The sequence below is a fragment of the Lampetra planeri genome, chromosome 72, assembly GCF_965212315.1.
Source record: "Lampetra planeri chromosome 72, kcLamPlan1.2.h2, whole genome shotgun sequence".
NCBI lineage: Eukaryota > Metazoa > Chordata > Hyperoartia > Petromyzontiformes > Petromyzontidae > Lampetra > Lampetra planeri.
Window position 1 is genome coordinate 1,417,274 of NC_136177.1, and position 140,258 is coordinate 1,557,531.

General features: G+C 50.3%; 4 protein-coding genes across 9 annotated transcripts in view; 1 reads left to right on the forward strand and 3 right to left on the reverse strand.

Moving 5' to 3' along the window:
* Positions 1-12,923: 12,923 nt before the first annotated feature.
* LOC144737648 (uncharacterized) lies at positions 12,924-26,537 on the reverse strand. Of its 2 annotated transcripts, none has more exons than XM_078620418.1 (4): positions 25,907-26,537; positions 21,040-21,257; positions 17,293-17,517; positions 12,924-16,478 (listed from the first exon to the last, which is right to left on the reverse strand). In XM_078620418.1, exons 1-4 carry the CDS (start codon positions 26,518-26,520, stop codon positions 15,178-15,180), a joined length of 2,358 nt encoding a protein of 785 aa, XP_078476544.1. In that variant the 5' UTR covers positions 26,521-26,537; the 3' UTR covers positions 12,924-15,177. The 2 variants fall into 2 exon arrangements, with proteins under 2 accessions (XP_078476544.1, XP_078476545.1); XM_078620419.1 differs by lacking the exon at positions 25,907-26,537 and adding an exon at positions 21,467-25,900.
* Positions 26,538-48,064: 21,527 nt separating this feature from the next.
* On the reverse strand, positions 48,065-95,102 carry LOC144737644 (uncharacterized). 2 transcript variants are annotated; one of them, XM_078620407.1, is made up of 3 exons: positions 95,009-95,102; positions 51,972-52,855; positions 48,065-51,303 (listed from the first exon to the last, which is right to left on the reverse strand). In XM_078620407.1, exons 2-3 carry the CDS (start codon positions 52,777-52,779, stop codon positions 48,476-48,478), a joined length of 3,636 nt encoding a protein of 1,211 aa, XP_078476533.1. In that variant the 5' UTR covers positions 52,780-52,855; positions 95,009-95,102; the 3' UTR covers positions 48,065-48,475. The 2 variants fall into 2 exon arrangements, with proteins under 2 accessions (XP_078476533.1, XP_078476534.1); XM_078620408.1 differs by lacking the exon at positions 95,009-95,102 and adding an exon at positions 55,230-55,393.
* Positions 95,103-97,436: 2,334 nt separating this feature from the next.
* LOC144737619 (uncharacterized) lies at positions 97,437-111,279 on the forward strand. Its single transcript, XM_078620384.1, has 7 exons — positions 97,437-97,450; positions 98,665-99,104; positions 100,447-101,044; positions 104,619-104,705; positions 107,024-107,092; positions 108,325-108,609; positions 109,370-111,279. The coding sequence occupies exons 2-7, from the start codon at positions 98,745-98,747 to the stop codon at positions 109,999-110,001; spliced, it is 2,031 nt and encodes a 676-aa protein (XP_078476510.1). The 5' UTR covers positions 97,437-97,450; positions 98,665-98,744; the 3' UTR covers positions 110,002-111,279.
* An 11,793-nt stretch (positions 111,280-123,072) lies between these two features.
* LOC144737621 (uncharacterized) overlaps positions 123,073-140,258 on the reverse strand; it is a 21,381-nt gene continuing 4,195 nt past the window's right edge. Inside the window, exons 2-6 of one of the 4 annotated variants that reach the window (XM_078620389.1) lie at positions 136,940-137,523; positions 134,913-134,993; positions 133,690-133,764; positions 129,904-130,125; positions 123,073-125,090 (exon numbers count right to left, since the gene is read on the reverse strand). In XM_078620389.1, coding sequence (XP_078476515.1) covers positions 124,696-125,090; positions 129,904-130,125; positions 133,690-133,764; positions 134,913-134,993; positions 136,940-137,522 — 1,356 coding nt within the window. In that variant the 5' untranslated portion in view covers position 137,523 and the 3' untranslated portion in view covers positions 123,073-124,695. Of the gene's footprint in view, positions 125,091-129,903; positions 130,177-133,689; positions 133,765-134,912; positions 134,994-136,939; positions 137,584-140,258 lie in introns of all 4 variants that reach the window. The other 3 variants (XM_078620387.1, XM_078620388.1, XM_078620391.1) reach the window with 3 other exon arrangements.

The following is a 140,258-nucleotide window of genomic DNA, read 5'->3' on the forward strand; positions in this document are numbered from 1 at the left end:
ATAAGGTCATACCCATCGCTTTCACACTCACATCTGCTGCTGTCTTCACCGAATGCTAAACAGATTTTGTTCAAAGCTAGCCTATCACTAATATCAGAGAGAATAAGATTGCTCCGATTTGAACTCGATAATTTAGACAAGATTCTCTTACAATCACATTTAATGTTAACACAAAAAATGTCCCCTTCCGATTGGGACTGTGTTGACAACATGACAGCCTCCTCTGCTGATTCATTGTCAACCACATGTAAAGCTAACTTGATTGCTAAATTCAACCTCCTATCAAAGAAAAAGCCAGAACCACACATTACAAAGCTAGATGTCAACAAGATTGTTATTAATCAGAGTAACATCCCAATTTCTGACAATCTAAAAACGGTACTAGCTAAAGGGCTGCATTTCGCAGTTACCCCTAATCTCCCAAGTCGATGTAGCCCTCAAAGGCTTAGGACACATCCAAACGGACGTTGCTAGAGCTAAAATAGCCACTATCCTCAAGAATGCTAAGAAATCCATTAGCAACATCAGCAAAAACGAGCGCTCTGAACTCGCAAATTTGAAAAAGAGGGATGACATAGTCATCCTCTCGGCTGACAAGGGCAAGTCCACTGTCATCATGGATAAAAACACATACAACAACAAAATCCAGGACCTACGCAATGATGGCAGCTACTCCAAAATCAATAGAGATCCGACTAACAGTCGAACTACTAAAACCAACAAGATCATCACCAGTTCGACTTCTCTAATCGAACCAATCAAACGGCTCTCCCTAAAACCCTCGGCTGCGAGACCTCCCAGATTCTATGGTCTTCCCTAGATCCATAAAGAAGGTACCCCATCTACGGCCCATCGTGTCCACGTGAAACTTGCCTACCTACAAACTAGCCCGTCTTCTATCGGATACTCTGCTTCCCTTCACTCGCAAGACCACTTCAGCAGTACTTAACGCAACTCACTTGGTCTCTCTAGTCAAGGACATTTTTCCTGTCTCCTGTTGATGTCCTCGTCAGCTTTGATGTGGTCTCTCTATTCACCAAGGTTCCAGTGCCTGACACCATAACAATAATTGAAGACTATGTCCAACATGGACTGAACCCTGATGTCTCTGCGCTGGTTAGGCACTGCCTCACCAACACGTACTTCACCTGGAATGGTACCTTCTACAAACAAAATGAGGGTACTGCTATGGGTTCCCCCTTGTTACCAGTGATAGCCAATGTTTTCATGGAGAAATTTAAAACAGACGCCATCCAGACATCCACCCTGCGTCCTTCCCTGTGGAAGAGATATGTGGATGACACTTTCGTTATTTGGCCACATGGCCTCCCAGCATTGAACCAATTTCTCGACCACATCAACTCCATACGCCCATCCATCAAATTCACCATGGAAGTGGAGAAGGATGGCAAGCTACCATTCTTGGATGTTCTGTTTGAGAGGAGGTCAAATGGCTCTTTGGGACATTCTGTCTACAGGAAGGCCACCCACACAGATTCATATCTGAAGTCTGATTCCCACCACCATCTGGCACAAAATAATTCCCTCATCAAAACACTATACCGTGGGGCCCACTGCATCTCTGACCAACACCACCTGGCCAGTGAATTAGAACATGTACACCTGACCCTTAATATGAATGGATACTCGGACCGTACTATCCGCAAAGCTGTTTCTCCTACCGTGGAGAAACAACCCCCTGAGACTCTGATCAAAAGTATTATGTTGCCATACATAGCAGGCGTTACCAAAAAGATTTCCAAAATTCTAAATATACACAAGATCCAGGTCCGATTCAGTACAGTACACAAAATCCGTGATCTGATCCCATCTGTAAAGGATGTAATTCCTGACTTACAGTACTCTGGTGTCTACAAATTGAGTTGCACCTGTGGTGATTGTTATATCAGGGAAACGAAACGACATGTATCTGACCGCATCAGATTTGAAACACGGTAGGACGAATTCTTCGGCCGTAGCTGACCATTGTTACCACACGGCGGGTTCTCATGATATTGTGTTCTCTGATACCAAAGTACTCTGCAAGCCATCTGGATACTACCAAAGATTTGTCCATGAAGCCATCCCAATATACAAACATAGACATAACTTCAACCGAGAGGATGGATTCAAATTGAGCAATCATTGGAAGGATGTCATTAACCAAGTTAAACTTTATCTGCCTTGCAGTTTACTGCCTTGCAGTTTACTGCAAGGCAGCTAGTTTATATTCATATCAATATTCCCAGTCTTTTACTCCCAGCTTTACACAACACCATCACTAAGAAATTTGACTCCAAGCCCTGCTTACTCCCATCACTTGGTAATTCGCCGCGCGTTGTTTCGAGCTTGTGGAGCTTAGTACTTCCCCCAGCAGCTCCAGTTTACTCCCCTGCAGCATACCAAAGGATGTTATTAATCGGCTTATCTTAGCTTTCTTATTAACCAGCTCAACTTCCGCCGTCCACCCCCTGCATCATAAATCTTTAGTTTAAACTCCATGCCCACCTCCCAGCCCACGCCCCGCCCCCACACTCACCCTGGCTCCCCCCCCTCTCCCCCCCCTGCAGCTATATAATCCCTCGTCACAGCCATCTCTTAGGCATACTTAAATGATTGTTCTTTCGCTGTGTTTGTCCCCACCTGAAGACGGACGCTTGTGTTGCGCCCGAAACGTCGTGATTTAATTCAGTTTTCATTTTTACCTACATGACTTTACCGAAAAAACCAAAGAGTATACATGTCTGTGTGTCAGAGTCCATATGTGTATGTGTGTGTAGGGAAATGTGTGTGTGTGAGTCTGTGTGTGTGTAAGTCGATGTGTGTGCATGGGTCCATGTGTGTGTATACGTCCATGTGTGCGTGTCATTGCATATGTGTGTTTACGTCAATATGTGTGCAAGTCCACCTTTGTCTGTGTGTAAGTCGATGTGTTTGTGTGTGAGTCGATATGTGTGTGTCAGTCAATATGCGTGTATGTTAGTCGCTTTGTTTGCATGGATCCATGTGAGTCAGTGTAAGTCCATTTCTTTGCATGTCTGTAGGTCCATGTGTGCATGTGAGTCCATGTGTGTGCTTTAATGACCTCGTCAAGGCCTATGATACCATCAGTAGGCCTGGCCTCTGGGTTGTTCTTCATGCTTTCGGAGTCCCTGACCCTCTGCTCACGATCCTTAAGGACCTTGATGATGGTGAGCGGCCCCGCGTCAAACTACGTGGCCGTGAGTCAGAGCCATTCCCTCTACACCTTGGGGTGCGACAGGGATGTCCTCTGGCTCCCACATTATTTAACATATTTTGACCACGTAGTTCGTGAAGCCTTCAATGGCTGTACCGGAGGAATTACCATATGGTACAGATACAATGGGAGGCTGATCAATGCCTGGGTGCGGTCAAGAGATGACTTCCTATTGCTCAACCATGTTATGTATGCCGATGCTCTGGTGATTGCTGCTCACTCAGAGGAGGAGTTGGAGGCACTGCTGCTGAACCTGGAGCTTGCCACTAAAAGGTGGGGCCTAACCATCAGCCTCACCAAAACTAAGCACCTGCCTGGGTATTGTATACCATCGGACAATCCACCCCCACTACTCACAATTGGTGATGGGGCAGTTGTGGAGAGATGGAGAGTTTCCCATACCTGGCCAGTGTGCTCATGACCGGCTCCGGTTTAACAGCAGAGGTCTCACTCCGAATCAGTCAAGCGCCATTATATTTTCATTGGCTGCGTAACGCTGTGTGGAAGCTACCTTCTCTCTCGCTCCGCATGAAGCTGCAGGTCTTCTCGACCATGGTAATTCCCTGCCTTTTTTACGCTTGTGAAATGTGGACCCCCCTAATGGAACATCTTCGCCGGTTAGAAACATTTAGGCTGGCCTGCCAACGATCCATCCTGGGTTTTACCAGGCTGGATTGTGTGAGGAGCTCACAAATCCTTGAAAGATCTGGGCAAAGTCCCATCGGTGAGCTCCTCCGGTAGGCAAGGCTGCGTTGGCTGGGTCATGTAGCCCGCATGCCCAGCCACCGCATGCCTAAACAGCTTTTGTTCTGCCAGATCGTGAGGGCTAAATGGGCGCGACACAGGCTAGAGAAGAGATGGAGTAATGTGGTACAGGAGGATGTGGAGCTCAGTGGACATGTCGATGACTTGTACCAGCGGTGTCAAGATCGGCCTCTGTGGAGGAGGCTCATGAAGGACGCTACTGGGCAGTTGGAGGCAGTCGCACTCCTACAACAACGGAGGTCGGAGGAGCGATGCTCAGATCAACGAGCGAAGCGCCGGGTGGCTAAAGCAAGCAAGTTGCCATAGTAGGGGGCACAGGCGGTGCATCAGCCAGTCATCTTATTCAGTCGACCCGTGGCACCTGGGTCTGCCCCGTGACCTGTCAGCGGGGGCTCGACACTTCAAGTGGCCTCAAGGTGCACATAGCTTGGCACAAGCGTTATGGTGACGTTAACGCCACTTAGTGACGAATGGCGGTTGTTGTGTGTGTGCGTAAGTCCATGTGTGTGTGTCAGTCCATGTGTGTGGCTCTATGTGCGTGTCATCTGGCAAAACAACGCCTTACCTCCTCGCGGTGCCGGACGGGCAACTCTGTCGTGGACAGTGCTGTGGGGGGAGGGCCAATGCCGATTGGCCTCTCCCCTCATGGCGTCTGTGACCACCACAGTGTCTAAACGGGGGCTCTGGACGGGTGCGAGGGGCTGGTAACCCCTCCACCTTCAATTAATTACCACTAAACCACAACGTAAATATGTAACTAATACGCTTCTGCCGGAGGTCCCGGGGGGACAGGCGTCTATGACGTCTCCTGGCCAAACCCGAATTGGCGGAGCCAGGAGATTAAATCTTTACCCTCGGCTCCTCCAGAAACAACGAAATGCCACTTCGTGTGGCCACGTGGAATGTTCGAACGCTCACTGCGGAGGAGAGGCTGCCACTCCTCTGTCGGGAGCTGGACCGGTACCGCTTGGATCTCTCTGGCATTCTTGAGGTCCGGTGGACCGGTTCTGGCTCCTGCCACCATGAGGGGTGTACAGCCCTCTACTCGGGGCAGGAGACTGCCAAACAACAGGGTGTGGCTCTTCTTCTAAACAAAAGGATGAAGGGGGCGTGGGAGCGTGGCGGTGAGGTGTGGGAAGCTGTAAGGCCCAGGCTACTTTGGGCTCGCCTTCCCATCAACCGGAGGCGAGGAGTGGTGGTAGTGGTTACTTATGCTCCCAACGAAGACGAACATCCGTGGAGGGATGCACGCAAAGCCGATGAGTCCGATGCCTTCTATGACCTGTCACAGGTGCTGGCTAATGTGGCCACTCGGGATAGAGTCATCTTGTTGGGTGACTTCAATGCCTGAGTTGGTCATGATGCTGGCACCTGGTCTGGAGAGATTGGAAGGCATGGGCCAGATCAGCTCAATAACAACGGTAGGAGGCTGCTAGATTTTTGTGCAGCCCATGGGCTTGTAATTACCAACATGCTCTTCCGGCATCGGCGCATCCACACCATCATGGATGCATGCCGGGTCCAAGCAAGAACATCTGCTGCTCTACATAGTGACGGACCAGCAGATGCGAGCCCATATCCTTGACACCAGGACCTACCATGGAGCTGATCTGCCCTCTGACCTTCGACTATTCATCTGTAAGATGTACCTGCCATTTTTCCACTCCGGTGGTGGGTGTACACCCAGGACCCCTTCCCAACCTAAAGTATCCTGGTCTCAGTTAGCTGATGAAAGTTGCAAGCGAGAATTTAATCATCGCTTGCAGCTGGGGTTGGCATCGTCCCCCACTCCTCCTGATGTTGAGGGTAAATGGGCGAGGTTTAGGACTGTGACTCATGCAGCTGCAACGGCTGCTTTGGGTACGTGGTCCAGACCTCCCCAGAGACCCTGGCTGACAGAGGAGGTGTTCAGGATAGTTGAGAAAAAGCGACAGGCCCACTCTCATCGGCTACAGCATCCCACATCAGAGAATGAGGAGGCTTACCGCAGCCTTTGCTCGGAGCTTCGGAGAGCCTTAAGGCGCTGCAAGGATGGGTGGTGGTCGCGGGTTGCTGAGGATATGCAGTCTGCCTCAGTGGCCCGTGATCACAAATCCCTATTTAACTCCATCAAAAAAGTAACCTGCAGCGCCATACTTATTAACCATCATTAGGGGAAAAAGCGGTGATCCAATCTCCGAGCCCCAGGAACAGGTTTGCAGATTTGCTGAGCATTTCTGTGAGTTCCTGGGGGAGGGGAAATCCCTCAGCCAGGAAAACATCATGGCACAAAGTGGGGATGACCCTGCTGAGGCTGCGGTGCCTCAAAACACGTTCCTTCGGAGTGGGCAGGTAGGAACTTGGTTGGACAGTGCGACGTTCGGGGGGGGGGGGGGCAGTTGGATGAGTGGGCATGTTGATCCTTCCCCCCCACCCTCCCCGACATCGTCAAACAATCGCAGCGTAGCTTGGTGTTCGGTGGGGAGGTGCATGGGTGGGCGGGTTTCCGGATATGCACGACAGACAGACACATAATCCCTGGTGGGCAGTGTGGAACCTGTTGTTCCTACCTGTATAACACTCTAGGTAACTAAGACTCACACAAACATACACTCACTCTCACACTCTCAGACTCACACACACTCACTCTCACACTCTCAGACTCTCACACACACACTCAATGTCACACTCTCAGACTCGCACACACATACACTCCCTCTCACACTCTCAGACTCTCAGACTCACACACACATGCACTCACTCTCAGACTCATGCACACACACTCACTCTCACATTTTTAGACTCACACACACTCACTCTCACACTCTCAGAATCACACACACTCACACTCTCAGACTCACACACACACACACTCACACACTCACTCTCACACTCTCAGACTCACACACACACACACACTCACTCTCACACTCTCAGACTCACACACACACTCACGCTCTTACACTCTCAGACACACACACACACTCACGCTCACACTCTCAGACTCACACACACACTCACTCTCAGACTCACACACACACACTCACATCTCACACTCTCAGACTCACACACACTCACATCTCATACTCTCAGACTCACGCACACACACACTCTCACACTCTCAGACTCACACACACACTCACTCTCACACTCTCAGACTCGCACACACACACTCACACACACTCTCACACTTTCAGACTCACACACACACTCTCAGACTCACACACACATACACTCACTCTCAGACTCACACACACTCACTCTCTCAGACTCACACACACACACTCACTCTCACACTCGCACACATACACTCACTCTCAGACTCACACACACACACACTCAATGTCACACTCTCAGACTCACACACACATACACTCCCTCTCACTCTCTCAGACTCACACACACTCACACTCTCAGACTCACACACATACACTCACTCTCAGACTCACACTCACACACTCTCACACTCTCAGACTCACACACACACTCACGCTCACACTCTAAGACTCACACACACACACTCACTCTTACACTCTCAGACACACACTCACGCTCACACTCTCAGACTCACACACATCTCACACTCTCAGACTCACACTCACATCTCACACTCTCAGACTCACACACACACTCACATCTCACACTCTCAGACTCACACACACACTCACATCTCACACTCTGAGACTCACACACACTCACTCTTACACTCTCAGACACACACACACACTCACGCTCACACTCTCAGACTCACACACACACTCACTCTCACACTCTCAGACTCGCACACACACACACACTCACTCTCACACACACACTCTCATACTTTCAGACTCACACACACACACTCTCAGACTCACACACACATACACTCACACTCTCAGACTCACACACACACACTCACTCTCTCAGACTCACACACACACACTCACTCTCACACTCTCAGACTCACACACATACACTCACTCTCAGACTCACACACACACTCTCACACTCTCAGACTCACACACACACTCAGCGCGGCGTTCAGGGGGGGGGGGGCAGTTGGATGAGTGGGCGTGTTTACCTTCCCTCCACCCTCCCCGACATCCTTAACCTCCTTAACTATCGGCTCCTCCCCCTTGCTTAGGCACCTCCCCTTACCACCCTCCCTCAGGCCCCTCCGCTGACCCCCCCCTCCCTTAGGCCCCTCCCCTGACCACCCCCCCCCCCCATATCCTTAGGCCCCTCCCCTGACCCCCCTTCCCTTAGGCCCCTCCCCTCTCCATACCCGGCAGTAGGTCTCCACCAATCAAAGAGCTGATTGTATTATATATTCATTTATGCACGACAGACAGACAAAAAATCCCTGGTGGACAGTATGGAACATTGTTCCTACCTGTATATTGGAAGAAGTCACCCCGTGTGAGTGGCTGGCTGAGGTGCCATCTGTTGAGGAAGTACTAAAGGCAAGTCTGAGACCAGGAAAGGCACCAGGCAGAGATGATCTCCTAAGCGAAATGCTGAGGGAGGGTGGCATTTGTGCACAGACTGCCCAATATGACATCATAACAACAGTCTGGACTACCGGACGGGTTCCGCAGGATTGGAAGGATGCCCTGGTGGTCCCCCTTTTTAAGAAGAGGGACCGCACAGACTGTAACAACTACAGGGGCATCTCACTCCTCAGTGTGCCGGGAAAGGTCCTGGCAAGGATTATTCAACATCGCCTTGCTCGGCACGCTGAGGAGAGGCTTGCGGAGCTCCAATGCAGTTTCAGGAAAGGGCGGTCCTGCACAGATGCCATATTTTCTGTCCGTCTGCTACAGCAGAGGTGTAGGGAATTCCAACAAGAACTACATCTCTGCTTTATTGACCTGGTCAAGGCCTATGATACCATCAGTAGGCCTGCGCTCTGGGTTCTTCTTCGTGCTTTCGGAGTCCCTGACCCTCTGCTCACGATCATTAAGGACCTTCATGATGGTGAGCGGGCCCGGGTTAAACTACGTGGCCGGGAGTCAGAGCCATTCCCTGTACACCTTGGGGTGCGACAGGGATGTCCTCTGGCTCCCACATTATTTAACATCTATTTTCACCAAGTAGTTCGTGAAGCCTTCAATAGCTGTACTGGGGGAATTTCCATTTGGTACAGATATAATGGGAGGCTGATCGATGCCCGGGTGCGATCAAGGGATGGCTCCCTATTGGTCAACTATGTTATGTATGCCGATGATTTGGTAATAGCTGCTCATTCAGAGGAGGAGTTGGAGATGCTGCTGCTGAGACAGGAGCGTGCCACTAAGAGGTGGGGCCTTACCATCAGCCCCACCAAAACTAAGCACCTGCCTGGGTATTTTGTACCATCGGACACTCCACCCCCACAACTCCCAATCGGTGATGGGCTAGTTGTGGAAAGTGTGGAGAGTTTCCCATACCTGGGCAGTGTGCTTATGACCGGCTCCAGTTTAACAGCAGAGGTCTTACTCCTAATCAGTCGAGCGGCAATATCTTTTCATTGGTTGCGTAACGCTGTGTGGAAGCTTCAGGTGTTCTCGGCCACAGTCATTTCCTCCCTTCTCTACGCTTGCGAAACGTGGACGCCCCTAATGAAACATCTTCGCCGGTTAGAAACATTTAGGCTGGCCTGCCTACGATCCATCCTGGGTCTAACCATGCTGGATTGTGAGGAGCTCACATCCTTTAAAGATGTGTACAAAGTCCCATCGGTGAGCTCCTCCGGAAGGCAAGGCTGCGTTGGCCTGGCCCATGTAGCCCGCATGCCCAGCCACCGCATCCCTAAACAGCTTTTGTTTGGCCGGATCGTTGGGGCTAAACGGGCGCGCCACGGGCTAGAGAAGCGATGGAGTTATGTGATACAGGAGGATGTGGAGCGGAGTGGACTTGCCGATGACTGCTACCAGTTCTATAAAGATCGGCCTCTGTGGAGGAGCCTCGTGAAGGACACTACTGGCCAGTTGGAGGCAGTCGTCCTCTAACAACAACGGAGGGCGGAGGAGCGACGTTCACAACAATGGGCGGAACGCCGTGTGGCTAAAGCACAGCAAGTTGGCACAGTAGGGGGCACAGGTGGTGCATCAGCCAGTCATCTCGGTCGTCTCAGTCAGTCGACTTGTCGCATCTGGGTCTGCCCCGTCACCTCCTGCCAGCAAGCGTTCGACGCTTCGTGGCCTCAAGGTGCATAGAGCCTGCCACAAGCGTCGTGGTGATGTCACCGCCACTTAGTGCCGAATGCTGGTTGTTGTATGGTATTGAGATTTTTTACACTGTTAATTTCTTTTCTATCTACGTGACTTAACCGAAAGACACAATGAATGTACATTTGTTTGTTTGCAGACAACGAATTTTTCTATTCCTTGCTTCTTTTGCTCAACTCATGTACAGACAAACCTGGTATTTTAATAATCACCTTGAAAATATTCACATATTTTCGTTTGTGTGCTCACAACTCATAATTTATTTATCCCTTGCTCTGCGTTGATATATTTGTTATTGTGTCAAATCAAGTTGATATAAACCTATTTCTCAAATAATCACCTTGCTAATATTACAATCATAATTATTTTTCGTGCGGACAAATAATATTTCTGTTCCTTGCTTCTTCCGCTAAACTCATGTACATTAAAAGTGTGTGTAAGTCGATGTGTGTGTCTGTATTTTTCGCCCGGGCAACGCCAGGTACTTACCGCTAGTAAGAAGATAAAAATACTACAGGCCCCGCACTAGCTTAATCCGGCACTGATGACTACCCGAACCCGTTGGGCCACAAGGTGGGTCGGCGGTGGGACTGCAACAAGAACACATGCGTTGAACTCATCCGCGTGGGGAATTTGAGTGTTAGGCCACTGGTGTGTTTGGATTTTCTCTTGGTGCACCCGGTGTCCTGTGTTGGGAATAATTTCCCCCCGTCTAATCGAAAGTCTGTTCTCCTGTAACGTGGTGGAATGGTGGCTAGATGTTAACTATCTCGCCTAGTGTACAGGAGGTCGTGGGTTCGATTCTGACCCTTGACGCCTGCTGTATATTTGGAGTTTGCATGATCTCCCCGTGATCACATGGATTTTTCTCCGGGTCGTCCGGTTTCCCCCTCCACATTTAGAAATGCGCGTTTAAGATAATTTAGCTGCTATAAATTTCCTCATAAGCTACTTCGTTGAGCTATTATTTGTGGCCAGGTCGCTTCTGAAAAAGAGCAAACATAGCTCGACTCGACATACATTGTCAAGGGAAAATAAATATCAAAAATATTATTTGCTGAGGGTACTGGTGACTAAAACTAGCCGGCAAATCTCGGATAAGAGACGAAACCTGAATAAGCGGAAAAAGGTTCCTTTGAAGCCAGCTTCGAACAATGTCGGCCCCACCGAGTGAGACGATAGGGGCTAAGCTCAGTGCAGCAGCTGTGTGCCAGTAGGATGATTGGGCACCAAGAAAAGCCAGCATCGAATGTGATCGGGGCAGTATGATGACTTCGTTGACTCGGCCACAGCAGCAGTACTACGAGCGATGAGGTTGAGGAAACCAAAAACGCCACATTCCAGGACCCCACCCGATGCAGAGTCTAGAATGAAGAATATGTTTGAGAAGAGAGATAGGTACATGAAATACCAAAGCTTATTTTCAAAGAACTGCTCTCAGCTCGCCTCCTTGGTCCTTGTTGGCACGGAACATCAGAGTTGCAAAGTACCACTTAGTGACATTTACGAGTCATTGTAATAAGTGGGAAACTATTGTTCCATTCCCAGGGCTGGGTCACTTTAAGTCATCAAGGTCAGCGAAATATTTGCCCTTTGAATCCCTAATCTCAAAGGAAGAATTGCTGGCCGTGCATGGGTGCTATTACATAGTCTTCCACAGCAGATCCAGATAGCATTCTTAAGTAATCAATAATTAAAGTGGATCCTGAAGGGCGAGCATTGGCTGCCCTATTCAATGCCTGGCTGATCACTGGTGTCATCCCCCAAAATGCAAAGAGGAACAGATCGATCCCAATTCCCAAGGTCACGAATGAGGAAGAACTTAAGTACCTCGGTATACCTCGGTAATTGGAGACCAATAACGATTTTGTGTGTATGATCCTGAGGTTGTTCTCCAGGATTCTGACAGCGAGGCTGGAACATGCCTGTTCTCTGAATGCTCGACAACGTGGATTCCTAGCTGCACCAGGCTGCTCGGAAAATGTTAAGGTGTTGCAAGGCCTTATGAAGCATGTAAAGATAACGCGCAAGTCGCTTGAAGTGGAGTTCGTTGACGTAGCAAAGGCGTTTGATTCCGTGTCCCATGCCCACATCTTGTGGGCTCTGAGGTACATGAAAGTCAATGAGCACATGGTTGGCATCATTCAAAACGCCGATGAGAATGCCACAACATAATTTGAGATCAAAGGGGTCTGGACACCAGACATCAACAACAAAGCTGGTGTGAAGCAGGGCGACGCCATGTCACCCCTGATATTTAACCCGACTATGGACCCGCTGGTATCTGCCCTAGAAATATACGGAGTTGGATATTCAATCGAATCTAACAGTTACTTCACTCCTGTTTGCCGATGATCTGATGCGAGTGAGTAAATTGTGAGGAAATGGCCACAAATATCGGCATCCTGGAATCCTTATGCAAATTACCTGGGCTAGTTGTTCAAGCCAAGAAATTCCATGGCTTTATGCTTACTCCAACGAAAGATTCATACACAGTCAACAATTGTAGGCCATGGAGTGTCTGTGATGCAACACTCCACTTGATGAGGCTATTAAATACCTGGGTGTAAACATCAGTCCATGGACAGGTATTTTAAAATCCAGGTATGACAGTGCAATTGAAGGACTGGATATCCAAGATTGATTAAGCTCCACTTAAACCCGCCCAGAAAGTGGAGCTTCTTAACGTGCATGTACAGGCACACCCCGTTTAGCGCTACTGCGTACAGCACTGATTCGTTATAGAGCTATTTGTTCTCGGGCAAATTTTTATTTTAACGAAATATATACAGTGTTTATTACAAAAAAACATTACATACTTAACGTTCAGTAAATTTAAATAAGGATGAAAAGCCGTGCTTGAGTTAGCGCGGTGTAGGCTCTCGTCCAAATCCTGTTCAGTATTAGTGCCCTTTCACGCTCTCCACCCTCAGCCAATGAGCGAGTGCTATCATAGTCGAGTTAGCGCGGTGTTCGCTCTCCGCCAATGAGCGCTTTCCTCTAAAACCGGGGTGGGGTGGGGGCCGTGGAAGCCAAGTCACAGATTGGACTGCGCCACTGGGCGGATGCTGCAACTCCCATCTTGTCTCCCAGCGCTGCCAAGTTCACCATATCGGGGTCGCACCATGCACTGGTGAGTAGACTTTGTTATTTCAAAATTTTGTACCATTAACCGTATTTATAAGTCATGTTTATCATCCGTAATATTGTTCCAATAACCCAATGAACCCCTAATGTGTTGGTCATACTCTTTGGTTCTTTCTACGTGACTTTACCGAAAGAACCAAAGAGTATGGATTCCTGCAGTCACGAAAGCCTCAAATCAAGTGTGTTGGTCGTAGGTGATAAATTACGATGTCGGAAACACATCTCCATAGGGCCTATGTTATGACCCCGTATATAGCGCCCATTCACCAAGCGCTTTCCAGGCACGCATCTCCCGTGCTAAACGGGGTATGCCTGTACCCCCCAGATTCATCTACCCAGGAGATCGATCATTGATATTATAAATCGTCTACTCTCCTCACGCTAGATCAGGAGAATATAAATGGGGTAAACCAACTGTTACACCTTTCTGCCTCCACCTGTGATGGGGTTTGGACTCTCGGACCTGAGACGGAGGTCTAGGCATTATTACACTAGAGAGTATGATCCCATCGGTTCATTTGAGGCTGCACGGTGTAAGAAAATCCTCGGACAAGGTCACCCGCAATATAGTGTCCACTCAAGGTGTGGGTATGGGCCAGGAAAAGACACAAATTCCATATCCCAATATGAGCTGAGAGGGGTGGAATTTCAAGGCACCAAAAAAACCCATTTGGTCGATACCATGTGACTGGAGGCAACATGAAGTTTTGAAGATGGTGTGAAAGACCAGTTGAAGGTATAGGTATTGTAAACTTTGCAGAGGATAAAGTCAGCAATGCGTGGCTTCAGAGTGCCACTACATCGCTGCATTACAACTGCGGAGTAATATATACCCAATAAGGGAGAACCTGAAGAGAGGCAGGGAAGGAGCCCTGCGGTCCTGTAGGAAATGCTCGCCCCGACTTGAATCCCTTTCACACATACTTGGACAGTGTCCAGCGGTCCAGAAAGCCAGGAATGCACTCCGCAATAAAATGTGACACCTTGGCAGTAGAAGCGGTGGAAATGGGTTGTTCGATCTACAAGGAGCCCTATTTGAGAATTGATAAAGGTGATCTACGGGAAACTTTATCTGATTGTTGCCAGAGGTGACCACACCCTCGTCATTGACGTGACCGTCCAGTTCGAGCTCTCCTGTAGCTCCTTGGCTGAAGCCGCATCTGACAAAGTTGCATATTGTTGTCCTTTTCGAGAGCAGGTCATGAAGTTTACCAAAACCAAGAGCATCAATTTTGATGTATTTCCAGTGGGGGAAAGAGGAAGGTGGCTTCTTGGGAACAATTGAGTTCTCACCTCCATTGTATTCACAGGCTCATGAATAACCGCGGCAAAGTTACGCCAAGGGTGCATCTCGTCTCCACCCCGGTTTGTGATTTTCATGGGGAGGATATCAAGGTGCAGCCGAGGAAGGGAGAGTTTCCAATACGGGGGCATGGAGGCGGCGTCGTTGCTTTTTGCAGATGACGTCACTTTGTTTAGATATCATTTGTGTTCTCCAGGTCGCTTCTGAAAAATTAGTAAATACCAGTGGGCTTTGCCTGGTTTCGTTTTATTTGTATGTGTTTGGGTGATTTGTTTACCTGTCTTGTACTTTGTAGTCATATCGTGTTTGTGTGTACTGTGTATTGTTGTTGTAACGTTATGCCCTCGTGCCCCTACTGGACATCTGTGAAAGAGAGCTTTATAGCTCATCGGATTCCTCCTGCCGTTTAAATAAATGTTCGGATTCTGAGATATGATCGGTACTATGAGCCCTGACTATCCCACAGCATGGAGCACGCACAGCCTCTGACACCAATTGTATACAACTTGCCGTGTACCATGTGCACCTCTCACAAAGGGCTTGACAAATCAAAACTACTCCCGCTCACCGATCGCGCAAGTTCCTTCTCCCACGTGTGTCTTCACGTGATTCTTCAGGGTCGTGGAGTGCCGGAAGTCCCTCTCGCACACGGGGCACTTGTACGGCTTCTCTCCCGTGTGCGTCTTCATGTGGCTCTTCAGGGATGCGGTGTAGACGAAGTCCTTGCCACACGCCGAGCACTTGTGCGGCCTCTCTCCCGTGTGCGTCAGCATGTGGGTCTTGAGGCCCGCGTGATGCACGAAGTCCTTCCCACACACCGAGCACTTGTGCGGCCTCTCTCCCGTGTGGCTCATCATGTGGGTCCTCAGGGCTGCGTACTGCTTGAAGGCCTTGCCGCACGCCGAGCACTCATGCGGCCTCTCCCCCGTGTGGTTCATCATGTGAGTTTTCAGTTCCGACGGGCGGAAGAACCCTCTCTGGCACACGGAGCAGCGGTGGCTCCACTCTCCCGTGTGGCTCTTCACGTGCCTCTTGAGCTGCGTCGACTCGGTGAACCCCTTGCCGCACACGGGGCACCGGTGCGGGCTCTCACCTGTGTGCAGCGCCATGTGGCCCCTGATGGCCGACGGGCGACTGAAGCCCTTGCCGCACACCAGGCATCGGTGCGCCCTCTCACCGGTGTGCGAGGCCGCATGGTTCTGAAGGGTGGACAGGCGGCCGAAGCCCTTCCCGCACACGGTGCACACGTGGGGCCTCTCGCCCGTGTGGATCATCGCGTGGGCCTTCAGCGCGAACGGGCGCCCGAAGCCCTTCCCGCACACGGTGCACACGTGGGGCCACTTGCCCGTGTGGATCATCTCGTGGTTCCTCAGCTGCGTCTCCTTGGCAAACCCCTTCCCGCACACCGGGCACTCGTGCGGGCAGTCGGCCGAGTGGAGCGCCAAGTGGCACTTGAGGGTGAACGGGCGACTGAAGCCCTTCCCGCACACGGGGCACACGTTCGGTTTCTGCACGGCATGAATCGCGGCGTGCGTCGCCAGGGCCGAGGGGCGGCTGAATTCCTTGCCGCACACGGAGCACGAGTGCGGCTTCCCTCCCCTGTGGACCCTCATGTGGTTCTTGAGGTTGGACACGGCGACAAATGCCCTCTGGCACACGCAGCACTTGTGCGGCTTCTCTCCCGTGTGGCTCATCGCGTGGTTCCTGAGGTCCGACGGGCGGACAAAGCTCTTGCCGCACACCGAGCAGCCGTGTGATCTCTCTCCGGCGCGGGTCGTCGTTGTCGCTGTGGCGGTCGTCCCGGTGGATTTTTTCACATGGGAGAGCGTTTCCGGGGCACCGTCCACGACCATCCCTGTCACACAAACGTTCAGACCGTTGTTGTTTTTTTCCCCACACCTATTTGTCGTCATGCCGTGAGACGGAAGAATACGTTTGGATGCCCCCCCCCACCTCGCAGAGTTAACATGAGAGAAAGGCCCACGGAAGCAGTTATCACCAAACCATATTTTGAAAAGCCTTTTAAAATGACCTCTGATATAGCACGTGGGAAGGAGAAGCACTTTCCCTACCTGCCCTGCCACGTGAGAGTAACATTTTTTTTCCTGATGGTAAAACCAATATTTACATTACCAGAGATGTAGTGTGGCCAAATTAATTGTTGTAGACCCACATTTTACGCGACTAATTTTTGTTGTTGATGCAGTCATTGGTGAGGGGGCTGTGAACATCAAACTACGACACTTAAACTAAATTAAACCATTTTTTGTTATTTTACCAGGTAAGTGACTTGCCTATCACAAGTGATAGCTCAACGAAGTGGCTTATCATCATGTGGATCATTCTAGATGTGGAGGGAAAAACCGGAGTACCCGGCTAAAAATCCATGCAACCACAGAGAGAGAGACAGGCAAACTCCAAATATACAGCAGGCGTCAGTGTCGGGATCAAATCCACAACCTCATGTATATCAGGCGAGGGAGTTAACATTTCTAAGTCACCACAGCACCCCCAAACATACACATGGAGCTCCCCTGTACACTTATCACTTAAGTCCCCCAAAGCCATCTCCATCTCTACCACCACATCGACAGCTTGGAGAGGCCTCTGTACCAGACCTCACCCCTCACAGCGACCAAGATCCATCGGAATTCCCTCCCCTCCCTCACCGTCACCATCGTCGTCGTCGCCCACCTCCACTTCGATCTCCGCCATGCCTGACGATCCCAAACAATCCCCCCGCGACTCTCCAGGTCTCACAGATGAACCGTCGCCAACCAGCGGATCTTGAGGGTCGACCTCCACAATGTGCAGGTCCCTTCGTTCAACCTCCCGCGCCTCTCGTTTGACCTGAAGTTCTCGACCATCCTCCTCTCCGGCACGCACGTCCGCCCCTTCGGCCGAGAGATGAAACATCGCAGGCGAACAATGAACAGGTTATATACCTACGGGATACCTTTTTTTCTGCCAGTATACAAAAAAATAGGAGTTGTGTAAAGATGTTCCAACACCGGAGAGATACCTTTTTGCAAGGCATAAAGTCTGCATTAACCATACATACTCGTGTCGATACATGTGTAGTGTAATAGCGCCGTCTGTTGTCCAGCAATGGCAACTGTGGTGGCCGAGCAGTACACACGCCGGTGAGCATATACACGGGTGTGTCGCCAAGGCGGAGGAACTGGGGCAAGGGTCAGGGAGGACCCCATCTGTAAGCCCCTGGAACCCGCTAGTGAGAAGGGAGGCGTGGCCAGGGAAGAGCCAGGCTGTGCCGGGTAGCATAAACGCAGCGGAGAGCGGGAGCTCGTGGCTGCCGGTTCTGGGAAGTGGACTCGTCTCGTCATCGCTGTCGTCTTCGCCGCCTTCATCACTGCCGTCTTCATCACTGCCGTCTTCGCGAGATATTGCGCGGCTGGATAGTTGTTGGCTGTCTGGGTCGGCGCCGTCGGTGTAACACGGTGAGGATTGTGTCAAGGCTAGGCTAGACGACTTGGGAGAAGCGAGGGCGAATCTGTGAACCTGAAAGTGTTGAATAAAGGTGCCTCCTCAAGAACCTTGTCTCCCGCTCCGCTGACACTACACGCGCAAACATGCTCTGATAATATACGCATTGTCTTTGAAGCTGATTGGTCTACATCAGAGACAGCGAATGCCAACAGGTGAACAGTACAAAGACAAAGCAAGTAGGAGAACACATATTGTGTTCTCGGCTGGAGCAGTTTTATCTATAGGATACCTTTTTTGCCAGTATCCAAAATTGTATCCAAAATAAATACCTATTCTTATTTTTTATCACAATCAGATTCACGAGCACGGACACTCGTTGCACGTAACGTTGTGGGTTTACTCTCCAACACACAACAACTGGTTAGTGCTGTACTAGTAACACATTGGCCTCGTTTTGTTTATGTGACAAACCCCTTACTGATTGGCTGTCGGGTGGTTGGTGAGTTTAACGATACATATATGTTTATGTAATCTAACCCATCTGTCATCATCATCATCCACGGTCAATCCACTGTTGGGTGATAGTCCTTCCAAAGCCGCCACCACCTCTCATGACCCTGCGATGTCAAAATCCATCCGACACCAACACGTGCCGAGCCGATTCAAATCGCTCCTTCTCCACTGTTTAGCGTGACCACTCTCACGGGCGTTGTTGGCTGTCACCGTGACAGTTTTAACATGTAGTCATACAGTACAACCCCTTCTAGGTCGTTAAGTGATTTGGTCATTAAGTGAATATAGGAGATACACGCTAAAGACTTAATTAGTTCCGATACCCTTTTTCACCCAAAAAAACGTACTTTTATAATATTGACATTAAAACATAAAGACATCATATTAAAATAAACATGGTTAATCAATACATTAATTGATATTGACTGTACATACAACTGCCCATTGCTAACAGGGGCATGTTCGGCAAGCGAACACATTGGGCTCCATGGAGCCCCGTCATTAAGTGATTAGTCGTTAACAGGAGTGGTCGTTAAGAGAGGTTCGACTGTAGTAGTAGTAGGCTTTCGCGATCAATATTTTCCATCACTGGACGAAGCTGGTTGTTGTTGTAATTACTGGCGAAATGTCACGGCTACTCGAATTGTAAATGTTGTGATGTGGGTTTACTCTCCAACACGCAACAACCACGTTTTGTTTACGTGACAAATCCCCTTCCTGATTGCCTGTGTCGGGTGGTGGCGGAGGCGGGCTTAACGACACGTTTATATTTACGTGATCTAACCCAACAACGAAAAAATAAACCCCTGTCATGGATGCCACTGTGATGTGAGCCTTGACCAGAAGGCCGTCATCCCTCAGATTGACGTGTCCTCCTCAAAATCCACCTACTGCTGCTCTTCTTCTTCTTAAATGTCATCTAATTCTCTCAACCCATGAAGAGATGGAACAACAGCGCACAAAGCGTACGCAAGAGATGCATACTCGGGAGTTTTACTGAGAGACAAGCGAGTCTCACGTCTCCGTGATTATACCCTTTCCCGTTCAAATGACGTAAGTGTACGTACGTGTACTTCATCAGTTTTTCTTCCGATTCAGTTCCGATGACTTACGTACGTGTACGTCCAGGTACGTAGTGACGTACATCATCGGTTTTTCTTCCAAACGCGGGTGACGTGTGTGTGTACATGTATGTCATGACATACCCGGAATCGTACACGGAATCGGAAGAAAAACCGATGACTTACGTAAGTGCACGTATGTATGTGTACGTACGTGTGTGTACGCACGTGTATATACGTGTACATCACTACGTACGTCATGAAAACAGAGCCGGAAGAAAATCGAAAAGTGAAATAACTTTTATCGGTAACGAGGCTCCTGCCGACAAGGCCACACGGGAGGGTTGTGGTGTGGCACAGCTTTTGGCGTCATCTGTCGTAGAGTGGCGGCGGTCGTGTCACTACGATTATCTGCGGTGAGTAAACAACTTCTTTAAAATTGCACAACGGCACTCCTAGTACTATGCCTCTCTCTAAATGTACACGTGTGTGTTTGTTGAACCGTGCTATTCGAAAGTGTGTGGGAAAGGGGGGGAAGGACAACAAACTAAAGCACAAACCACAAGCAGTTCTAAAGAAATTAGTTTTCAATGTTAGCATAGTGGTGTAGTGTATATTAGTGTAGTTTATACTCGTGTAGTGTATGGTGTAGTGTATAGAAGTGTAGTATTTAGGAGTGGTGTGTAGTAGTGTATAGGGTAGTAGTTTATTGCATCGTATATAGTGTAGTGTATAGTGTAGTGTATATTGCAGCGTATTGTAGTGTATAGTGTAGTGTATACTAGTTTATAATATAGTAGTGTATAGGGTAGTAGTGTCATATATAGTCGTCTATAGTAGTGGTGTGTAGAAGTGTAGTGTGTAGTGGTGTAGTGTGTAAATCTTGACCTAAAGCTTTCGTGACTACAGGAATTCATACTCTTTGAGAACTGCTGAGGCAGGAAAAGAAAAATTATTTAAATATTTTTTCCTGCCTCAGCAGTTCTCCTGCTGTATTTTTTCACCTGATGACGATTGCTTGTGTTGCGATCGAAACGTCGCGATATTTTTAAAAATTATTTTTCTATCGACGTGGCTTTTCCGAAAGACCCAAAGAGTCGTGTAGTGTGTCGTTGTGTAGTGTATAGGGTAGTAGTGTAGTGTAGTATATAGTAGTGTATAGTATTGTAGTGTGTAGTCGTGTATACGGTGGTGAACGGGGACAACCCACCCACTCCACCGCACTAACCCACCCACCCAACCCACTCACCCTGCGACTTGCAGCCGCCTCAGAAACGGGGAAAAAGACGGGGCGGGGGGGGGTGTTAAGACGAACGTTTAATGTCGATCTGTCAACGAGTGGGCTCACAGAGCACATGGGCGGTCTCTGCTGGGGTGGGGGAGACAAATTCTCACCGTGGTCGTCGTCGTCGCCGCCGCACTCCTCCCCCTGCGTCTCCACTTTCACTGCCAGCCAGATCCTACTGCCAGCCTCTCCGTCATCGTCTTCTTCTCGTTTAATAAATGACTCCATGGGCGGAAAAGGGGGCTCCACCACTACCACCTCCTCTACCACCTCGTCGTCGTCCGTCCCAAGGAAGACGCGGCAGTATGGGGGATTTCTGCTGCTGCTCCTGTTGCTCACCGAGAGATGGCAGAGCGAGGGAATAAACAGCAAATCTTGACTTATAGCTTTCGTGACTGCAGGAATTCATATTACAGTAAAACCTTGGATTGCGAGTAACTTGGTCTGTGAGTGTTTTGCAAGACGAGCAAAAAATGTTAATAAATATTCATTTTATAAACGAGCGAGGTCTTGCAATACGAATACTGTAGTACGTACAATATACACTTTGTCTGCCGAGCGTCACGTGATCACAACTGAGCCGATGGTTCTTCTCTCTCTCTCTCTCGCTGCGGGATTGTGGGTAATCGTCTCCCATGCTCGGTCTCAGTTGGCGTGCCTCACCCGTATAGTCAACATCCGTGCGAGCGTATACTGTTTACTATAGTGTTGTGACCAGGAGTGTGTGCGTAAAACATTTTTTTAATTTTGTGTCCAAGTGTAGTGACTGTTCTTTAGTAACTGTACTGCAAGTGAAAGTTGTCCTACACAATAACCCTCCTCTCCTCTCTCGTCTCCCTCACACCAGCCACGATTAAATTTAATTAATAAATTTGATTTCTTTATATTAAATTTAAATAATAAAACTATAAAAAGGTATTTTGTATTAATAATTTTTATATGAATACAGTATTTTTGGGTTGAGGAACAAAACATCTGAGTTTCCATTATTTCTTATGGGGAAATTCGCTTTGATATACGAGTGCTTTGGATTACGAACACATTTCCAGAACGAATTATGCTCGCAATCCAAGGTTTTACTGTATTTGGGTCTTTTGGTAAAGTGACGTAGATAGGTTCAAAGAAAATAACAAAAAACGATGACATTTCGATCGCAACACAAGCGGCCTTCATCAGGAAAAGGGGGTTAGCATCTAAAGGCAAACTGTTTATAAAGGTTTGAAATGGACGTCGCCCAAATATCCTCAGCATGGGCGGGGCAGCTAATGTTAATGTAGTGATGGTACTCCTAGAGGTCCACGACGGCACTGGTAGTAGGCTTCCACCAATAAAGGGCTGCCAGGTCTTAAATGGAAACATTATAGCCAGTTATGACTTCAACTGGTTGATAACGTCCTTCCAGTAATTACTGAGTTTGTACCCATCTTCTCGGTTGAAATTGTGTCTATGTCTGTATATATATGGATGGCTTCATGAACGAATCTTTGTTGATAGCCAGTGGGTTTGCAAAGTACCTTCGTCTTAGAGAAATACATTTTGTACAAGCCCACCGCATTAAAACAATGATCAGCCTCGGCCGAGGTATTGGTCCTACCGTGTTTCAGATCTGCCTTATGTTCACGAACACGGTCCGAGACATGTCACTTAGTTTCCCCAATGTAACTACTGCCGCAGACACAGCTCCGTTTGTCGACACCTGGGTATTGCATGTCAGGGATTACATTCTTCACTGATGGGATCAGATCACGAATTTAATGTACTGTGTTAAATTTAACCTGGTTCCTGTTTGCTAATGATTTTGGAAATATTTTTGGTGACCCCTGCCATGTATGGCAAGGTGATGGTTTTGATTGGGTCCTCAAATGGTTCTTTACCAATGGTTGGGGTGATAGCTTTACGGATTGTGTAGCCAGATTCACACATTAAATAGATCTTCGGTTGACGACCGAAAGTCAATATCAGTTTCGGCCGAAACCGAAAGTATGCCGAAAGTGGCCATTTGCCAACTTTCGGCGCCGAAACCGAATTTCAGTTGGCCTCTAACCTGATGATGATTGCTTGTGTTGCAATCGAAATGTCGTATTGTATTATTTAATTTATTTTCTGTCAACGTGACTTTACCGAAATAACCAAAAAGTAATTCCTGCAGTCACGAAAGCTCCAAATCAAGTTTAAAACACCTCTACGGAGAGGATTTAAGTTAGTTTTCTCTCTCTGTGTTGTCTCTCTCTGCTTGTGTGTCTTACTTTGTGTCTCCGTGTCTGTCTTGTCTCTCTCAAATGTCACACTTAAGTTATAATTTTGCAATCTTTGGAAGAACGTAATCAACCAGGCTATGCGTTGTGTGTTGACCGACTCTCTGTGTTGAATTGCATTACTTTCCCAAATTTTACTAAGTTTGTTTTATTAAGTTAATTCTCTCTGTCTCTGTGTTGTCTCTCTAGTATTTCCTGCAGTCACGAAAGCTCCAAATCTCTCATTGACATGCAAATTTCTCTACCCGCCCCCCCTCTCTGAACCTCTCTCTCTCTATTTAAGGATAAAATAAAATGTTTCGCTCCGGATGACCGCTGCAAAGTATGATCTGTGTTTTGATTTAGCGTGCTGATCTTAAAGGTGCATTGAAAATGTTTGATACTCCGACTGATGCTCCTGCTGTTGAAGAGTGACTCATGCAGCCAGCTATGGCTGCAGGGTTTGGTGGTACATGTTGTTTATTGTGAAATTCGGTCACAGTTCCTATGATCACTGTTACATTGCTTTTATGGCTTTATTTTGGTGATTGATTTCGAAAAGTTTTTTGGTTTAGCCATGTTTGTTTGTTGTAGTACGGAGTTAGACTGATGGCCTTAATCTAAGTTGTCTTGTGGTTGTTGTTGTTTGGCTTGCATCCCACTGGGATTTTTGCACACAGCGTTGGTGTACGGTGCTTTTTCTGGAATATTTTGTTTTTTCCTGAATTTTCTGTTTGCACTTAGTCACTTTAAGATGTTTTTTTCATGTTTTTGTCTTTTGTTTGTTGCTGTTGCACCCGATTCAAGAGCCGAATGGCTCACAGGGCGATATTAAATAAATGAAACTGAAAACTGAAGGCCTCGACACAGAGGCATTGTTTCTCTGTGTGCCTATGTGTGTGTCTCTGTGTTGTCTCTCTATGCTTATGTGTCTCTCTATGTGTCACCGTGTATGTGTTTTGTCTCTCTCTCAAATTTAACACTCTTTGGAAGAACGCAATCAACCAGGTAGGGTGTTGACTGTTATGTTAGCCGACTCTCTGTGTTGTATTGCATTATATTTCTAAGTTTACTAAGTTTGTTTTTTCTCATTCATTTGTACCTGATGACGATGGCTTGTGTTGCAATCGAAACGTCGTATTCTATTATTTAATTTATTTTCTTTCTACGTGACTTTACCGAAAGAACCAAAAAGTAACTGGCTATAATGTTTCCATATTAGACCTGCCAGCCCTTTAATTGGTGGAAGCCCACCACCGGGACCATCACTGCCCACTACTACAATCACCACTAATCATAGCCCTTTATTGGTGGAAGCCCACCACCAGTGCCGTCGTTGCCCTCCACGAGTACCATCACTTACATTAACATTAGCTGCCCCGCTCATGCTGAGGACACTTGGGCTACACCCATTTTTAAATCCTTTATATTAAGTTCACTTGCTTGCTTGCGTGCTTGCTTGCTTACGACCGTGCAAATCTTTCGGTCGTTTTTTAACCGACTTCCCGTGATCCAATCGAGCTGACATTTTGCACACAGGCTCGTTTTGCGTGACAATTAATTTTCGTTAAAAAAAAAATTCCTAAATTTTACAGTTTAGGGAGAAAAATTTTTTAATTACCAATTGCTTAATGGTGGCAGACAATCATCTGACCCATAAGTGGCAGCCATCTCAAGCCAGAGGACGAGAGGACTCTAGCCGCCCATTTCATGATGACGCAAATGTTGACTAACCACATGGCATGAAATCCCTGCCCCCACGCTGTACAGTGGAGACTATTTATAGAGCAGTTAAATTGAAGCCGCCAGGTTCTTGAAAGTATATAAAGGATTTATAGTGAAAAACTTTGTTTTTACCGGTTAATTTTTTAAACCTTTATAAACAGTTTGCCTTTAGAGGTTAACCCCCTTTTCCTGATGACGACTGCTTGTGTTGCGATCGAAACGTAGTTTTTTGTTATTTAATTTGATCCTATCTACGTCACTTTACCGAAAGACCCAAAGAATAATAAACAGCAAATCACATTTGCATTCCATAACATAGGTGTTTTTTGGGTTCGATTTAAAACTATCTAACCCACGGCCTCCTGTATACCAGGCGAGGTAGTTAACATTGCCTAGCCACCGTGGGGTCCCCAAATAGCACACATCTCTCAGTGCAGAATTATTATAAACTCTACTATTTTCATTTCAAGATCATCTTGCTTTTAGTCAATCTATAAAACTAAACTTGATTTCATCAGGTAAGGCCCACTCAGCTGTGTAGTTCTTTTTTCAGAAGCGACCTGGCCATAAATGACAGCTCAACGAAGTGGCTCACACGCAAACTCCAAATACACAGCAGCAGGCGTCTGGAACAGGATCGAACCCACGACCTCCTGTACACCAGGCGAGGTAGTGAACAGCTGCACTGGCACCCCTCGAGTGACGATGCTGAGCTGTTACAATGTTTGTGTCTGCAGCTCGATTTGTGTTGTAGCAGGCAAGGGCCCAACTTGGTAGGAGCTGCTGTAGTCGGCGATGGCCCCAGGGTCGCCTCTCACAACAGAGAGGAGGCTGCACAACAGCTAAGTAGGGGGCCTTGCACCCGGTAACACAACAACACACAATAGTTTAGTTTAAGGAGCAGGAAGAGCAATGGAAGAAGTAGCAGCAGGGGGGGGGAGCAGGCGAAGGAGCGCCAGGAGCAGCAGCAGAGCGAGAGGCGAACCCAGCCGAGTGGCTCCACAGGGAGAGGCCCGACCTTGCGCAGCAGGACGAGCAGCAGCAGCAGGAGGCAGCAGCAGGGAGCGGAGTCGCCTCCCTGCAGCAGCAGCAACAGGAGGCGGCGAGAAGGAAGCGAGCGACGGGTTGGAGCCCCGGAACCAGCATAGCGGTGGCGGGGCCCTGGAACCAGCATAGCGGTGGCGGGGTCCTGGAACCAGCATAGCGGTGGAGAGGCCCTGGAACCAGCATAGCGGTGTAGAGGCCCTGGAACCAGCATAGCGGTGCCCTGGAACCAGCACAGCGGTGGCGGGGCCCTGGAACCAGCATAGCGGTGGCGGGGTCCTGGAACCAGCATAGCGGTGTAGAGGCCCTGGAACCAGCATAGCGGTGGCGGGGCCCTGGAATCAGCATAGCGGTGCCCTGGAACCAGCACAGCGGTGGCGGGGCCCTGGAACCAGCATAGCGGTGGAGAGGCCCTAGAACCAGCATAGCGGTGTAGAGGCCCTGGAACCAGCATAGCGGTGGCGGGGCCCTGGAATCAGCATAGCGGTGCCCTGGAACCAGCACAGCGGTGGCGGGGCCCTGGAACCAGCATAGCGGTGGAGAGGCCCTAGAACCAGCATAGCGGTGTAGAGGCCCTGGAACCAGCATAGCGGTGGCGGGGCCCTGGAATCAGCATAGCGGTGCCCTGGAACCAGCACAGCGGTGGCGGGGCCCTGGAACCAGCATAGCGGTGGCGGGGTCCTGGAACCAGCATAGCGGTGGAGAGGCCCTGGAACCAGCATAGCGGTGGCGGAGCCCTGGAACCAGCCACCAATACCCGTGGTATTGGTGGGTGGGGGGGTACCGAAGCGAGACTCGGGAGGCGAGATGAAGGATGAGAAGCGACACTTAAATGGTTATGCTTTTACGGTGGCGAGGGAGATGTTAACTACCATGTATGCCCACGACCTGACGATGCCTGCTGCTATATATTTGGAGTTTGCGTCTCTCTCTCTCCTCGTGGTCGAATGGATTATTTTTCTTCGGGTCCTCTGATTTTTCCCCTCCACATTTAGAATCACGCGTTTAGAGTGTTTTGCTGCTGCTAAACATTTACGCCTGATGAGGATAATTCAACTTCGTTGAGCTACCGTGTGTGATGGCCAGGTCACTTCTAAATAAGTAATATTTAAAAATACTTAAAAAAAACATGCTTTGTTGAAATGTACCGTACGAGTAATGGCAGAACTCCACGACTCCAGGAAGTGTCCCCGAAGATTGCCATAACTTAAGGGACTGTGCTGATTTACAGCCAACGTGAGTTGAGCGTGGATAATTAGACCCAAGGCAAAACATATCTTTCTTTTCTTCTTCTTTTTCTTTTCTCTTCTCTTTTTTATATATAAAAGTCTCCGCGCGCACGCTTGTCAGGGATTTGGCTCTCGGACGGTGGGGTATATGTAGAACATTTTTGGGCGGCCGGCACGTCCTCGGCTCCGCTGTGGGAATAGGCTATTCCTTTTTCGTGTCCGTCACCTTTAAATTAGTTAAATTAGCGATTTCGTGTGATTTGCCGATATTTATTTATTGCGCAACATCGACCATACCAACTCACGCTAATTGCGGGGGGGGGGCGGACCCTGCCAAGTGAAAGTGCGTTCGGTCGAGCTCACGGGGGACATTTTCTTACGCGTTTAACATGCAATAAATATACACATAACGCTGCTACTATTTCTTCACAGTCTGATGTCCTATTCGACCCCGCTCCCCCAACACGATGCGTGCAGTTACTGCTATAAAGTCCATAGATATTAATATTATTGTTTGTGTGCAGAAAACTCCTTTTTATTATTAGGTTGCTAAATATTTCCTTTTTTTCGGTGTTTTTTTATGATGCTGCGACGGTGTACTGCCAGTCTGTGTTGTGGACTGCTGCCTGCTGATTCATTAACGTCAGTGCACTGCCACTCTATTATCTGCACTGCTTATTTTGCTTTTGCCCATTATCAGTGTATGGCAGTCTATAATCTCTTGCCTGCTTCTTTACCTCACTCAGTGTACTACTGCCAGCCTTTCATGTCGACTGTATCCTCCTTTTTCAGCTGCTGCCTGTATTGGCAGTTTTTTTTAATGTCCACTGTAGCAATGCTTATGTCATTGAGTCGGCGTACTGCCAGTCTATAATCTAGACTGTAGCTTGCTTCTCAACTTACCTGTGCGTACTGCTGCTATTTAATGTACACTTATTTCAGCGTAATTCTTCTATGCATTTCTATTGTTTCCATTGCTCACGTCCCGCTATTTACTGATACGTATTACTGCGATGCTGATAGCTGTGACATCATCGGGGATTTCTGTGCACGTCGATGTGTGTGTTTGAGTCCATGTGTGTGCGTGTAGGTCTATGCGTCTGTGTGTAAGTCCATGTGTGTGTCTGTCTTTTTCGAACGGACAACGCCCGATGTGTGTGTGTGTGTAAGTCGATGTGTTTGTGTGTTAGTCGATGTGTGTGTGTGTGTTAGTCGATGTGTGTGTGTAAGTAAATGCGTGTGTGAGTTTATATGTGTGTGTAACTCCATGTGTGTGTATCTCAAGTGGATGTCTATGTGTGTGTGAGTCCATATATGTGTGTGTGTAAGTCGATGTGTTTGTGTGTGTGAGTCGATAGGTGTGTGTGTCAGTCCATGTGCGTGTGTGTTAGTCGCTGTGTGTGCGTGGCTCTATGTTAGTCAGTGCAAGTCCATTTCTTTGCGTGTCTGTAGGTCCATGTCTGCGTGTTAGTCCATGTGTGTGCTTTATTGACCTGGTCAAGGCCTATGATACCCATCAGTAGGCCTGGGCTCTGGGTTGTTCTTCGTGGTTTCCGAGTCCCTGACCCACTGCTCACGATCCTTAAGGACCTTCATGATGGTGAGCGGCCCCGCGTCCCCGCGTCAAACTACGTGGCCGTGAGTCAGAGCCATTCCCTCTACACCTTGGGGTGTGACAGGGATGTCTTCTGGCTCCCACATTATTTAACATATATTGGACCACGTCATTCGTGAAGCCTTCAATGGTTGTACCGGAAGAATTCCCATCTGCTACAGATAAAATGGGAGGCTGATCGATGCCCGGGTGTGGTCAAGGGATGGCTCCCTATTGCTCAACCATGTTATGTATGCCGATGATCTGGTAATTGCTGCTCACTCGGAGGAGGAGTAGGAGGTGCTGTTGCTGAACCTGGAGCTTGCCAAAAAGAGGTGGGGCCTTACCATCAGCCCTACCAAAACTAAGCACCTGCCTGGGTATTTTGTACCATCGGACACTCCACCCCCACAACTCCCAATTGGTGATAGGGCAGTTGTGGAGAGAGTGGAGAGTTTCCCATACCTTGGCAGTGTGCTCATGACCGGCTCCGGTTTAACAGCAGAGGTCTTACTCCCAATCAGTCGAGCGGCATTATCTTTTCATCGGTTGTGTAACGCTGTGTGGAAGCTACCTGGTCTATCACTCCGCACGAAGCTTCATTCCCTCCCTTCTCTATGCTTGCGAAACGTGGACCCCCCTAATGGAACATCTTCGCTGGTTAAAAACATTTAGGCTGGCCTGCCTACGATCCATCCTGGGTTTAACCATGCTGGATTGTGTGAGGAGCTCACGAATCCTTGAAATATGTGGACAAAGTCCCATCGGTGAGCTCCGGCAGCCATGGCTGAGCTGGCTGGGTCATGTAGCCCGCATGCCCAGTCACCGCATGCCTAAACAGCTTTTGTTCGGCCGGATCGAGGGGGTTAAGCGGGCGCGGCGCGGGCTGGAGAAGAGATGGAGTGATGTGGTACAGGAGGACGTGGAGCTGAGTGGACTTGCCGATGACTGGTACCAGCAGTTTTAAGATCGGCCTCTGTGGAGAAGGCTCATGAAGGACGCTACTGGGCAGTTGGAGGCAGTCGCCCTCCAACAACAACGGAGGGCGGAGGAGCGACGCTCACAACAACGAGCGGAGCGCTGGGTGGCTAAAGCACAGCAAGTTGGCACAGTAGGGGGCACAGGTGGTGCATCAGTCAGTCATCTCAGTCAGTCGACCTGTGGCACCTGGGTCTGCCCCGTGACCTCCTGCCAGCGGACGTTCGACACTTCACATGGCCTCAAGGTGCACATCGCCTGGCACAGGTGTAGGGGTGTTAGAGAGAGAGCCCGTTATGCATGGCAGCCTATGGTAAACAAACACAGTAGGCGGGGCTACGTGAGTGCACGAGCAGGTGCCCTCTACGACGTCCGCGCCAGGCACCCTGGGGGGCCGATTCGGACGTTACGATCCCCCGGGGCCCCACCCCTCAGGGAGGGGGGAGTATAAAAGGGGAATGTATCGGGGGGCTCGGGAGTGATGTGTTAGCTAAGAAGAGAAGACGGAAGACGTCTTAGATAGAGCCCTGGTCTCCCCCTGGTACGCCGTCCTTATCAGGACCGCGCAGGCTCGAGCCAGTGGCGTGGTACCAGAGCCAGAGCCAGTGCTGGTCTGGACTCTGGGTACCGGGCCCGACTGACCAGTGTCGGGCCAAGATAGCCTCCCCTAGCCCATTAGTGGAGGACTCAGAGGCAGGCTAGGGTTAGCTAAGAGGTGTGTCCTCAGATAGACGGGTGAGGGGGCCGATACCCCCTCAATGTGTATGTCACAACGTTGGTGTTAAATTAACAAGTGTGCCTCCAACTCCGGTGTGAACGAGTCATAAGCGTTACTACATCTGGCGTCAGAAGTGAAACAAAGTACGAACATGGATACACGCCGGACGACTCGAGTCGGAGTACCAGGGGCGGAGGACACCGCTGCAGTTTGAGAGCCCGAGACGGCTGAAGATGCCATCGAGCAGCCGGGGCTGGGTGCATCCACGCCACAGCAGCTGGAGGAAGGGGAGCCGTCGACGGAGGGGCTGAGGCAGGCGCACGCGAAGCTGGCCGAGCTGCTGTACGCCGCAGCCGCCATGCTCGACAACATCACGCGGCTGGGGGCTGCGGGACCGCCACGGGGCGACAGCAGCCAATGACCACAGCGCCTTCCCGCCATTTCAACGCCATCGCCGCAGCTGCTGTTGAGGGCGTGGCCGCTCTAAGCATCGCGTCCAACGGCGGGAGTACAGTACCTGCCGCGTCACCACCAACGGGCGGAACGTCACCACGGGTGCGACCGGCGATATCATCGCTGCTTCGGGCCGACGCTGAGTCGAGTGAGGGTGACGAGGGAGCGCGATCGTCCTCTGCAGCCGCTGCCTTACATCAGCGACTGCCTCCGCTCAAGGAATTTGTGGGCGAGGTTGGCGACTGGGGCGGCTTCCAACGGCGCTTCCTCGCTCACCAGGAGATGGCACAGTGGACAGATGCCGAGGCTCTCCGAGCACTGCCAGCACTCCTCGACAGCGACGCCCTCGCCACACTAACATCGGCGCCGAAGGAGAGGCGTTCCACGCTGCGGAAGGCGATGCAGGTGCTGTCTGCTGTGTATGGCCCACCATTGGACTGTCGACAACTCTTTTACGATCGCCAGCGGGGGACGAAGGAGTCGCCCCTGGCGTACCGCACAAGCCTCCTGGCGCTGGCAAAGGAGGCCTTTCCACGAATGGACGACGAGGGTGTCGACGCCATGGTGACAGAAAAGATACTTTTGCTGGCGGACGACTTAGACATCGTCATTGTCGCACAGGACGATGCAGAGATGTGCTCCCTCCAAGCGGCCCGTCTCCTCCACGCAAACCTGTCCTCTCAACGACGGAAGGCCAGCAAGGCGGCGAGCGGGCGTGCCGTCGCTGCGGCCACCCTCCCGGCGGAAGAGGTTTGCGCCATCGACCATCGACGGCAGCACGGAGCGGGAGTGCGGGAGGACCGGGCCGGTTCAAGCCGTCTACAACATCCATCGTCGCCACCAGCGCTTCCACGCTGTTACAACTGCGGCATCCGGGGCCACGTCGCCTCGGGGTGCCGCTCTCCTCGGCAGCGCGGGACGACACCTCAACGGGACGCCGGCCCTCGTCACAAGCTCCACCATCATAATCCGGCGAGTCGCGGCACCCCCCATGTTTGGCCCACGCACACGCCCGTCACACACTCAAACACCGCAGCGAAAGGGGGGCCAATATCGCGTACCATGGCACCAACACGCACCGCTCTGGGTACTCACGTTGAACCCAGCCAGTGGTCCGTGTTGGCCCATCGGGTTGTAGCCGCGTCGTCGGGGTCGTCGGCGGGGTCGTACGCCGCAGCCGCCATGCTCGACAACATCACGCGGCTGGGGGCTGCGGGACCGCCACGGGGCGACAGCAGCCAATGACCACAGCGCCTTCCCGCCATTTCAACGCCATCGCCGCAGCTGCTGTTGAGGGCGTGGCCGCTCTAAGCATCGCGTCCAACGGCGGGAGTACAGTACCTGCCGCGTCACCACCAACGGGCGGAACGTCACCACGGGTGCGACCGGCGATATCATCGCTGCTTCGGGCCGACGCTGAGTCGAGTGAGGGTGACGAGGGAGCGCGATCGTCCTCTGCAGCCGCTGCCTTACATCAGCGACTGCCTCCGCTCAAGGAATTTGTGGGCGAGGTTGGCGACTGGGGCGGCTTCCAACGGCGCTTCCTCGCTCACCAGGAGATGGCACAGTGGACAGATGCCGAGGCTCTCCGAGCACTGCCAGCACTCCTCGACAGCGACGCCCTCGCCACACTAACATCGGCGCCGAAGGAGAGGCGTTCCACGCTGCGGAAGGCGATGCAGGTGCTGTCTGCTGTGTATGGCCCACCATTGGACTGTCGACAACTCTTTTACGATCGCCAGCGGGGGATGAAGGAGTCGCCCCTGGCGTACCGCACAAGCCTCCTGGCGCTGGCAAAGGAGGCCTTTCCACGAATGGACGACGAGGGTGTCGACGCCATGGTGACAGAAAAGATACTTTTGCTGGCGGACGACTTAGACATCGTCATTGTCGCACAGGACGATGCAGAGATGTGCTCCCTCCAAGCGGCCCGTCTCCTCCACGCAAACCTGTCCTCTCAACGACGGAAGGCCAGCAAGGCGGCGAGCGGGCGTGCCGTCGCTGCGGCCACCCTCCCGGCGGAAGAGGTTTGCGCCATCGACCATCGACGGCAGCACGGAGCGGGAGTGCGGGAGGACCGGGCCGGTTCAAGCCGTCTACAACATCCATCGTCGCCACCAGCGCTTCCACGCTGTTACAACTGCGGCATCCGGGGCCACGTCGCCTCGGGGTGCCGCTCTCCTCGGCAGCGCGGGACGACACCTCAACGGGACGCCGGCCCTCGTCACAAGCTCCACCATCATAATCCGGCGAGTCGCGGCACCCCCCATGTTTGGCCCACGCACACGCCCGTCACACACTCAAACACCGCAGCGAAAGGGGGGCCAATATCGCGTACCATGGCACCAACACGCACCGCTCTGGGTACTCACGTTGAACCCAGCCAGTGGTCCGTGTTGGCCCATCGGGTTGTAGCCGCGTCGTCGGGGTCGTCGGCGGGGTCGTACGCCGCAGCCGCCATGCTCGACAACATCATGCGGCTGGGGGCTGCGGGACCGCCACGGGGCGACAGCAGCCAATGACCACAGCGCCTTCCCGCCATTTCAACGCCATCGCCGCAGCTGCTGTTGAGGGCGTGGCCGCTCTAAGCATCGCGTCCAACGGCGGGAGTACAGTACCTGCCGCGTCACCACCAACGGGCGGAACGTCACCACGGGTGCGACCGGCGATATCATCGCTGCTTCGGGCCGACGCTGAGTCGAGTGAGGGTGACGAGGGAGCGCGATCGTCCTCTGCAGCCGCTGCCTTACATCAGCGACTGCCTCCGCTCAAGGAATTTGTGGGCGAGGTTGGCGACTGGGGCGGCTTCCAACGGCGCTTCCTCGCTCACCAGGAGATGGCACAGTGGACAGACGCCGAGGCTCTCCGAGCACTGCCAGCACTCCTCGACAGCGACGCCCTCGCCACACTAACATCGGCGCCGAAGGAGAGGCGTTCCACGCTGCGGAAGGCGATGCAGGTGCTGTCTGCTGTGTATGGCCCACCATTGGACTGTCGACAACTCTTTTACGATCGCCAGCGGGGGATGAAGGAGTCGCCCCTGGCGTACCGCACAAGCCTCCTGGCGCTGGCAAAGGAGGCCTTTCCACGAATGGACGACGAGGGTGTCGACGCCATGGTGACAGAAAAGATACTTTTGCTGGCGGACGACTTAGACATCGTCATTGTCGCACAGGACGATGCAGAGATGTGCTCCCTCCAAGCGGCCCGTCTCCTCCACGCAAACCTGTCCTCTCAACGACGGAAGGCCAGCAAGGCGGCGAGCGGGCGTGCCGTCGCTGCGGCCACCCTCCCGGCGGAAGAGGTTTGCGCCATCGACCATCGACGGCAGCACGGAGCGGGAGTGCGGGAGGACCGGGCCGGTTCAAGCCGTCTACAACATCCATCGTCGCCACCAGCGCTTCCACGCTGTTACAACTGCGGCATCCGGGGCCACGTCGCCTCGGGGTGCCGCTCTCCTCGGCAGCGCGGGACGACACCTCAACGGGACGCCGGCCCTCGTCACAAGCTCCACCATCATAATCCGGCGAGTCGCGGCACCCCCCATGTTTGGCCCACGCACACGCCCGTCACACACTCAAACACCGCAGCGAAAGGGGGGCCAATATCGCGTACCATGGCACCAACACGCACCGCTCTGGGTACTCACGTTGAACCCAGCCAGTGGTCCGTGTTGGCCCATCGGGTTGTAGCCGCGTCGTCGGGGTCGTCGGCCGTTGTGGGTCACATCGATGGGGTCGAGGTGCGCATCCTGGTCGATACAGGAGCATCGGCGACCATTATTTCGGAGTTGATTTATAACATTCTCCCTGCCCAGAGCCGTCCTTTGATGCCTGTTAATGTGCCATTCTTTGCTGCTAACGGGGGTTCACTTGGCATCATCGGACAAATTCGAGCCCAGATTTGTGTCGGGGATATTAAATTATCTGGGCCGATTTTTGTTTCCTCCTCGCTGGCGGTTCCGTGCCTGCTGGGGACGGACTTCCTGGCCAAAATGCCGATTAGGATATTAATCGACCAGGGATGCATTGAGCTCCCATCGGGCCGACGCATGGCGTTTCTGCCATCCCCCGCTACGAGCCGGACGGCGTTCGCGACGGTGCCGGCGTTCGTAGATAGAACGGTGCGCGTTCCTCCGGGGGCGCAAATGTTGATTCCTTTGAAACTTCGGCGGCCCTTCGCTAAGGGCATTGGGGCTCAAGGGGTTCTGCTGGGACCGTCTAGGGCCGGGGTCAGTGGACCTAATTTACTCCCGGCCCAGACCATAGTGAGAGGGGAAGGAGAACCCTTCATCGCGGTCCTCAATGTGGGCTCGCAGACGGTGGTGGTCCCACAGGGGACCGTGCTTGCTCACGCAACGCCGGTGCCCTGTGAGGAACCCGTCGCGAGTCATGTCGGCGCTGTCCCTGCACCGCGACCACATTCGGACAGCGATGAAGGGTGGCTCGAGGCGCTTTGCGCGGGATCGACGGACCTGTCAAATTTAGAGCGCCAACGTCTTAAGACACTACTGAGGGAATTTTCCGACGTTTTCAGTCGGGATAAATACGATTTGGGCTGCACTCATCTGCTGCGTCACCATATTGATACGGGTGACAGCGCGCCAATACGCCAGAATCCTTTTCGGTTGAGTCCCGCCGAAAAGGACCATGTCAAATTGGCTGTTGATGACATGCTAGCCGCCGACATCATTTCTCCCTCCAACAGCCCTTGGGGAGCGCCGATCGTCCTGGTTAAGAAGCAGGACGGTTCGTTGCGGTTTTGCGTTGACTTTCGGCGCCTTAATAAAATTACGGTTGCCGACGCATACCCGCTCCCACGGATGGACGAATCGCTTGACGCCTTGGCGGGAGCGCGATTCTTCTCCACATTGGACTTACTTTCGGGATTCTGGCAGCTTCCTCTGGACGATGATTCAAAGCCTAAAACTGCTTTCCGTACTCCGCACGGCCTGTTTCAATTCAACCGGTTGCCGATGGGCTTACACTCAGCGCCGGCAACTTTCCAGCGGTTGATGGAATTGGTTTTGGCTGGATTGCAATGGGAGTCGTGCCTGATTTATTTGGATGACGTCATTGTCTTTGGCAAAACTTTTGAGGAACATCTCCAGAGGTTGCGGGCGGTTTTCGTAAAGATGCGGGCTGCTAATTTGAAATTTAAGCCCCAAAAATGCCATTTGTTACGCGAGTCGGTGCGTTATTTGGGGCACATCGTGGGGCGCTCAGGTATTTCTGCCGATCCCGCCAAAACGCAGTGTGTAATTTCCTGGCCGACTCCCACCTCAGTGGGAGAGGTTAGGAGTTTTATTGGGTTTGCGTCGTATTATAGACGCTTCGTCGCTAATTTTGCGACTATAGCAAAACCCCTACACGCTTTAACATCAAAAGGGGTTCGGTTCTGCTGGGGTCAGGAGGAGGAAGCTGCTTTTTGCTCCCTTCGGGACGCTTTGGTAAACGCTCCTCCCCTGATTTATCCTGATTTTTTAAAACCATTCTTGCTCGACACCGATGCGAGCAACACGGGTATTGGGGGCGTGCTCTCCCAGGTGGTTGACGGCGTGGAACGTGTGGTTGCGTACGGCAGTCGGGTGTTGTCTCCAGCGGAGCAACGATATTGTGTCACCCGTAGGGAACTGTTGGCAATTGTCCATTTCATCCAACAGTATCGCCCATATCTGTACGGTCGGCATTTCACCGTCCGCACAGATCATGCGGCACTGCAGTATGCCCTGAGGGTTCAACAGCCATCGGGACAATTGTCCCGATGGTTGGAGGTCCTCCAGGATTACGATTTCCAAACCACATACCGTAAGGGCATTCGCCACACCAACGCGGACGCTCTGTCGCGCTTGCCAACCACCTCCGAGTGTGCATGCCTCCTGGGGTCTGGACGTTGCAGACCTCCAGGGGACACATCGGTTCCTGTCTTGGCGGCCGCCAACGACGACGATACAGTAGTTACTAATTCCATCGAACAACAGGGCAAAGATTCCCTGTTAGGGTTGCCCGTCATTGAATGGGGGCGCCTCCAGATGGAGGATGTCTCCCTCCTCGGGTGGCGACGTCGTGTTGGGGGTGCGGCGGGGGGAAAAAGAGGTGGTTCTGACGCATGGGAAATGTGCCAAGGTCTGCTGATGCATTGGGACGGGAAGTTGCGTCGACATCGGCTGGTGGTCCCTACTGGGTTGCGGGGCAGGGTGGTATGGGCCGCTCATGAGCGCCTCCTACACCTGGGGACCCAAAAGACTCTCGCCTTGCTGCAACTTGATTTTTATTGGCCTGGCATGACGAGGGATGTTGGGGATTTGTTGGGATCATGCCCTCAATGTGCACAACGCAAACCGCCGGCACGGGAGTCTAACCCGCCCTTGCAATCGATCAAAGTGTCCAGGATAAACGAGCTGGTCGCTCTGGACATTTTGGGACCGTTCCCCGCCACCCCCAGGGGGAATAGATATTTGTTGACTGGTGTCGAGTATTTTACACGCTGGCCTATGGCCTGGCCTCTGGCCAACCAGTCGGCAGCAGCCATCGTGGAGGCCTTTGTTCAGGGTTATGTCCTGGACAAAGGTGCTCCGGAGAGGCTGCTGACCGACCAGGGCAGAAATTTTTCCGGTAAACTACTCAGACAAGTCTGTGATCTCCTGGGCACAAAGAAAATTCGGACCTCCCCATATCACCCACAAACTGACGGGATGGTCGAACGGTTGCATCGCACCATCACGTCCATGTTATCACAACAACTTTCGGACTCGCAAACGGATTGGGACCTACAAATTCAGGGGGTCTTGGCGGCGTACCGGATGGCACCCCATGCAGCTACGGGCTTTTCTCCCTTTTACCTCATGTACGGCCGAGAACCAGACCCGCCTGTTCGTGCCCAGTTGCAGATCCCCGTGCCGCAGGGAAAAACTAATCTGGCTGACCATGTTAAATTTAATCTGGACAAATTGACCGAGGCACGGGATGCTGCAATGCAAAACTCTGACCTCCGTCAGAAGGCGAATGAGCGCCTCAGATTGAGTCGAGCGCACATGCTGCAGTGGAAGCCGGGGGACAAGGCATGGCTGCACTGCCCCCAGGTGCCACTGGCAACCTCCTCTAAACTGGTGCGGCCGTGGCGGGGCCCTGTGGAAGTGGTGGAGGTGTTACGACCGCAGTGCGTGCGCATCAAGTGGGGGAAGCGGCGATGGTTCGTGCACCCCTCGAGGTTAAAACCCTTCTCTGCGGTACACAATTCCACTTCACACGCGCGTGGCCAAACATGTGGGGGGTCGGCCGACTCGCTGGGTCCGTCTCCGTCGCTCTCACCTAATGCCTTGCCGGCTGTGCCACCTTCAGGTGCATCAGGAGTGACGGGCTCACGCCCGATCACCCCTCCTGCGGATACCGAGGGTCACGCGGAGTCGGATGAATGCTCACCCCAAGACGGACAATTGCCACCTGATGGTCCGCCACGCGCGGTTACCCCGTGTGAGGGGCCCGCTGCAAGGACGCGCGCTAAAATGCGCAAACTGTTGTGAGGCCGGAAAATGTGTACATAGCTGTTGTGTTCATTGGGTGTTGTGTGGGTGGTGTGTTCCCCACTCCTCGGATGTACATATGTTGGGTTCACCGTGTGTTGTGTGTGCGTGGTGGGTTCCCTGCTGATTGTATATAGGCTGTTTTTTTTACGGAATTCGTATTTATTCGGGGGGGGTGCGACGGGTTGTTTTCTCATCTTGCTGTTGCGTTCTTGTTCTGGTTCCTGTTATTGTTCAAAAATAGTGAGGCACACGCGCGGTCAGGGGGTGAAGGCACCTTTATTGTCAAATTTTTGTATGTTGGCAGCCGGGACGGCTGCATGCTATGCGGGGGGGAGTGATGTAGGGGTGTTAGAGAGAGAGCCCGTTATGCATGGCAGCCTATGGTAAACAAACACAGTAGGCGGGGCTACGTGAGTGCACGAGCAGGTGCCCTCTACGACGTCCGCGCCAGGCACCCTGGGGGGCCGATTCGGACGTTACGATCCCCCGGGGCCCCACCCCTCAGGGAGGGGGGAGTATAAAAGGGGAATGTATCGGGGGGCTCGGGAGTGATGTGTTAGCTAAGAAGAGAAGACGGAAGACGTCTTAGATAGAGCCCTGGTCTCCCCCTGGTACGCCGTCCTTATCAGGACCGCGCAGGCTCGAGCCAGTGGCGTGGTACCAGAGCCAGAGCCAGTGCTGGTCTGGACTCTGGGTACCGGGCCCGACTGACCAGTGTCGGGCCAAGATAGCCTCCCCTAGCCCATTAGTGGAGGACTCAGAGGCAGGCTAGGGTTAGCTAAGAGGTGTGTCCTCAGATAGACGGGTGAGGGGGCCGATACCCCCTCAATGTGTATGTCACAACGTTGGTGTTAAATAAACAAGTGTGCCTCCAACTCCGGTGTGAACGAGTCATAAGCGTTACTACACAGGCATCGTCGTGACGTCACCGCCCGCCACTTAGTGGCGAATGGCGGTTGTTGTTGTGTGGCTCTATGTGCGTGTGTGAGTCGATGTGTGACAGTCCATGTGTGTGTGCGCGTCGATATGTGTGTGTGTACGTCCATGTGTGTGTGTAAGTCCATGTGTCTCTTAATCGATATGTGTGTCTTTGTAAGTCCATGTGTGTGTGTAGGTCAATGTGTGAGTCTATGTATGTATGTGTGTGAGTCGATATGTGTGTGTAACTCCATGTGTGTGTGTCTCAAGTCGATGTCTGTGTTTAAGTCGATGTGTGTGTCTGCCTTTTTCGCCTGGGCAACGCCGTGTACTTACTGCTAGTATGTTATAAAGGAGCCCTACATAAAGAAAACATTAAAATAATGTTTTAACTTGCAGAGTAAAGTCATTGTATGTTTTCATTTGCTATACAGCCAGATAATATGACAAATCGCTAACCTTAAACACCTAGTTGTTCATAAAAGTTGAAGGCAGTCTAGTAAAATAGTAATAGAGCAAGTACAGAATCACTGAACCAGAATGTATAGCTTGAAAGCATTCAGCGAGGGGCCCTTTGAAGGTGCGGGGCCCATAGCATATGGTACTTTTGCTACTAGGATAATCCGGTACTGGTAGTGGTGCATCTTGCATAATAAACCAACCTCTCGCCTCCAAAAAAATGTTAGATCGCAGGTGTGAGCCACCGTACCGTACATCTAATAACTATTTACTATACACAAAGTACAAAAACGAAGGTCCATCATGTAGCCCTTGACAGACTGTTGGGCAAGTGTTGTTAGCGAGCACCTATGAAGGCTGGCACTGCACACGAGGGGGTCGGTGGCCAACAACCACGCCCAGCCGCCTTTGTCTCCCCAGTGACAATGTTTACACACCGCACCAGGTACTGATTTCAGGCTGAGTAGACTTAGGGGAGGCCCAAGACCGGTTCAGATAATTGTCATCGGTGTTGGCCGTGAGCATAAATTGAATCCGGGTCGCGAGGTTCATAGCGCAGTGTGCTAACCGCTACACTACCGCTCCCCAAATTTGCTATCCACAAACACACAAGCAACCACATTGAATTCCCGAGGAAAAACAAAAACCGGAACATATTTTTCATCATAAAAAAATAACTGAAAATGTTCTGCCGATTTCAGTTATCAGTCGCGAGTGACTATTTGGCAATTGTTGAGATTTTTTTCTACCGGTTGCTAAGCGAGCCCAAAATGCCAAAGTGAACGGTGCCGACCGCAAGTTTAAAGGTGTAAGAGATATCCCTCCTCCCTTCAACCCTCACGGCCCTGTACATGCCCCCCCACCAAAAAAAAACATTGAGGTGGGGCAGCGAGTCCAAATGAACTCCCCTGTTCCCTCAGTTTCTGTTCCCTTCCGTCTTAGCAATTGGCATATCGTGCCGGGCTCGCCGTTATGTTGCAAATTTAAAAAAAATCAAAGCAGGTGTAAGGGGATAAGTGTGTGTTTATACAATTTTTTGCAATCGAGCCAGGGTTATGAAAAGACTTGGAATTGTAGATGATGGCAGAGAAGTTTGTTCGTGGAGAGTGCAGGGAAAGAAACATAAAGAGTGGAGATTAAGGCCTGGTTGAGATTAAACAGAATCAGAATATTTATTTACACTTGAGGAATCCGATGAGCTATTAAGCTCTTTCACAGATGTCCAGTCGAGCCGGGTAAGGACATTACAACAACAAACAATACGAAAAAACCTGTCCATAGACTCAACACTGCCTATAGACTAATACTGCTCATAGACTCAATACTTAATCAGCCCCCAAATGTAGTCTGTCAACATGTTCTCGTTATACTGCCCTTTGTAGCGGTGTTCAAAGTCCAGTATATCCTGGTGGAAGCGCTCGCCTTGCTCCTCCGAGTACGCTCCCATGTTCTCATTGAATTTATCAAGATGAGCATCACGGACATGGACTTTTAGGGACATCCTACAGCCCATTGTGCCGTAGTTCTTTACCATTATCAACCAGCTCTACATAGTTTTCGACCTTGTGATTGCCCAGGAAGCCACGAACCACTGCGACAAAGTTGTTCCAAGCCGCTTTCTCCTTACTAGTGAGCCTTTTGGGGAACTCATTGCATTCCAGGATCTTCTTTATCTGTGGTCCGACGAAGACACCGGCTTTGACCTTTGCCTCAGACAGCTTAGGGAAGAAGTCTTGAAGGTACTTGAAGGCTGCTAACTCCTTATCTACAGCTCTGACAAATTGTTTCATAAGGCCCAATTTGATGTGCAGTGGTGGCATCGGCACCTTCTGGGAGTCCACCAGTGGCTCCGACTTGACGTTGTTCCTCCCCACAGAGAACTCGGTCCACTGTGACCAGTCCTGCCTGTGGTAGTGCGCCTTGGTGTCCCTGCTGTCCCAAAGGCAAAGATAGCAAGGGAACTTGGTAAAACCGCCTTGGAGACCCATCAGGAATGCCACCATTTTGAAGTCTCTGGATGACCTCCCAGCCGTACTCATCATACTTGAAGGCATCCAGAAAGGTCTTGATGCTGCTGTAATCATCTTTGGGTTGCACCGAGTGAGCCAGGGGAAGAGATGGGTACTTGTTTCCATTATGGAGCAGCACGGCTTTGCGGCTCCTGGATGAGCTGTCAATGAAGAGGCGCCACTCATTCTGGTTACAGGCGATTCCGATTGCCTCAAACAGACTGGTCATATTGTGGCAGAAGCAGAGCCCATCTTGGCGGGTGAAGAAGCTGCAACAAGGTTGGTGACGCTTCCTCTGATCTGCGACTTGCACACTTTTATCCAACAAGTTCCACTGCTTGAGCCTAGACGTCAAAAGCTCGGCATTGGACTTGGTGAGACCAAGTCGTTGAGGTATTTTTGGTTGGGGTAGTATGGGTTTCTCTCTTCAGCTCCACCTCTGAAACTGTCATCTGGATCTACGTCTTCCTCGCTCTGACTTGCTGGCTCTCTTCTAAAGACGGATGCTTTCTCTCCGGAGGAGTGGGTACGGGGAGCTCATGGCAATGTGGTTACCGGGGTGATGGATGAAGGAAGGTCCGGATACGTGATAGCCGGTGCATTCTTGCCAGTTCGACGTTTGGAAGGGTCCACCATGCAAAAGTAGTAGTTGCTTGAGTGGTCAGTGGTTTCCCGCCAAATTCTTGGGATAGCAAACTTCATGGCTCTCTTTTCCCCTCTGTACCATCCTACAAAAATACATTTCACCCATGACTAATGTGTAAGAGATTCTCGCAACGTTTTTCATATATGATATTTTTTCAATAACATTGTAAAACATGTTAAAATGAAAAACTTTTTACAATTTGTTTTTTAACAAATTGTTTAACATTAAATTCCGAGAAACAATTGTCCATTTTACCTTCTAGAGTATTTTGTTTTATTGCTCGCAGGTGAAATGAGGTGCCCAGGGTTTGTTTTGATCCCCGACAGGCATGCCAAAATATGGTAGGCCTCACACATCTTAGCAGATGCTTCCACAGAGTACTTTTTCGCTCTTGTCTTGATAAATTGGCCGCAGACATAGCAAAATACGTCTGCCGGATGCTTGCAGCCTCTTAATGCCATCTCAGAAAAATGCAGATATGTATCCACTTAGGCAGCTGAAACTAAACTGAACTGGTGGGTTTAAGGCCCTTGTATTTATAGTATGTATATTACTGGAAAGTTCTAGAATGTTCTAGAAGTTACTCCAAGTTTACTCAGCACTGAATCTATCTGGAATGTTCTGGAAAATAGGTTAATTTCAAAATATCACTGTTCTGGTCACAAAAGCAAAGTTTGTGGGGAATCTTGATTTGAAGCTTTCGTGACTGCAGGAATCCATACTCTTTGGTTCTTTCCGTAAAGTCACGTAGGTAGAGAAATAATAGATCACGACGTTTCGATCGCAACACAAGCAATCGTCATCAGGTGGGACAACCACAGCAAGAAAAAACTGCTGAAGTAGGCGAGAAATCTGCCGTTACGACATCTGTCCAGTGGCTGGACGAAGTACCACGTGAAACAAGTGGAATGACAGGGGCGGTAGTGGTCACCATGGGGCAGCAGCAGTACCAACTGTTGGAAAGTTATCACTAAAGGCCTACGAAACAAGTGCCTGGGGCCTACAAGAAGCTTAATCGGGCCCTGAACCTCGCTGTTGGCCTCCACAGCACTGAATTACAGCCGCCCAGCTAAATTATACTGGGTTCTCCAATGTTACAATCAGACTCTTGTATTTATACTGGAGGAATCCGATGAGCTATAAAGCTTATTGTTCAGATGTCCAGTAGGGGGCACGGGGTCATAACAACACAATACTCACAAGCACGATAGGAGTGCAAAGTATAGGAAAGGTAAACAAATAACTTAAAAAAACACAAACTAAAGTAATAAACTATTTTTTTTCTTAGCAGGTTAGGACCCACTGAGTTGTGTAGCTTCTCTTTCAGAAGCGACCTGGCCTTTACAAATGATAGGTCAACAAAAGTGGCTGATATCATCATGTGGAAATGTGTAGCAGCGCAATAATCAAAACATTTTCTCGAAAGAGTTGACACTTTCAGAAACAGGCACCAAAACAAATGCACGACCAAACCCACGATAAAATTTACGTTTTCACTTTATTTGCAATTACGTCCGTATCCGAGGACTTAAAAAAAGTTTGTCCGCCATTCCACAGGACATCTCTGGAGCAGGATGAATAAAAAAAAACTTCAGCAGTCCCCAGGTAATGTTTAAGAGGTCACTTGAAAGGGCTCTTAATGAGGTCTGTGATGTCTCGTTTTCACGGGCCGTTGGCTCACGCACAGTGACGCACTTGCTGTGCGAGACTTCTGAATGGATGCTTCGTCACGTGATGAGTATGCCTAGATAAAAACTATAACTTTATCTGGAAAAACTAAATCAAGTCACTCGTTTATGATCAAATGAGCATTGTCTCTACATAAACCATCATCATGCAAACTCCAGTCATAATCGTAGCAGCGACGTTTCACTAACCATCGAACAAAGATGATCAACCGCACTTTCAGATTCGCTGCTTCTGCGGCCTTCTGGAATGATCTTCGTTCCGATATTGGGCCGCCACTGGGAGCTATGCAACTTTTACTATTTGGAACCTCCTGGTTTTTTCTAAGAATATGGAACCTCCTGGTTACACCAGCCCACAGGGGATTATTGTGTCCGTCCGTCGTGCAGGGAGGGGCTGGGTGGGGAGTGTTGGATGTCGTTTTTTTAATTCATAATAAAAATTAAATGAAGATTGAAAAAATGCGCCATTATCGAAAATTATGCTAAATTTGTAATTATGCTAATTAGGTGGCTAATTTCATTAATTTCTGCGAATGTATGTGCTTATGCTAATGTGGGCAGTTGTGATAATTAGGCTTAGCTTCGTTGTCTAGGGTCGTATTATACCAATCGGGATAATGCAATTATTCATGCTATAACATTTACTGATTATGCCTTAGTGTGTTTATGTCAGGTCTCCAAATTCAAATCTCAACGCAGGATACAGTTCTTATAAATAAGATTATTAAGCATGAACTCAGGAAGGAAGCACTCTTCTGTGTTAAACAATTTTAATTTTAAACAAAACATAACACTCTACTATGCGAACTCTCATGCTTGGAATTATCCACAGTATCATCGGGGAATTTTCCCTCGGTGAGCAGTACATTTAACCATCAATGATTGCGTTGTTTCACTGGGCAACCGAACAGTTGATTAATTCCTCCGAGTAACGCGAGCATATACGGCGATAGGGAAAGTCCTTAAAACATGCATGCGACGATATTCATACGAAAGGCAATACAAGCAAATTATTATATGCCGAAGGCAAAGGTATACGTCAATAGATTCATCGGCAAGATTATATAATTAACGAAATGTCTTGGGACAATGGGGTGCGGTGGTGTGTGTCTGCTGACGCAGATACTTAATTTTTGGCTAAGCCTCAATTCGTGGGCAAGATTCGGTGTTCAAAAGAAAGGTTTAACACAATATTCTCCCTTTGAGAGTGTAGATTCGTAACGAAGGTTTCAAAAGTTTAGTTTGCATCGATGAATCTATTGGTAATTTTAAGCGATTAAAAAATAAAATAAAAAGTATATATAACGACTGATGTACTTCTAAACGACCGTATTTTTTTATCACTCAATGAGCACCAATGTCTTCACGATCAGCTAATGGTTCATGTGTGTATTGTCTCCTTGATAAATGCTTTGTATTAAGCAGACGCCGGGCGCTGCGTCGTGAGCTTGTGAGGGTAGGGGAGGGGCATACGAACAGCGGCTTCTCTCTCTCGCTCTGTCGCCCGGGCGGGTTTGTTGTTAAATGACGAGTCGGCGCGACGCTCGCCGTTGGCGGTGCGCGATGATTCCGTCGTCAGACAGCGCGCACAGCTCGTCCGCTGCTGGATGTCCTGGTTCCCAGCTGGTGCAGGTCGGTGTGTGTGTTCGAACACACGGCGCTCTCGCTGGCGCGGACACTCTTGCTCGATAGCGCGGCTGGTGCTGTGATGCTGGCTTGGTCGATGTTTGGCACTTTCCGCCTGTTCTCGAGGACGATGCTGGAATTCTCGTCAGCTCAACTCGAACTGCAGTGGCACGTGGGAGTCGGTACCCAGAGCAGAATGACTTTCGAGCGATACTACTTCTGTTGGTGCTGAACTCGCACTGGGTAACACAGTGCTACTCAGCGAGCCTCACCATCCTGGTTGATTGCAGTCTTCTTCTTCTGCTGGATTCTCCTTCTGCTGGCAAGCTTCTGAAATGTATGGGCCGAGTCTCTGATTATATCTGAAAAAAATCTCTCCCCTTGGCACGCCTTCTTACAAAGGACCGGAACCATTCTTTGTGTTAGCTCCCCGCCTGTGGAAACAGCTGCCGGTGTGTCCGTGTGTGTGTTCTGATTTTCTTGGTAATATAAGTTCATCAATGGAAGCAGCTGTCCCAGATTGCCCCCACGTGCGTCCTTTCAGCCCCCTTCCCCCTTTCTTTTATGGGGAGATGTTCTTTGCCTGTGTGCAAATCTTGCTATCACGTGCTGTGGGAAGACAAAGGCGGTTGGGAGGCTCTTTTCCTATGGAGTATATTACATCTTGGTTAGGTCTGATGGACTTAATTCGCCTTTCATTCTCCTGGACGACCCTTGGTCTAATACTTCATAATTATTATTTGGTTTGTGTTTATTCAAGATTTGTGATTTAGCATTGTTATTACCACGTATATTCATAGGGTTTTACTAACCTTCGTTCCACAGCCTGCATTCTGGGTTGCTGTTTGTTCTCGAGTTAGTATTATTATCGGACATCCCGAGGTTAGATAATTCGTTTTGGTCAGGTCGCGTAGATAAAGATAAAAATAAATGCCATTAGTATTAAAATAATGAATGGGAAAATAATAATCCACTGATGTAGATTGTAGCCTGGTTCTTAATTGGAGTGTGAGGATAGATAATGTTCACTTAATCTTTGTCGCCAAGTTTTGAACTTTTACCGTTGTTAGAAGAAACATGAAACAAGTAAACCCGTAAAAACAAAGTTTTTCACTATAAATCCTTTATATGCGTGGCAGCAAACTTAATATAAAGGATTTAAAAAACATATTCGCCTGTGGAGGACGCGGGGATCGATCCCGCGACCTTCGGCATGGGAAGCGAGGGCGCTACCAACTGCGCTACTCCGCCACGGCCTGTGGAGGGGTTATGCTCTGGGCTCTTATACTGTGACGTTCAGCCAAAGCCAAGCATGAGTCCTATTTGAATATATGTAAAATATTTTTTTTTTGCCTAAAAAGTGTAACATTTTGGGAATTATTTTTTCACGAAAATTAATTGTCTGTCACAACGAGTCTGTGTGGAAAATGTCAGCTCGATTGGATCACGGGAAGTGGGTTAAAAAACGACCGAAAGATTTGCACGGTCCTAAGCAAGCAAGCAAGCACGCGAACTTAATATAAAGGATTTAAAAATATATTCGCCTGTGGAGGACGCGGGGATTGATCCCGCGACCTTTGGCATGGGAAGCGAGGGCGCTACCAACTGCGCTACTCCGCCACGGCCTGTGGAGGGGTTACGCTCTGGGCTCTTACACTCTGATGTTCAGCCAAAGCCATGAATGCGTTCTATTTGAATATATGTAAAATAATTTTTTTTTGCCTAAAAAGTGTAAAATTTTGGGAATTTTTTTTCACGAACAATAATTGGCTGGCACAACGAGTCTGTGTGGAAAATGTCAGCTCGATTGGATCACGGGAAGTGGGTTAAAAAACGACCGAAAGATTTGCACGGTCCTAAGCAAGCAAGCAAGCACGCGAACTTAATATAAAGGATTTAAAAAGTTAACCAAATAAAACGTCTGTTTCGTTATCCTTTGTCGGGGGGGGGGGGGACGTGTGTGTTGTTCTGATTTTATGACTGGCTCCTTCCGTCGTGGGAGGGGAGGGCGTCACATTCGTCTTTGGAAGTTTTATTGCCACCACATGTTGCTGGGAGACAAAGGCGGTTGGGAGGCTCTTTGTTCCGAAAGGCAGCTGTGGTGATGGTGGTTGTTACAATTTTGTCTTTGCCTCGTGCTACCCCGTGGTTGATTAAAAAATATATATATTGGCCGAATTATTCTTAACATATATACAACAGGTGGGAGGGGCTGGGTGGGGAAGGTGGGGAGGGGCTGGGTGGGGAGGGGCTGGGTGGGGAGGGTGGGGCTGTGTAGGGGGTGGGAGGGGTGGGGCTGGGTGGGGAGGGGCTGGTCACCCCGTGGTCCCCTTATAAAACTCAACGTTTTGCCTACTCATGCCGGCTTGTGCCCGCCCTCACAGTCGGGCATATTTGCGGAATACACCACGCCGCCGTTGACCCTGGCCATTGACCGAGCAACCCAACGTTCCTACCAGCTCCCTCCGCAGGAATGTGTTAAGTCATAATCGAGATTGACAAACTTGTTTTTTGAGAACTGCTTGTTGTTGTTGTTGTGTTTGATTTGTTGTTCTTCTCCCCGCACCTCCAATCAGCTATGGTCAGCTATGTATGGCGGTGCAAAAGAGACATTTAACACACATACAGTACATTATGCATTACAACGGAACGGGATGCACACGAAGGTTGAGGATAGTCGGCGCTACCGGTCCGGTCATTTCACGCCAGCTTCTCGTCTCCGTCAGTGGGGTGGGCGAGGGGAGGGAGCGGTCGCTTCCCAGGCACAGCGAGCGTCTCGGGCGCTACTCCCGTTTCCGCGTCGTCGTTGCCGGCTTCTCCGCGGCCGCTCCTCCGTCTCCGCGGCCGCTCCGACGCTCCGACGGCTTCGCAGTAACCCCTCCCCCCCCTCGCTCCTCCAGCCGCCTCCTTGCGCAGGTGGCGCTCCTCGTGTCTGGCCAGCGCCGCCTCCGAGTAGAACGCAACGGGACAGAGCGCGCACGCGTGGCGTTCCCTGCCGCGCGTGTGCTTCCGTTCGCGGTGCCGCCGCAGGTGGCTCTTGCGCGAGAACAGCGACCCGCACGTGTCACAGCGGTGCGATCGCTCACCTGCGTGCCATCGCTTGCCTGCGTGCGCCTGCTCATGCCGCCGGAGGGTGGCTGCGTGGGCGAACGCCCTCCCGCAGTGAGCGCACGCGAATGGCCGCTCACCCGTGTGCGTCCGCTCGTGCGCGAGGAGGTGCGAGGGCAGGCGAAAGCGGGCGCCGCAGTGGGTGCACCGGTAGGGGTGCCCGCCGGGGTCGGCTGCATGGACCCGGGTGTGCGCCGACAGGTCGTCGGCGTGGGCGAATGCCTTGCCGCACACGGGGCAGCCGTGCGGGCGCGAGGTCGCGTGGACGCGCGAGTGGCGCCGCAGGTGGGCGGCGCGCGAGAACGCCTTGCCGCACGTGGGGCAATCGTGCAGCCTCGCCCGGGGGGGCGCCTCCGCAGGGCCTCCTCCGTTATCCGTCCCTTCGTGCGCCTGGGGCAGATTCTTCTCCTCCATCGTCCTCTTCGGTGCGTGTCTCGTCTGGCGGTTATTCGAGACGGACTCACCTTCTGCTGCTGTGGCTTTCCTCTGGCGGTCAGTAGAGACAGGCCCCCTCTCCGCTGCAGCACGTGTCGCACGGCGGTTATTAGGGACGGGCCCCCTCTCCGCTGCAGCACGTGTCGCACGGCAGTTATTAGGGACGGGCCCCCTCTCCGCTGCAGCACGTGTCGCACGGCGGTTACGAGGGACGGGTCCACTCTCCGCTGCAGCACGTGTCGCACGGCGGTTATTAGGGACGGGCCCCCTCTCCGCTGCAGCACGTGTCGCACGGCAGTTATTAGGGACGGGCCCCCTCTCCGCTGCAGCACGTGTCGCACGGCAGTTATCAGGGACGGGCCCACTCTCCGCTGCAGCACGTGTCGCACGGCGGTTACGAGGGACGGGTCCACTTGGTGCCGTGCGTCTCGAGACGGCCGATAGCGCCGACGGCTCCCAGTTTGCCGAACTCTCCTCCTCATCCTCATCGTCGTCATGGTGGGTCCGTAGGTGCCTCTCCAGGTCGCTCTTGAGCCTCGTGCTGTACGCGCAGAGGTCACACTGCAGGGCCTTCTTACGGTGGCGGCGGTGGCTCGAGTGTTGCCACGTGTGGACCTGGAGCCCACGCTCCCGGCTGAACTCCCTGGCGCACACGGAGCAGCGGTGCCTTCCCCGTTCGGCCGTCTCGCCTGCTCCGTTCGACTCTGGTGGCAAAGCAGCGTGGCGTTCCCTGCCGCGCGTGTGCTTCCGTTCGCGGTGCCGCCGCAGGTGGCTCTTGCGCGAGAACAGCGACCCGCACGTGTCACAGCGGTGCGATCGCTCACCTGCGTGCCATCGCTTGCCTGCGTGCGCCTGCTCATGCCGCCGGAGGGTGGCTGCGTGGGCGAACGCCCTCCTGCAGTGAGCGCACGCGAATGGCCGCTCACCCGTGTGCGTCCGCTCGTGCGCGAGGAGGTGCGAGGGCAGGCGAAAGCGGGCGCCGCAGTGGGTGCACCGGTAGGGGTGCCCGCCGGGGTCGGCTGCATGGACCCGGGTGTGCGCCGACAGGTCGTCGGCGTGGGCGAATGCCTTGCCGCACACGGGGCAGCCGTGCGGGCGCGAGGTCGCGTGGACGCGCGAGTGGCGCCGCAGGTGGGCGGCGCGCGAGAACGCCTTGCCGCACGTGGGGCAATCGTGCAGCCTCGCCCGGGGGGGCGCCTCCGCAGGGCCTCCTCCGTTATCCGTCCCTTCGTGCGCCTGGGGCAGATTCTTCTCCTCCATCGTCCTCTTCGGTGCGTGTCTCGTCTGGCGGTTATTCGAGACGGACTCACCTTCTGCTGCTGTGGCTTTCCTCTGGCGGTCAGTAGAGACAGGCCCCCTCTCCGCTGCAGCACGTGTCGCACGGCGGTTATTAGGGACGGGCCCCCTCTCCGCTGCAGCACGTGTCGCACGGCAGTTATTAGGGACGGGCCCCCTCTCCGCTGCAGCACGTGTCGCACGGCGGTTACGAGGGACGGGTCCACTCTCCGCTGCAGCACGTGTCGCACGGCGGTTATTAGGGACGGGCCCCCTCTCCGCTGCAGCACGTGTCGCACGGCAGTTATTAGGGACGGGCCCCCTCTCCGCTGCAGCACGTGTCGCACGGCAGTTATCAGGGACGGGCCCACTCTCCGCTGCAGCACGTGTCGCACGGCGGTTACGAGGGACGGGTCCACTTGGTGCCGTGCGTCTCGAGACGGCCGATAGCGCCGACGGCTCCCAGTTTGCCGAACTCTCCTCCTCATCCTCATCGTCGTCATGGTGGGTCCGTAGGTGCCTCTCCAGGTCGCTCTTGAGCCTCGTGCTGTACGCGCAGAGGTCACACTGCAGGGCCTTCTTACGGTGGCGGCGGTGGCTCGAGTGTTGCCACGTGTGGACCTGGAGCCCACGCTCCCGGCTGAACTCCCTGGCGCACACGGAGCAGCGGTGCCTTCCCCGTTCGGCCGTCTCGCCTGCTCCGTTCGACTCTGGTGGCAAAGCAGAAGCCGGGCAGCGTCGTTGTGACATCAGTGACGTGCGAGCGCGCTATCTTAATGAGCCAGTGGTTCTTCTTAACCTGGGGTGCATCATGTACCCTGGGGGTGTGTGATGCCCTTTCTGGGCAAGAGACATGGCCAGATTTTTCTTTATTCGAAGGCCAATCATCGAAAACACAAATTAAGCACGGGGCACATTAAGTTACAACTTACTTGTGTTTCAAATAACCGCTGAGATTTTGTGATCCATAACCACTCTTGGTTAAAACTAGTAATTGTATTGTGCATATCGAATTGGATATAAAACCGATTGATTCAACCGGATAGCCAGAACCAAACTGTTTTAAGCCCCTCTTGAAACAAGCCCAAACATAATCGGTTTACAGTTGAGTTTTGGGTCAACCCAAACCAAAAGCCACTCCAGTCCCGCTGCCTGGAGGCCGCAAATGGAACGTCGATTTGAAGAGCTGTGCCCCACAGCCTCTGTGCCAGACTCGTTCCTTCCCCGGTGATCCCCCCTCCCGCAAACCTCCCTCCCACCCTCCCATCCTCCCTCCCACCCTCCCGCAAACCTCCCTCCCACTCTCCCACCCTCCCTTCCTCCCCTCTCTCTCTCCCCTCCCCTCCCTCTCTCCCTGCCTACCTACCTCCCTACCTACCTTCATCCACGTGCTCCATCATCTCATCCACGTGCTCCATCATCACCTCCACCTCCACCACATCTGGGAACGCCCGCTTCGCAACTGAACCTCCGGCCCGCAGGTCCTCTCCTCCGTCGTCTCGAAGGTCCTCTTTTTTTATTTGGACGCCCTCCTCTTTAACCCGGGGGAGGTCCTGCACGCTGCCGTCGAGACGCTGCTCCCCCTCTGTACAAATTTCTTCCACCTTAATGCTCGGAGCCTGCCCCGTCGTCCGAGGGCTGCGTCCATCGATACGGATGTCAAAGTGGAGATCCTCCTGCTTAACGCGCGGCTCGTTTCCACCGCTCACGAAGACCTCCTGTTTAATGGGCGGCTTCTCGCCGCCGACCACGGTGTTCACTGCGTCAGCCTCGAGGAGGTCCTCCTCCTCCTTTTTGATGCGAAGCTGCTCCGGCGGTCGCCTCGTTTCCACCGTGAGCTCCGAAACTTTCCTACCAAGGGCATCCCCGTCGGCCCGGACGTCCTCCTGCTTGACGCCGAGGTCACCGCTCGGCCACGCGTCGCCGTCCCGGCGAGCGCAAAGGTCGTCCGCTTTCGCCCGAAGGTCACCATTGCCATTCTGCGGCTCACCTCCTCCTCCTCCGCCACCCCAGGTGTCCTCCAATTTGATGTGGGGGTCCTCCCCTTCAACAGGGAGGTCCTCTGCTTTAATGTCGACCATGAGGACCTCTCCTCCACCAGAGCTGACGTTCTCTCCGTCGGCCCGAAGCCCCTCCCTTCTTGTCCAAAGCTCCTCCCCGCTCATCTGAAGCTCCTCCCCTTTCATCCAAAGCTCCTCCACTTGCACCAAAGGGCCCCCTCGACCGAGCAAAACCTCCCCTCCCGCAGCTAAGAAGGAAAATCTGGAAAAAAGTTACGACGATGTTTATTATTTACTGTCAGAATTATTAAATATTTTACTAATGATATTGAATTAAAAAATGTAGTTACGTAAGCTACCCAGATGAAATCCACAACAGGTTATTTTTTTGGGTTAGATCGCATAAATATAAATGTGTGTCGTTAAACCCGCCACCACCCGACACAGCCAATTAGTTAAGGCGTTTGTCACACAATCAAAACGTGGCCAATAAGTTGCTAGTACAGCACTAACTGGTTGTGTGTTGGAGAGTAAATCCAGAAGTCTCCCACAGCTAAGATGACAAATCGGAATGATCATATCTCATAGATTTATACAGCGCCTTGACCAAAGGCGCTTTTCAGAGAGAATTAAGAATGGTGTAAGAACGTGTGCGTGTGTGCGAATGTGATGGTGGTGGGAGATGTGATGAATAAAATGTGGTGTGCGAATCTCTAATGATGCGTGAATTCGGTGAAAGTAAAATTCATGACAGTGGATGATGATGAATGGATCGAATGGTTGAGGTTTAATAAGTGATAGCCATATAGATAATAATTATTTTGACAGTCAATGATGACGAATAGATTGAATGAATGGGGTTAATGAGTGATAGCCATATAATGAGAACATGAAGAGGGAATAGTAGTGGTGGTGGTGTTGGTTATGAGGGGGGAGATCTCTGGACGTCGTGGGGGTGAGCTAGGGAACTAGAAAAAGCACACCAATCACTGCCCCACAGACCTCCAGGCCATGCTTCCACCCCCATATAAAAAAACGCTTCGCCACCCAAGCACAGTGACTCCTCTACTTACGAACATTCGACTTACAAACTTTCAGAGATACGAACAAACATGTCCTTATGTCGAGTTGCCTGCACGGACCGAGAGCCATGAGTTCAACTGCCGCGCAATAGACGGCGGTGGCATCTACATCTGCAGAACATGAAGAGGCAGTGGCATCTAAATCTAAGGAAGATTTTCCAACTTTTAAAGCCATTCCCCCTGTTGAGTGTACATGCCGTACAACACGTTTGTAATCGACAGGAGTCAAGTTGGACTTCCAACAAATTGACTTACGAACAGCACACCGGTGTGTTGGAGAATAAACCTGCAACACCTACAATTGTAAACTAGCAACGAATTGTCACGTTTTATTTATGTGACAAGCCTTACTAATTGGCTGTCGGGTGGTGGCGGCGGGTTTAACGACACTTTTGTATATTTACGCACTCTAACCCAAAAACCTCTTATGGATAATATTGGTCACGAAAGCTGTGTTAAACTGTGTTAAACTGATCATAGAACTCATCCGAAGTTGCTTCAAAATCATTGTTTACACACTGGTGCACAGGGGTGTCATGCTCGAACCCGTTCTCGCAACCACCACCCTGGCGCTAACCCATAGCCCGAACTGGGTTCATGGGTTCCAGCGTGGGTGAAAGCACGGGTTTGAGCATGGGTTCGTCTGTCCCTACCCCTGAGCGTATGTGTGTATGTATGTTGAACTTATTTCACACTGTACATAACCAACCATAGCTAATCGGAGCGTGCGGGGGAAGGACAACAAATTAAACACAAAAAGCTGTTCTTCAGAAATTACTTTTCAATGTAGTATAGTGGTGTATTGTAGTATATACCAAAATAAACAGAGATCCCACCAACTGACTAGCTACTAAAACCAACAATAGCATCACTAAATCGACTTCTCTAATCGATCAGACCAAGCAGAGCTGCCTAAAACCTTCGGCTGCTAGACCACCCAGATTTTATGGCCTTCCAAAAATCCACAAAGTAGGTACCTCGCTACATCCTATCGTCTCCACGATTAACTCACCCACCTACAAACTGGCCCGATTTCTGTCTGAGACTCTGCTTCCTTTCACTGGCAAGTCCACCTCAGCTGTACTTAACTCAGCTCTCTTGGTTTCTCTAATCAAGGACATCTCACTCTCTCCGGATGATTTGCTTGTCAGTTTAGATGTAGTTTCTCTGTTCACCAATGTACCTGTACTTGACACCATTGCAATCATTGAACACTTGGTCTAACAGGGACTGATGCAGATGTACCAACTTTGTTAAGGCACTGTCTTACCAACACTTACTTCACCTGGAATGGTACATTCTACAGACAAGATGAGGGTACCCCAATGGGTTCTCCCTTATCGCTAGTGGTAGCGAATGTTTTCATGGGAAATTTTGAGACAGATGCCATCCAGACATCCACTCTAAGTCCTTCCTTGTAGAAGAGATACGTAGATGACACGTTTGTCATCTGGCCACATGGCCTGCCAACACTGAACCAATTTCTCAACCACATCAATTCCAAACACCCGTCTATCAAATTCACTATGGAAGTGGAAAAGGATGGGAAGCTACCATTCCTGATGTAGTGATCGAGAAGAGACCTGATGGCTCGTTGGTCTACAGGAAAGCCACCCACACGGATGTCTATCTAAAGCCTGACTCCCACCACCATCCAGCCCAGAAGAATTCCCTCATCAAAACACTACACGTACGGACCAGCACCACCTAGCCCTCAGGATGAACGGATACTCAGACCGTACTGGAGTGAGTGTGTGGTTGTAGTGAGTGGTTGTAGTGAGTGTGTGGCTGTAGTGAGTGGTTGTAGTGAGTGAGTGGTTGGAGTGAATGGTTGTAGTGAGTGGTTGTAGTGAGTGGTTGTAGTGAGTGAGTGGTTGTAGTGAGTGAGTGGTTGTAGTGAGTGAGTGTTGTAGTGAGTGAGTGGTTGTAGTGAGTGAGTGGTTGGAGTGAGTGGTTGTAGTGAGTGAGTGGTTGTACTGAGTGGTTGTACTGAGTGGTTGTAGTGAGTGAGTGGTTGTAGTGAGTGAGTGGTTGTAGTGAATGGTTGTAGTGAGTGAGTGGTTGTAGTGAGTGGTTGTAGTGAGTGAGTGGTTGTAGGGAGTGAGTGGTTGTAGTGAGTGAATGGTTGTAGTGAGTGAGTGGTTGTAGTGAGTGGTTGGAGTGAGTGAGTGGTTGTAGTGAGTGAGTGGTTGTAGTGAGTGGTTGTAGTGAGTGAGTGGTTGGAGTGAATGGTTGTAGTGAGTGGTTGTAGTGAGTGGTTGTAGTGAGTGAGTGGTTGTAGTGAGTGAGTGGTTGGAGTGAATGGTTGTAGTGAGTGGTTGTAGTGAGTGGTTGTAGTGAGTGGTTGTAGTGAGTGAGTGGTTGTAGTGAGTGAGTGGTTGTAGTGAGTGAGTGTTGTAGTGAGTGAGTGGTTGTAGTGAGTGAGTGGTTGGAGTGAGTGGTTGTAGTGAGTGAGTGGTTGTACTGAGTGGTTGTACTGAGTGGTTGTAGTGAGTGAGTGGTTGTAGTGAGTGAGTGGTTGTAGTGAATGGTTGTAGTGAGTGAGTGGTTGTAGTGAGTGGTTGTAGTGAGTGAGTGGTTGTAGGGAGTGAGTGGTTGTAGTGAGTGAATGGTTGTAGTGAGTGAGTGGTTGTAGTGAGTGGTTGGAGTGAGTGAGTGGTTGTAGTGAGTGAGTGGTTGTAGTGAGTGGTTGGAGTGAGTGGTTGGAGTGAGTGGTTGGAGTGAGTGGCTGGAGTGAGTGGTTAGAGTGAGTGAGTGGTTGTAGTGAGTGAGTGGTTGTAGTGAGTGGTTGTAGTGAGTGAGTGGTTGTAGTGAGTGAGTGGTTGGTTGTAGTGAGTGGTTGTAGTGAGTGAGTGGTTGTAGTGAGTGAGTGGTTGTAGTGAGTGAGTGTTGTAGTGAGTGAGTGGTTGTAGTGAATGGTTGTAGTGAGTGAGTGGTTGTAGTGAGTGGTTGTAGTGAGTGAGTGGTTGTAGGGAGTGAGTGGTTGTAGTGAGTGAATGGTTGTAGTGAGTGAGTGGTTGTAGTGAGTGGTTGGAGTGAGTGAGTGGTTGTAGTGAGTGAGTGGTTGTAGTGAGTGGTTGGAGTGAGTGGTTGGAGTGAGTGGTTGGAGTGAGTGGCTGGAGTGAGTGGTTAGAGTGAGTGAGTGGTTGTAGTGAGTGAGTGGTTGTAGTGAGTGGTTGTAGTGAGTGAGTGGTTGTAGTGAGTGAGTGGTTGGTTGTAGTGAGTGGTTGTACTGAGTGAGTGGTTGGAGTGAGTGAGTGGTTGGAGTGAGTGGTTGTAGTGAGTGAGTGGTTGTAGTGAGTGAGTGGTTGTAGTGAGTGGTTGTACTGAGTGGTTGGAGTGAGTGGTTGTACTGAGTGAGTGGTTGCAGTGAGTGAGTGGTTGTGGTGAGTGAGTGGTTGTACTGAGTGGTTGTGGTGAGTGAGTGGTTGTAGTGAGTGGTTGTATTGAGTGAGTGGTTGTAGTGAGTGGTTGTACTTTGAGTGAGTGGTTGTACTGAGTGAGTGGTTGGAGTGAGTGAGTGGTTGGAGTGAGTGAGTGGTTGTACTGAGTGAGTGGTTGTAGTGAGTGAGTGGTTGTAGTGAGTGAGTGGTTGTAGTGAGTGAGTGGTTGTAGTGAGTGAGTGATTGTAGTGAGTGAGTGGTTGTACTGATTGAGTGGTTGTAGTGAGTGGTTGTAGTGAGTGAGTGGTTGTAGTGAGTGAGTGGTTGTACTGAGTGAGTGGTTGTAGTGAGTGAGTGGTTGTAGTGAGTGAGTGGTTGTAGTGAGTGAGTGGTTGGTTGTAGTGAGTGAGTGGTTGGTTGTAGTGAGTGGTTGTACTGAGTGAGTGGTTGGAGTGAGTGGTTGTAGTGAGTGAGTGGTTGTAGTGAGTGGTTGTACTGAGTGGTTGGAGTGAGTGGTTGTACTGAGTGAGTGGTTGTAGTGAGTGAGTGGTTGTACTGAGTGGTTGGAGTGAGTGGTTGTACTGAGTGAGTGGTTGTAGTGAGTGGTTGTGGTGAGTGAGTGGTTGTACTGAGTGGTTGTGGTGAGTGAGTGGTTGTATTGAGTGAGTGGTTGTAGTGAGTGGTTGTACTGAGTGAGTGGTTGTCTTGAGTGAGTGGTTGTAGTGAGTGGTTGTATTTTGAGTGAGTGGTTGTACTGAGTGAGTGGTTGTACTGAGTGAGTGGTTGGAGTGAGTGAGTGGTTGTAGTGAGTGGTTGTAGTGAGTGAGTGGTTGTAGTGAGTGAGTGGTTGTACTGAGTGAGTGGTTGTAGTGAGTGGTTGTTGTGAGTGGTTGGTTGTAGTGAGTGGTTGGAGTGAGTGGTTGTAGTGAGTGAGTGGTTGTAGTGAGTGAGTGGTTGTACTGAGTGGTTGGAGTGAGTGGTTGTACTGAGTGAGTGGTTGTAGTGAGTGGTTGTGGTGAGTGAGTGGTTGTACTGAGTGGTTGTGGTGAGTGAGTGGTTGTATTGAGTGAGTGGTTGTAGTGAGTGGTTGTACTGAGTGAGTGGTTGTATTGAGTGAGTGGTTGTAGTGAGTGGTTGTACTTTGAGTGAGTGGTTGTACTGAGTGAGTGGTTGGAGTGAGTGAGTGAGTGGTCGGAGTGAGTGAGTGGTTGTACTGAGTGAGTGGTTGTAGTGAGTGAGTGGTTGTAGTGAGTGAGTGGTTGTAGTGAGTGAGTGGTTGTAGTGAGTGAGTGGTTGTACTGAGTGAGTGGTTGTAGTGAGTGGTTGTATTGAGTGAGTGGTTGTACTGAGTGAGTGGTTGTAGTGAGTGAGTGGTTGTAGTGAGTGAGTAGTTGTAGTGAGTGGTTGTAGTGAGCGAGTGGTTGTACTGAGCGAGTGGTTGTACTAAGTGAGTGGTTGTACTGAGTGAGTGGTTGTAGTGAGTGGTTGGAGTGAGTGAGTGGTTGTACTGAGTGAGTGGTTGTAGTGAGTGAGTGGTTGTACTGAGTGAGTGGTTGTAGTGAGTGAGTGGTTGTAGTGAGTGAGTGGTTGTACTGAATGAGTGGTTGTAGTGAGTGAGTGGCTGTAGTGAGTGAGTGGTTGTAATGAATGAGTGGTTGTAGTGAGTGAGTGGTTGTACTGAGTGGTTGTAGTGAGTGAGTGGTTGTAGTGAGTGAGTGGTTGTAGTGAGTGAGTGGTTGTAGTGAGTGAGTGGTTGTAGTGAGTGAGTGGCTGTACTGAGTGAGTGGTTGTAGTGAGTGGTTGTAGTGAGTGGTTGTAGTGAGTGAGTGGTTGTAGTGAGTGGTTGTAGTGAGTGAGTGGTTGTAGTGAATGGTTGTAGTGAGTGAGTGGTTGTAGTGAGTGAGTGTTGTAGTGAGTGTGTGGCTGTAGTGAGTGGTTGTAGTGAATGGTTGTAGTGAGTGGTTGTAGTGAGTGGTTGTAGTGAGTGAGTGGTTGTAGTGAGTGAGTGGTTGTAGTGAGTGAGTGTTGTAGTGAGTGAGTGGTTGTAGTGAGTGAGTGTTCTAGTGAGTGAGTGGTTGTAGTGAGTGAGTGGTTGGAGTGAGTGGTTGTACTGAGTGGTTGTACTGAGTGGTTGTAGTGAGTGAGTGGTTGTAGTGAGTGAGTGGTTGTAGTGAATGGTTGTAGTGAGTGAGTGGTTGTAGTGAGTGGTTGTAGTGAGTGAGTGGTTGTAGGGAGTGAGTGGTTGTAGGGAGTGAGTGGTTGTAGTGAGTGAATGGTTGTAGTGAGTGAGTGGTTGTAGTGAGTGGTTGGAGTGAGTAGTTGGAGTGGCTGGAGTGAGTGGTTGGAGTGAGTGGTTAGAGTGAGTGAGTGGTTGTAGTGAGTGGTTGGAGTGAGTGAGTGGCTGTACTGAGTGAGTGGTTGTAGTGAGTGGTTGTAGTGAGTGAGTGGTTGTAGTGAGTGAGTGGTTGGTTGTAGTGAGTGGTTGTACTGAGTGAGTGGTTGGAGTGAGTGGTTGTAGTGAGTGAGTGGTTGTAGTGAGTGAGTGGTTGTAGTGAGTGGTTGTACTGAGTGGTTGTACTGAGTGAGTGGTTGCAGTGAGTGAGTGGTTGTACTGAGTGGTTGGAGTGAGTGGTTGTACTGAGTGGTTGTAGTGAGTGGTTGTGGTGAGTGAGTGGTTGTACTGAGTGGTTGTGGTGAGTGAGTGGTTGTAGTGAGTGGTTGTACTGAGTGAGTGGTTGTACGGAGTGAGTGGTTGGAGTGAGTGAGTGGTTGGAGTGAGTGAGTGGTTGTACTGAGTGAGTGGTTGTAGTGAGTGAGTGGTTGTAGTGAGTGAGTGGTTGTAGGGAGTGAGTGGTTGTAGTGAGTGAATGGTTGTAGTGAGTGAGTGGTTGTAGTGAGTGGTTGGAGTGAGTAGTTGGAGTGAGTGAGTGGTTGTAGTGAGTGAGTGGTTGGAGTGAGTGGTTGGAGTGAGTGGCTGGAGTGAGTGGTTGGAGTGAGTGGTTAGAGTGAGTGAGTGGCTGTACTGAGTGAGTGGTTGTAGTGAGTGGTTGTAGTGAGTGAGTGGTTGTAGTGAGTGAGTGGTTGGTTGTAGTGAGTGGTTGTACTGAGTGAGTGGTTGGAGTGAGTGAGTGGTTGGAGTGAGTGGTTGTAGTGAGTGAGTGGTTGTAGTGAGTGAGTGGTTGTAGTGAGTGGTTGTACTGAGTGGTTGGAGTGAGTGGTTGTACTGAGTGAGTGGTTGCAGTGAGTGAGTGGTTGTACTGAGTGGTTGGAGTGAGTGGTTGTACTGAGTGAGTGGTTGTAGTGAGTGGTTGTAGTGAGTGGTTGTGGTGAGTGAGTGGTTGTAGTGAGTGGTTGTACTGAGTGAGTGGTTGGAGTGAGTGAGTGGTTGGAGTGAGTGAGTGGTTGTACTGAGTGAGTGGTTGTAGTGAGTGAGTGGTTGTAGTGAGTGAGTGGTTGTAGTGAGTGAGTGGTTGTAGGGAGTGAGTGGTTGTAGTGAGTGAATGGTTGTAGTGAGTGAGTGGTTGTAGTGAGTGGTTGGAGTGAGTAGTTGGAGTGAGTGAGTGGTTGTAGTGAGTGGTTGTAGTGAGTGGTTGTACTGAGTGGTTGTACTGAGTGAGTGGTTGCAGTGAGTGAGTGGTTGTACTGAGTGGTTGGAGTGAGTGGTTGTACTGAGTGAGTGGTTGTAGTGAGTGGTTGTGGTGAGTGAGTGGTTGTACTGAGTGGTTGTGGTGAGTGAGTGGTTGTAGTGAGTGGTTGTACTGAGTGAGTGGTTGTATTGAGTGAGTGGTTGTAGTGAGTGGTTGTACTTTGAGTGAGTGGTTGTACTGAGTGAGTGGTTGGAGTGAGTGAGTGGTTGGAGTGAGTGAGTGGTTGTAGTGAGTGAGTGGTTGTAGTGAGTGAGTGGTTGTAGTGAGTGAGTGGTTGTAGTGAGTGAGTGGTTGTACTGAGTGAGTGGTTGTAGTGAGTGAGTGGTTGTAGTGAGTGAGTGGTTGTAGTGAGTGAGTGGTTGTACTGAGTGAGTGGTTGTAGTGAGTGAGTGGTTGGTTATAGTGAGTGAGTGGTTGGTTGTAGTGAGTGGTTGTACTGAGTGAGTGGTTGGAGTGAGTGGTTGGAGTGAGTGGTTGTAGTGAGTGAGTGGTTGTAGTGAGTGGTTGTACTGAGTGGTTGGAGTGAGTGGTTGTACTGAGTGAGTGGTTGTAGTGAGTGAGTGGTTGTACTGAGTGGTTGGAGTGAGTGGTTGTACTGAGTGAGTGGTTGTGGTGAGTGAGTGGTTGTACTGAGTGGTTGTGGTGAGTGAGTGGTTGTATTGAGTGAGTGGTTGTAGTGAGTGGTTGTACTGAGTGAGTGGTTGTACTGAGTGAGTGGTTGTACTGAGTGAGTGGTTGGAGTGAGTGAGTGGTTGTAGTGAGTGAGTGGTTGTAGTGAGTGAGTGAGTGGTTGTAGTGAGTGAGTGGTTGTAGTGAGTGGTTGTAGTGAGTGAGTGGTTGGTTGTAGTGAGTGGTTGTACTGAGTGAGTGGTTGGAGTGAGTGGTTGGAGTGAGTGGTTGGAGTGGTTGTAGTGAGTGAGTGGTTGTAGTGAGTGGTAGTAATGAGTGAGTGGTTGTAGTGAGTGGTTGTACTTTGACTGAGTGGTTGTACTGAGTGAGTGGTTGGAGTGAGTGAGTGGTTGTACTGAGTGAGTGGTTGTAGTGAGTGAGTGGTTGTAGTGAGTGAGTGGTTGTAGTGAGTGAGTGGTTGTAGTGAGTGAGTGGTTGTACTGAGTGAGTGGTTGTAGTGAGTGGTTGTATTGAGTGAGTGGTTGTAGTGAGTGAGTGGTTGTACTGAGTGAGTGGTTGTAGTGAGTGGTTGTACTGAGTGAGTGGTTGTAGTGAGTGAGTGGTTGTAGTGAGTGTGTGGTTGTAGTGAGTGGTTGTAGTGAGTGAGTGGTTGTAGTGAGTGGTTGTAGTGAGTGAGTGGTTGTAGTGAGTGAGTGGTTGGTTGTAGTGAGTGGTTGTACTGAGTGAGTAGTTGGAGTGAGTGAGTGGTTGGAGTGAGTGGTTGTAGTGAGTGAGTGGTTGTAGTGAGTGAGTGGTTGTAGTGAGTGGTTGTACTGAGTGGTTGGAGTGAGTGGTTGTACTGAGTGAGTGGTTGCAGTGAGTGAGTGGTTGTACTGAGTGGTTGGAGTGAGTGGTTGTACTGAGTGAGTGGTTGTAGTGAGTGGTTGTACTGAGTGGTTGTGGTGAGTGAGTGGTTGCAGTGAGTGGTTGTACTGAGTGAGTGGTTGTATTGAGTGAGTGGTTGTAGTGAGTGGTTGTACTTTGAGTGAGTGGTTGTACTGAGTGAGTGGTTGGAGTGAGTGAGTGGTTGGAGTGAGTGAGTGGTTGTACTGAGTGAGTGGTTGTAGTGAGTGAGTGGTTGTAGTGAGTGAGTGGTTGTAGTGAGTGAGTGGTTGTAGGGAGTGAGTGGTTGTAGTGAGTGAATGGTTGTAGTGAGTGAGTGGTTGTAGTGAGTGGTTGGAGTGAGTAGTTGGAGTGAGTGAGTGGTTGTAGTGAGTGAGTGGTTGTACTGAGTGGTTGGAGTGAGTGGTTGTACTGAGTGAGTGGTTGCAGTGAGTGAGTGGTTGTACTGAGTGGTTGGAGTGAGTGGTTGTACTGAGTGAGTGGTTGTAGTGAGTGGTTGTGGTGAGTGAGTGGTTGTACTGAGTGGTTGTGGTGAGTGAGTGGTTGTAGTGAGTGGTTGTACTGAGTGAGTGGTTGTATTGAGTGAGTGGTTGTAGTGAGTGGTTGTACTTTGAGTGAGTGGTTGTACTGAGTGAGTGGTTGTACTGAGTGAGTGGTTGGAGTGAGTGAGTGGTTGTACTGAGTGAGTGGTTGTAGTGAGTGAGTGGTTGTAGTGAGTGAGTGGTTGTAGTGAGTGAGTGGTTGTAGTGAGTGAGTGGTTGTACTGAGTGAGTGGTTGTAGTGAGTGGTTGTAGTGAGTGAGTGGTTGTAGTGAGTGAGTGGTTGTACTGAGTGAGTGGTTGTAGTGAGTGAGTGGTTGTAGTGAGTGAGTGGTTGGTTGTAGTGAGTGAGTGGTTGGTTGTAGTGAGTGGTTGTGGTTGGAGTGAGTGGTTGTAGTGAGTGAGTGGTTGTAGTGAGTGGTTGTACTGAGTGGTTGGAGTGAGTGGTTGTACTGAGTGAGTGGTTGTAGTGAGTGAGTGGTTGTACTGAGTGGTTGGAGTGAGTGGTTGTACTGAGTGAGTGGTTGTAGTGAGTGGTTGTGGTGAGTGAGTGGTTGTACTGAGTGGTTGTGGTGAGTGAGTGGTTGTATTGAGTGAGTGGTTGTAGTGAGTGGTTGTACTGAGTGAGTGGTTGTACTGAGTGAGTGGTTGTACTGAGTGAGTGGTTGGAGTGAGTGAGTGGTTGTACTGAGTGAGTGGTTGTAGTGAGTGAGTGGTTGTAGTGAGTGAGTGGTTGTAGTGAGTGAGTGGTTGTAGTGAGTGAGTGGTTGTAGTGAGTGGTTGTAGTGAGTGAGTGGTTGTAGTGAGTGAGTGGTTGTAGTGAGTGAGTGGTTGTAGTGAGTGAGTGGTCGTAGTGAGTGAGTGGTTGTAGTGAGTGAGTGGTTGTACTGAGTGGCTGTACTGAGTGAGTGGTTGTAGTGAGTGGTTGTAGTGATTGGTTGTAGTGAGTGAGTGGTTGTAGTGAATGGTTGTAGTGAGTGAGTGGTTGTAGTGAGTGAGTGTTGTAGTGAGTGGTTGTAGTGAGTGTGTGGCTGTAGTGAGTGGTTGTAGTGAGTGAGTGGTTGGAGTGAATGGTTGTAGTGAGTGGTTGTAGTGAGTGAGTGGTTGTAGTGAGTGGTTGCAGTGAGTGAGTGGTTGTAGTGAGTGAGTGGTTGTAGTGAGTGAGTGTTGTAGTGAGTGAGTGGTTGGAGTGAGTGAGTGGTTGGAGTGAGTGGTTGTACTGAGTGGTTGTACTGAGTGGTTGCAGTGAGTGAGTGGTTGTAGTGAGTGAGTGGTTGTAGTGAGTGAGTGGTTGTAGTGAATGGTTGTAGTGAGTGAGTGGTTGTAGTGAGTGGTTGTAGTGAGTGAGTGGTTGTAGGGAGTGAGTGGTTGTAGTGAGTGAATGGTTGTAGTGAGTGAGTGGTTGTAGTGAGTGGTTGGAGTGAGTAGTTGGAGTGAGTGAGTGGTTGTAGTGAGTGAGTGGTTGTAGTGAGTGGTTGGAGTGAGTGGTTGGAGTGAGTGAGTGGTTGGAGTGAGTGGCTGGAGTGAGTGGTTGGAGTGAGTGGTTAGAGTGAGTGAGTGGTTGTAGTGAGTGGATGGAGTGAGTGAATGGCTGTACTGAGTGAGTGGTTGTAGTGAGTGGTTGTAGTGAGTGAGTGGTTGTAGTGAGTGAGTGGTTGGTTGTAGTGAGTGGTTGTACTGAGTGAGTGGTTGGAGTGAGTGAGTGGTTGGAGTGGTTGTAGTGAGTGAGTGGTTGTAGTGAGTGGTTGTACTGAGTGGTTGGAGTGAGTGGTTGTACTGAGTGAGTGGTGAGTGGTTGTACTGAGTAGGTGGTGTCGTGAGTGAGTGGTTGTTACTGAGTGAGTGGTGTATGAGTGAGTGGTTGTGGTGAGTGAGTGGTTGTACTGAGTGGTAGTATTGAGTGAGTGGTTGTAGTGAGTGGTTGTACTAAGTGAGTGGTTGTATTGAGTGAGTGGTTGTAGTGAGTGGTTGTACTTTGAGTGAGTGGTTGTACTGAGTGAGTGGTTGGAGTGAGTGAGTGGTTGGAGTGAGTGAGTGGTTGTACTGAGTGAGTGGTTGTAGTGAGTGAGTGGTTGTAGTGAGTGAGTGGTTGTAGTGAGTGAGTGGTTGTACTGAGTGAGTGGTTGTAGTGAGTGGTTGTAGTGAGTGAGTGGTTGTAGTGAGTGAGTGGTTGTACTGAGTGAGTGGTTGTAGTGAGTGAGTGGTTGTAGTGAGTGAGTGGTTGGTTGTAGTGAGTGGTTGTACTGAGTGAGTGGTTGGAGTGAGTGAGTGGTTGGAGTGAGTGGTTGGAGTGAGTGGTTGTAGTGAGTGGTTGTACTGAGTGAGTGGTTGTATTGAGTGAGTGGTTGTAGTGAGTGGTTGTACTTTGAGTGAGTGGTTGTACTGAATGAGTGAGTGGTTGTACTGAGTGAGTGGTTGTAGTGAGTGAGTGGTTGTAGTGAGTGAGTGGTTGTAGTGAGTGAGTGGTTGTACTGAATGAGTGGTTGTAGTGAGTGGTTGTATTGAGTGAGTGGTTGTAGTGAGTGAGTGGTTGTACTGAGTGAGTGGTTGTAGTGAGTGGTTGTACTGAGTGAGTGGTTGTAGTGAGTGAGTGGTTGTAGTGAGTGAGTGGTTGTAGTGAGTGGTTGTAGTGAGTGAGTGGTTGTAGTGAGTGGTGGTTGTAGTGAGTGGTTGTAGTGAGTGAGTGGTTGTACTGAGCGAGTGGTTGTACTAAGTGAGTGGTTGTACTGAGTGAGTGGTTGTAGTGAGAGGTTGTACTGAGTGAGTGGTTGGAGTGAGTGAGTGGTTGTACTGAGTGAGTGGTTGTAGTGAGTGAGTGGTTGTACTGAGTGAGTGGTTGTAGTGAGTGAGTGGTTGTACTGAGTGAGTGGTTGTAGTGAGTGAGTGGCTGAAGTGAGTGAGTGGTTGTACTGAGTGAGTGGTTGTACTGAGTGAGTGGTTGTACTGAGTGAGTGGTTGTAGTGAGTGGTTGTAGTGAGTGAGTGGTTGTAGTGAGTGAGTGGTTGTAGTGAGTGAGTGGTTGTAGTGAGTGAGTGGTTGTAGTGAGTGAGTGGTTGTAGTGAGTGAGTGGTTGTACTGAGTGAGTGGTTGTAGTGAGTGGCTGTACTGAGTGAGTGGTTGTACTGAGTGAGTGGTTGTAGTGAGTGGTTGTAGTGAGTGAGTGGTTGTAGTGAGTGAGTGGTTGTAGTGAGTGAGTGGTTGTAGTGAGTGAGTGGTTGTACTGAGTGAGTGGTTGTACTGAGTGAGTGGTTGTAGTGAGTGGCTGTACTGAGTGAGTGGTTGTAGTGAGTGGTTGTAGTGAGTGGTTGTAGTGAGTGAGTGGTTGTAGTGAGTGAGTGGTTGTAGTGAGTGAGTGGTTGTAGTGAGTGAGTAGTTGTAGTGAGTGAGTGGTTGTACTGAGTGAGTGGTTGTAGTGAGTGGCTGTACTGAGTGAGTGGTTGTAGTGAGTGGTTGTAGTGAGTGGTTGTAGTGAGTGGTTGTAGTGAGTGAGTGGTTGGTTGTAGTGAGTGGTTGTACTGAGTGAGTGGTTGGAGTGAGTGAGTGGTTGGAGTGAGTGCTTGTAGTGAGTGAGTGGTTGTAGTGAGTGAGTGGTTGTACTGAGTGAGTGGTTGGAGTGAGTGAGTGGTTGTACTGAGTGAGTGGTTGTACTGAGTGGTTGGAGTGAGTGGTTGTACTGAGTGAGTGGCTGTACTGAGTGAGTGGTTGTAGTGAGTGGTTGTAGTGAGTGAGTGGTTGCAGTGAGTGAGTGGTTGGTTGTAGTGAGTGGTTGTACTGAGTGAGTGGTTGTAGTGAGTGAGTGGTTGGAGTGGTTGGAGTGAGTGGTTGTAGTGAGTGAGTGGTTGTAGTGAGTGGTTGTACTGAGTGGTTGGAGTGAATGGTTGTACTGAGTGAGTGGTTGTAGTGAGTGAGTGGTTGTACTGAGTGGTTGGAGTGAGTGGTTGTACTGAGTGAGTGGTTGTAGTGAGTGGTTGTGGTGAGTGAGTGGTTGTACTCAGTGGTTGTGGTGAGTGAGTGGTTGTATTGAGTGAGTGGTTGTAGTGAGTGGTTGTGGTGAGTGAGTGGTTGTACTCAGTGGTTGTGGTGAGTGAGTGGTTGTATTGAGTGAGTGGTTGTAGTGAGTGGTTGTACTTTGAGTGAGAGGTTGTACTGAGTGAGTGGTTGGAGTGAGTGAGTGGTTGTACTGAGTGAGTGGTTGTAGTGAGTGAGTGGTTGTAGTGAGTGAGTGGTTGTAGTGAGTGAGTGGTTGTACTGAGTGAGTGGTTGTAGTGAGTGGTTGTAGTGAGTGAGTGGTTGTAGTGAGTGAGTGGTTGTAGTGAGTGAGTGGTTGTAGTGAGTGAGTGGTTGTAGTGAGTGAGTGGTTGTACTGAGTGAGTGGTTGTAGTGAGTGGCTGTACTGAGTGAGTGGTTGTAGTGAGTGGTTGTAGTGAGTGAGTGGTTGTAGTGAGTGAGTGGTTGTAGTGAGTGAGTGGTTGTAGTGAGTGAGTGGTTGTAGTGAGTGAGTGGTTGTACCGAGTGAGTGGTTGTAGTGAGTGGCTGTACTGAGTGAGTGGTTGTAGTGAGTGGTTGTAGTGAGTGGTTGTAGTGAGTGAGTGGTTGGTTGTAGTGAGTGGTTGTACTGAGTGAGTGGTTGGAGTGAGTGGTTGGAGTGAGTGGTTGGAGTGGTTGTAGTGAGTGAGTGGTTGTAGTGAGTGGTAGTAATGAGTGAGTGGTTGTAGTGAGTGGTTGTACTTTGACTGAGTGGTTGTACTGAGTGAGTGGTTGGAGTGAGTGAGTGGTTGTACTGAGTGAGTGGTTGTAGTGAGTGAGTGGTTGTAGTGAGTGAGTGGTTGTAGTGAGTGAGTGGTTGTAGTGAGTGAGTGGTTGTACTGAGTGAGTGGTTGTAGTGAGTGGTTGTATTGAGTGAGTGGTTGTAGTGAGTGAGTGTTTGTACTGAGTGAGTGGTTGTAGTGAGTGGTTGTACTGAGTGAGTGGTTGTAGTGAGTGAGTGGTTGTAGTGAGTGTGTGGTTGTAGTGAGTGGTTGTAGTGAGTGAGTGGTTGTAGTGAGTGGTTGTAGTGAGTGAGTGGTTGTAGTGAGTGAGTGGTTGGTTGTAGTGAGTGGTTGTACTGAGTGAGTAGTTGGAGTGAGTGAGTGGTTGGAGTGAGTGGTTGTAGTGAGTGAGTGGTTGTAGTGAGTGAGTGGTTGTAGTGAGTGGTTGTACTGAGTGGTTGGAGTGAGTGGTTGTACTGAGTGAGTGGTTGCAGTGAGTGAGTGGTTGTACTGAGTGGTTGGAGTGAGTGGTTGTACTGAGTGAGTGGTTGTAGTGAGTGGTTGTGGTGAGTGAGTGGTTGTACTGAGTGGTTGTGGTGAGTGAGTGGTTGCAGTGAGTGGTTGTACTGAGTGAGTGGTTGTATTGAGTGAGTGGTTGTAGTGAGTGGTTGTACTTTGAGTGAGTGGTTGTACTGAGTGAGTGGTTGGAGTGAGTGAGTGGTTGGAGTGAGTGAGTGGTTGTACTGAGTGAGTGGTTGTAGTGAGTGAGTGGTTGTAGTGAGTGAGTGGTTGTAGTGAGTGAGTGGTTGTAGGGAGTGAGTGGTTGTAGTGAGTGAATGGTTGTAGTGAGTGAGTGGTTGTAGTGAGTGGTTGGAGTGAGTAGTTGGAGTGAGTGAGTGGTTGTAGTGAGTGAGTGGTTGTACTGAGTGGTTGGAGTGAGTGGTTGTACTGAGTGAGTGGTTGCAGTGAGTGAGTGGTTGTACTGAGTGGTTGGAGTGAGTGGTTGTACTGAGTGAGTGGTTGTAGTGAGTGGTTGTGGTGAGTGAGTGGTTGTACTGAGTGGTTGTGGTGAGTGAGTGGTTGTAGTGAGTGGTTGTACTGAGTGAGTGGTTGTATTGAGTGAGTGGTTGTAGTGAGTGGTTGTACTTTGAGTGAGTGGTTGTACTGAGTGAGTGGTTGGAGTGAGTGGTTGGAGTGAGTGAGTGGTTGTACTGAGTGAGTGGTTGTAGTGAGTGAGTGGTTGTAGTGAGTGAGTGGTTGTAGTGAGTGAGTGGTTGTAGTGAGTGAGTGGTTGTACTGAGTGGTTGTAGTGAGTGGTTGTAGTGAGTGAGTGGTTGTAGTGAGTGAGTGGTTGTACTGAGTGAGTGGTTGTAGTGAGTGAGTGGTTGTAGTGAGTGAGTGGTTGGTTGTAGTGAGTGAGTGGTTGGTTGTAGTGAGTGGTTGTGGTTGGAGTGAGTGGTTGTACTGAGTGAGTGGTTGTAGTGAGTGAGTGGTTGTAGTGAGTGGTTGTAGTGAGTGGTTATAGTGAGCGAGTGGTTGTACTGAGCGAGTGGTTGTACTGAGTGAGTGGTTGTACTGAGTGAGTGGTTGTATTGAGTGAGTGGTTGTATTGAGTGAGTGGTTGTAGTGAGTGGTTGTACTTTGAGTGAGTGGTTGTACTGAGTGAGTGGTTGGAGTGAGTGAGTGGTTGTAGTGAGTGAGTGGTTGTAGTGAGTGAGTGGTTGTACTGAGTGAGTGGTTGTACTGAGTGAGTGGTTGTACTGAGTGAGTGGTTGTAGTGAGTGGTTGTAGTGAGTGAGTGGTTGTAGTGAGTGAGTGGTTGTAGTGAGTGAGTGGTTGTAGTGAGTGAGTGGTTGTAGTGAGTGAGTGGTTGTACTGAGTGGTTGTACTGAGTGAGTGGTTGTAGTGAGTGGCTGTAGTGAGTGAGTGGTTGTACTGAATGAGTGGTTGTAGTGAGTGAGTGGTTGTACTGAGTGGTTGTAGTGAGTGAGTGGTTGTAGTGAGTGGTTATACTGAGTGAGTGGTTGTAGTGAGTGAGTGGTTGTACTGAGTGAGTGGTTGTACTGAGTGAGTGGTTGTACTGAGTGGTTGTAGTGAGTGGTTGTAGTGATTGAGTGGTTGTAGTGAGTGAGTGGTTGTAGTGAGTGGTTGTAGTGAGCGAGTGGTTCTACTGAGCGAGTGGTTGTACTGAGTGAGTGGTTGTACTAAGTGAGTGGTTGTACTGAGTGAGTGGTTGTAGTGAGTGGTTGTAGTGAGTGGTTGTACTGAGTGAGTGGTTGTAGTGAGTGAGTGGTTGTAGTGAGTGAGTGGTTGTACTGAGTGAGTGGTTGTAGTGAGTGGTTGTACTGAGTGAGCGGTTGTACTGAGTGAGTGGTTGTACTGAGTGAGTGGTTGTACTGAGTGAGTGGTTGTAGTGAGTGAGTGGTTGTAGTGAGTGAGTGGTTGTAGTGAGTGAGTGGTTGTAGTGAGTGAGTGGTTGTAGTGAGTGAGTGGTTGTAGTGAGTGAGTGGTTGTAGTGAGTGAGTGGTTGTAGTGAGTGAGTGGTTGTAGTGAGTGAGTGGTTGTACTGAATGAGTGGTTGTAGTGAGTGAGTGGCTGTAGTGAGTGAGTGGTTGTACTGAATGAGTGGTTGTAGTGAGTGAGTGGTTGTACTGAGTGGTTGTAGTGAGTGAGTGGTTGTAGTGAGTGGTTATACTGAGTGAGTGGTTGTAGTGAGTGAGTGGTTGTAGTGAATGGTTGTAGTGAGTGAGTGGTTGTAGTGAGTGAGTGGTTGTAGTGAGTGAGTGGTTGTACTGAGTGAGTGGTTGTAGTGAGTGGTTGTACTGAGTGAGTGGTTGTACTGAGTGAGTGGTTGTAGTGAGTGGTTATAGTGAGTGAGTGGTTGTAGTGAGTGAGTGGTTGTAGTGAGTGAGTGGTTGTACTGAGTGAGTGGTTGTACTGAGTGAGTGGTTGTACTGAGTGAGTGGTTGTACTGAGTGAGTGGTTGTACTGAGTGAGTGGCTGTACTGAGTGAGTGGTTGTAGTGAGTGGTTGTAGTGAGTGAGTGGTTGGTTGTAGTGAGTGGTTGTACTGAGTGAGTGGTTGTAGTGAGTGAGTGGTTGGAGTGAGTGAGTGGTTGTAGTGAGTGAGTGGTTGTACTGAGTGAGTGGTTGTAGTGAGTGAGTGGTTGGTTATAGTGAGTGAGTGGTTGGTTGTAGTGAGTGGTTGTACTGAGTGAGTGGTTGGAGTGAGTGGTTGGAGTGAGTGGTTGTAGTGAGTGAGTGGTTGTAGTGAGTGGTTGTACTGAGTGGTTGGAGTGAGTGGTTGTACTGAGTGAGTGGTTGTAGTGAGTGAGTGGTTGTACTGAGTGGTTGGAGTGAGTGGTTGTACTGAGTGAGTGGTTGTGGTGAGTGAGTGGTTGTACTGAGTGGTTGTGGTGAGTGAGTGGTTGTATTGAGTGAGTGGTTGTAGTGAGTGGTTGTACTGAGTGAGTGGTTGTACTGAGTGAGTGGTTGTACTGAGTGAGTGGTTGGAGTGAGTGAGTGGTTGTAGTGAGTGAGTGGTTGTAGTGAGTGAGTGAGTGGTTGTAGTGAGTGAGTGGTTGTAGTGAGTGGTTGTAGTGAGTGAGTGGTTGGTTGTAGTGAGTGGTTGTACTGAGTGAGTGGTTGGAGTGAGTGGTTGGAGTGAGTGGTTGGAGTGGTTGTAGTGAGTGAGTGGTTGTAGTGAGTGGTAGTAATGAGTGAGTGGTTGTAGTGAGTGGTTGTACTTTGACTGAGTGGTTGGAGTGAGTGAGTGGTTGTACTGAGTGAGTGGTTGTAGTGAGTGAGTGGTTGTAGTGAGTGAGTGGTTGTAGTGAGTGAGTGGTTGTAGTGAGTGAGTGGTTGTACTGAGTGAGTGGTTGTAGTGAGTGGTTGTATTGAGTGAGTGGTTGTAGTGAGTGAGTGGTTGTACTGAGTGAGTGGTTGTAGTGAGTGGTTGTACTGAGTGAGTGGTTGTAGTGAGTGAGTGGTTGTAGTGAGTGTGTGGTTGTAGTGAGTGGTTGTAGTGAGTGAGTGGTTGTAGTGAGTGGTTGTAGTGAGTGAGTGGTTGTAGTGAGTGAGTGGTTGGTTGTAGTGAGTGGTTGTACTGAGTGAGTAGTTGGAGTGAGTGAGTGGTTGGAGTGAGTGGTTGTAGTGAGTGAGTGGTTGTAGTGAGTGAGTGGTTGTAGTGAGTGGTTGTACTGAGTGGTTGGAGTGAGTGGTTGTACTGAGTGAGTGGTTGCAGTGAGTGAGTGGTTGTACTGAGTGGTTGGAGTGAGTGGTTGTACTGAGTGAGTGGTTGTAGTGAGTGGTTGTACTGAGTGGTTGTGGTGAGTGAGTGGTTGCAGTGAGTGGTTGTACTGAGTGAGTGGTTGTATTGAGTGAGTGGTTGTAGTGAGTGGTTGTACTTTGAGTGAGTGGTTGTACTGAGTGAGTGGTTGGAGTGAGTGAGTGGTTGGAGTGAGTGAGTGGTTGTACTGAGTGAGTGGTTGTAGTGAGTGAGTGGTTGTAGTGAGTGAGTGGTTGTAGTGAGTGAGTGGTTGTAGGGAGTGAGTGGTTGTAGTGAGTGAATGGTTGTAGTGAGTGAGTGGTTGTAGTGAGTGGTTGGAGTGAGTAGTTGGAGTGAGTGAGTGGTTGTAGTGAGTGAGTGGTTGTACTGAGTGGTTGGAGTGAGTGGTTGTACTGAGTGAGTGGTTGCAGTGAGTGAGTGGTTGTACTGAGTGGTTGGAGTGAGTGGTTGTACTGAGTGAGTGGTTGTAGTGAGTGGTTGTGGTGAGTGAGTGGTTGTACTGAGTGGTTGTGGTGAGTGAGTGGTTGTAGTGAGTGGTTGTACTGAGTGAGTGGTTGTATTGAGTGAGTGGTTGTAGTGAGTGGTTGTACTTTGAGTGAGTGGTTGTACTGAGTGAGTGGTTGGAGTGAGTGGTTGGAGTGAGTGAGTGGTTGTACTGAGTGAGTGGTTGTAGTGAGTGAGTGGTTGTAGTGAGTGAGTGGTTGTAGTGAGTGAGTGGTTGTAGTGAGTGAGTGGTTGTACTGAGTGAGTGGTTGTAGTGAGTGGTTGTAGTGAGTGAGTGGTTGTAGTGAGTGAGTGGTTGTACTGAGTGAGTGGTTGTAGTGAGTGAGTGGTTGTAGTGAGTGAGTGGTTGGTTGTAGTGAGTGAGTGGTTGGTTGTAGTGAGTGGTTGTGGTTGGAGTGAGTGGTTGTAGTGAGTGAGTGGTTGTAGTGAGTGGTTGTACTGAGTGGTTGGAGTGAGTGGTTGTACTGAGTGAGTGGTTGTAGTGAGTGAGTGGTTGTACTGAGTGGTTGGAGTGAGTGGTTGTACTGAGTGAGTGGTTGTAGTGAGTGGTTGTGGTGAGTGAGTGGTTGTACTGAGTGGTTGTGGTGAGTGAGTGGTTGTATTGAGTGAGTGGTTGTAGTGAGTGGTTGTACTGAGTGAGTGGTTGTACTGAGTGAGTGGTTGTACTGAGTGAGTGGTTGGAGTGAGTGAGTGGTTGTACTGAGTGAGTGGTTGTAGTGAGTGAGTGGTTGTAGTGAGTGAGTGGTTGTAGTGAGTGAGTGGTTGTAGTGAGTGAGTGGTTGTAGTGAGTGGTTGTAGTGAGTGAGTGGTTGTAGTGAGTGAGTGGTTGTAGTGAGTGAGTGGTTGTAGTGAGTGAGTGGTCGTAGTGAGTGAGTGGTTGTAGTGAGTGAGTGGTTGTACTGAGTGGCTGTACTGAGTGAGTGGTTGTAGTGAGTGGTTGTAGTGATTGGTTGTAGTGAGTGAGTGGTTGTAGTGAATGGTTGTAGTGAGTGAGTGGTTGTAGTGAGTGAGTGTTGTAGTGAGTGGTTGTAGTGAGTGTGTGGCTGTAGTGAGTGGTTGTAGTGAGTGAGTGGTTGGAGTGAATGGTTGTAGTGAGTGGTTGTAGTGAGTGAGTGGTTGTAGTGAGTGGTTGCAGTGAGTGAGTGGTTGTAGTGAGTGAGTGGTTGTAGTGAGTGAGTGTTGTAGTGAGTGAGTGGTTGGAGTGAGTGAGTGGTTGGAGTGAGTGGTTGTACTGAGTGGTTGTACTGAGTGGTTGCAGTGAGTGAGTGGTTGTAGTGAGTGAGTGGTTGTAGTGAGTGAGTGGTTGTAGTGAATGGTTGTAGTGAGTGAGTGGTTGTAGTGAGTGGTTGTAGTGAGTGAGTGGTTGTAGGGAGTGAGTGGTTGTAGTGAGTGAATGGTTGTAGTGAGTGAGTGGTTGTAGTGAGTGGTTGGAGTGAGTAGTTGGAGTGAGTGAGTGGTTGTAGTGAGTGAGTGGTTGTAGTGAGTGGTTGGAGTGAGTGGTTGGAGTGAGTGAGTGGTTGGAGTGAGTGGCTGGAGTGAGTGGTTGGAGTGAGTGGTTAGAGTGAGTGAGTGGTTGTAGTGAGTGGATGGAGTGAGTGAATGGCTGTACTGAGTGAGTGGTTGTAGTGAGTGGTTGTAGTGAGTGAGTGGTTGTAGTGAGTGAGTGGTTGGTTGTAGTGAGTGGTTGTACTGAGTGAGTGGTTGGAGTGAGTGAGTGGTTGGAGTGGTTGTAGTGAGTGAGTGGTTGTAGTGAGTGGTTGTACTGAGTGGTTGGAGTGAGTGGTTGTACTGAGTGAGTGGTTGTCGTGAGTGAGTGGTTGTACTGAGTGGTTGGAGTGAGTGGTTGTACTGAGTGAGTGGTTGTAGTGAGTGGTTGTGGTGAGTGAGTGGTTGTACTGAGTGGTAGTATTGAGTGAGTGGTTGTAGTGAGTGGTTGTACTAAGTGAGTGGTTGTATTGAGTGAGTGGTTGTAGTGAGTGGTTGTACTTTGAGTGAGTGGTTGTACTGAGTGAGTGGTTGGAGTGAGTGAGTGGTTGGAGTGAGTGAGTGGTTGTACTGAGTGAGTGGTTGTAGTGAGTGAGTGGTTGTAGTGAGTGAGTGGTTGTAGTGAGTGAGTGGTTGTACTGAGTGAGTGGTTGTAGTGAGTGGTTGTAGTGAGTGAGTGGTTGTAGTGAGTGAGTGGTTGTACTGAGTGAGTGGTTGTAGTGAGTGAGTGGTTGTAGTGAGTGAGTGGTTGGTTGTAGTGAGTGGTTGTACTGAGTGAGTGGTTGGAGTGAGTGAGTGGTTGGAGTGAGTGGTTGGAGTGAGTGGTTGTAGTGAGTGGTTGTACTGAGTGAGTGGTTGTATTGAGTGAGTGGTTGTAGTGAGTGGTTGTACTTTGAGTGAGTGGTTGTACTGAATGAGTGAGTGGTTGTACTGAGTGAGTGGTTGTAGTGAGTGAGTGGTTGTAGTGAGTGAGTGGTTGTAGTGAGTGAGTGGTTGTACTGAATGAGTGGTTGTAGTGAGTGGTTGTATTGAGTGAGTGGTTGTAGTGAGTGAGTGGTTGTACTGAGTGAGTGGTTGTAGTGAGTGGTTGTAGTGAGTGGTTGTACTGAGTGAGTGGTTGTAGTGAGTGAGTGGTTGTAGTGAGTGGTTGTAGTGAGTGAGTGGTTGTAGTGAGTGGTGGTTGTAGTGAGTGGTTGTAGTGAGTGAGTGGTTGTACTGAGCGAGTGGTTGTACTAAGTGAGTGGTTGTACTGAGTGAGTGGTTGTAGTGAGAGGTTGTACTGAGTGAGTGGTTGGAGTGAGTGAGTGGTTGTTCTGAGTGAGTGGTTGTAGTGAGTGAGTGGTTGTACTGAGTGAGTGGTTGTAGTGAGTGAGTGGTTGTACTGAGTGAGTGGTTGTAGTGAGTGAGTGGCTGAAGTGAGTGAGTGGTTGTACTGAGTGAGTGGTTGTACTGAGTGAGTGGTTGTACTGAGTGAGTGGTTGTAGTGAGTGGTTGTAGTGAGTGAGTGGTTGTAGTGAGTGAGTGGTTGTAGTGAGTGAGTGGTTGTAGTGAGTGAGTGGTTGTACTGAGTGAGTGGTTGTAGTGAGTGGCTGTACTGAGTGAGTGGTTGTACTGAGTGAGTGGTTGTAGTGAGTGGTTGTAGTGAGTGAGTGGTTGTAGTGAGTGAGTGGTTGTAGTGAGTGAGTGGTTGTAGTGAGTGAGTGGTTGTACTGAGTGAGTGGTTGTACTGAGTGAGTGGTTGTAGTGAGTGGCTGTACTGAGTGAGTGGTTGTAGTGAGTGGTTGTAGTGAGTGAGTGGTTGTAGTGAGTGAGTGGTTGTAGTGAGTGAGTGGTTGTAGTGAGTGAGTGGTTGTAGTGAGTGAGTGGTTGTACTGAGTGAGTGGTTGTAGTGAGTGGCTGTACTGAGTGAGTGGTTGTAGTGAGTGGTTGTAGTGAGTGGTTGTAGTGAGTGAGTGGTTGGTTGTAGTGAGTGGTTGTACTGAGTGAGTGGTTGGAGTGAGTGAGTGGTTGGAGTGAGTGCTTGTAGTGAGTGAGTGGTTGTAGTGAGTGAGTGGTTGTACTGAGTGAGTGGTTGGAGTGAGTGAGTGGTTGTACTGAGTGAGTGGTTGTACTGAGTGGTTGGAGTGAGTGGTTGTACTGAGTGAGTGGCTGTACTGAGTGAGTGGTTGTAGTGAGTGGTTGTAGTGAGTGAGTGGTTGCAGTGAGTGAGTGGTTGGTTGTAGTGAGTGGTTGTACTGAGTGAGTGGTTGTAGTGAGTGAGTGGTTGGAGTGGTTGGAGTGAGTGGTTGTAGTGAGTGAGTGGTTGTACTGAGTGGTTGGAGTGAGTGGTTGTACTGAGTGAGTGGTTGTAGTGAGTGGTTGTGGTGAGTGAGTGGTTGTACTCAGTGGTTGTGGTGAGTGAGTGGTTGTATTGAGTGAGTGGTTGTAGTGAGTGGTTGTGGTGAGTGAGTGGTTGTACTCAGTGGTTGTGGTGAGTGAGTGGTTGTATTGAGTGAGTGGTTGTAGTGAGTGGTTGTACTTTGAGTGAGAGGTTGTACTGAGTGAGTGGTTGGAGTGAGTGAGTGGTTGTACTGAGTGAGTGGTTGTAGTGAGTGAGTGGTTGTAGTGAGTGAGTGGTTGTAGTGAGTGAGTGGTTGTACTGAGTGAGTGGTTGTAGTGAGTGGTTGTAGTGAGTGAGTGGTTGTAGTGAGTGAGTGGTTGTAGTGAGTGAGTGGTTGTAGTGAGTGAGTGGTTGTAGTGAGTGAGTGGTTGTACTGAGTGAGTGGTTGTAGTGAGTGGCTGTACTGAGTGAGTGGTTGTAGTGAGTGGTTGTAGTGAGTGAGTGGTTGTAGTGAGTGAGTGGTTGTAGTGAGTGAGTGGTTGTAGTGAGTGAGTGGTTGTAGTGAGTGAGTGGTTGTACCGAGTGAGTGGTTGTAGTGAGTGGCTGTACTGAGTGAGTGGTTGTAGTGAGTGGTTGTAGTGAGTGGTTGTAGTGAGTGAGTGGTTGGTTGTAGTGAGTGGTTGTACTGAGTGAGTGGTTGGAGTGAGTGGTTGGAGTGAGTGGTTGGAGTGGTTGTAGTGAGTGAGTGGTTGTAGTGAGTGGTAGTAATGAGTGAGTGGTTGTAGTGAGTGGTTGTACTTTGACTGAGTGGTTGTACTGAGTGAGTGGTTGGAGTGAGTGAGTGGTTGTACTGAGTGAGTGGTTGTAGTGAGTGAGTGGTTGTAGTGAGTGAGTGGTTGTAGTGAGTGAGTGGTTGTAGTGAGTGAGTGGTTGTAGTGAGTGAGTGGTTGTAGTGAGTGAGTGGTTGTAGTGAGTGAGTGGTTGTAGTGAGTGAGTGGTTGTACTGAGTGAGTGGTTGTAGTGAGTGGCTGTACTGAGTGAGTGGTTGTAGTGAGTGGTTGTAGTGAGTGGTTGTAGTGAGTGAGTGGTTGGTTGTAGTGAGTGGTTGTACTGAGTGAGTGGTTGGAGTGAGTGAGTGGTTGGAGTGAGTGCTTGTAGTGAGTGAGTGGTTGTAGTGAGTGAGTGGTTGTACTGAGTGAGTGGTTGGAGTGAGTGAGTGGTTGTACTGAGTGAGTGGTTGTACTGAGTGGTTGGAGTGAGTGGTTGTACTGAGTGAGTGGCTGTACTGAGTGAGTGGTTGTAGTGAGTGGTTGTAGTGAGTGAGTGGTTGCAGTGAGTGAGTGGTTGGTTGTAGTGAGTGGTTGTACTGAGTGAGTGGTTGTAGTGAGTGAGTGGTTGGAGTGGTTGGAGTGAGTGGTTGTAGTGAGTGAGTGGTTGTAGTGAGTGGTTGTACTGAGTGGTTGGAGTGAATGGTTGTACTGAGTGAGTGGTTGTAGTGAGTGAGTGGTTGTACTGAGTGGTTGGAGTGAGTGGTTGTACTGAGTGAGTGGTTGTAGTGAGTGGTTGTGGTGAGTGAGTGGTTGTACTCAGTGGTTGTGGTGAGTGAGTGGTTGTATTGAGTGAGTGGTTGTAGTGAGTGGTTGTGGTGAGTGAGTGGTTGTACTCTGGTTGTGGTGAGTGAGTGGTTGTATTGAGTGAGTGGTTGTAGTGAGTGGTTGTAGTGAGTGAGTGGTTGGTTGTAGTGAGTGGTTGTACTGAGTGAGTGGTTGGAGTGAGTGGTTGGAGTGAGTGGTTGGAGTGGTTGTAGTGAGTGAGTGGTTGTAGTGAGTGGTAGTAATGAGTGAGTGGTTGTAGTGAGTGGTTGTACTTTGACTGAGTGGTTGTACTGAGTGAGTGGTTGGAGTGAGTGAGTGGTTGTAGTGAGTGAGTGGTTGTAGTGAGTGAGTGGTTGTAGTGAGTGAGTGGTTGTAGTGAGTGAGTGGTTGTACTGAGTGAGTGGTTGTAGTGAGTGGTTGTATTGAGTGAGTGGTTGTAGTGAGTGAGTGTTTGTACTGAGTGAGTGGTTGTAGTGAGTGGTTGTACTGAGTGAGTGGTTGTAGTGAGTGAGTGGTTGTAGTGAGTGTGTGGTTGTAGTGAGTGGTTGTAGTGAGTGAGTGGTTGTAGTGAGTGGTTGTAGTGAGTGAGTGGTTGTAGTGAGTGAGTGGTTGGTTGTAGTGAGTGGTTGTACTGAGTGAGTAGTTGGAGTGAGTGAGTGGTTGGAGTGAGTGGTTGTAGTGAGTGAGTGGTTGTAGTGAGTGAGTGGTTGTAGTGAGTGGTTGTACTGAGTGGTTGGAGTGAGTGGTTGTACTGAGTGAGTGGTTGCAGTGAGTGAGTGGTTGTACTGAGTGGTTGGAGTGAGTGGTTGTACTGAGTGAGTGGTTGTAGTGAGTGGTTGTGGTGAGTGAGTGGTTGTACTGAGTGGTTGTGGTGAGTGAGTGGTTGCAGTGAGTGGTTGTACTGAGTGAGTGGTTGTATTGAGTGAGTGGTTGTAGTGAGTGGTTGTACTTTGAGTGAGTGGTTGTACTGAGTGAGTGGTTGGAGTGAGTGAGTGGTTGGAGTGAGTGAGTGGTTGTACTGAGTGAGTGGTTGTAGTGAGTGAGTGGTTGTAGTGAGTGAGTGGTTGTAGTGAGTGAGTGGTTGTAGGGAGTGAGTGGTTGTAGTGAGTGAATGGTTGTAGTGAGTGAGTGGTTGTAGTGAGTGGTTGGAGTGAGTAGTTGGAGTGAGTGAGTGGTTGTAGTGAGTGAGTGGTTGTACTGAGTGGTTGGAGTGAGTGGTTGTACTGAGTGAGTGGTTGCAGTGAGTGAGTGGTTGTACTGAGTGGTTGGAGTGAGTGGTTGTACTGAGTGAGTGGTTGTAGTGAGTGGTTGTGGTGAGTGAGTGGTTGTACTGAGTGGTTGTGGTGAGTGAGTGGTTGTAGTGAGTGGTTGTACTGAGTGAGTGGTTGTATTGAGTGAGTGGTTGTAGTGAGTGGTTGTACTTTGAGTGAGTGGTTGTACTGAGTGAGTGGTTGGAGTGAGTGGTTGGAGTGAGTGAGTGGTTGTACTGAGTGAGTGGTTGTAGTGAGTGAGTGGTTGTAGTGAGTGAGTGGTTGTAGTGAGTGAGTGGTTGTAGTGAGTGAGTGGTTGTACTGAGTGGTTGTAGTGAGTGGTTGTAGTGAGTGAGTGGTTGTAGTGAGTGAGTGGTTGTACTGAGTGAGTGGTTGTAGTGAGTGAGTGGTTGTAGTGAGTGAGTGGTTGGTTGTAGTGAGTGAGTGGTTGGTTGTAGTGAGTGGTTGTGGTTGGAGTGAGTGGTTGTACTGAGTGAGTGGTTGTAGTGAGTGAGTGGTTGTAGTGAGTGGTTGTAGTGAGTGGTTATAGTGAGCGAGTGGTTGTACTGAGCGAGTGGTTGTACTGAGTGAGTGGTTGTACTGAGTGAGTGGTTGTATTGAGTGAGTGGTTGTATTGAGTGAGTGGTTGTAGTGAGTGGTTGTACTTTGAGTGAGTGGTTGTACTGAGTGAGTGGTTGGAGTGAGTGAGTGGTTGTAGTGAGTGAGTGGTTGTAGTGAGTGAGTGGTTGTACTGAGTGAGTGGTTGTACTGAGTGAGTGGTTGTACTGAGTGAGTGGTTGTAGTGAGTGGTTGTAGTGAGTGAGTGGTTGTAGTGAGTGAGTGGTTGTAGTGAGTGAGTGGTTGTAGTGAGTGAGTGGTTGTAGTGAGTGAGTGGTTGTACTGAGTGGTTGTACTGAGTGAGTGGTTGTAGTGAGTGGCTGTAGTGAGTGAGTGGTTGTACTGAATGAGTGGTTGTAGTGAGTGAGTGGTTGTACTGAGTGGTTGTAGTGAGTGAGTGGTTGTAGTGAGTGGTTATACTGAGTGAGTGGTTGTAGTGAGTGAGTGGTTGTACTGAGTGAGTGGTTGTACTGAGTGAGTGGTTGTACTGAGTGGTTGTAGTGAGTGGTTGTAGTGATTGAGTGGTTGTAGTGAGTGAGTGGTTGTAGTGAGTGGTTGTAGTGAGCGAGTGGTTCTACTGAGCGAGTGGTTGTACTGAGTGAGTGGTTGTACTAAGTGAGTGGTTGTACTGAGTGAGTGGTTGTAGTGAGTGGTTGTAGTGAGTGGTTGTACTGAGTGAGTGGTTGTAGTGAGTGAGTGGTTGTAGTGAGTGAGTGGTTGTACTGAGTGAGTGGTTGTAGTGAGTGGTTGTACTGAGTGAGCGGTTGTACTGAGTGAGTGGTTGTACTGAGTGAGTGGTTGTACTGAGTGAGTGGTTGTAGTGAGTGAGTGGTTGTAGTGAGTGAGTGGTTGTAGTGAGTGAGTGGTTGTAGTGAGTGAGTGGTTGTAGTGAGTGAGTGGTTGTAGTGAGTGAGTGGTTGTAGTGAGTGAGTGGTTGTAGTGAGTGAGTGGTTGTAGTGAGTGAGTGGTTGTAGTGAGTGAGTGGTTGTACTGAATGAGTGGTTGTAGTGAGTGAGTGGCTGTAGTGAGTGAGTGGTTGTACTGAATGAGTGGTTGTAGTGAGTGAGTGGTTGTACTGAGTGGTTGTAGTGAGTGAGTGGTTGTAGTGAGTGGTTATACTGAGTGAGTGGTTGTAGTGAGTGAGTGGTTGTAGTGAATGGTTGTAGTGAGTGAGTGGTTGTAGTGAGTGAGTGGTTGTAGTGAGTGAGTGGTTGTACTGAGTGAGTGGTTGTAGTGAGTGGTTGTACTGAGTGAGTGGTTGTACTGAGTGAGTGGTTGTAGTGAGTGGTTATAGTGAGTGAGTGGTTGTAGTGAGTGAGTGGTTGTAGTGAGTGAGTGGTTGTACTGAGTGAGTGGTTGTACTGAGTGAGTGGTTGTACTGAGTGAGTGGTTGTACTGAGTGAGTGGTTGTACTGAGTGAGTGGCTGTACTGAGTGAGTGGTTGTAGTGAGTGGTTGTAGTGAGTGAGTGGTTGGTTGTAGTGAGTGGTTGTACTGAGTGAGTGGTTGGAGTGAGTGAGTGGTTGGAGTGAGTGGTTGTAGTGAGTGAGTGGTTGTAGTGAGTGAGTGGTTGTACTGAGTGAGTGGTTGGAGTGAGTGAGTGGTTGTACTGAGTGAGTGGTTGTACTGAGTGGTTCGAGTGAGTGGTTGTACTGAGTGAGTGGTTGTAGTGAGTGAGTGGTTGTAGTGAGTGGTTGTAGTGAGTGGTTGTAGTGAGCGAGTGGTTGTACTGAGCGAGTGGTTGTACTGAGTGAGTGGTTGTACTGAGTGAGTGGTTGTATTGAGTGAGTGGTTGTATTGAGTGAGTGGTTGTAGTGAGTGGTTGTACTTTGAGTGAGTGGTTGTACTGAGTGAGTGGTTGTAGTGAGTGAGTGGTTGTAGTGAGTGAGTGGTTGTAGTGAGTGAGTGGTTGTACTGAGTGAGTGGTTGTACTGAGTGAGTGGTTGTACTGAGTGAGTGGTTGTAGTGAGTGGTTGTAGTGAGTGAGTGGTTGTAGTGAGTGAGTGGTTGTAGTGAGTGAGTGGTTGTACTGAGTGAGTGGTTGTACTGAGTGGTTGTACTGAGTGAGTGGTTGTAGTGAGTGGTTGTAGTGAGTGAGTGGTTGTAGTGAGTGGTTGTAGTGAGCGAGTGGTTGTACTGAGCGAGTGGTTGTACTAAGTGAGTGGTTGTACTGAGTGAGTGGTTGTACTGAGTGAGTGGCTGTAGTGAGTGGTTGTACTGAGTGAGTGGTTGTACTGAGTGAGTGGTTGTACTGAGTGAGTGGCTGTAGTGAGTGAGTGGTTGTACTGAGTGAGTGGTTGTAGTGAGTGAGTGGTTGTAGTGAGTGAGTGGTTGTAGTGAGTGAGTGGTTGTACTGAGTGAGTGGTTGTAGTGAGTGGTTGTACTGAGTGAGTGGTTGTACTGAGTGAGTGGTTGTACTGAGTGAGTGGTTGTACTGAGTGGTTGTAGTGAGTGGTTGTAGTGAGTGAGTGGTTGTAGTGAGTGAGTGGCTGTAGTGAGTGAGTGGTTGTACTGAGTGAGTGGTTGTACTGAGTGAGTGGCTGTAGTGAGTGGTTGTACTGAGTGAGTGGTTGTACTGAGTGAGTGGCTGTAGTGAGTGAGTGGTTGTACTGAGTGAGTGGTTGTAGTGAGTGAGTGGTTGTAGTGAGTGAGTGGTTGTAGTGAGTGAGTGGTTGTAGTGAGTGAGTGGTTGTAGTGAGTGAGTGGTTGTAGTGAGTGAGTGGTTGTAGTGAGTGAGTGGTTGTAGTGAGTGAGTGGTTGTAGTGAGTGAGTGGTTGTACTGAATGAGTGGTTGTAGTGAGTGAGTGGCTGTAGTGAGTGAGTGGTTGTACTGAATGAGTGGTTGTAGTGAGTGAGTGGTTGTACTGAGTGGTTGTAGTGAGTGAGTGGTTGTAGTGAGTGGTTATACTGAGTGAGTGGTTGTAGTGAGTGAGTGGTTGTAGTGAATGGTTGTAGTGAGTGAGTGGTTGTAGTGAGTGAGTGGTTGTAGTGAGTGAGTGGTTGTACTGAGTGAGTGGTTGTAGTGAGTGGTTGTACTGAGTGAGTGGTTGTACTGAGTGAGTGGTTTTAGTGAGTGGTTATAGTGAGTGAGTGGTTGTAGTGAGTGAGTGGTTGTAGTGAGTGAGTGGTTGTACTGAGTGAGTGGTTGTACTGAGTGAGTGGTTGTACTGAGTGAGTGGTTGTACTGAGTGAGTGGTTGTACTGAGTGAGTGGTTGTACTGAGTGAGTGGCTGTACTGAGTGAGTGGTTGTAGTGAGTGGTTGTAGTGAGTGAGTGGTTGGTTGTAGTGAGTGGTTGTACTGAGTGAGTGGTTGGAGTGAGTGAGTGGTTGGAGTGAGTGGTTGTAGTGAGTGAGTGGTTGTAGTGAGTGAGTGGTTGTAGTGAGTGAGTGGTTGTACTGAGTGAGTGGTTGTAGTGAGTGGTTGTAGTGAGTGAGTGGTTGTAGTGAGTGAGTGGTTGTAGTGAGTGAGTGGTTGTAGTGAGTGAGTGGTTGGTTGTAGTGAGTGGTTGTACTGAGTGAGTGGTTGTAGTGAGTGGCTGTACTGAGTGAGTGGTTGTAGTGAGTGGTTGTAGTGAGTGAGTGGTTGTAGTGAGTGAGTGGTTGTAGTGAGTGAGTGGTTGTAGTGAGTGAGTGGTTGTAGTGAGTGAGTGGTTGTACCGAGTGAGTGGTTGTAGTGAGTGGCTGTACTGAGTGAGTGGTTGTAGTGAGTGGTTGTAGTGAGTGGTTGTAGTGAGTGAGTGGTTGGTTGTAGTGAGTGGTTGTACTGAGTGAGTGGTTGGAGTGAGTGGTTGGAGTGAGTGGTTGGAGTGGTTGTAGTGAGTGAGTGGTTGTAGTGAGTGGTAGTAATGAGTGAGTGGTTGTAGTGAGTGGTTGTACTTTGACTGAGTGGTTGTACTGAGTGAGTGGTTGGAGTGAGTGAGTGGTTGTACTGAGTGAGTGGTTGTAGTGAGTGAGTGGTTGTAGTGAGTGAGTTGTTGTAGTGAGTGAGTGGTTGTAGTGAGTGAGTGGTTGTAGTGAGTGAGTGGTTGTAGTGAGTGAGTGGTTGTAGTGAGTGAGTGGTTGTAGTGAGTGAGTGGTTGTACTGAGTGAGTGGTTGTAGTGAGTGGCTGTACTGAGTGAGTGGTTGTAGTGAGTGGTTGTAGTGAGTGGTTGTAGTGAGTGAGTGGTTGGTTGTAGTGAGTGGTTGTACTGAGTGAGTGGTTGGAGTGAGTGAGTGGTTGGAGTGAGTGCTTGTAGTGAGTGAGTGGTTGTAGTGAGTGAGTGGTTGTACTGAGTGAGTGGTTGGAGTGAGTGAGTGGTTGTACTGAGTGAGTGGTTGTACTGAGTGGTTGGAGTGAGTGGTTGTACTGAGTGAGTGGCTGTACTGAGTGAGTGGTTGTAGTGAGTGGTTGTAGTGAGTGAGTGGTTGCAGTGAGTGAGTGGTTGGTTGTAGTGAGTGGTTGTACTGAGTGAGTGGTTGTAGTGAGTGAGTGGTTGGAGTGGTTGGAGTGAGTGGTTGTAGTGAGTGAGTGGTTGTAGTGAGTGGTTGTACTGAGTGGTTGGAGTGAATGGTTGTACTGAGTGAGTGGTTGTAGTGAGTGAGTGGTTGTACTGAGTGGTTGGAGTGAGTGGTTGTACTGAGTGAGTGGTTGTAGTGAGTGGTTGTGGTGAGTGAGTGGTTGTACTCAGTGGTTGTGGTGAGTGAGTGGTTGTATTGAGTGAGTGGTTGTAGTGAGTGGTTGTAGTGAGTGAGTGGTTGGTTGTAGTGAGTGGTTGTACTGAGTGAGTGGTTGGAGTGAGTGGTTGGAGTGAGTGGTTGGAGTGGTTGTAGTGAGTGAGTGGTTGTAGTGAGTGGTAGTAATGAGTGAGTGGTTGTAGTGAGTGGTTGTACTTTGACTGAGTGGTTGTACTGAGTGAGTGGTTGGAGTGAGTGAGTGGTTGTAGTGAGTGAGTGGTTGTAGTGAGTGAGTGGTTGTAGTGAGTGAGTGGTTGTAGTGAGTGAGTGGTTGTACTGAGTGAGTGGTTGTAGTGAGTGGTTGTATTGAGTGAGTGGTTGTAGTGAGTGAGTGTTTGTACTGAGTGAGTGGTTGTAGTGAGTGGTTGTACTGAGTGAGTGGTTGTAGTGAGTGAGTGGTTGTAGTGAGTGTGTGGTTGTAGTGAGTGGTTGTAGTGAGTGAGTGGTTGTAGTGAGTGGTTGTAGTGAGTGAGTGGTTGTAGTGAGTGAGTGGTTGGTTGTAGTGAGTGGTTGTACTGAGTGAGTAGTTGGAGTGAGTGAGTGGTTGGAGTGAGTGGTTGTAGTGAGTGAGTGGTTGTAGTGAGTGAGTGGTTGTAGTGAGTGGTTGTACTGAGTGGTTGGAGTGAGTGGTTGTACTGAGTGAGTGGTTGCAGTGAGTGAGTGGTTGTACTGAGTGGTTGGAGTGAGTGGTTGTACTGAGTGAGTGGTTGTAGTGAGTGGTTGTGGTGAGTGAGTGGTTGTACTGAGTGGTTGTGGTGAGTGAGTGGTTGCAGTGAGTGGTTGTACTGAGTGAGTGGTTGTATTGAGTGAGTGGTTGTAGTGAGTGGTTGTACTTTGAGTGAGTGGTTGTACTGAGTGAGTGGTTGGAGTGAGTGAGTGGTTGGAGTGAGTGAGTGGTTGTACTGAGTGAGTGGTTGTAGTGAGTGAGTGGTTGTAGTGAGTGAGTGGTTGTAGTGAGTGAGTGGTTGTAGGGAGTGAGTGGTTGTAGTGAGTGAATGGTTGTAGTGAGTGAGTGGTTGTAGTGAGTGGTTGGAGTGAGTAGTTGGAGTGAGTGAGTGGTTGTAGTGAGTGAGTGGTTGTACTGAGTGGTTGGAGTGAGTGGTTGTACTGAGTGAGTGGTTGCAGTGAGTGAGTGGTTGTACTGAGTGGTTGGAGTGAGTGGTTGTACTGAGTGAGTGGTTGTAGTGAGTGGTTGTGGTGAGTGAGTGGTTGTACTGAGTGGTTGTGGTGAGTGAGTGGTTGTAGTGAGTGGTTGTACTGAGTGAGTGGTTGTATTGAGTGAGTGGTTGTAGTGAGTGGTTGTACTTTGAGTGAGTGGTTGTACTGAGTGAGTGGTTGGAGTGAGTGGTTGGAGTGAGTGAGTGGTTGTACTGAGTGAGTGGTTGTAGTGAGTGAGTGGTTGTAGTGAGTGAGTGGTTGTAGTGAGTGAGTGGTTGTAGTGAGTGAGTGGTTGTACTGAGTGGTTGTAGTGAGTGGTTGTAGTGAGTGAGTGGTTGTAGTGAGTGAGTGGTTGTACTGAGTGAGTGGTTGTAGTGAGTGAGTGGTTGTAGTGAGTGAGTGGTTGGTTGTAGTGAGTGAGTGGTTGGTTGTAGTGAGTGGTTGTGGTTGGAGTGAGTGGTTGTACTGAGTGAGTGGTTGTAGTGAGTGAGTGGTTGTAGTGAGTGGTTGTAGTGAGTGGTTATAGTGAGCGAGTGGTTGTACTGAGCGAGTGGTTGTACTGAGTGAGTGGTTGTACTGAGTGAGTGGTTGTATTGAGTGAGTGGTTGTATTGAGTGAGTGGTTGTAGTGAGTGGTTGTACTTTGAGTGAGTGGTTGTACTGAGTGAGTGGTTGGAGTGAGTGAGTGGTTGTAGTGAGTGAGTGGTTGTAGTGAGTGAGTGGTTGTACTGAGTGAGTGGTTGTACTGAGTGAGTGGTTGTACTGAGTGAGTGGTTGTAGTGAGTGAGTGGTTGGTTGTAGTGAGTGGTTGTACTGAGTGAGTGGTTGGAGTGAGTGGTTGGAGTGAGTGGTTGGAGTGGTTGTAGTGAGTGAGTGGTTGTAGTGAGTGGTAGTAATGAGTGAGTGGTTGTAGTGAGTGGTTGTACTTTGACTGAGTGGTTGTACTGAGTGAGTGGTTGGAGTGAGTGAGTGGTTGTAGTGAGTGAGTGGTTGTAGTGAGTGAGTGGTTGTAGTGAGTGAGTGGTTGTAGTGAGTGAGTGGTTGTACTGAGTGAGTGGTTGTAGTGAGTGGTTGTATTGAGTGAGTGGTTGTAGTGAGTGAGTGTTTGTACTGAGTGAGTGGTTGTAGTGAGTGGTTGTACTGAGTGAGTGGTTGTAGTGAGTGAGTGGTTGTAGTGAGTGTGTGGTTGTAGTGAGTGGTTGTAGTGAGTGAGTGGTTGTAGTGAGTGGTTGTAGTGAGTGAGTGGTTGTAGTGAGTGAGTGGTTGGTTGTAGTGAGTGGTTGTACTGAGTGAGTAGTTGGAGTGAGTGAGTGGTTGGAGTGAGTGGTTGTAGTGAGTGAGTGGTTGTAGTGAGTGAGTGGTTGTAGTGAGTGGTTGTACTGAGTGGTTGGAGTGAGTGGTTGTACTGAGTGAGTGGTTGCAGTGAGTGAGTGGTTGTACTGAGTGGTTGGAGTGAGTGGTTGTACTGAGTGAGTGGTTGTAGTGAGTGGTTGTGGTGAGTGAGTGGTTGTACTGAGTGGTTGTGGTGAGTGAGTGGTTGCAGTGAGTGGTTGTACTGAGTGAGTGGTTGTATTGAGTGAGTGGTTGTAGTGAGTGGTTGTACTTTGAGTGAGTGGTTGTACTGAGTGAGTGGTTGGAGTGAGTGAGTGGTTGGAGTGAGTGAGTGGTTGTACTGAGTGAGTGGTTGTAGTGAGTGAGTGGTTGTAGTGAGTGAGTGGTTGTAGTGAGTGAGTGGTTGTAGGGAGTGAGTGGTTGTAGTGAGTGAATGGTTGTAGTGAGTGAGTGGTTGTAGTGAGTGGTTGGAGTGAGTAGTTGGAGTGAGTGAGTGGTTGTAGTGAGTGAGTGGTTGTACTGAGTGGTTGGAGTGAGTGGTTGTACTGAGTGAGTGGTTGCAGTGAGTGAGTGGTTGTACTGAGTGGTTGGAGTGAGTGGTTGTACTGAGTGAGTGGTTGTAGTGAGTGGTTGTGGTGAGTGAGTGGTTGTACTGAGTGGTTGTGGTGAGTGAGTGGTTGTAGTGAGTGGTTGTACTGAGTGAGTGGTTGTATTGAGTGAGTGGTTGTAGTGAGTGGTTGTACTTTGAGTGAGTGGTTGTACTGAGTGAGTGGTTGGAGTGAGTGGTTGGAGTGAGTGAGTGGTTGTACTGAGTGAGTGGTTGTAGTGAGTGAGTGGTTGTAGTGAGTGAGTGGTTGTAGTGAGTGAGTGGTTGTAGTGAGTGAGTGGTTGTACTGAGTGGTTGTAGTGAGTGGTTGTAGTGAGTGAGTGGTTGTAGTGAGTGAGTGGTTGTACTGAGTGAGTGGTTGTAGTGAGTGAGTGGTTGTAGTGAGTGAGTGGTTGGTTGTAGTGAGTGAGTGGTTGGTTGTAGTGAGTGGTTGTGGTTGGAGTGAGTGGTTGTACTGAGTGAGTGGTTGTAGTGAGTGAGTGGTTGTAGTGAGTGGTTGTAGTGAGTGGTTATAGTGAGCGAGTGGTTGTACTGAGCGAGTGGTTGTACTGAGTGAGTGGTTGTACTGAGTGAGTGGTTGTATTGAGTGAGTGGTTGTATTGAGTGAGTGGTTGTAGTGAGTGGTTGTACTTTGAGTGAGTGGTTGTACTGAGTGAGTGGTTGGAGTGAGTGAGTGGTTGTAGTGAGTGAGTGGTTGTAGTGAGTGAGTGGTTGTACTGAGTGAGTGGTTGTACTGAGTGAGTGGTTGTACTGAGTGAGTGGTTGTAGTGAGTGGTTGTAGTGAGTGAGTGGTTGTAGTGAGTGAGTGGTTGTAGTGAGTGAGTGGTTGTAGTGAGTGAGTGGTTGTAGTGAGTGAGTGGTTGTACTGAGTGGTTGTACTGAGTGAGTGGTTGTAGTGAGTGGCTGTAGTGAGTGAGTGGTTGTACTGAATGAGTGGTTGTAGTGAGTGAGTGGTTGTACTGAGTGGTTGTAGTGAGTGAGTGGTTGTAGTGAGTGGTTATACTGAGTGAGTGGTTGTAGTGAGTGAGTGGTTGTACTGAGTGAGTGGTTGTACTGAGTGAGTGGTTGTACTGAGTGGTTGTAGTGAGTGGTTGTAGTGATTGAGTGGTTGTAGTGAGTGAGTGGTTGTAGTGAGTGGTTGTAGTGAGCGAGTGGTTCTACTGAGCGAGTGGTTGTACTGAGTGAGTGGTTGTACTAAGTGAGTGGTTGTACTGAGTGAGTGGTTGTAGTGAGTGGTTGTAGTGAGTGGTTGTACTGAGTGAGTGGTTGCAGTGAGTGGTTGTAGTGAGTGAGTGGTTGTACTGAGTGAGTGGTTGTAGTGAGTGGTTGTACTGAGTGAGCGGTTGTACTGAGTGAGTGGTTGTACTGAGTGAGTGGTTGTACTGAGTGAGTGGTTGTAGTGAGTGAGTGGTTGTAGTGAGTGAGTGGTTGTAGTGAGTGAGTGGTTGTAGTGAGTGAGTGGTTGTAGTGAGTGAGTGGTTGTACTGAGTGAGTGGCTGTACTGAGTGAGTGGTTGTAGTGAGTGGTTGTAGTGAGTGAGTGGTTGGTTGTAGTGAGTGGTTGTACTGAGTGAGTGGTTGGAGTGAGTGAGTGGTTGGAGTGAGTGGTTGTAGTGAGTGAGTGGTTGTAGTGAGTGAGTGGTTGTACTGAGTGAGTGGTTGGAGTGAGTGAGTGGTTGTACTGAGTGAGTGGTTGTACTGAGTGGTTCGAGTGAGTGGTTGTACTGAGTGAGTGGTTGTAGTGAGTGAGTGGTTGTAGTGAGTGAGTGGTTGTAGTGAGTGGTTGTAGTGAGTGGTTGTAGTGAGCGAGTGGTTGTACTGAGCGAGTGGTTGTACTGAGTGAGTGGTTGTACTGAGTGAGTGGTTGTATTGAGTGAGTGGTTGTAGTGAGTGGTTGTACTTTGAGTGAGTGGTTGTACTGAGTGAGTGGTTGTAGTGAGTGAGTGGTTGTAGTGAGTGAGTGGTTGTAGTGAGTGAGTGGTTGTACTGAGTGAGTGGTTGTACTGAGTGAGTGGTTGTACTGAGTGAGTGGTTGTAGTGAGTGGTTGTAGTGAGTGAGTGGTTGTAGTGAGTGAGTGGTTGTAGTGAGTGAGTGGTTGTAGTGAGTGAGTGGTTGTAGTGAGTGAGTGGTTGTACTGAGTGGTTGTACTGAGTGAGTGGTTGTAGTGAGTGGTTGTAGTGAGTGAGTGGTTGTAGTGAGTGGTTGTAGTGAGCGAGTGGTTGTACTGAGCGAGTGGTTGTACTAAGTGAGTGGTTGTACTGAGTGAGTGGTTGTACTGAGTGAGTGGCTGTAGTGAGTGGTTGTACTGAGTGAGTGGTTGTACTGAGTGAGTGGTTGTACTGAGTGAGTGGCTGTAGTGAGTGAGTGGTTGTACTGAGTGAGTGGTTGTAGTGAGTGAGTGGTTGTAGTGAGTGAGTGGTTGTAGTGAGTGAGTGGTTGTACTGAGTGAGTGGTTGTAGTGAGTGGTTGTACTGAGTGAGTGGTTGTACTGAGTGAGTGGTTGTACTGAGTGAGTGGTTGTACTGAGTGGTTGTAGTGAGTGGTTGTAGTGAGTGAGTGGTTGTAGTGAGTGAGTGGCTGTAGTGAGTGAGTGGTTGTACTGAGTGAGTGGTTGTACTGAGTGAGTGGCTGTAGTGAGTGGTTGTACTGAGTGAGTGGTTGTACTGAGTGAGTGGCTGTAGTGAGTGAGTGGTTGTACTGAGTGAGTGGTTGTAGTGAGTGAGTGGTTGTAGTGAGTGAGTGGTTGTAGTGAGTGAGTGGTTGTAGTGAGTGAGTGGTTGTAGTGAGTGAGTGGTTGTAGTGAGTGAGTGGTTGTAGTGAGTGAGTGGTTGTAGTGAGTGAGTGGTTGTAGTGAGTGAGTGGTTGTACTGAATGAGTGGTTGTAGTGAGTGAGTGGCTGTAGTGAGTGAGTGGTTGTACTGAATGAGTGGTTGTAGTGAGTGAGTGGTTGTACTGAGTGGTTGTAGTGAGTGAGTGGTTGTAGTGAGTGGTTATACTGAGTGAGTGGTTGTAGTGAGTGAGTGGTTGTAGTGAATGGTTGTAGTGAGTGAGTGGTTGTAGTGAGTGAGTGGTTGTAGTGAGTGAGTGGTTGTACTGAGTGAGTGGTTGTAGTGAGTGGTTGTACTGAGTGAGTGGTTGTACTGAGTGAGTGGTTTTAGTGAGTGGTTATAGTGAGTGAGTGGTTGTAGTGAGTGAGTGGTTGTAGTGAGTGAGTGGTTGTACTGAGTGAGTGGTTGTACTGAGTGAGTGGTTGTACTGAGTGAGTGGTTGTACTGAGTGAGTGGTTGTACTGAGTGAGTGGCTGTACTGAGTGAGTGGTTGTAGTGAGTGGTTGTAGTGAGTGAGTGGTTGGTTGTAGTGAGTGGTTGTACTGAGTGAGTGGTTGGAGTGAGTGAGTGGTTGGAGTGAGTGGTTGTAGTGAGTGAGTGGTTGTAGTGAGTGAGTGGTTGTACTGAGTGAGTTGTTGGAGTGAGTGAGTGGTTGTACTGAGTGAGTGGTTGTACTGAGTGGTTCGAGTGAGTGGTTGTAGTGAGTGAATGGTTGTAGTGAGTGGTTGTAGTGAGTGGTTGTAGTGAGTGGTTGTACTGAGCGAGTGGTTGTACTGAGTGAGTGGTTGTACTGAGTGAGTGGTTGTATTGAGTGAGTGGTTGTATTGAGTGAGTGGTTGTAGTGAGTGGTTGTACTTTGAGTGAGTGGTTGTACTGAGTGAGTGGTTGGAGTGAGTGGTTGTAGTGAGTGAGTGGTTGTAGTGAGTGAGTGGTTGTAGTGAGTGAGTGGTTGTACTGAGTGAGTGGTTGTACTGAGTGAGTGGTTGTAGTGAGTGGTTGTAGTGAGTGAGTGGTTGTAGTGAGTGAGTGGTTGTAGTGAGTGAGTGGTTGTAGTGAGTGAGTGGTTGTACTGAGTGAGTGGTTGTACTGAGTGGTTGTACTGAGTGAGTGGTTGTAGTGAGTGGTTGTAGTGAGTGAGTGGTTGTAGTGAGTGGTTGTAGTGAGCGAGTGGTTGTACTGAGCGAGTGGTTGTACTAAGTGAGTGGTTGTACTGAGTGAGTGGTTGTACTGAGTGAGTGGTTGTACTGAGTGAGTGGTTGTAGTGAGTGAGTGGTTGTACTGAGTGAGTGGTTGTAGTGAGTGAGTGCTTGTACTGAGTGAGTGGTTGTACTGAATGAGTGGTTGTAGTGAGTGAGTGGCTGTAGTGAGTGAGTGGTTGTACTGAGTGAGTGGTTGTAGTGAGTGAGTGGTTGTAGTGAATGGTTGTAGTGAGTGAGTGGTTGTAGTGAGTGAGTGGTTGTAGTGAGTGAGTGGTTGTACTGAGTGAGTGGTTGTAGTGAGTGGTTGTACTGAGTGAGTGGTTGTACTGAGTGAGTGGTTTTAGTGAGTGGTTATAGTGAGTGAGTGGTTGTAGTGAGTGAGTGGTTGTAGTGAGTGAGTGGTTGTACTGAGTGAGTGGTTGTACTGAGTGAGTGGTTGTACTGAGTGAGTGGTTGTACTGAGTGAGTGGTTGTACTGAGTGAGTGGCTGTACTGAGTGAGTGGTTGTAGTGAGTGGTTGTAGTGAGTGAGTGGTTGGTTGTAGTGAGTGGTTGTACTGAGTGAGTGGTTGGAGTGAGTGAGTGGTTGGAGTGAGTGAGTGGTTGTACTGAGTGAGTTGTTGGAGTGAGTGAGTGGTTGTACTGAGTGAGTGGTTGTACTGAGTGGTTCGAGTGAGTGGTTGTAGTGAGTGAATGGTTGTAGTGAGTGGTTGTAGTGAGTGGTTGTAGTGAGCGAGTGGTTGTACTGAGCGAGTGGTTGTACTGAGTGAGTGGTTGTACTGAGTGAGTGGTTGTATTGAGTGAGTGGTTGTATTGAGTGAGTGGTTGTAGTGAGTGGTTGTACTTTGAGTGAGTGGTTGTACTGAGTGAGTGGTTGGAGTGAGTGGTTGTAGTGAGTGAGTGGTTGTAGTGAGTGAGTGGTTGTAGTGAGTGAGTGGTTGTACTGAGTGAGTGGTTGTACTGAGTGAGTGGTTGTAGTGAGTGGTTGTAGTGAGTGAGTGGTTGTAGTGAGTGAGTGGTTGTAGTGAGTGAGTGGTTGTAGTGAGTGAGTGGTTGTACTGAGTGAGTGGTTGTACTGAGTGGTTGTACTGAGTGAGTGGTTGTAGTGAGTGGTTGTAGTGAGTGAGTGGTTGTAGTGAGTGGTTGTAGTGAGCGAGTGGTTGTACTGAGCGAGTGGTTGTACTAAGTGAGTGGTTGTACTGAGTGAGTGGTTGTACTGAGTGAGTGGTTGTACTGAGTGAGTGGTTGTAGTGAGTGAGTGGTTGTACTGAGTGAGTGGTTGTAGTGAGTGAGTGCTTGTACTGAGTGAGTGGTTGTACTGAATGAGTGGTTGTAGTGAGTGAGTGGCTGTAGTGAGTGAGTGGTTGTACTGAATGAGTGGTTGTAGTGAGTGAGTGGTTGTACTGAGTGGTTGTAGTGAGTGAGTGGTTGTAGTGAGTGGTTATACTGAGTGAGTGGTTGTAGTGAGTGAGTGGTTGTACTGAGTGAGTGGTTGTACTGAGTGAGTGGTTGTACTGAGTGGTTGTAGTGAGTGGTTGTAGTGATTGAGTGGTTGTAGTGAGTGAGTGGTTGTAGTGAGTGGTTGTAGTGAGCGAGTGGTTCTACTGAGCGAGTGGTTGTACTGAGTGAGTGGTTGTACTAAGTGAGTGGTTGTACTGAGTGAGTGGTTGTAGTGAGTGGTTGTAGTGAGTGGTTGTACTGAGTGAGTGGTTGTAGTGAGTGAGTGGTTGTAGTGAGTGAGTGGTTGTACTGAGTGAGTGGTTGTACTGAGTGAGTGGTTGTACTGAGTGAGTGGTTGTACTGAGTGAGTGGTTCTACTGAGCGAGTGGTTGTACTGAGTGAGTGGTTGTACTAAGTGAGTGGTTGTACTGAGTGAGTGGTTGTAGTGAGTGGTTGTAGTGAGTGGTTGTAGTGAGTGAGTGGTTGTAGTGAGTGGTTGTAGTGAGCGAGTGGTTGTAGTGAGCGAGTGGTTGTACTAAGTGAGTGGTTGTACTGAGTGAGTGGTTGTACTGAGTGAGTGGTTGTACTGAGTGAGTGGTTGTAGTGAGTGAGTGGTTGTACTGAGTGAGTGGTTGTAGTGAGTGAGTGCTTGTACTGAGTGAGTGGTTGTACTGAATGAGTGGTTGTAGTGAGTGAGTGGCTGTAGTGAGTGAGTGGTTGTACTGAATGAGTGGTTGTAGTGAGTGAGTGGTTGTACTGAGTGGTTGTAGTGAGTGAGTGGTTGTAGTGAGTGGTTATACTGAGTGAGTGGTTGTAGTGAGTGAGTGGTTGTACTGAGTGAGTGGTTGTACTGAGTGAGTGGTTGTACTGAGTGGTTGTAGTGAGTGGTTGTAGTGATTGAGTGGTTGTAGTGAGTGAGTGGTTGTAGTGAGTGGTTGTAGTGAGCGAGTGGTTCTACTGAGCGAGTGGTTGTACTGAGTGAGTGGTTGTACTAAGTGAGTGGTTGTACTGAGTGAGTGGTTGTAGTGAGTGGTTGTAGTGAGTGGTTGTACTGAGTGAGTGGTTGTAGTGAGTGAGTGGTTGTAGTGAGTGAGTGGTTGTACTGAGTGAGTGGTTGTACTGAGTGAGTGGTTGTACTGAGTGAGTGGTTGTACTGAGTGAGTGGTTGTACTGAGTGGTTGTAGTGAGTGGTTGTAGTGAGTGGTTGTAGTGAGTGAGTGGTTGTAGTGAGTGGTTGTAGTGAGCGAGTGGTTGTACTGAGCGAGTGGTTGTACTAAGTGAGTGGTTGTACTGAGTGAGTGGTTGTACTGAGTGAGTGGTTGTACTGAGTGAGTGGTTGTAGTGAGTGAGTGGTTGTACTGAGTGAGTGGTTGTAGTGAGTGAGTGCTTGTACTGAGTGAGTGGTTGTACTGAATGAGTGGTTGTAGTGAGTGAGTGGTTGTAGTGAGTGAGTGGTTGTACTGAATGAGTGGTTGTAGTGAGTGAGTGGTTGTACTGAGTGGTTGTAGTGAGTGAGTGGTTGTAGTGAGTGGTTGTACTGAGTGAGTGGTTGTACTGAGTGAGTGGTTGTACTGAGTGGTTGTAGTGAGTGGTTGTAGTGATTGAGTGGTTGTAGTGAGTGAGTGGTTGTAGTGAGTGGTTGTAGTGAGCGAGTGGTTCTACTGAGCGAGTGGTTGTACTGAGTGAGTGGTTGTACTAAGTGAGTGGTTGTACTGAGTGAGTGGTTGTAGTGAGTGGTTGTAGTGAGTGGTTGTACTGAGTGAGTGGTTGTAGTGAGTGAGTGGTTGTAGTGAGTGAGTGGTTGTAGTGAGTGAGTGGTTGTACTGAGTGAGTGGTTGTAGTGAGTGGTTGTACTGAGTGAGTGGTTGTACTGAGTGAGTGGTTGTACTGAGTGAGTGGTTGTACTGAGTGGTTGTAGTGAGTGGTTGTAGTGAGTGAGTGGTTGTAGTGAGTGAGTGGCTGTAGTGAGTGGTTGTACTGAGTGAGTGGTTGTACTGAGTGGCTGTAGTGAGTGAGTGGTTGTACTGAGTGAGTGGTTGTACTGAGTGAGTGGTTGTAGTGAGTGAGTGGTTGTAGTGAGTGAGTGGTTGTAGTGAGTGAGTGGTTGTAGTGAGTGAGTGGTTGGTTGTAGTGAGTGGCTGTAGTGAGTGAGTGGTTGTAGCTACGAACCTGGCGACCTGAGTTATGGGGGTGGGGGTCTCGCGCTGGGGGGGGGGGGTCACGTGGTGAGTCGGCAACCCCGAAGCGACGCGGAGCGGCTTGGTGCAGGCTAAGCCGCTTCACTCGGATGCAGCGCGCGGCACACAAAGGCAAGTTGGCAAAAAGGCAATTGTTTCTTGCTGTGGTTGTCCCACCTGATGACGGACGCTTGTGTTGCGCCAGAAACGTAATTTTATTTCTACCTACGTGACTTTACCCTAAAGAACCAAAGAGTATGGATCCCTGCAGGCACGAAAACGTCAAATCTAAGTTGGAAGCTCTACGTCTGAAGATGCACCAACACGTGGCCGGGGACCCGAGTGAGGGTCCGACCCTTCGTAGCGGTAACTCCTCTGTGCAGTGTAGTTAGCTGGGTGGTCACCACCCTCGGCTGTATCTGGCAAAGGGGCAGTTACCCCTTTGTGTATTTACGTGTTACAATAAATATGTTGCCTCTGACGCATAACGTGTGCGACTCTGTTGGCCTCACTACACTTGCATCGCCTTTCTACTGTTCGCCTTTTGTCATTGTTGGTGAGACAAGGCCATGCAGAAGGCAAATGAGTTTGAAATACAATGCGTTCATCATCATTATTAGTATGAGAATGTTTGTTTGGATGTTTTTCCACAAGTTATATGTTGTGGTTAATGCGGACTTGATTCCTTGCAAAGGGTAATGAAGCCTATTCTGATTGTTTCATCAAAGTTTTCATCTTGTGAAACATAATCGACAAACTACTCACCCTCTCACTCACTCACCCACTCACCCACCCACGTACCCACTCACCCACCGACTCACTCATTCAATCACTCATCCACTCATTCACACACTCACGCTCCTGCTCACCCACCCACTTACTCACCAACTTATCCACCTACTTATCCACCTACTCACGTACTGACTCACTCACCCACCCTCTCATTCACTCACTTACCCACTCACCCACTCCCTCACCCACTCAGTCCCCACACCCACTCATTCACACACTCACGCACCTACTCACCCACTCACTCACCCACTCACTCACTGACTTACCCACTCAACCACTCAATCACTCACACACCCACGTACTCACCTACTCACTCACCCATCCATCCACTCACCACTCACTCAAAGGCAAAGATCCCCGTATAGCCTTAACAGACTGTTGGGGCAAGTGCTGTTAGTGAACACCTATCAACGCCGGTACGACACACGAGGAGATGGGTGGCCAGCACCATGCCCGGCCGCCTTTGTCTCCCCAGTGGTGATGTTTCACACCTCACCAGCTACTCATTTGAGGCTGAGTCGACCTAGGGGAGGCCCAGGTACCAGCTCAGATAATCGCGCCGTGATTGGTGGCCGTGAGCGGGAATCGAACTCGGGTATTTTTCCGGGTTCGTAGCGCTAACCGCTGCACCACCGCTCCCGTCCCCCCACTCACCCCTCCCCCCACTCACCCCACTCACCCCTCCCCCACTCTCCCCACTCACCCCTCCCCCCACTCACCACTCCCCCCACTCACCCCTCCCCCACTCACCCCTCCCCCACTCATCCCTCCCCCACTCATCCCTCCCCCCACGCCCCCCACTCACCCCTCCCCCCACTCACCCCTCCCCCACTCCCCCCACTCACCCATCGAGGCCCTGCGCTCAAATCGCCGCGGACCCTGGAGTGAGAATTCACTTCCGCCTCAACGCCTTCACCTCGACTCACGCCGAGTCTCACGGTCTCACGGCGAGTCTCACGCCGAGTCTCACGGTGAGTCTATGAGTCTCACGCCGAGTATCACGGTCTCACACGGTGAGTCTCACGGGTGTCACACGGTGAGTCTCACGGTGAGTCTCATCTCACGGCGAGTCTCACGGTGAGTCTCATCTCACGGCGAGTCTCACGGTGAGTCTCTGAGTCTCACGGCGAGTCTCACGCCGAGTCTCACGGGTGAGTCTGAGTCTCACGGGTGTCACGGTGAGTCTCACGGTGAGTCTCACGGTGAGTTTCAGGGTGAGTCTCACGCCGAGTCTCACGCCGAGTCTCACGGTGAGTCTCTGAGTCTCACGCCGAGTCTCACGGTGAGTCTCTGAGTCTCACGGTCTCACGGCGAGTCTCACGGCGAGTCTCACGGGTGTCATGGTGAGTCTCACGCTGAGTCTCATCTCCTCACCGTGAGTCTCACGCCGAGGCTCACGGTGAGTCTCTGAGTCTCACGGTCTCACGGCGAGTCTCACGGGTGTCATGCTGAGTCTCACGGCGAGTCTCACGCTGAGTCTCATCTCACCGTGAGTCTCACGCCGAGGCTCACGGTGAGTCTCTGAATCTCACGGTCTCAATGCGAGTCTCACGGGCGAGTCTCGCGGCGAGTCTCTGAGTCTCACGCCGAGTCTCACGGTGAGTCTCACGGTGAGTCTCTGAGTCTCACGCCGAGTCTCACGGTGAGTCTCACGGTCTCACGGCGAGTCTCACGGCGAGTCTCACGGGTGTCATGGTGAGTCTCACGCTGAGTCTCATCTCCTCACCGTGAGTCTCACGCCGAGGCTCACGGTGAGTCTCTGAATCTCACGGTCTCAATGCGAGTCTCACGGGCGAGTCTCGCGGCGAGTCTCATGGTAATTCCTTCGTTATTCACAGATTTGCTATTCGTGATTTTGGCTGTATTTGCGAATCATATCTAGAACTCAATACGACTGCTGCATCTCGAGAGAAAGAAGTGGTGAGAGACAAAGTGATTAGATGTATAAAAAAAACATTTATTACCATTAACGTAATGATAATACATCCAAAGTTCATTACACTGACACTTCGTATCCCGAATCTTCGCCTTTTGGTAGTAGTATTGCACAGAACGGCACCCGGCTGAAATCGGAAGGCACAGCTCCAAATGCCGCTGGCAACCGGGCAATGTTACTCACCGCAGAGAACCGCAGGAGACGCGACCGCCGCCACTACGCGATAGCCGGCGCCACAAACTGTGGCACACTGCAACCCTCCCAGGCGCGGCCCTTTTAAATTCCGATTCCGTTCCGATGGCGCCCAGAACGCGTACTGATGATGTGCAAGTACGTCATCGAAACGGAATTATAAAATACAACCAATGGTGTATAAGTATGAAACATAAGAATGGGTAATTTGTAGCTTTCGTGACTGCAGGAATTACTCTTTGGTTCTTTCGGTAAAGTCACGTATAAAGATAAAATAATAAATTAAATAATTGCATAGTATGCTATTATTTACCGAAAGAACCAAAGAATAAGAATGGGTGTTTTACCCTTTCTGGCAATAAACAAAGAGATGTGTTAAGACGTTCAAACACCAAAAGGATGATACCTTTTGCAAGGCATCACGTCTGCATTAACTCCACACGCTACTTGTGGTGAACATGCAAACAAACATGGCTCTGATACTAATCTACGCATTGTCTTTGAAACTGACTGGCCTACACCAGAGACAACGGCCTTCTTCATACCCTAGTTTCACCAGCAGTGTCAGACCAGATAACGCCAAAAGTCTTTGTACCGACGTACGTCATCTGAATGGAATCGGAACTAAAGCTGATGACGTAGGCTGCACGGCATGTTTGCGTTTGACGTACGTCATGGGAACGGGAAAGGGTTAAGAAACGTGCCGGGCTGTTTTTTTTTTTCTTCAGTGTCATGGTGCGCCACTCGCCCGTCTGATTCATCGCGTTTGAATTTCGGCAGCAACTGCCACCGCCACCACCGGCTTGCGATGTCCAACGCCTGCTCCTCCGCCGTTGCCGCCGCCGCCGTTTCCGCCGCCGGGCAACCTCCGGCGAAGAAGACGAAGTTCACGGGTGCCCACCGCTACCGCACCAAGTTCAACGCCGATTGGACGAGCCGCTACCCGTTCATCAGCGCCGTGAGGGGCGAGCCATGCCTCTACCGCTGCGGCGTCTGCGCCAAGGTGCTTTCCTGCGCCCACCAGGGCGAGACGGACGTCAGGAGGCACGTGGGCAGCGACAGCCACGCCAAGATGGTGATCTCGCGGGGCGGGCAAGATGGCGGCAATGGTCATGGCCTTCCGGAGACCGCGTTCGTGACGCCCGTCTCGTCGGACCTCAAGGAAGAGGTGAGAGGGAAGGGAGGGCGGGAGGGATGTTGTAGGAAGTTAAAAAAGGGTCGGAGGACCGATGTTTCGCGTGGTTTTTGCCGCAAGTTCGTGTGGTTAATGCGCACTGCTCAACCCCTGAGCTGTGAATGCTCTGATAGTTACATTTCCTTTGTGCTGTTTGCCTTTTGGTGGTCTCTGGTCTGACACCGGTGGTGAGACAAGGCCATAAAGAAGGCTGCTGTCTCTGGTGTAGGCCCATAATTTTGAAAGACAATGCGTGCATTATTATTATAGGAGCGTGTTTTGCCACGAGTTACGTGGTGAATGCAGACTTGATGCCTCGCAATAGGTGTGTCAATTTGGTGTCTGAACATCTGAACACCCTCTCTATCATTGGATGAAAGAGTTAAAGCTATTCTTATTTTTGTCATGATGATACTGGCAAAAGGGTCCCAAAGATATAACTGCGCTAGCCGAGCGATAGGTGCTCTGATACTTGTGTAGTGTTGTATATATTGACGAATACACTTCTTATGAGGCAACACGATATTTTATTGTCTCTACTACACGGTCCCTAACACAAAGGGTGTATCGGTCCCTTTAGCCGATACCTGGGGAGGTATGGCCCCCGGACTATACGGGACCTATCACTGGGTAACCCGTTCCCTATAGTCCTCCGGCTGGGACCTAGGGGAGGCTATCTGACCCGACCTCCTGGTCCGTGGGTCCTGACCACTGGCCTCACTGAGCTCCAGCCCTTAGAAGGACAGCGGAGCTTGGGGTCCAGGGTCTTATTCTCCAGCCCGATCTTCAGTCTTCAGCGTGTAGATAACTGAGCCAGAGCTCTGAGAGCTGTGGACTCGTCTAATTACGAACGAGTCAGGTTCCAAAGGTCTGTTCGTGAGTCCAACTTTACTCCTGTCGATTTCAAACGTTGTACAGCATGTACACTATGTACGGGGAATGGCTTTAAAAGTTGTATAATATCTTGTAGTTGTTGATGCCACTGGTTCTTCACGTTCTGTAGATGTAAGATGCCACTGGTTCTTCATGTTCTGTAGATGTAGATGCCACTGGTTCTGCATGTTCTGTAGATGTAGATGCCACTGGTTCTTCATGTTCTGTAGATGTAGATGCCACTGGATCTTCACGTTCTGCAGATGTAGATGCCACCACCGCCATCTAATACGCGGCGGTTGAACTTACGACTCTCGGTCCGAACAGGCAACTGGACACATGACACCGGATTGTTCATTCTTCTGAAAGTTCGTAATTCGAATGTCCCTAAGTAGAGGGAGTCTCTGTATCACCAAAAAAAAACCGGACGTGAAATATTTAGAGAATGCCATCTCCATCGCAGCCCCAAGAAGAGGAGATGCTGTCTTGTTGTGAGGAGGAGGAGGTTCCGCTGCCGCTGGAGGCGACCGGCGACGGCAGCAGCTTCCTGGCGTGGCTGGAGACGCAGGGCGTGAGCGCCGAGGTAGCCCGCGCCCTCGACTCGGAGCTGGGCATCCGCGACTACGGCCTCCTGCGCGCCTGCGTGGACGACGGGAGCGTGCGAGCGGAGCTGCTGGCCGCCGCTCGCCACCGCCTGCCCTTCGGGTTCTACGCGGCGCTGAGGCGCGCCGTGAAGGCCCTGCGACAGCCCGACGATGAAGACGGAGCAGGAGGAGGAGTGGAAGGAGGAGCGGAACGAGGGGGAGCAGGAATCGCGGGAGGAGGAGCGGGAGGAGAAAGAGTGGAAGGAGGAGTGGAAGGAGGAGCAGGAGGAGACGCCGCAGGGGCGACGCTGCTGGGAGGCCTCGTGGAGGCGCTCCTCGCGCTCTTTGGCGGCCTCAGCCGCGAGCTGCTACTCTCCGCGGAGCGCCTGGGGGCGCTGTACGGCCATCGGTGCGCCCCGGATGGCGGCGCTGTGAGCCCCGGGGGCGGCTGCGACGTGGAGTGGCACACGGAGCACGGTGAGTTAATGCTCGATTGCATACATATAGTAGTGTGTAGTAGTGACTAGTGTAGTGTATAGTAGTGACGAGTGTAGTGTATAGTAGTGTAGTGCATAGTCGTGAGTAGTATAGTGTATAGTAGTGTAGTGTATAGTATATGTATGTTGAACTTTTTTTGCACCATACGTAGCCAACCCTACCTGAGCGGAGGTGCAGGGGGAAGGACAACAAACCAAACACAAAACAGTTCTGTAAAGAAGTGAGTTTGTCAATCTAGATGATGATTTAAAAGTTGCATAAGCCTGGTCATCAATCGCTGTACATGACAAACAAGAAAATGTAGTCTTGTAAATGTGGTTTTCCCGTTTCCGGAGAATAGAAAAGTCTTGCGTATGGACTAGCGCAGGGCGAGGGGTGGTGAGTAGCGCAGACAGTCAGATGTAGGCAACTCCGGACCTCAGGAACTTTCCTCGTTATCACTCGAAGTCACGCCGCAAGCCCTTTTGGACCCAAGCGCTTAACCGTAAACAATGTGAATTCAACGCCAATGAAGCCTGCAGAGCTGAATGGAGTTCAAAAGAACTCGTAAACAAACATATCTTGTGAAAGACCCAACACAGAAGATGATCTGTAGGGGCAAGTGCTGTTAGCGAGCACCTATGAAGGCTGGCACTGTGGCACACAAGGGCGGGACGTGACCAACACCATGCCAGACCGCCTTTGTCTCCCCAGTTGTCAATGTTTACACACCGCACTGGGTACTCATTTGAGGCAGAGTCGACCTAGGGGAGGCCCAGGAATGGTTCAGATAATCGCTATCACCGGTGTTGGCCATGAGCGGGAATCGAGCTCGGGTCGCCGGGTTCATAGCGCAGTCATGCTCACAGCGACCAACACTACCGCTCACCGCAATCAGTCACTTGGATCACACGCAAGCAGAATCATCACCACAATCAGTCGCTTGGATCGCACGCACGCAGAATCATCACCACAATCAGTCACTTGGATCACACGCACGCAGAATCATCACCGCAATCAGTCGCTTGGCTCACACGCGCGCAGATTCATCACCACAATCAGTCACTTGGATCACACGCACGCAGAATCATCACCACAATCAGTCGCTTGGATCACACGCACGCAGAATCATCACCACAATCAGTCAGTTGGCTCGTACGCACGCAGATTCATCACCACAATCAGTCACTTGGATCACACGCACGCAGAATCATCACCACAATCAGTCGCTTGGATCACACGCACGCAGAATCATCACCACAATTAGTCAGTTGGCTCACACGCACGCAGATTCATCACCGCAATCAGCCGCTTGGTTCACACGCACGCAGATTCATCACCACAATCAGTCACTTGGCTCACACGCACGCAGATTCATCACCACAATCAGTCGCTTGGATCACATGCACGCAGAATCATCACCACAATCAGTCAGTTGGCTCACACTGACGCATAATCATCACCGCAATCAGCCGCTTGGTTCACACGCACGCAGATTCATCACCACAATCAGTCACTTGGATCACACGCACGCAGAATCATCACAATCAGTCAGTTGGCTCACACTGACGCAGATTCATCACCGCAATCAGCCGCTTGGTTCACACGCACGCAGATTCATCACCACAATCAGTCACTTGGCTCACACGCACGCAGATCATCACCACAATCAGTCACTTGGTTCACACGCACGCAGAATCATCACCGCAATCAGTCGCTTGGATCACACGCACGCAGATTCATCACCACAATCAGTCACTTGGATCACACGCACGCAGAATCATCACCGCAATCAGTCGCTTGGATCACACGCATGCAGATTCATCACCACAATCAGTCACTTGGCTCACACTGATGCAGAATCATCACCACAATCAGTCGCTTGGATCACACGCACGCAGAATCATCACCACAATCAGTCGCTTGGATCACACGCACGCAGAATCATCACCACAATCAGTCAGTTGGCTCACACTGACACAGAATCATCACCGCAATCAGCCGCTTGGTTCACACGCACGCAGAATCATCACAATCAGTCACTTAGCTCACACGCACGCAGAATCATCACCGCAATCAGCCGCTTGGTTCACACGCACGCAGATTCATCACCGCAATCAGCCGCTTGGTTCACACGCACGCAGATTCATCACCACAATCAGTCACTTGGATCACACGCACGCAGAATCATCACAATCAGTCAGTTGGCTCACACTGACGCACATTCATCACCGCAATCAGCCGCTTGGTTCACACGCACGCAGATTCATCACCACAATCAGTCACTTGGCTCACACGCACACAGATTCATCACCACAATCAGTCACTTGGTTCACACGCACGCAGAATCATCACCGCAATCAGTCGCTTGGATCACACGCACGCAGATTCATCACCACAATCAGTCACTTGGATCACACGCACGCAGAATCATCACCACAATCAGTCAGTTGGCTCACACTGACGCAGAATCATCACCGCAATCAGCCGCTTGGTTCACACACACGCAGATTCATCACAACAATCAGTCACTTGGCTCACACGCACGCAGATTCATCACCACAATCAGTCACTTGGCTCACACGCACGCAGATTCATCACCACAATCAGTCACTTGGCTCACACTGACGCAGAATCATCACCACAATTAGTCGCTTGGATCACACGCACGCAGAATCATCACAATCAGTCAGTTGGCTCACATGCACGCAGAATCATCACCACAATCAGTCAGTTGGCTCACACTGACGCAGAATCATCACTGCAATCAGCCGCTTGGTTCACACGCACGCAGATTCATCACCACAATCAGTCACTTGGCTCACACGCACGCAGATTCATCACCGCAATCAGTCACTTGGCTCACACGCACGCAGAATCATCACCACAATCAGCCGCTTGGTTCACACGCACGCAGAATCATAACAATCAGTCACTTGGCTCACACGCACGCAGAATCATCACCGCAATCAGCCGCTTGGTTCACACGCACGCAGATTCATCACCACAATCAGTCACTTGGCTAACACGCACGCAGATTCATCACCGTAATCAGTCATTTGGATCACACGCACGCAGAATCATCACAATCAGTCAGTTGGCTCACACGCACGCAGAATCATCTCCGCAATTAGCGGCCGTCCATAAATGACGTCAAGCATCTAGGGGGGGGGTAGGGGGTCAGACATTTGTGACAATGTGTGACGAGGGAGGGGGGGCTGAGAAATGTGACGTCACATCAAAATGCGCAACTTTAAATAAATATAGACAACATGTTCTATTTAATTAAATAGACTTTATAATAAATGTTTTCTCCTACAACATCAGAGTACGCACTACAATGACAATAGTTTAAAGCAATTTGAAGCATGTTTTTTTTTGGTGGGGGGAGCTTTGTGACGTCATATTTCAGGGGTGGTTTGACTTTTTGTGATGCCGTGTGACGAGGGGGGGGGGTAAAAAATCCTCCAAAATCGCGTGACGTCATTTATGGACGGCCCCTTAGTCAGAATCATCAGTGCGGAGAGAGAGAGAGACCACTCAGTTGATGCCTTGCATCCGGCTTTTGTTGCAGAGGAGGTGGGGGAGGCTCCGACGCATGAAATCTTGGAGGCCGATCCCAGGTGGGAGACGATGGCGGTGAAGATGGAGGCGAGCGGAGGTATTTTATTACGCGCTTTTATTTAACTCACTCTGTCTGTTGTTGTCGTATCCGCAAATCTTGTAACAAAATTTTTACCCACTTCCCAATGTGGTATCGACTGCAAACTTGGTATACTTATGTCATTCTGATGACAAAACTATATTCTATGATAAAAAAAGTATATATATATTTTAAACATTCTTTTTTATATGTTATGTTTCGCCTGGGGTCTAATTGTCCACGCTCAACTCACGTTGGCTGTAAATCATCACGGCCCCTTACGTTATGGCAAGCCTCGGGGCCACTTCCTGGAGTCGTGGAGTTCTGCCATTACTCGTACGGTACATTTCATGTGAGCGTGTTTTTAAAAAGTATTTTTTAAATATTACTTATTTTTCTGTTGTTCAATCCTCCTGCTAATTTTCGTTCGTACAGCGCTTGAAACACAACAGATCAGTTATCTATAACTGCATTTAGACTTTTCTCAAGCGGTTTGATGGCATCCGGGGTCAGCGGATGGATTCCATTTTGCACGTCCCTGAAGACGAACGTTGATCTGTGCGATGCGGGCGATGGATTGCACTTCACCGCAGTCACAATCAGGCGACTCCTCAACCCCACACTTTATAGAGGCGGTAGCCGCACCAGACCCCACCTCCGATGTGTAGATCTAACACGGTTGAGTGCAGTCCCTGGTGGGGTATGTGAATGGATGTGCCGAGGTGTCATCACCCTCGCCAGGTGTGCAGGAGGTCGTGGGTTCGATCCCGAACCCGACGCCAGTATATTTGGGGAGCAGCGGCCCAGGCAGGCCCAAGGAGCAGCAGCTCACGAGTAGCTCAGGCAGGCAGCTGGGTCAAGTAGCTCAGGCAGGCAGGAAGACCACTCAGGCCGGTAGACGGCACAGGCATACAGGCAGGCATGGTCCAGCGGTTGCAGAGATTCGTGTTGAAGTGTCCGCAGCGAGCTTCAAGCAGTGGACGAGGGCGAGCTGCTCGGAGCCGCCGCTCGACATTACGAGCGAGGAGAGCCACACGACGGGTGCGCGCGGTTCACAACAGCGGGGCAGCGGTGACGATGACGACGACGACACTCGCAACGTTGATTTCGCGGCAGCCGGTGTGCCCCGCCGCCTGACTAATGCAGTGCGCAGGCAGTCCCCGTTGAACGCTGGAGGAGATAAGTTCCTGGAAAGTGACGCGTTGAGCGAACAAGAAAGGCGTGGAGCGATCAGCCCAGTTTCCATGTAAATAATTTGACGGTAGAGTTTGGCGAGATACGGTGTTTTATGCACACCGCGCAGTGGGACAGCGGGAGAAATGACTGAGGGTACGTCGCCGCGTTACTATATCGCTGTGCCACTCAGCCGCGTGGCAGCTCAAGAAAGTAGTTCATCGTCGACCGCTCAGCAGCCGCGGTATAACGGTGTGTGTACGGCGGTATAACTGTGTGTGTACTGCGTTGTGACGGTGTGTGTACCGCGTTGTGACGGTGTGTGTGTACCGCGTTGTGACGGTGTGTGTACCGCGTTGTGACGGTGTGTACCGCGTTGTGACGGTGTGTGTACCGCATTATGACGGTGTGTGTACCGCGTTGTGACGGTGTGTGTACCGCGTTGTGACGGTGTGTGTACCGCGTTGTGACGGTGTGTGTACCGCGTTGTGACGGTGTGTGTACCGCGTTGTCACGGTGTGTACAGCGTTGTGACGGTGTGTGTACCGCGTTGTCACGGTGTGTGTACCGCGTTGTGACGGTGTGTGTACCGCGTTGTGACGGTGTGTGTACTGCGTTGTAGCGGTGTGTGTACCGCGTTGTAGCGGTGTGTTTACCGCGTTGTGGCGGTGTGTGTACCGCGTTGTGGCGGTGTGTGTACCGCGTTGTGACGGTGTGTGTACTGCATTGTAGCGGTGTGTGTACCGCATTGTAGCGGTGTGTGTACCGCGTTGTAGCGGTGTGTGTACCGCGTTGTAACGGTGTACCACATTGTGACGGTGTACCGCGTTGTGACTGTGTGTGTACCACGGTATAACGGTGTGTGTGCCGTGTTATAAGTGTTCTGCGTTCCGCTAAAAGTGTTTCCTAATGGAAGAATCTCTTTATAGCGAAAAACACGTTCAAGTGTGAGCACAGCCACGCGTTAAGCAAGGACTTTGTTCATCTCGTCAAACTTGTGCGGCCCAATAAACGCTCGCATTTACGCACGAATTTCATACATTGCGCAGTTAACCAATAATTTAAGTGCATTGCACCACACAAGAACGGATTTGTTAGCGTGCATAAACAAGTGAGCGTATCATTGTCGTTGTTATGTTGGATTTCGTCTCTCCTCTTCCCAGACCTGCATCCCTGGATGCTTTCTGCTTCTGCGCAGCGGCTGCCCCCCAAACGGGAAGAGAAGCCGCGAGGTAAAACGCTTACCGAGGTGGACCCGTGGGAGACCGTGGGGATACAGTCGATCGTCGATTATACGCAGTCGATCGTCGATTATCCGGAGGATAATCACCAATCATTATTTATAACAGTTTAATTTTGCACATTCTTGTACAACGTTATGTTAGTAGACGTTGTGTGTGTTTTTTTAGTGTTTTTAATTTGTTTGCGATGTCAAATTTGTCATAAATAAACGTACAAATAGACACAAATAAACATCCTACTGTTAAAAGTTGCTTCATTTACTGCACCCTACCTACCACTCCAATCACGAAGAGTCTGCATCACGGTGTGATGTAGTAAGTAGTACTTCTCCGCTCTTGCGTGTTTGACGATCGCCGGACTGATGCGGACACCGAATTGCACGGCGCACTTTTCGCCGCATGGCGAAAAGTCACGCAAAATGTGTATATACGTGCAGTACTTTCACTGTTTAAGTTGTACGTACGGTTGTGTTTAATGTACCGTATTTACAATATTTGACACTGGAATCAAGCGCATAGCAACTTTTTTGTCACATGCACACACACGGTGGTGCCAATGGCCGGACTGGTTACAGCCCGGGACCACCGGATAATCGATACTATGTCTGCGTATATGTATATGACTGTGTGTAATATATGTGTGTATAAAACGCAGCAAGTTGGCACGGTGGGGAGCACAGGTGGAGCGTCTGCTAGACGTCTCAATCAGTCAACCCATGGCACCACCTGGGTCTGTCCCGTGACCTCCTGCCGGCAGTGGGGAGCCTTCCAACACTTCACGCGATAGCCTCAAAAGTGCACCGCGACTGGCATAAGCCCCTAGATTTGAAGCTTTCATGGCTGCAGGAATCCATACTCTTTGGTTGTTTCAGTAAAGTCACGTAGGTAGAAAATAAAATAAATCACGACGTTTCGATTGCACCTGATGATGATTGCTTGTGTTGCAATCGAAACATCGTGATTTATTTTTTCTACCCACGTGACTTTACCGAAAGAACCAAAGAGTATGGCACAAGCACTGTGGCGACGTCGCCGCCACTTAGCGGTGAACGGTGGCCGCCGTTATATCTTTGCCGGATAATTATCAATGATCAGCTGTAATCGATGACTGTGATTGGGGAAGGTGACGACGACAGAGCACGCAGCTGCCAGGGTGCCGCGCGCCGGCACTTTAACGCCACCCCCCCCCTCCACCACCCCTTCCCGGTGCGTCTCACCCTCAGACGTGGCCGAGGATTTTCGGGCGGAAGAAGGGGGCCTTCCGCGCGACGGAGAAGAGGCGGATGGTCGAGAGCTGCGCACCCCCTGGGTGGACGTCGTCCACGCGGAAGGAGACAACCTCCTGGGTGACAGAGAAGACCTCCAGGCCTATGGAAGGGACCTCCAGTCTGCTGGTCTCAGCGCTAGGCCGGGGGCGGTGACTGTGGCCACGCGGAGAGACGTGGCGGTGGCTGCGACGGCCCCAGGCGTCGAGGCCAAGGTGGAGCTGCAGGATCCGAGCAGCGACGGTGAGGATCTGACCCCGGCGCGGCCGAGCGATGGATGAACTGCGACGTCGTTTTCGTGGCGACCGACGCCCGATCGCACTCGATCTGAATTGAGACTTAAAAACCACAATTTTGTTTTATTTTAATCTTGATTTTAAGCTTTATGGGACTGCAGGAATCCATACTCTTTGGTTCTTTCGGTAAAGTCACGTAGGTATAAAATCAAACATATCACGACGTTTCGGGCGCAACACAAGCGTCCGTCATCGGGTGGGAAAGCATGGCCTGCTGCTGAGGCAGACTGTTTTAAAAGGTTTGAAATGGGTGTAGCTCAAGGGTCATAAGATGTAAGGCCACACTGAGCTGTGTTAGCTCTTTTGTCAGAAGCGACCCTGGCCATCGCAAAGATGATAGCTCAACGAAGTGGGCTTATGATCATGATCGTTTATAGCAGCAGCAAAATACCCTAAACGCGTGATGTTGATTCTCTATGGGTGTCTGCGGTTCTCTATGCTGAGTCTCTTGAGTGTAGAAACCCACGTTGAGAGTGTTCGGTTGCTGCTATACATCTCCACGTGACGACGATGATTAGCCCACTTCCTTGAGCTATCATTTTGTGATGGCCAGGTTGCTTCTTTAGATCTGGTAAAATAAAACATAAAAAAATCTTTCATAGTTTAGCTCGGACAGATACACATGCCGGAACCGCTCGCGCTGACACGGTTAAACCCTCCAAGTCCTCTTCCCCCTACCCCCGGGGGAACTTGGCTGTTTGCGGCAGGGTCCGCGATCGCCGCCTTCCCGTGCCCCGCGTGTGGGCAGCAGCCGGCACCGGCCGGTGACCCGGGGAGGCCTCGGTTCGACTCTCGGAGCCACGCGCCGATCCGGCGTCGTCCCTCAGCCGCGACGCGACGGCACCATCGCCGCTGCGCCCGGTGCGGTGTCGCGGCCACGGCCGTCGGCGGTTCCGCGGGGGAGTGGCACTGCCTGCTGTGCGGTGGGGTCTCCGTGCCGGGGCTCGGGCAGCACCACCAGCGGGGGCAGGGCGCGGGAGAGCGGCCGCACCTCTCGAGCCCCGTCGTCACCGTGACGAGGACGATGACAACGACGACGCCAGAGACGCCGGAGGAGCGGAGGAGCGAGCCTGTCAGTGCAACCGCTCATGCCGCCGGTGTGGGAGGACGTTTGAGCTGCCCGGGCTCCTCCGGCGCAACCAGGAGTGCACGCACTGCGGCGATCTCAGCTAGCGTGGGGGCAGGGGGTGGGGAGGGAGGAGCCGGGGGAGCTGGGAGGAGCTGGGGGAGCAGGGAGGAGTGGGGGGGAGCGAGTGGGGGAAGTAGAGATGAGCGGGGTGGGGGCAGAACGGGGGAGGGAAGAGTGCAGGAGGAGGGGGGATGGACAAAGTGGGAGTGATTTTGTTTTTTTTCATTGGCCCTAGAGAGATAGCGAGTTGGCGGCCGCCAAATCGACGTTTGGATGGGCGATCCGCTCCCTTCACTTTCGGCAGTCGTACCCGCAGTGGGCCGTTGCTGCGTTGTTCAGCCCTACTGGTCGCGAAACGCTCGCTCCGGCCGCCAACGCCAGCCGGCTGAATACGGACATTTGGAGCGTGGGCTTTCACGACAAATAAACGTGCCAATTCGTGACTAGTTTACCATTGTAGATGTTGTGGGTTTCCTCTCCAACATGCAACTGGTTTAAATGCTGGACTAGTCAACTAATTGTCACGTTTTGTTGACGTGACAAACCCTTGCTGATTAGCTGTGTCGAGTGATGGTGGTTGGTTGAGCGACACATTTGCATTCACGTGATCTCACCCAAACTAACCTCCATTACGGTTTGGAGCGCGTCTGCGTTTCACCAAACGTAGAGGTGATGCGCGCATTGGGAGATGGGGAGGAGAAGCAGGCAGTTGGTTAATTTTAGAGGGGATGGTTTGCAAGAGGTCTTGGGTTCGATGCCAACTCTTGACGTCCTGCTATATATTTGGAGTCTGCGCGTCTCTCTCTCTCCCCGTGGTCGCGTGGATTTTTCTCCGGGTCCTCCGATTTTTATCTCCGTATTTTTTAATCGACATCGCGCGTTCGGAATATTTGGCTGCTATTAATTTCCACGTGATAACCCACTTCGTTGATATGTATGGTGACCTTTTTTGCCAGTATCAAAAATGATGAAAATTAAGGATAGGTTTTACCCTCTCTGCCAATAAAACAGGAGTTGTTAAGATGTTCAAACACCAAAGAGATGATACCTTTTGCAAGGCATCAAGTCTGCATTGACCACACGTATCTTCGGACAAAACATGCAAATTAACATGCTCTGATAATAATGTTATGCATTGTCTTTGTGAGGCCGATTGGCCGACACCAGAGCCTTATTTATGGCCTTGTCTCGCTACCAGTCAGGGGTGTCCACCCATCCATACAGGCGAACTAATGGCGGTCACCTGGGGCGCCAAGTTAAATGCGGTCGCCATATTGGAGGGTGAAAAAATACAAATTAAAATAACGAAGATGTCATCATTTCGACTCCCCCTGTACATACGGAGGGAATCGTAATTCATTTCTTAATGGTTCTCAGAATTTATTAACGCACGATCTTTGATTCACGGCAAAAATTCTGTAAATCGCGGTATCATCGACATGTCAACAAAGGTGCTAAATATATGACGGTATTAAAGGAATTTCAGTATATCGTGTTTATAATACACCGAATATCATGGGCGTCCACATGAATTTAAGTAGGATAGCTTTAAACATGTTATAATATTCATCTACTGTGTAATCCAGTGTCATGTCACCTGTAGTTACGTCATGTTCTGTGGTGAACAACACGTTTTAACACTGGATTTATACTTAAGATGATGATTACAACACAGGCTATACAATCGTGACAATCCTTGACATTTGTATTAAAATTCATCAGTCGGCCGAACAATTGTGTGGGTGGGCGGGCGAGTGAGCGGGTGGATGTGTGTGAGTGTGTAGGTCGGCTGGTGGGTGGGTGCGTACTTGGGCGGGCGGGCGGTTTGTAATTCCGTGTACTAATGAAGTATTGGAAATGACGGCAGGAAACTCCTTGACGGGTAACACACTTCTTTTATTAAATCTTCACTTATCTCGATACAACGTGTAGTCTCTATTCTTCCGCGTACGGTCACCAGACACCGGTACAACTCGTAACCTCTTCTCTTCTTATAACACACCGTACTGAACTCGTGTAGACTCCAAGCCTCTAGCTACACACGCCTCACTCGTCTCGTGTAGACTCGCCTCGTGTAGACCCTATGCCTCTGGCTACACACACATCACTCGTCTCGTGTAGACTCTTCTCATGTAGACCCTATGCCTCTGGCTACACACACATCACTCGTCTCGTGTAGACTCTTCTCGTGTAGACTCTATGCCTCTGGCTACACACACATCACTCGTCTCGGGTAGACTCTTCTTGTGTAGACTCGTCTCGTGTAGACCCTACGCCTCTGGCTACACCCATATCACTCGTCTCGTGTAGACTCTAGGCCCCGGCTACACACTCGGCATGCTGACACTGCATGCTCACACTACCCCCGCCTCTGGGTTACACAGAGTCCCGGTCCTCGCAGGACAGCGGGACTAGGTACCGCAGGGCCCTGGCTCTTCTTCCCGTCTTCAGTCTTCGCTGGTTACACTCTCCCCGTGCGCCTGTGCACATCCCCTTATATAGTCGTTCCTCCCGGGAGACGGAGCGGATGCGGACCTCGATGCGAGCATCGCTTGTTAGTGAACCAATCACAACGCGTTATCTGTACGATCCTTTTTCCCCAACGCGTGTTTCCACTCACCAACCAATCACGCCGTGCTGCCACTCGATCACTCCCACACCAGCACGTCACCGGCACCCAGCCAATCAACACCACACAACCCACGATCCCGCGCTGACCCCTGATCCCTCACCGTCAGCGCGCGTCACCACCCACACATCCAATCACAACGCGCTGGCACCTGATCGCTACCCCAGCGCGTATCACCACTACATCACCCCCCCCCACATAGCTTGCAGCCGTCCCGGCTGCTAACCAACAGCCTCCCACATCGTTAACACAACAAAAACCCCCCCCAGTGTGCCCCGTAACACAACAACAACACAACAGCAAACTATGTACAATTTGACAATAACCGCAAGAAAAGTTAACAATACCACACACAACACCTTATATATAAAAAACTATATACAGCCCGACGAACAACATAATAAAAGCGATTTCTAGAAAACGAACGCGCTCCGCGTCTCTGCAACTAACGAAGTGACGAGGCGCTCCCACTGCCTCGACTCCTCACGTGGCAGGTCAAACAAAGTAGCGCGACCTGGCGCGAGTCCGTCTGGCTGGTCCGTCATACGGGACGGGACACTGACGACCGTCAGGCGGCTCCGGCTGCTCTAGACGGCGTGGAACGGGCCTGAAAGGCCCGGCCCCGCCGCGAAGATCCGGCCGCCGGTGGTCGGCAGCTGTCAGTTCCGAGACACCTGGGAGCAGATCAGGCGGAGACATGTGAGGATCAGGCAGAGACATTTCCCCCTTTGGGTCGTCGGTCACGTCACATGCTCGGCCCTCACGACACAATGGGAGGCCATATGGAGGCGAGAACGGTTTCAGTCGGGAGGGGTGGACGTACCACCGTCGTTTTCCCCATTTTATCTGAACGCACTGGGGCCGTGCAACGCGCACGATCTCCACGGGCCCCCGCCATGGCCTCAACAATTTAGGCGACGTAGCCAAGGGCGCCTGAGGGCAATGCAGCCAGGCCCTGTCACCCGGTTTCCATTCGTGCACGGACACCTTCCGTGCCCGCAGTCGTTCGTTAGCAATTTGGCGAGCCCGCGAATTAAGCCGTGCGGCCTCCCTTGCCTCTGTTAGCTTGTGAATATTGAATTTAATATGTTCCGCCAATTTAGAATTGGTTCGTGGAGCGGACAGGCCAAGCTGCGTTTCCATGGGCGGGTCGGCTTCCCGACCGTACATCAAATAGAATGGGGAAAACCCTGTCGCTGCATGGGGGGCCATTCTGTACGCGGCAAGGACCCCCGGGACCTGCAGGTCCCAATCTACATGTGCCTCACACACCTGCTGGCACAGCATAGAAGTCAAAGTCTTGTGAAGTCTTTCCACCATCCCGTCTGTCTGCGGGTGGTACGGGGAGGTACGCACCTTTTTAGTACCCAATAAATCGCACACCTCTTGCAACAATTTACTCGAAAAATGTTTACCTTGGTCGGTCAGCAAGCGTTCGGGAGCCCCCTTGTCCAGGACATAGCCCTGGACAAAGGCGTCCGTCACAGCCGCTGCCGACTGGTTGGCGAGAGGCCACGCCATAGGCCACCGGGTGAAATATTCGACCCCCACCAACAGGTATTTATTCCCTCTAGGCGTGACTGGAAAAGGCCCCAAAATATCGAGTGCAACGAGCTCGTTAGTGCGCGAGACCTGAATCGATTGCAGCGGTGGATTAGCTAGCACGGGCGGTGGTTTCCGTCTGGCGCACTCAACGCACCCCTATATTTACCACGTCACTCCCCATTCCCGGCCAATAATAGTCGCGCTGAAGCAGGGCAAGAGTTTTGTTTACTCCCAAATGCAAGAGGCGTTCGTGTGCGGCCAAAACAACTTTCCCCCTTACAGCAGAAGGCACCACCAGCGCATGCCGCCGGGACAAACTGTCCCATCTCATCAACATGCCCTGTTTAAGTACATAGGAGCCAGTTCGCTCCTGGTCCTCTTTAGGACCACCCACCCTGCGGCGCAATGCTAGCAGGGAGCTGTCCGCCATTTGGAGGCGGCCCCACTCGCCCAGCGACAATGAGAGCAGCGAGTCCCGATCCTGACAAGTAGCGGGGACCTCCCCGATTGGCGCGCCCGCAGTCGCAGCCAATGTCCCCTTATCTTCCACAACCGGCGGTTTACAGCGCGCCGATCCCGATAGACACGCACATTTCTGACACGGCAACAATCGCGACAGGGCATCGGCATTTGTGTGTCGCAACCCCTTACGGTATGTGGTCGTGAACTGATAGTCTTGGAGGACTTCCAACCACCGTGACAATTGGCCCGAGGGTTGGGCGACCCTCAATGAATACTGTAGCGCCGCGTGGTCCGTCCGGACCGTAAAGTGACGCCCATAGAGATACGGTCTGAACTGTTGTACAAAAAAAACAATGGCGAGCAGTTCACGACGGGTGACGCAGTAGCGCTGCTCAGCCGGAGACAACACCCTGCTACCATAAGCGACCACCCTTTCGACTCCCCCAACGACCTGGGACAGTACCGCCCCAATGCCCGTGTTGCTAGCATCCGTGTCTAGCAAGAAGGGACTCGCAAAATCCGGATAACGCAAGGGTGGGGCGCCCACCAAGGCGTCCCGGAGGGCGCAGAACGCGGCCTCCTCTTCCGGTCCCCATTTGAACTTCACACCCTTCGCCGTGAGAGCGTGCAAGGGTTTTGCAATAGTGGCGAAGTGCTCAACGAATCGGCGATAATACGAAGCAAACCCAATGAAACTGCGCACGTCTGCAACCGACGTGGGTGTCGGCCATGAACTGACACAGTCCGTCTTTGCGGGATCGGTAGAGATCCCCGAAGAGTCGACAATGTGACCCAAGTATCTAACGGACTTACGAAAAAGGTGGCATTTGGCCGGTTTAAATTTCAATTTAGCCGATCGCATTCGCAAGAACACCCCTCTCAATCGCTGGAGGTGTTCATCAAATGTTTTACTGAAAACAATGACATCGTCAAGGTAAATCAAGCACGTCTCCCATTGCAAGCCTGACAAAACCAACTCCATAAGGCGCTGAAACGTCGCTGGAGAGGAGTGAAGTCCCGTCGCTGGAGAGGAGTGAAGTCCCATGGGCAACCGGTTAAACTGGAACAGGCCCCCTGGAGTCCGAAATGCTGTCTTAGGTTTAGACTCTTCGTCGAGCGGCAACTGCCAGAATCCCGATAACAAATCAAGAGTCGAAAAATATCGCGCACCAGACAATGCATCGAGGGACTCGTCCATCCTGGGGAGCGGATACGCGTCAGCCACAGAAATCTTATTCAGGCGACGGAAATCTACGCAAAATCGCAAGGAGCCGTCTTGCTTCTTAACCAGCACAATAGGTGCTCCCCACGGACTGGAGGAAGGCGAAATAATGTCGGCTTCAAGCATATCGCTAACGGCCGACTGAACATGTTCCTTTTCGGCAGGACTCAGCCGGAAGGGATTTAACCTGACCGGTGCCGCATCGCCCGTGTCAATGTGGTGGCGTAACAAATCCGTACACCCAATGTCATATTTATGCTTGCTGAACACATCAGAAAATTCCATTAGTAACTCGCGCAGCGCACCCAACTGCACCCCTGACAAATCGTCCGAGCCCGCGCACAGCGAATGGACCCATTCAAGGTCCTCCCTCGGTTCAATATTCTGCGTGGGGCTCGGATCAACATGCGCAACCAGCCGTTCCTCCGCAGGAACCCGCGCCGCGTGAGCCAGCACGGTACCCTGCTGAATGACGGCTGGCCGCGATCCAGCGTTTAAAACCATCACAAACGGATCCTTGTCCGCCCGAACCAAAGTGTGAGCCACCGACAAATCGACCCCTCCTACAGCCCTGTTAGAAGGACCCAAAAGCATGCCTTGTTCCGAAGTCCCCTCTACCCCTGGTTTCCTTAACCGGAGGGGAATTAACATCTGTGAACCCGGGGGCACGTGCACGGTCTGCGTCGCCAATGCTTGTATCGTGGTGCACGCCGTCCGAATCTCAGTAGGGCTCGTCAAAAATGAAATGCGGCGACCCGAAGGTAGTTCAATGCAACGCTGATCGATTAGAATTTTATTGGGCATCTTAGCCAAAAAATCAGTGCCCAATAGACAAGGAACCGCCAAAGAAGACGAAACAAAAACGGGTCCCGACAATTTGATATCTCCAATGCAAATGGACGCCCTAATCTGACCGACAATGCCCAACGATCCCCCATTTGCGGCGAAAAACGGCACATCCACTGGGAGCAGGGGACGGCACTGGACGGGGAGAATGTTATAAATGAGGTCAGATATAATCGTCGCCGACGCCCCCGTGTCCACCAATACCCTGACCTCTACCCCATCAATAGAACCCGCAACGACGGATGAACCCGCTGAAGCAGCCACAATTCTATGTCCCAACTCCTCAATGTCTCTCCGGTCCCGGCCGAAACCCCCTTGCCGTACCGAATCCCCGAACCCTAACCGGCCCTCTTCCGTCGCTCCGCGACGGCCCATGCGTGTCGAGTGTGTGGGCCGAGCATGTGAGGTGCCGCGACTTGCCGGGGTTTGTAGGGATGCCTTGGGGCCTTGGTCGTCGTCCAGCCGAGATCCCATGGCGCGCTGACGGGGCGCGCGGCAACCGGACGCCACGTGGCCCCGGAGGCCGCAGTTGTAGCACGTGATGAGGGTCGTCGGTGATCTCGGTTGCTCCAGCTTGCGGGTCGATCGCAGAGGCGACCGACCCCCCGACCTCCAGTCCCCCGGTCGTCCCGCGGTGAACGCCTCCTCTCGCGGACTGACGACTTGTAGTTCGGTGATCACCGGACCCGGAGTTGAGGCCACAGCAGCGTTGCAGACGACCCCCTGTTTGCGTTGAAGGGCCTCGTGCGCTTGTATACTCGTAGCGACCCGTAAGGAAGAAATGTCGATCTCGTCGGCCGTGTTGATGGGGACCCCCAGGTCCTGCGCCAACTTAAGCAGCTGCTCCAAAACCATCGCATCCTGGCCCTCCTCGTCCATCCGAGGGAATGCAGCATCGGCGAGAGCCAGCAACGCCGTGCAATAGGCGAGCGCGGTCTCCGTGTCCGCCTTCCGCCTCGCATAAAAATGATGGCGGCACGCCGAGGGAGGTCCGTAGACCCTGGCCATGAGACCCAGCGCTGCCTTAAGCGTGGATCGGTCCGACCTCCGAGCTGACATGAAGGCCGCGAGCGCGTTGTCTTCCAACATGGCAGGCAATGCCCGCAGCGCCGTAGCATCGGACCAGGCCGACATCTCCTGATGCGCCAAAAATCTGCGCTGAAACTCGCCCCAGTCCCCGCCTTCCGCCTTGAAGGCTGACAATGCGGGGAGGCGCTGTTGAAAAATGAAGTCGTCCTCCGCGTCGTGGTTCCTTCCCGCCGCGCCGTCGGTGTGTAAGATGGCGGCTCCAATGGCGGACGCCTGATGGCGGTCCGCAGCGCGCGTCGATGACGTAAGATGGCGCGCTTGGAGACCCGCACCCACGTGGCGGTCGCCGTTCCCGCCAAAAGTCGCCGCCGATGAAATGGCGGGAATCGCCAAGTCATTTTGGCGGGAATCTGCAGGGCGACCCTGTAGAATGTCCGCTGCCGTCTCCGCTCCTGCCGACGAGCTGATCTCCGCCAGGATGGACGCGGCGGCGAGCAGCAGCTCCGCCAGACGAGAGTGCGCCTCCCGGAGCACGGCCTCGGTCCCCCGCCGCTCCTCCGGCGCCGCCGGCGGATCCTGCAGCGTGGGCCATTCTTCGTCCTCACCCCCCGACGGCAGCTGGCCCGGGTCGTCAAGGTTGTCCTCGCGGTCACTCCCGTGGGTCCGAACGGTCTTCCTCGTATCCATGCTTGGAAGACAGTTTCACTTCTGACGCCAGTTGAAGTATTGGAAATGACGGCAGGAAACTCCTTGACGGGTAACACACTTCTTTTATTAAATCTTCACTTATCTCGATACAACGTGTAGTCTCTATTCTTCCGCGTACGGTCACCAGACACCGGTACAACTCGTAACCTCTTCTCTTCTTATAACACACCGTACTGAACTCGTGTAGACTCCAAGCCTCTAGCTACACACGCCTCACTCGTCTCGTGTAGACTCGCCTCGTGTAGACTCCAAGCCTCTAGCTACACACGCCTCACTCGTCTCGTGTAGACTCGCCTCGTGTAGACCCTATGCCTCTGGCTACACACACATCACTCGTCTCGTGTAGACTTTTCTCGTGTAGACCCTATGCCTCTGGCTACACACACATCACTCGTCTCGTGTAGACTCTTCTCGTGTAGACTCTATGCCTCTGGCTACACACACATCACTCGTCTCGGGTAGACTCTTCTTGTGTAGACTCGTCTCGTGTAGACCCTACGCCTCTGGCTACACCCATATCACTCGTCTCGTGTAGACTCTAGGCCCCGGCTACACACTCGGCATGCTGACACTGCATGCTCACACTACCCCCGCCTCTGGGTTACACAGAGTCCCGGTCCTCGCAGGACAGCGGGACTAGGTACCGCAGGGCCCTGGCTCTTCTTCCCGTCTTCAGTCTTCGCTGGTTACACTCTCCCCGTGCGCCTGTGCGCATCCCCTTATATAGTCGTTCCTCCCGGGAGACGGAGTGGATGCGGACCTCGATGCGAGCATCGCTTGTTAGTGAACCAATCACAACGCGTTATCTGTACGATCCTTTTTCCCCAACGCGTGTTTCCACTCACCAACCAATCACGCCGTGCTGCCACTCGATCACTCCCACACCAGCACGTCACCGGCACCCAGCCAATCAACACCACACAACCCACGATCCCGCGCTGACCCCTGATCCCTCACCGTCAGCGCGCGTCACCACCCACACATCCAATCACAACGCGCTGGCACCTGATCGCTACCCCAGCGCGTATCACCACTACACTAATATTAGTCGCGTACACGACAACAGTGAGTGTGTGTGTGAGTGTGACACGTACTGGCCCGTAAATGTTGATAACTTGTTATGTATGAAAATGATTTTAGATCCCAGATCGGAGACAAACATAGCCTAAAGACACACAAACAGGAAGAGTCAGACAGAGACAGAGTCAGACAGACAGTAAGGTAATCAGACATAAAGACAGACAGAGTAACAATTATAACTTCCCGACCCCTTCTATGCCGAAGATCCTGGGCGTCCTCGGAAATTTAAGTAGGAAACTGTCGCTTTAAACCTATTATAATATTCATCTACATCAAGGCCGTAGCCATGGAATCAACATTGGGGGGGACCAGATCTTCCAGGGTGGCTGGGGGTTCCAACCCAAATAAAAAAATTGCTATGCTATGTAAATAAAAACAACAATTTTCTTAACCTTGGCCACAATATCTGGACTTGTCTTCATATAAATCAATGCATATATTTCTGTTCTTTAAGAATCCCTAATTTCTGCCATTACATACAATGAAACAAGAAAAGGTAAAACACAAAAAAACAGAGCAATGTAATACAATACACTATTAGACATGATTGTAAAAAAAAGTCCATCCTATGTGTTAGTGAATCTTTTGATATTTTAGGTAGGAAATGGCAGGAAATGAGTTTTCAAATTTAGATTTTTCTGGCGGGGGGACCCCCAGACCCCCTGGAGGATTTGGTCCCCCCCCCCCAATGTTGACTCCATGGCTACGGCCTTGGTTCAGTCCCAACAAAAAATAACGGGAGTAACTCATTGCCGCAGCTCATAAGTAGGTGACGATTACTGGCATAAGCAGCCCCAAACCAGCGAGCCATTGGTAGAGCAGCAAATTGGTTCGGCAAGCTGGGGTCACCACCATAGGCGTACGGAGACAAAATCCCAGCCACAGGCACACCAGTGACGTGCGGTGAGGTCAATGGCTGGGGGAGGCACTGGCTAGTGTCAGAGCCAGACTCACACACTGAGGGGGGCGTGGCCTCACTGAGGGCGCGTGTTCTCACGGAGGGGGCGTGGCCTCACTGAGGGGAGCGTGTTAGACACGTCCCCCTCAGTGAGACAGATGTGATAGCTGCCTCCCCTGGTGCTTTTTCAGCGAGCCTAAATATCTTTATACACATACGTGAAATAAGTTACCTGGAGTATGGAAGGCGAGGACATGAAATGAAGTAGTCTACAAACATTACATTGGTGACACAGAGAGATAGTAATAGGCACACGCTTATTGCCCGCGCTCCATCCAGTTACTGAGGGGTTGCGCAATCAGAGGGGAGGCTGAGCTCGCCGCTGCCTCACCTCTCGTCTCTTCCTGTATTTGTAGCGGAGCTCCACAAACTTGGCGATTTTGACTATAAGAATGATTGGAATCGTAAAAAAATGACGTTTAAAATACAGATCAGTGGAAAAATCTTAAAATGTATTTTATTTGATTATTCGTTATTTTACTTTTCAAACAGCTATGTTCATTGGAGTATGACAGGTGAGGCTCTGCCCCCCCTGACCGCACGTCCCTGAGGCACACATGCACCGTGAGGCAGCGAGCAGCAAAGTCGCAACGAACGACCACACACAACGGCCTACTTCAACGATTTTTGATAACGGGTGCATGACCATATTTTGAGAACGAGAGGTGCAGATTGCAGTAAAGGTTAAGAACCACTGCCTTAAGCTATCCACCTTCTTAGCCTAAGGTAAGAATTGTTATTTTATGCGCAATTTATTAATAATTTATCCACGTTAGCATTAATATGAATGCTTTAAAATTATCTTACGCCCATTCATTCAAATTGCATTTTTTTATATCAACTTTTTTTTACGGTGAAGGAGGTCAACTTGCGATCGTCTAGGAACAAATTAAGCCTTTACAACGTGTATTTCCCACATTCGACGAACGGAAATTTCAAATCACAACCGCTTTCGTGAAACCATGGCTTTTGGTGTACGCACGCACAAATAAATACACAAAGTGACATACCACCAACAATATCTGTCATTCGCCACGAAGCGACATTGACGCCACTACGGTGCCCGTGGCAGGCCAGGTGCACTTAGAGGCCACGTTAAATGTCAAAGACTCGTGGCCAGGTCACAAACAGACCCAGGTGGTGCCATGGGTTGACAAGACTGAGATGACTGGCAGATGCACCAGCTGTACCCCTTACTGTGCCAACTTGCTGTATTTTGTCCGCCAGGCGCTCCTCCACTCGTTGCTCACCAACCCTGTATTGTTAGAGGGCGACTGCCTCCAACTGCCCATTTGTGCTCTTCATGAACCTCCATGAAGGCCGATCTGGACACCGTTGGTATCAGTCTTCGGCAAGTCCACTCAGCTCCTCATCCTCCCATACCGTATCAGTCCATTTCTTCTCCAGCCCATGTCGTGTCCGTTTAGCCCCCTCTATCGGGCCAAACAGAAGCTACTTGCGGTGGCTGCGAATTACGGGCTACATGAACCAGCCAACGCAGCCTTGCCTGCCGGAACTCATTGATGGGAATGCGTCCAGATCTTTCAAGGATTTGTGAGCTCAAACAATCCAGCCTGGTTAAAACCAGGATGGTTCGTAGGCAGGCCAGCCTGAATGTTTCTCACCGGCACAGATGTTCCATTAAAAGGGGTCTCCAAATTTCGCAAGCATAGAGAAGGGAAGGCATAATCACTGTGGCCGAGAAGACCCGAAGCTTCGTGTGGAGTGACACACCAGGTAGCCGTTCGGCTGTTTCGGAGAGAGACCTCTGCTGTCAAACCTGAGCTGTTCATGAGCACACTGCCCAGGTATGGGAAACTCTACACTCTCTACACACCTGCTCCATCATCAATGGGTAGCTGAGGGGGTAGAGTGTTTGATGGCACAATACACCCAGGCAAGTGCTTGGTTTTGCTGGGCTGATGGTAACACCCCACCTCTTAGTGGCATACTCCAGGTTCAGCAGCAGCATCTCTAACTCCAACTCTCAGTGAGCAGCAATCACCAGATCATCAGCATACATAACATATTTGACCAACAGGGAGCCATCCCTCGACCGCACCTGGGCATCGATCAGCCTCCCATTGTATCTGTACCAGATGGAAATTCCTCCAGTACAGTTAAAGATAATGTTAAATAATGTGGGAGCCTGAGGACATCCGTCGCACCCCAAGGTAAACAGGGAATAGCTCTAACTGCTGGCCACGTAGCTTTACCCAGGACCTGCCCACCATCATGAAGGTCCTTAATGATAATGAGCAGATAGTCAGTAACTCTGAAAGGATGAAGAACAGCCCATAGCCCAGGCCTACTGATAGTATCATTCGCCTTGAACAGGTCAATAAAGCAGAAATGTAGGTCTTGTAGGAACTTTCTATACCACTGCTGTAGCAGACAGAGAATATAGCATCCGTGCAGGACCGCCCTGGCCTGAAACCACATTGGGGCTCTGCAAGCCTTTCCTCAGCGTGCCTGGCAAGGCGATGTTGAATAATCCTTGTCAGGACCTTTCCCAGCACACTGAGGAGGGATATGCCGCTGTAGTTGTTAGTCTGTGCGGTCCCCCCTCTTAAAGAGGGGGGTCTACCAGGGCATCCTTCCAATCCTGCGGAACCCATCCTGGAGTCCAGACATTAAAATATACACAGTGCGATCCGTCGAAAAGTGCACTGTGCAATTCGGTGTTCGCATCAGTCCGGCGATCGTCAAACACACATGGCTGCTGAAACAAGAGCGGAGTAGTACTACTTACTACAGTCTTCGTGATTGGAGTGGTAAGTAGGGTGCAGTAAATACAGAAACTTTTTACAGTAGGATATTTATTTTTGGCTATTTGTATTCTTATTAAACATATACACAACACCTACAAACATAACGTTATCCAAGCATGTGCAAAAATAAGCTATTCTAAACAATGATTAGTGATCATTCGGCCTTTTAAAATCCAGCACCCCCTTCTCCCCTTCGAAGCCTCCGGATAATTGATTATCTACTTAATATATACACTTTCACACAGTAAATACAAAGATCCCCCCAGACTGTTGGAGGGCAAGTGTTGTTAGCGAGTAGCAACCTAAGAAGGCCGGCACGGCACACGAAGGGGGTCGGGTGGCCAACACCATGCCCGACCGCCTTTGTCTCACCCAGGGGCGATGATTTTTGCACACCGCACCAGGTACCTAGGGGCCAAGGCCCAGGACTGGTTCAAATGTTCCATCGCCGGGTTCGAAACGAAGTGCGGCGCTATCTACCGGGTTCCCTGGTGCAGTGTGAAATCCGGGTTGGAAACTCAGTTCTTGAGAACAGCTTCTTGTGGGGGGGCAGATGCACCACCCGCCCTCCCCTCCCCCCTTATCCATAATAAGTTTTTTTTGGGGTAAGATCGCGTGGATATAAATGTTCCGTTAGATCTGCCACCACCACCACCACCACCGGACACAGCCAATCAGGAAGCGTTTGTCACGTAAACAAAAAACGCCAATTAGTGTAAAAGTTCAGCACTAACCGGTTGTGCGTTGGCGAGAAAACCCACAACACACATTTCCAATTCGTGCACCGTGACGTTTTGTCGGTAATTATATATACACATGTTGATCAAAGAGAGCATGAAGATAAATATGCAGTACCTATTATTGGATGGGCTATTCACAGTTAAACAATATGTACATTTCCTCATGTGAGAGCTATGGATTTTTTTGTTCAGACCTCGCCGGTGCCATGGGTCTGACCGACTGAGATGAATGGGCAGATGCACCAGCACCAGCTGTGTGCTTCCACCTCCTCCTTACTGTGCCAACTTGCTGCAGTTTTTTGTTGCCGCCCGGCTCCTCCGCTTGTTATCGTGAGCGTCACTTCCCTCTCTGCCGCCCTCTCCTTTGCTGTTGTTGTTGCTGCTGCTGGAGGGGCGAATTGCCTCCTCCTAACAGCTACCCAAGTAGTAGTGGCAGCGGCGGTCCATCACGAGCCTCCTTCACCATGGCACACTCCAACAAAGGTCCCCCGTACAGCCTCTAACAGACTGCAGGAGCAAGTGCTGTTAGCAAGTAGCACTTACGAAGGCTGGCACGGCACACTAGCGGGGTGGGGTGGCCAGCACCACGTCCTAGTGGCAATGTCTACACACCACACCAGCTACCCATTTGAGGCCGAGTTGACGGAGGGGAGGCCCAGGACTGCTTTAGATACTACTCAATCGTGTTGGTGGCCTGGAGCGGGAATCAAATCCAGGTCGCCGGATTCGCAACACAGTGCGGCGCTATCAACCGGGTTCCCGGGTGCACTTCTTGAGAACTGTTTTTGGAAAACCATCAAAGATGATCACTGCGCGGCGCTTTCAGATGCCCTGCTTTCTGCCGCCGTCTGGAACGCCTTTTCCTTCCGATGTTACATCATCGTCTAGCGCGCTGGGGGAGGCGCGGCGGAGCGTCACGCGTGCGTGCTCTGGTGCCTCTTGAGGTTGTAGAGCTGCGTGAAGCCCTTGCCACACTCGCCGCAGACGTGTGGCCGCTCGCCTGTGTGCGACCGCAGGTGCACCTTGAGATGGGAGGACTGCGAGAAGCCGCGGCCGCACTCGGTGCAAACGTAGGGCCGCTCGCCTGTGTGTGTGCGCCTGTGCACGCGCAGGTGGGAGAGTTCCGCGTAGCTGCGGCCGCACTGCTCGCACGCGTAGGGACGCTCGCCTGCCGCCGACGCCTCCTGTTGCTGCTGTTGTTGGTGTTGTTGGTGCTGTTGGTGCTGTTGGCGCTGACGCTTCGGGGTGTTGCCGCCGCCGCCGTTGTTGTTGCTGCTGCTGCGCTTGGCGAGGTGGCGCTGTATGCCGCCTGCAGGGTGACAGCGCGGGGGTGGGGGTGAGGGTGGGGTTGGAGGGGGAGCGCAGCCGCGGGCAGCGTTCGCAAAGCGGAGTCGGATCGCGAACGTACGCTTGCAGTGCTCAACCGCGTACAGCTGTCATCACGGTGGATAGGAGATGGGCAGGGCTAGTGATGTTAATGTGAGAAATTATCATGTAACTATACGATAGGAGAGCGTCCTCCTCATTGAGGGCACGGAAGTGGCTATGTTAATGTGAGAGATTAGCATGATGTTAATGTAAGATCGAAGAGTGGTGCAATCCTAAGGCATGAGTGGAACACAACGGGTGCAATCCAAAGGACATGTGAGCATGGCAGTGCAATCCAAAGGACATGTGAGCATGACAGTGCAATCCAAAGGCATGAGAGTGCAATGCAAAGGACATGTGAGCATGAGAGATCTAAGAGAGGCAGAGAGAGAGAGACACACACAGAGAGCCGGAAATAACAGCTGACATAGGCAGGTAGGATGAAAACATCACAGTCAGTTAAGACTTTTCCTGGTTAATAACGAGACATGTCGTTTTGTTTCCCCAATGTAACTGCTGCCGCAACGACAACTCAGTTTGTAGACACCAGGGTAATGCATGTCAGGGATCACATCCTTCACAGATGGGATCAGATCACGAATTGTATGTACTGTGTTAAATCGAACCCGGATCTTGTTTGCTCATGGTTTTGGAAATTTTTTTGGTGACCCCTGCTATGTATGACAAGGTGATGGTTTTGATTGGGTCCTCAGATGGTTCTTTCTGTACGTGTTCCAGTTCACTGGCTAGGTGGTGATGGTCAGAGATACATCGAGCTCTATGGTGTAGAGTTTTGATGAGGGAATTCTTCTGGGATGGATGGTGGTGGGAGTCAGGTTTTAGGTAGGTATCCGTATGGGTGGCTTTCCTGTAGACAGTGTCCCATTGAGCCATCTGGTCTTTTTTCGATTAGAACATCCAAAAATGGTTTAAATGCATGCCGAAACAATTCATCATACTTCAATAGGGATTACCATTGGTAGGACTATTTTAGTACACACAACCGACAGGATGGACAAGTACAATGCGTTTTGCATAATGTACATGCATAATGTACGTTGATTACCATATAAATAACCCAACTACCAATGGATACTCATAGTCATGGATATTCATTCAATAATCCCCCACCCCACTTCACCCAAGAAGTGCTCAAGTGTTGCCATCGCATCTACTCCTCTATTTAAGGAACGAAACAGATTTTCTCCACAAATCTGGCTGTCGCCTGATGAAGCTAGTTGTAATTACTGGCGAAACGTCGTACTCTTGATTGTAAATTTTGTGGCTTGGCTCTCCAACACACTGGTGTGCTGTACTCGTGACGAATTGGCACATTCTGTTTATGTGACAAACCTTACTAGTTGGCTTTGTCGGATGGTGGCGGGTTTAACGACACATTTATATATGTAGGATCTAACCAAAAGAAACTGTATCTTGTACTAGATTTGAAGCTTTCGTGACTGCAAGGAATCATATTCTTAGGTTTTTTCGGTAAAGTCACGTAGGTAAAACATCAAAATTAATGAAAATAAAATAAAATAAAAACAAAAATCACGACGTTTCGGTGGCAACACAAGTCTCCGTCATCAGGTGGGACCGTCACAGCCGAATTAGCTGCATCAAGTGAGGCAATGATTCAAGAAGTAATCTCTTATAAGCAAGTTGAAGGGGGGAGGAGAGGGGGGGGAGCTCATCAGAATGTGGTAGCCAATGAATGGAACGCATCGGGAGGGAGGGGGCGGGGCTCAAAGACAGCACGGAGCGCTAAGCACAACGCATCGGGAGGGGGGGGGGAGCGGCGCCAAAACAATGGACGACGGCTTGGACGCGGCTGCCGCTGCACACGCCAACACAATGGACAGCGAGGGGGGAGGGGAGGTCTAATACACATGATAGACAAAAGAACGAAAATGCCCATGTTTATACCAATGCTGGCTGAACAATGAAGAGAGCACTGCCAAAAAATAACTGGGGATGTTAACACTCGGTAAAGTAAAGTAAAATAGTGCCTGTCAGATAAGATGGTCCAAAAAAGTGTAATTAAGTATTTTTTGCGTGGTTGATAACATCTTTCCAATGATTACTAAGTTTGTACCCATCATCACGGTTGAAATTATGTCTGTGTTTGTATATTTGTATGGCTTCGTGTACAAACCTTTGATGGTAGCCGGGAGGTTTGCAGAGAACCTTGGTCTCGGAAAAGACAATTTCATGAGAGCCCACCGAGTTGTAGCAATGATCGGCAACGGCAGAAGAATCAGTTCGTCAGCTTTGATGTAGTATCTTTGTTTACCAAAGTCCCAGTACCGGACACCCTAACAATAATTGAGGACTTAGTCCAACATGGATTGAATTCTGATGCACCTGCGCTGGTTAGGCATTGCCTCACCAACACCTATTTTACCTGGAATGGCACCTTCTACAAACAGAATGAGGGTACCCCTATAGGCTCCCCTTTGTCACCAGTTATAGCCAACATGTTCATGGAAAAGTTTGAATCAGACGCCATCCAGACATCTACCCTGCGTCCTTCCCTGTGGAAGAGGTATGTGGATGACACTTTCGTCATCTGGCCACATGGCCTCCCAGCATTGAACCACTTCTTGGACCACATCAATTCTAGACACCCATCCATCAGATTCACCATGGAAGTGGAGAAAGACGGTAAACTACCATTCTTGGATATTCTATTTGAGAGGAGGCCTGACGGATCCTTGGGACATTCTGTCTACAGGAAAGCCACCCACACAGATTCCTACTTGAAACCGGATTCCCACCACCACCCATCTCAAAAGAATTCTCTCATCAAAACGCTATACCACAGAGCCCATGGCATTTCTGACAAACACCACCTGACCGGTGAATTAAGACATGTACATCGGGCCCTCAGGATGAACGGATACTCTGACCGTACTATCCGCCAAGCTGTCTCTCCCACCACACAGAAACAGCCACTTGAAACTCCGACCAAAACCATCACGTTACCATACATAGCAGGCGTGACCAAAAAGATCTCCAAAATTCTAAACAAACATAAGATCCAAGTCCGATTCAGTACAGTGCATAAAATCCGTGATCTGATTCCATCTGTGAAGGATGTCGTTCCTGACTTACAGTATCCTGGAGTCTACAAATTGAGTTGCATTTGTGGTGATTGCTACATTGGAGAAACGAAACGTCATGTTTCTGATCGTGTCCGCGAACACAAGTCAGATCTGAAACACGGCAGAACTGATTCTTCTGCCGTTGCCGATCATTGCTACAACTCGGTGGGCTCTCATGAAATTGTCTTTTCCGAGACCAAGGTTCTCTGCAAACCTCCCGGCTACCATCAAAGGTTTGTACACGAAGCCATACAAATATACAAACACAGACATAATTTCAACCGTGATGATGGGTACAAACTTAGTAATCATTGGAAAGATGTTATCAACCACGCAAAAAAGACTTAATTACACTTTTTTGGACCATCTTATCTGACAGGCACTATTTTACTTTACTTTACCGAGTGTTAACATCCCCAGTTATTTTTTGGCAGTGCTCTCTTCATTGTTCAGCCAGCATTGGTATAAACATGGGCATTTTCGTTCTTTTGTCTATCATGTGTATCAGACCTCCCCTCCCCCCTCTCTGTCCATTGTGTTGGCGTGTGCAGCGGCAGCCGCGTCCAAGCCGTCGTCCATTGTTTTGGCCCCCCCCCCCTCCCCCTCCCGATGCGTTGTGCTTAGCGCTCCGTGCTGTCTTTGAGCCCCGCCCCCCTCCCTCCCGATGTGTTCCATTCATTGGCTACCACATTCTGATGAGCTCCCCCCCCCCCTCTCCTCCCCCCTTCAACTTGCTTATAAGAGATTACTTCTTGAATGAATGCCTCACTTGATGCAGCTAATTCGGCTGTGACGGTTCCACCTGATGACGGAGACTTGTGTTGCCTCCGAAACGTCGTGATTTTTGTTTTTATTTTATTTTATTTTCATTAATTTTGATGTTTTACCTACGTGACTTTACCGAAAAAACCTAAGAATATGTATTTTGTACCTCACCTGGTCTAAAGGAGGTCGTGGATTCGATCCCAATCCTGACACCTGCTATATATTTGGAGTCTGTGTGTTCTCTCTCCCCAGGGTCTCGTTGATTTATCCTGAGCTCCTCTGCTTTTTACCTCCACATTTAGAAACCGTGCGTTTAGAGTATTTGTCTGCTCTAAAACTCCGCGTGATGGTAAGCCACTTCGTTGAGTTAACGTTTGTGGCCAACTCGATTCCGAAAAGGAGCTATATCGCTCATTGGGCCTTATTTGGTTCAATAAAAATAGTTATAGTTTGAGTATAGGTCTCAATGAGTATGAGTCTCTCTGGGTCTCTGTGGGTTTCTGTGGGTCTCTATGGTTCTATAAGAGTATGGGTCTGAATGAGTATGAGTCTCTCAGGGTATCTTTTAGTTTATGTGGGTCTCTTTGGTTCTATTTCAGTAGACGGCTATATGAGTATGGGTCACTATGGTTCTACATGAGTATGGGTCGCTATGGTTCTGTACCAGTTTCTACGAGTGTATAAATGTGTGTTTATAGTATGTGGCTGTTGGTATAAATCTCCACGTGATGATGATGATATCAGTTACTTTGTTGATCTATCAGTTGTGATAGCCAGGTCACTTCTGAAAAAGAGCGATGGAGCTCGGTGGAGCTCGGTGGAGCTCGGTGGAGCTTTACCTGGTGGTATAAATTAATGTCATCCCTTCCCCCACCCCCGTCTTACCATTTATGGCAGCCTCCACTCCGGCGTCGTCCCCCTCATCCCCGGCGCTCTGGGAACCCACACCCCCCACAACCCCCTGCTGCTGCTGGTCCAACGGGACCCACGGGGACCCACAGGGGACCCGGCCCGTCACCTCCACGCTGGGATCCGTGCCTCCGCCGTTGGGCGTGGTGAAGTAAGAGGCCTCGACAGAGCGCGGGGCTTCCCGGTGCGATTCGTGCTCTTCAAAAAGGCAAAGAACCCCCGTATAACCTTTAACAGACTTCTCATACACTATCATACACACACACACGCGCAGAGATCAACAGGCTTCTCACACACACGCAAAAGATCAACAGCCTTCTCACAAACACACACACTCACAGAGATCAACAGACGTCTCATTCACACACGCAAAGATCAACAGACTTCTAATACACTAACATACAACAACCGCCATTCGCCACTAAGTGACGGTGACGTCACCACGACGCTTGTGCCAGGCTATGTGCACCTTGAGGCCACGTGTCGAACGCCCACTGGCAGAAGGTCACGGGGCAGACCCAGGTGCCACAAGTCGATTGAGTGAGATGACTGACTGATGCACCACCTGTGCCCCCTACTATGCCGATTTGCTGTGCTTTAGCCACCCGGCGCTCCGCTCGTTGTTGTGAACGCCGCTCCTCCGCCCTCCGTTGTTGTTGGAGGGCGACTGCCTCCAACTGCCCAGAGGCGTCTTTCACGAGCCTCCTCCACAGAGGCCAATCTTGACACTGCTGGTACCAGTCACCGGCAAGTCCACTCAGCTCCACATCCTCCATATATTCTCTAGCCCGTGCCACGTCCGTTTAGCCCCCTCTATCCTGCTGAACAAAAGCTGTTTAGGCATGCGGTGACTGGGCATGCGGGCTACATGACCCAGCCAACGCAGCCTTGCCTGCCGGTGGAGCTCACCGATGGGACTTTGCCCAGAACTTTCAAGGATTTGTGAGCTCCTCACACAATCCAGCCTGGTTAAACCCAGGGGGGTCCACGTTTCGCAAGCGTAGAGAAGGGAGGGAATGACCGTGGCCGAGAAGACCTGAAGCTTCGTGCAGAGCGACAGACCAGGTAGCTTCCACACAGCGTTACGAACTACGTGGTCGAAAAATATGTTAAATAATGTGGGAGCCAGAGGACATCCCTGTCGCACCCCAAGGTGAACAGGGAATGGCTCCGACTCCTGGCCACCTAGTTTTACCCGGGCCCGCTCACCATCATGAAGGTCCTTAATAATCGTGAGCAGAGGGTCAGAGACTCCAAAAGCATGAAGAACAACCCACAGCCCACAAAAATCTAGCAGCCTCCTACCGTTGTTATTGAGCTGATCTGGCCCATGCCTTCCAAATCACTCCAGACCAGGTGCCAGCATCATGACCAACTCGGGCATTGAAGTCACCCAACAAGATGACTATCCCGAGAGGCCACTTTAGCCAGCACCTGTGACAGGCGGTCATAGAAGGCATCTGACTCATCAGTCTTGCCTGCATCCCTCCACGGATGTTCGTCTTCGGTGGGGGCATAAGTAACCACGACCAACACTCCTCGCCTCCGGTTGATGGGAAGGCGAGCCCAAAGTAGCCTGGGGCTTACAGCTTCCCACACCTCACCACCACGCATTTGTATTCAGGAGGTCCGGTGGACCGGCTCTGGCTCCTGCCACCATGAGGGGTGGACAGTCCTCTACTCGGGGCAGGAGACTACCAAACAACAGGGAGTGGCTCTTCTTCTGAACAAAAGAATGAAGGGGGCGTGGGAGCGTGACACTAACATACACATACATACACACAAAGATCAAAAGATGTCTCGTACACACATACACGCAAAGATCCCCCGTGTAGCCTTAACACAGACTGTTGGGGAAAATGGTGTTAGTGAGCACCTATGAAGGCCGGCACAGTACACAAGGGGGTAGGTGGCCAGCACCACGCCAGACCGCCTTTGATTCCCCAGTGGCAATGTTTACACACCGCACCAGGTACTCATGTTAGGCCGAGTCGATCTAGGGGTGGCCCAGGACCAGCTCATACATACACACACACGGAAAAATCCCCCATATAGCCTGAAAAGACTTCTCATACAATAACAATACCCGCCATTTGCCACTAAGCGACGGTGACGTTACTACGGCGCCTGTGCCAGGCCAGGTGCACTTTGGGACCACGTACAGTGTCGAAGGCTCGCTTACAGAAGGTCACGGGAGAGACACAGCAGGTGCCATGAGTTGGCTGACTGAGATGACTGGCAGATACACCACATGTGCCCCTTACTGTGCCAACTTGCTGCATTTTAGCGAGGCTAGGGTGCAGGAGGAGGTCACGGGACAGAACGAGGTGCCATGGGTTGACTGCTGTGCCAGGCTAGGTGCAGGAGGTCATGGAACAGGCCCAGCAGGTGGCATGGGTTGACTGCTGTGCCAGGCCCCTACTGTGCCAGCTCGCTGCGTTTTAGCCGCCCGGCTCTCCAATCGGTGTTGTGAGCGTCGCAAAAACATCAAGTCTGCATTCACCACACAGTACTTGTGGCAAAACATGCAAACAAACGCGCTCTGATGATAATATTACAAGCATTGTCTTCAGTGCCAGATTAAGCTAGTGCAGGGCCTGTAGCATATGTATAGTGTGGTGTTTATTCACGCCGACACTTTCGTCTTTTCTCCTGAGTCACGTTATTCATAGCATCCCACACGGATGCTCCTCTTGTTCAACACCATGCGCTCCTGTCACGAACTCTTCCAGTGCTAGCCTGCTACTTCGAGCTTACTCTCTCTTCCACTGCTAGCCTGTTACTTCCCGCTCTCCTAGCCTGTCACAGACTCTCTCTCTGCTGGCCTATCACACTCAGACTAAAGATTCCGCTAGCCTCTCCACTGCTAGCCTGTTACTACACCCGCACCTCCAACCTCGCCCGTTCCCCCAGCGAGGGTTCAGCCAACACCGCTGCGGAGGGCGAGGTGTGGAGGGCGAGGTCCCGGACTTCTCTCGAATCTCTTCACTGCTTCATCTTCAACCAACTCACCCAACTGCCTCACACATTCCTCTTATATCCCCCTCCTCATTAAGTGCCCCCAGATGGCCCTCATTAAGCCGGCGTCCTCCCCACGCCTCAGACACGTGTTCTCCCCCTTATCGCCACTATCTCTCGCCTCCGTGGCGCCTACTCCGCGTTTGCATTTGCAGCCAGCCAATCACTGCCTCTTTCCCTAATTGCTGGCCTCTCTCTGCCTGCTGTCACCCAGCCTGCACTTTCTTATCTTGAACTGACCTCACTGTCTGCAACCCCGTACATTAATGCAACTACTGTTTGCAAACTCTGCGTGCGTAACACCACTACATATGTTAACTTGGACAGTAAAGTAATTGTATTTTTTCATTTTCTATACAACCAGATAATACGACAAATCGCAAACCTTAAACATCCGGTCGTTCATAAAAGTTGAAAGCAGTCTAGTAATACAGTAATAGAGTAAGTGCAGAATCACTGAACCGGAATTGATAGCTTGAAAGCATTTAGCGTGGGGCCCTTGTAAGTACGGGGCTTGTAGCATTTGCAGCTACTTTTGCTACTAAGATAATCCAGTACTGATTGTCTTTGAAACTGATTGGCCTACAACAGAGACAGCAGCCTTCTTTATGGCCACGTGTCTTACCAGCAGTGTTAGCAGACCAGAGAACGATGCCAAAAGGAACGCGCGTGAAGGAGGCACGCGCGTGAAGGAGGAATGCGCGTGAAGGAGGAACGCGGTTCTTCCTTCACCTGACGTCTCACCTCGGCACTTCTGCTCCACTTTGACGAGTGGCCATTCAGGTGAGTAAGAGGCGCCTGCTGTTCCGGAGCCGGTGTCTGGAGGAGGACGGGTGGGGGAGAGACCCAACTCAACCACTCCCCCCTGCATCACAACTCACACCAACCACTCCCTCCTCCTCCCTCCCCCCTCCTCGGAGGAGGACGGAGGAGGAGTGGTGTAGTGTAGTGTATAGTAATGTAGAGTAGAGCAGTGTAGTGTATAGTGGCGTGGTGTATAGTGGTGTGGTGTATAGTAGTGTCGTGCATCGTATTGTAGTGTATAGTGTAGTGTCTAGCAGTGTAGTGTATAGCAGTGTAGTTTATAGTGTAGTGTATAGCAATGTAGTGTATGGCAGTGTAGTGTATAGCAGTGTTGTGTATAGCAGTGTAGTGTATAGCAGTGCAGTGTATAGTAGTGTATAGTAGTGTAGTGTATAGTAGTGTAGTGCATAGTAGTGTAGTGCTATAGTAGTGTAGTTTATAGTGTAGTGTAAGGCAGTGTAGTGTAAACTAGCGCAGTGTATAGGAGTGTAGTGTGTCGTGTTGTGTATAGTAGTGTAGTGTATAGTGTAGTACGTAAGCATGTTGAACTTATGTAGCCAACCATGCTAAATCGGAGGTTCAAACTCACTCCACCCACCCTGGTCTGATACTGCGTGTGCATCAACGTAACATTTTTCCCATCGCGTGTGCCACTTTTAACAAATTAACGTTTTGGCGATTTGCAACTCCCGGTCAGAAAATATTGCCGGTGTGGTGGTGGGTGGTGGTTCATGAGTGGTGGTTCATGGGTGGTGATTCATGGTGGTTGATGGGTGGTGGTTGATGGGTGGTGGTTGATGGTGGTTGATGGGTGGTTGATGGGTGGTGGTCGGTGGTTGGTGGTGGTTGATGGTGGGTGGTGGTGTCTAAACCAGAATTCTCGTAATGTCGAAGCAGTCGGAAAACGAATGTCACTTGAAATTTAGATTTTAGCACCGTTTTATACGAACACGGTGTGTTATTTATCACCAGTGTACCGCCAATACTCGCAAATGTTATCCAGCTAAAGCTCTGTTATCCGCGTACATACTCGAACCTCCTTGGAACTGCTCGGTCATGTAGCCGCCGCGGACTTATCGCGTTCGGCTGCAGTTTGTTAACGACTGTGGTAAATGTGGTAACGTGGTGACGTGGGCGAGGCGGGCGACCTGAAGATAAAATACCTCCGCACGTCTCCGTCTTAACCGCCATCGTGTCCCACCGGGGGTCGTGCGTTGGGGCATCATCCCCCACCGCCTCCTCCTCTGCACACGCACGCACGCACGCAAACACACACAACAAGTCCAGACGCATGGAATCAACTCGGCGCTCTCTCCGTGGCCAGATGCATGACGCAAGTGCAAGGCAGAATTCGCCAAGGTTCACGTATGAGGAAGGGGTTGAGTAGCAGCCAATAATAATAATAGGTTCTACATACTTCTCCGAATACTCTGAGATCAACATAATGTAGTCATAAATTAACATAATGTACACACAGTATTTTCATTAACTGTGAATAACCCAACCAATCATAGGTACTGCATATTCTCTGCATACTTAAATCGACAATGTACACACACTTTGGAGTGGAAGTGTAGCAGATAGTGCACTGCGCTACGACCCTGGATATTATCTGAACCAGTACTGGCCTCCCGTAGGTCGACTCAGCCTCAAATAAGTACCTGGTCCAGTGTGTAGTAAACATCGCCAGTGGGGAGACAAAGGTGGCCGGGCGTGGTGCTGGCCACCCACCCTCTCGTGTGCCTTGCCGGGCTTGATAGCTGCTACTCGTTAACAGCACTTGCCTTTTCTCTTTGTGGATTGAGCTAAAGCGGGGTAGTGGTGACCCATGCCTTTAATTCAGCACTTTAAAAGGAAAGGGGTTGGCAGATCTCACGAAATATTGACCCTGCCGGGACTGTTGTGCCTCAAATATCGGGGGAAGCAACCGAGCACTGTGAGTGGCTGGCTGCTGTGGCAGCCATGAAGAGTGGATCCAGAGCATGAGATCAGGTGACATGCCGAGTGAAATGCTGACGGAAGAGTGGCGATTGTGTGCAGGATGCCCCACAAGACGTGTACGTTGAATTTCTTTCGCACCGTACTTAGCCAACCGTGCTAATCGGACGTGCAGGGGGACAACAAACTAAACACAGTGGCGGAGTGGAGTGTAGTATATAGTGTAGTGAATAGTGTATTGTATAGTAATGTAGTGTATGTTGAAATTCTTTCACAGCGTACATCGCCAACCGTGCTAATGGGAGGTGTGGGGGAAGCATATGTTTGTGTGTTCGCGTGTGTGCGTGTGTCTGTGTACCCGTTCCTATTTTCAAAGGGATGTGTGTGCACCCCCTGCATGTTCACGTACGTGTGTTTGTGTGTTGATCGAATTATAAACTAAACTATTTTTATCTTATCCTTTGAGTCTTTCGGTAAAGTGACGTAGATAGGTTCAAAGAAAATAACAAAAAATAACAAAAAACTACGACGTTTCGATCGCAACACAAGCGTTCGTCATCAGGAAAAGGGGGTTAGCTTCTAAAGGCAAACTGTTTATAAAGGTTTGAAATGGGCGTAGCCCAAATATCAGCAGCCAATGTTAATGTAGGTGGTGGGCAGCGACCGCGACGGTGGTGGGTTTTCCCACCAATCATAGGCAGCCCTATGATTGGTCGCTGCCCACCACTTACATTTATAAACAGTTTACCTTTAGAAGCTAACCCCCTCTTCCTGATGACGAACGCTTGTGTTGCGATGGAAACGTCGTAATTTTTTGTTATTTTCTTTGAACCTATCTACGTGACTTTACCGAAAAACCCAAAGAATATGAATAAGTGCAGTCACGAAATCGTTAAATCAAATAAATTTTTATCTTAACAGGTAAGGCCCCACTGAGTTATATAGCTCTTTTTCAGAGGTGACCTTGCCACACGTCATGATAGCTCACGTGGAGATTTATAGCCGCCAAATACTCTAAACGCGCGATGTCGATTCTGAACGTGGAGGAGAAAAACCAGAGGATGGAAATTCACGTGACCACGGAGAGAGAGAGAGAGAGACGCAGACTCCAAATATAGAGGTGTCAGGGTCAGGGATCGAACCCACATCCTCCTGCATACCAGGAGAGGTAGTTAACATCTCCTTTGAATGTGGAGTGTTGTGTCACTCCATGAGAGAATGCCACAGCGCGATCGTCTGTCCGTTTCTTTACCGTTGGCCTCGCCCCACTCTCCGCGACCTCCTCCATCCCCTCCCTCCTGGCCGTCTCCGGACACTATGGGGCAGAGGCGGTGAGCGGTGAGCGCCCCCAGGCGCTCCGCGGAGAGTAGCAGCTCGCGGCTGAGGCCGCCAAAGAGCGCGAGGAGCGCCTCCACGAGGCCTCCCAGCAGCGTCGCCCCTGCGGCGTCTCCTCCCGCTCCTCCTTCCACTCCTTCTCCTCCCGCTCCTCCTCCCGCGATTCCTGCTCCCCCTCGTTCCGCTCCTCCTCCTTCCACTCCTCCTTCCACTCCTCCTCCTGCTCCGTCTTCATCGTCGGGCTGTCGCAGGGCCTTCACGGCGCGCCTCAGCGCCGCGTAGAACCCGAAGGGCAGGCGGTGGCGAGCGGCGGCCAGCAGCTCCGCTCGGACGCTCCCGTCGTCCACGCAGGCGCGCAGGAGGCCGTAGTCGCGGATGCCCAGCTCCGAGTCGAGGGCGCGGGCCACCTCGGCGCTCACGCCCTGCGTCTCCAGCCACGCCGGGAAGCTGCTGCTGTCGCCGGTCACCTCCAGCGGCATCGCCGTGGCACAACACGACATCCTATGAATAACAGTTGGAATATGTTTCTGCCGGAGGAGGAATCCGATGAGCTATGAAGATCTTTATTTTTTTACAGATGTCCAGCAAGGGCGGACACGGGGGGGGGGGGGGGTCAGAACATAACAACAACACGACAGACGAGTGTAAAGAATAGGAAAGTTAGACAAATGACTTAAAAAATAATACTTCACTTTTTTAAATCTCCATATCCATTATGAACATGACATGTTCACAATGGAACAGACATAGCCATTATGAACTGAAATGATCACTACAAACCAGACATCCATTACGAACATGACAAGATGACTATGAAACAAACACAGCTATTATGAACCTGACAAAATCACTATGAACCTGACACCAACAACCACCATTCGCCACTAAGTGGTGGTGAAATCACGACGGCGCTTGTGCCAGGCTATGTGCACTTCATGGCTATGTGAAATGTTGAATGGCTGCTGGCAGGAGGTCACGGCACAGATCCAGGTGCCAAGGGTTGACTGAGATTACTGGCCGACGAAGCTCCTCACACAATCCAGCCTGGTTAAACCCAGAATGGACCGGCGAAGATGTTCCATTGGGGTCCACGTTTGTGGCGGAGAAGACCCGAGCTTTGTGTGGAGCGAAAGACCAGGTAGCTTCCACACAGCGTTACGCAGGTGATGAAAGGATAATGCCACGCGACTGATTTGGAGTGAGATCTCTGCTGTCAAACCAAAGCTGGTCATAAGCACACTGCCCATTTATGGAAACTTCTCCACTCTCCACAACTACCCCACCAATGGGGATTTAAGGGAATGGAGTGTTTGATGACACAAAATGCCAAGGCAGGGGTTTAGCTTTGGTGGGGCTGATGGTTAGGCCCTACCTATTAATAGCATGCTCCAGGTTCAGCAGCAGTGCCTCCAACTCCTATTTAGAGTGAGCAGCAATCACCAGCTCATCAACAACATAGCATGGCTGACCAATAGGGAGCCATCCCTCTACCGCACCCGAGCATCGATCAGCATCCTATTGTATCTGTACCAGATCGAAATTCCTCCAGTAGAGCCATGGCATTCTTCTCTAACTACGTGGTCGAAATTTGTTTCTATAACGTAGGTGCCAGAGAACATCCCTGTCACACTCCAAGGGAATGGCTCCGACTCCCGGCCACGTAGCTTTACCCGGGCCTGCCGACCATCATGAAGGTCCTTCATCATTGTGAGCAGAGTCAGGGAGAGCCCAGACCTATCGATGGTATCATGGGCCTTGACCAGGTCAATAAAGCAGAAATGTAGATGCTGTTGGAATTCCCTACGACTGTAGTTGATGAACAGAAAATATGGCATCTGTGCAGGACCACCCTGGCCTAAATCCACATTGGGGTTCCGCAAGCCTCTCCTCAGCATGCCTGGCAAGGTGATGCTGAATAATCCGTGCCAGGACCTTTTCCAGCACACCGAGGGATATGCCACTGTAGTTGTTACAGTCTGGCATTCTTCTAAACCTGCAGAACCTGTCCAGTAGTCCAGACTGTTATCATGATGTCATATAGGACAGTCTGCACACAAACATCACCCTCAGCAGTTCGCTTGGGGAGATCATCTCTGCCGGCGATTTTCTGGGTCTCAGACTCTGGATTGCTTTTCATACTTCCTCAACAGATGGCACTTCAGCCAGTCACTTACAGGGGGTGACGACTATTTCTTCCAATATTTGGGGCACCACAGCCTCAGCAGGGTCATCCCCACTTTGGCCCATGATGTTTTCTGGGCTGAGGGATTTCCCCTCCCCCAAGAGCTCACGGAAATGCTCAGCAAATCTGCAAACCTGTTCCTGGGGGTCAGAGATTAAATCACCTTTTTTTCCCCTCAGGAGGGTGATAGGTGTGATACTGCAAGTTACTTTTTAGATTTTTTTTATGGAATTAAAGTGTTATGTGTGAGCACGAGCGACTGAGGCAGACGCCATCGCCTCAGCAACCACTCTCTAAACCTCCGAGGTAAAGCTGCAGCAAGCCTCCTCATTCTGAAACGTGGGATGCTGTAGTGGGAATTGGCCTGTCGATTTTTCTCAGCCACCTGGAACACCTCCCCTGTTAGCCAGGGTCTCTGAGCAGATTTGGACCTGTACCCAATGCAGCCATTGCAGCTGCATGAGCCACATTTCCCTCGGCAAACCCAGCTGCATGCGATGATAAAATTCTCGCTTGCAACTCTCATTAACTTCCTGAGACTAGGCCACTGTGGGTTTGAATGGGGTCCTAGATGGACACCCACCACCGGAATAGAAGAATGGCAGGTGCATCTTACATATGACAAGCCAATGGTCAGTGGGCAAATCAGTTCCACAGTAGGTCCTTAAGTCAAGGACATGGCCCACATTCACTGTTTCATCACTATATAGTCCAGCAGATGTTGTTGTTGTTTGGACCAGGCATGCATCCATGATGTTGTGTGCATGCGCCTATGCCAGAACAGCATGTTGATAGTTACAAGCCCATGGGTTGCATAGAAATCTAGCAGCCCCCTACCGTTGTTATTGAGCTGATCTGGCCCATGCCTTCCAACCACTCCAGCCCAGGGTGCCAGCATCATGACCAACTTGGGCATTGAAGTCACCCAACAGGATGACTATCCCGAGGGGCAACTTTAGCTAGCACCTGTGACAGGTCATTGAAGGCATCTGACTCATCGACCTTGTATATATCCACTCCACTGACGTTCATCTTCGATGAGTATAAGCAACCA

Coding starts and splice junctions, on each gene's coding strand:
- LOC144737648 (XM_078620418.1), bottom strand. CDS start 26,520: ATGCTGGTTCCAGGGCCTCTACACCGCTATGCTGGTTCTAGGGCCTCT. Junction 21,258..25,906: donor TGCTCGTCCTGCTGCGCAAG/GTCGGGCCTCTC, acceptor GGTGAGCAACAG/GAGCAGCAGCAGAAATCCCC. Junction 17,518..21,039: donor CGGCGACGACGACGACCACG/GTGAGAATTTGT, acceptor TCTCGGCCGAAG/GGGCGGACGTGCGTGCCGGA.
- LOC144737644 (XM_078620407.1), bottom strand. CDS start 52,779: ATGAAAGGGGAGGAGCTTCAGATGAGCGGGGAGGAGCTTTGGACAAGA. Junction 51,304..51,971: donor GATGGAGCACGTGGATGAAG/GTAGGTAGGGAG, acceptor CTTTGCCACCAG/AGTCGAACGGAGCAGGCGAG.
- LOC144737619 (XM_078620384.1), top strand. CDS start 98,745: ATGTCCAACGCCTGCTCCTCCGCCGTTGCCGCCGCCGCCGTTTCCGCC. Junction 101,045..104,618: donor GGAGTGGCACACGGAGCACG/GTGAGTTAATGC, acceptor CTTTTGTTGCAG/AGGAGGTGGGGGAGGCTCCG. Junction 107,093..108,324: donor ACGGGAAGAGAAGCCGCGAG/GTAAAACGCTTA, acceptor TCTCACCCTCAG/ACGTGGCCGAGGATTTTCGG.